This window comes from Plutella xylostella, chromosome 20, assembly GCF_932276165.1.
Source record: "Plutella xylostella chromosome 20, ilPluXylo3.1, whole genome shotgun sequence".
In the NCBI taxonomy this organism is placed as follows: Eukaryota; Metazoa; Arthropoda; class Insecta; order Lepidoptera; family Plutellidae; genus Plutella; species Plutella xylostella.
This window is the reverse complement of record NC_064000.1, coordinates 3927123-4071301: the sequence shown is the minus strand read 5'-3', so window position 1 is coordinate 4071301 and position 144179 is coordinate 3927123. Positions and strand designations below refer to the sequence as shown.

General features: G+C 38.8%; 3 protein-coding genes and 3 long non-coding RNA genes across 9 annotated transcripts; 3 read left to right on the top strand and 3 right to left on the bottom strand.

The window, feature by feature from the left end:
- Positions 1-21765: 21765 nt before the first annotated feature.
- Positions 21766-22738, bottom strand: LOC125490104. The gene is made up of 2 exons (XR_007267445.1): positions 22603-22738; positions 21766-21913 (listed from the first exon to the last, which is right to left on the bottom strand). It is a non-coding gene; the product is annotated as an uncharacterized LOC125490104 (long non-coding RNA).
- A 14094-nt stretch (positions 22739-36832) lies between these two features.
- LOC119691716 lies at positions 36833-38842 on the bottom strand. 2 transcript variants are annotated; one of them, XR_007267447.1, is made up of 5 exons: positions 38483-38842; positions 38239-38337; positions 38019-38058; positions 37698-37772; positions 36833-37174 (listed from the first exon to the last, which is right to left on the bottom strand). It is a non-coding gene; the product is annotated as an uncharacterized LOC119691716 (long non-coding RNA). The 2 variants fall into 2 exon arrangements; XR_007267448.1 differs by lacking the exon at positions 38483-38842 and having other exon boundaries at positions 38239-38477.
- An 8295-nt stretch (positions 38843-47137) lies between these two features.
- LOC125490105 lies at positions 47138-48721 on the top strand. The gene is made up of 2 exons (XR_007267446.1): positions 47138-47860; positions 48388-48721. It is a non-coding gene; the product is annotated as an uncharacterized LOC125490105 (long non-coding RNA).
- A 25096-nt stretch (positions 48722-73817) lies between these two features.
- On the top strand, positions 73818-77718 carry LOC119691725. 2 transcript variants are annotated; one of them, XM_048628267.1, is made up of 3 exons: positions 73818-74156; positions 74424-75348; positions 77158-77718. In XM_048628267.1, exons 1-2 carry the CDS (start codon positions 74015-74017, stop codon positions 75341-75343), a joined length of 1062 nt encoding a protein of 353 aa, XP_048484224.1. In that variant the 5' UTR covers positions 73818-74014; the 3' UTR covers positions 75344-75348; positions 77158-77718. The 2 variants fall into 2 exon arrangements, with proteins under 2 accessions (XP_048484224.1, XP_048484223.1); XM_048628266.1 differs by lacking the exon at positions 77158-77718 and having other exon boundaries at positions 74424-75463.
- Positions 77719-102529: 24811 nt separating this feature from the next.
- LOC119690508 lies at positions 102530-109861 on the top strand. Its single transcript, XM_048628264.1, has 2 exons — positions 102530-109610; positions 109726-109861. The coding sequence occupies exon 1, from the start codon at positions 106378-106380 to the stop codon at positions 109093-109095; it is 2718 nt and encodes a 905-aa protein (XP_048484221.1). The 5' UTR covers positions 102530-106377; the 3' UTR covers positions 109096-109610; positions 109726-109861.
- A 10622-nt stretch (positions 109862-120483) lies between these two features.
- LOC105396748 lies at positions 120484-124712 on the bottom strand. Of its 2 annotated transcripts, XM_048628270.1 has the most exons (4): positions 124340-124712; positions 124154-124228; positions 123548-123766; positions 120484-122891 (listed from the first exon to the last, which is right to left on the bottom strand). In XM_048628270.1, the coding sequence occupies exons 1-4, from the start codon at positions 124530-124532 to the stop codon at positions 122794-122796; spliced, it is 585 nt and encodes a 194-aa protein (XP_048484227.1). In that variant the 5' UTR covers positions 124533-124712; the 3' UTR covers positions 120484-122793. The 2 variants fall into 2 exon arrangements, with proteins under 2 accessions (XP_048484227.1, XP_048484226.1); XM_048628269.1 differs by having other exon boundaries at positions 124154-124706.
- Positions 124713-144179: the final 19467 nt, after the last annotated feature.

Sequence of the window (144179 nt, the reverse complement as noted above, 5' to 3'; positions counted from 1 at the left end):
TTTGAGGGTCTGTCCGTGTTAATCAATTGTGATCGGCTGATTTACCTGTAATAATGTCTGAAGAAAGTGTTTTTAGATCTCCAATTTCCCTTAATAAGTACATCTTCAATGTCTAGTCCACAGATGGTGAAGTTGTCGCTTGCAACAGCTGAACGGATGGAGCCAGGCGAAGCCTCAATGCCGATTTCTTTGAAATAGTTTTTAATCCAGCCAGCAATGACGCATCTGCTGGCTTCCTGTACTCTACCTCTGTTTGTGATAAATAGACTGGTCAGGGAATGTCTAGTGGATCGCCGTGATGCAGACACTTCTGATAGTTTTTTGATCCAGTATATGCAATTGAGATTTTTGATGTGATTAGCCTTAAGAGCCCATCCTGACTGGCTATATTTTGAGCAGTCTGTTTTTGAGCCGAACTTTGGTTGAAGAATGATCGAGTTTTCACTAAATATGCAGTAGTCAGGTGATGTGTCCAGTAGGGTCAGGTCGTGTATACGCCTACCTGAATGCAGTAACAACAGGAGCGCTGTATGTCTGGATACTTCGTATAGGCTGTCTTCTACTACTGTACTATGATTCAGCCAGTTAAGAAGTCTGTCCATGTTCCAGATGGGTTTCTTTACCTTAGGCTTCGAGACTGATATGGCCTTTAGTATATTTTTCACTAGCGGATGGCCAGAAATCAATTTTGATTTTACCGGGTTAGCAAACGTGCACACCACTGATTTGTGGACCAATATGGTTGAAGCGGCTAGATGTTCTTTATTAAGAAGAAAGCATAAAATATTATGGTATGTATAAAAAAAATATTATGTCCAACGAAAAATATAAAAAATCTAATAATAATTTCTATGTACAAATAATTTCTTACCCTATAACTTTAGTACAAATTCGTTTTTAACAAATAAATAAATGTTTATATTATTCTAACATTATTAAATAACCAAGTATGCGCCTATCTACTACTACTGCCATACAGACCTCTCTGCAGCAGGTTAAAGTTAAATAAAATATTTAAATAAAAAAAAAAAAACAAGTGTACAATGTTGGGCATAGGCCTAGCCTACATAAGAAGCCAGACGGTTTTTTTTTTGGTTTGAATATTATGATTTAGAAATATTATCTCATTCAGTTTATCTGAGGATAATCTATTTCGCCGTTCTGTCAGCACATAGCTTGCTTTTGAAAAAAGCCTCTCCGATGGCACTGATTTTGCAGGAATACACCATAACCCTTTTCGTGAAGGCTATTCATGCAATCGCGGAATCCGCGATCTAAAATGAAAATATCATTATCTTGAAAATAATTATTGAACTCGTCGTCATTTAATTCACACATAATTGTGGCATCGTTTGTAGTGGCAGGATATGGTCCGTAAGTTACATTGCAGCAACAAATAATAAACGGTTTTACCAAATCCCGGAATACCGGGATTCAAAAAGAAAGTTATGCATAAATATATGCAGGGAGTAACTTTCTTTTTGAAATAGATCATTTGACCTGTGACAGTGCTACCTGCCTAGACCTAAGGATTTTAGTGTAGGTGAAATAAGTAGTCGAGGCAGAGTCCAGTTAAAAAAATATGTTTATTAATTAATAAAGAACCGGGCCAAATAAGTTTGATTCCGTTAGATCTAACACCTGACCGCACTTCCCTCGAAATAACGTCGGGTATCTCCAGCCGTGTGTACGTGGGATTTGTGCTGGGATGACCTTCTTCACGGGGGCGATTAGCAGGTAGGTATTCTTCTTAGTCAGCCGACCGACGGTTAGGGATTTAGCCCGAACGTAGTTCCCTGCAAATCCATGCACGTATAAGTTACACGGCAAATTTATAATTTTATTGGATCACCACGACAATGTACCTAGGAAAGCGGTAGAAAATAAGTAGGTGGTGTCGTGGTGATCAAACCAGATACGGAGTTTACAATGGGATTCATGAATGATGAAACGAAGGTACCTATTAAAAATAAATTAAACAACTAACGGTCAAATTCTTAATAATGAAAAAAATACTAAATTACCCGACCATGCAATGGATTGATTATTATTGAATGATGATGATGAATTGATGAAATATGCAGTTTAATGATTTAAAATGTTATAATGAATTATAATAAAACTAACTTAAAAGCCACCTAAAAATACTGTTCACCACTTACCCAAATTTAGGGGTTGCTGCTGCACGGAATAACTAGGTATTGCTATGTACCTAATTATCACTGATTAGTTTATGGTAGCACTCAGGCAAATAAAAATAAATATACTATCCACTATCACGGGAATTTATAAAAAAATCAGAGCTCGACCAGTTGTTGCGTCGGTGGCGGTTGGAATGTCGTCGCGGAGTCGTGGAGTCTCCTACTAATATTTGACAATGCGAGGGTAGTTGGGCGCGAGCGATGCGCGGTTTATCTTTTTATTCGGTACCGTTAGCAGCGTTTCGTTACATGTGTTAAATTATTTTTTAGGTTCTATTTTTTTTAAAGAATGATATTAATTGATTGTTTTACATGTTGTAATATTGAATTGTAATTATGTTTGTAGACACTATTATAAATGAATAGTATAGGGAATAGTAATTTACTTGTAAATAATTATTATATTTTTATTAAATTCATTTCATAAATACCTACTATTATAAGGGAATCTTGACCAATTATCACATCGTAAGGCAAACAACTTCTATTCACAACATGAAACAATACGTTATTATAATGTTCTTTATCTATCTTCACACTTAAAGTGACTTTCCCTAGGGGTTTCACTTCCAATTGTCCGAGTCCCACCAAAGCACTCACATGTCCCTCGTCAAACTTAGGAGAACCTATCAGTTTGTAGTATTCGTCGGTTAACAAGTTAACTTCACTGCCCGTATCTATTAAAGCAGTCATTTTGCAGTCTGAAATTTCAATAGTCTTCATCGGCTTTCGTCTTTCCGTCTGTTTACATTTGCATTCGCATCTGTCATCTTGACGTTGACGTCCATACAGTTTGAACTGTCACTGGCTGTCATACCGTTTGCGCCTGAATCCGTTGTGTCGCTCGTAGCGCTAGTGTAGTTCTCACGTCGTTGGTCGCTCCGACTCGCTGCTGAATTTTCGTTGTTTGACTCCGTAGGCATGGTGAACATTGAACGCCTCGGCCCACGCTGAGGTTGCTGCAGACCAGGTCGTCCTCGTCCAAACGCGTCGTTGCTCCGCCAGTTGCCGCTTCCGCCTGGCTGTTGACACTGCGTAGCAATATGTCCAAAGTCGTTGCAGCGGAAACATTTAATACCTCTCTGTCTGTACGGGCAATCTGCTGACATGTGTTGACTCTCCACAGTTGTAGCACAGTCGCACGGCCGTCGTCCTGTTGCCTGGCGCGAGTGCAGCTGCTGCGGGGCCTGCGGGTGTAGTTGCAGTAGGTAGACGATTGAAGACCGGTGCCCGTCTTCCGCTCGACTTCTGCCTGATGGTCTCGTACACTTTCAACTTATCTTTCAGATCCCCATAGGTCGTCACGCCGTACAGCATCACCTTATGTAACTCGTCGTCTAGTATTCCGTCCACGATGTATTTTATAGCGACGTAGTCGGGCATCTTGCCTCGCTTGCCGAGCTCTTTCATTAACAGCATGTAGTCTAGGCACGTCTCATTTGCTTTCTTCGTCCGGCTGCTCATTAACTCATGAATCGTCTTGGAATCTACGGTGTCTGGGAACTCCTTGGTGACCGCCGTCTTCAGAGCCTCCCACGTCTTGAAGGGTTTCTCTGAACGCAGCCAGAGTGCCGCCGTACCGGTCAGTGACCTGCGCCCCACGATCAGCCGCTGCAGCTCCGTCCACCCGAAGATCTCGGCGTTGTCATCGACCTCCTGCGCCCACCGTGCTGCGGAATCGGTCTGGTCGCACCCACTGAACTTAGCTACCAGCTCCTCCGTGTACGTGAGCGGTCCTGATGTTCCGACTGCCTCCCCGTCATCTCCCGTCGTCGTCCGTGGCATTCATTTCATTTCATTTATTTAATACCATAAACAACATGTCGTATAAGATGTTAACATTGGTTTATGCATTTAAAGTACAATGTTATTTTACCCTTAGGGTGTAGTACAAATTTTTAAATATAATATCTAGGTACTATACACAATCAATAACTTAATACGAATTAGAATTTTAAAACTTCTTGTCGTCGTCGTTACGTCTTAAAATGGTATATGTTCAGACCTGAAGGCGTTGCGATGCGAAGAAAAATTTTCTTGTAAAATTTGCAACTGTCAGTCTTGTTCTCTTTATAAAAATCCGTCTTCATCCGCCGTAATCTCCGAGATTTTTTTAATTTTATTTATCCCGGACGAGCCCCCAATTTGTAGGAATTAAATCAGATGTTGTATTTATCACTTTTATTATATAAGGGTCAAAATAAAATAAAGAAATATGAAATCGTCTTTACGTCTTTATACGTCTTTCACACTCTGCTTTCACTCTATGCTCCTCTGTTATTCGTCGTCATGGATACTTCACCTTGCGTTCTGTTCCACTCCCACATATATTTGTAAATAATTGATTAATCAATGAAATCAATCAAATTAATCAATTTAAATTCATAATTTTAGTTAAACTTAAATAAAAAAAAATGACAATATTAAATAATTGTGTTCTAAAATTGTAAATATTTATTTAATTTATGTACGGTGGCCTGCGCCTAAAAGTATACAGGCGGAGTTTTTAAAGTAGCGATCTCAAGCTCACAGGCTGCTCAAGCACATCCACATAAACACCACTGCTACACACATCACACACAACACGTCCCCGGATTTATAACAGATGTAGCTGATCCCTTCATCATCAGGGATCGCTACTTTAAAAACTCCGCCTGTATACTTTTAGGCGCAGGCCACCGTACCACCACAAGTGCAACGTTACAGCTGTTTTGGGTGTATAGATATGTTGCATCTGCAATGACAATGGTGAGTTTTTGTGAAGCAGGTGCATCAGGCTCACCATAAATTCCATCAGCAATAATGGTTTTTTTTCTGCCACTTCTTCCTGGTTATTTGTACATACTCCCTTAATAAATGTCCGCGAGCAATGTGCATTAATGTTTCCAAAGTCCTCCTAGGGACTTGGAATAGACATGATAATCGTTCTCCGGAGTCCCCTGTCCTCAATTTGCACAACAGCACAGTTAGTGCGAAACTACCACGACCAATTTCTGAATCTCTTTCAGAAATGAAAAATTGAGAATTATTTCAGTTATAATCGCAATGCTAACACACAATCACAAAACTTTTTTTAAAAATCCTTTATTGTGCCGACACACTAGCGGACGCGGCTTACGGACGCAGCTGTCAGCCGCGACTTAAAATGTATCTAGGTAAGGAATGTACACTCAAGGACTTTGCATTATTTGTATATATAGCAGGACTGAGTACTGAAAAAATGTTAATTACAAAAACACATCGTAAGCTGTTGTAATAAGATTCAATTCGGCTATCAAGGTTTTAAGATGAAAAACGAGCCGAGCGAGATAGCTAGAATAGAGGCCGTTTATCCCTTTCCAACGCCTGCCATCCTTAAAAAACGTGATAGTTGGTAGAAAATATTTGATTTTATTTGAATTGAAAATGTGAGATTTTTATTTGAAATAAAAAACAATGATTTAATTATCATACGAACTCTAAGCTTAACTTATATGTCGTAGGATAATTTGATACTTCGAATCTTCGCGAAAATCCTAGGGGTTTCGGATAATTAGACATAGGCGAAAAATTATCAAATCTTACTGGACAAAGTCAGGATTTTTGCGAAAATACTCGTTGTTCTAGTAAGATTTGATGTGCTCAACACTGATTGGCTACAATTTTGCTGGCTGACTTCTAATTGGTTCCTAGTTTGCCGATGATTAACTTCAAGTATTGTATCATAGAGTTATGAAGGTTTAGAACAGGTGAGAAAGGAAAATCACTTAATTGATTTTTATAAACTTTTTATTGAAAATTTTAGTATGTATGTTGTTTTCTACAGACAATAGGAGATCTCAGTCGTAGTAAAAAAAAAATGATCCAATTTTAGGATGTAATCCATAAATTGGATGAAACTGGTTAGGTAAACAATTAGTTTAATAGTGCAACAATGGAATTGATCAGTCTTGTGAATTAAAGTCTTGAGATAAAATCACTCATTCATCAGCCTTCTGTTATGTATTTCTAACATGACATAATGCTTAATATATATATTTATTTTTATTTTGTTAATAGTAAGCAAAAATTCAAAAATAACTAGAAAAAAAAATTAAAGCGAATAATCACAGAACAAAAGATAATTAAATACGTCACTAATGTGAAACTTACGCTGAGTTGCATGGACCTGTAACATTGGAGTTGCAATGCAAGCACAGCTGCGTTTAGTAAATAGTAATATGAAATTATTAGTAAGACTTTACTTGTTACAACAATTCAAAGATTTATGACATTTGGAATTACAAAGCAAACCGTGCTTTTTACAAGCACACTTATTTGAGGAACATTGTTTGCTTGATTTCTTGCAATGACATTGCTTATACCCTTGTCCGCCGAATGGTGATAGTTGTGAGGAAATACCACGAATAGGTAATACTACCTCGGGAACGGGGCCGGTAAATTAAGCTCCTGGAGATATTTGAAGTGCGTTTCTTGGTAGCCAATCTTTAATTATAACAACGGAGGTACCAACTTGAAACAAACCATTCTTCTTATCAATTACTCGTCCTGTAATGTTATCTAAGGGTGCACGATCGTACTTCGGAACATGAACCAAAATTGTAGCACCTACATCTATTTCTTTAATTTTTTTGTTGGATGTAGTACACATAGTCGCAGCTGCTCTTTTTAAATTTTCATGCGAACTTGTTCTTTCTTTCTTAATAGAATCTTCTTGCCAGCATAAGTTACATTTAACATTAGAAGAACTACTACCTTCTCTAACTTCAGACACTCCACATGCGCCGTGAATCACTTGTTGGCATTTTGAACATTTGAGTGAATCGGATGTGGTAATTTGGCAAATCAACATTTAACTTCAGTAGAAACAATATTATTGGAATGTTTTGTTGTACATTTGTGACATTTATAGCGATATTGTTATCAAGACAGATCGTTTTTGTTGTACTTGCTGGGACAATTATTACATCTTCTAAAATTGTAATGTTATTTGCAGAATCGGCGGCTACTACAAATTTGTTCGCTTTATTACTCAGATCGATAATCATTTCTTCTTTTTTATATTGTGTCATAGATGAAAGAGGGGTAGATTGTGTTGAAGTTTGTGTTCGGATAGTCATTTTTTGATCAGTGGAAACATACTGATTTGTGGTTTCGTTAGAAAGCTGCTCATAGGAAAGGATTGCATTTTCAACTTTGGATTCATTTCTACCACCTGCATTTTGCTCGTCTTGAATATCTTCAGTGCGAGGAGGATTTTCATTAATTAAAACCTGTTGTAAGTCTTCTTCATTTTCTAATTTTGACAATGTATCTCTAGGCAAATAAGTTGAAGACAGGCCAATTACAGGATAGTGACCAAACAAGGCTTTGTATGGTGAACGTCCTATTGTGCGATGATGCGAAGAATTTTTCTGGAACTGAATGAAATAGCATCCCAGTGACCATTCAGTTGAGTTATTGTCGGACATCCAGGAACGCAACATGTTCTCAACATCCTGATTGCACCTTTCTACCGAACCTAAAAAAGAGAAAAATACTTTATTGCACATAAAAAAAATACAAAACAACAGATAACAACAAAAGACAGTACAACATAGGTGGCCTTATTGCTAAGGTAGCAATCTCTACCAGGCAACCTTTGGGTGAAAGAAAAATGCATAGCGGTAAGCGGGATAGTGCAAAACTTGTAAACAAACCTTGACTTTGAGGATGTCGGGGACGTCCATTCACTATCTTGCATGCAGGCCACAATGTGATTAGCTCTTTTATTATGCTGGCAGTAAATTCCTTGCCATTATCACGCTGTAAAATCATTGGCGCACCCACTTCTAAGAATATTTTTTAAAGAGCCATGGCTACTTCAGTTGCTTTTTTACTGGTTAAAGGTCTAAGAAAGCAGAACTTAGTGAGGTGTTCTTGATAGTTTAAAATCCATTTGTAATTGTGGCTAGGAGTTGACTGGAGATCAATTAAATCTACCTGCCCACGTTTGTTAAAGTCTTGAGAAATTATGGGGCGTACAACAATTCCTGTTTTTGGGCAACTTTTTTTATTCAGACAGATCTTACACAAGTTGAGGAACAATATCATAATCGGTACCGGTATCACATATTGTTGCTTTAGGTTATATATCAGTTTGTCGCGTCCTCCATGCCCAGTTGATATGTGCGCCTGCAGAAGAATATCATAGTACATATCTGTTGAAGGTACTTGTACAACAGGAGAGTTAAGATCCTTTCTTCTCAGTATCAGAAGTTTTTCTTCACCTACACTCATCACGTCGTATTTTTTTGCATTTCTATACTGTTGTTGTGTTTTTGGTTGCTTAAGTACACTCGCAGTGTTAAATTGTTCAATTGAATTTATTACACCATTTACGCGTTCTTTAGTCCATTCTGGTTTAGTTGTACCGTCAACTTTATTATCGTAAAACTTTCTTAGCTCTATGTAAAATTTGTCTTTATCGGAGATAACCTCCAAATTCTCCGATTTCGCAAAAATGCTGACTTTGTCCAGTAAGATTTGATAATTTTTCGCCTGTGTCTAATTATCCGCGTTTTCGCAAAACCCCTAGGATTTTCGCGAAGATTCGAAGTATCAAATTATCCTACGACATATACATAACATACTCTAAAGGTGCGTACGGATTACGCGTACCCGGTTTACGCGTAGTTGGCAAACACTGCCCACGCGTACAGCTCCTGTACGGACCGCCGCGAACCTGTACGCGAGGTCAATCGATCCAGAACGCTCCGCGAGCCCCAGTCACCTATTACCTATTGGAATTTTCAGTTCATATGAAATTGCCTTCCATGCATCTGGGCGTAAATCGTTATTTCGATAATCAGTTAGGGTGCTATCCCACAAGACCGGGTGAAATTCTTAAAGTTTAATCATTCTGATAATATTTTCATTATTGAAACAAATATAGCGTAGCCGGCCGCGTGCGTCCTCTTTGCCGCGCGACCAAAAACCGACTGGCGGTGGCTCGCGCGTATCCCAAGAGTGAACGCGTAGCTGCAGGTATGGACTAGGCGTAAACTACCAGGGTACGCGCAATCCGTACGCACCTTAAGACTCCCTCCGGCCGTTCTTTCAATTATTACGTTTTCTTCGACTCTAAGTGTCCCATCTGGCGTCCCTTGGACACTTAGATTCACGACTAGCCCAGACCTGGTTGGGTTTAAGATGTCCATAGTTATTAAAAAATAGTAAAAAATAAATGGAGTAACATTTATTTTTTAGGGAACTTATGTATGCTAAGATAACCTTTATTCCTGCTAAGTGCCTACCTAAAAATGTAGTAAGTAACCTGACAAGTAAAAACACTTCAACAAAATTTGGTTTCAAAAGCACGTCCACCGTGCTGCTATGCTACAGCAGCGTTTAATATGCTCAACAATTAATTTTAATATAAATGATTTCCCGCTACCAGCTCCACCCGTGATAAATAATAACAAAGGCTGCTGATTTTCATCTAACCTGATATCTTTATCAATGGAATGGCGTAAGAAACAAGCATCAGCTGTTTCGCCCTCTTCCATGAGTTCACTTTCATTGCGAAAAGAGATGTGACACACAACCAGATTGTAAAAAAACCCTTCTCGGTCACTATTCAGGGTATAGTACCGAGTGGGCAAAACTGCGGCCTGATTCCTGATTCTCATTCTGGTCTGGTTCAGTAGTTTTATGTATCGTGGGTGCTCGTTCTCCTGATTAGAGATGAAACCGATATCCGGCAACTATCCGTTATCCGGCCTATCCGGCGTAAAAATACTATCCGGCCGGATGCCGGATAGTAACCAACATCCGGCCAGATACGAGGGCTACACCGAAAAGATCGGGAATAGAATACTTAGGAATAAATTAGAGTGAAACCTTTTTGGTGTATCAAATGTAGTGTTTTTTCAAACATAATTCCATTTTCGAATTTAAAAAAAAGTAAAGTGAATTTGACAAGTCGGTGTAAAAAATGGAGCTTACGCGGGAACATTTCCGTGCAATAATTTTTCACAACTTTCGTCGAGGTTTATCTCAAGAACAATGTCTCGCCGAGCTTGTTTCTATTTATAAACTTGAAGCACCAAGTAAAACGACTATATATCGTTGGTATTCTGAGTTTCGCCGTGGACGTTCCTCTCTTACCACAGTCCCTTCTACTGGTCGGCCAAAAACAGCGGTAACACAAGATAACATCGATGCTGTACGCCAGTGAATAAAAGAAGATAGACATGTGACATACATTGGTATGACAGCCATTCAAACCATTTTACATGAAGAACTGGGTGTCAAGAAGTTAGTTTCGCGCTGGGTGCCCCACCGTTTGACCGAGGAACAAAAGTCGGCTCGTGTTAATTGGTGTCGATCAGCTCTGCAACGGTTCAATGAAGGCAGTTCAAATGCTGTCTACAATATCGTCTCTGGTGATGAATCGTGGATTTATTCATATGAGCCCGAAAGAAAACATCAATCGGCAGTTTGGGTCTTCGAAGGTGAGGACAAGCCAACAAAAGTTATTCGCTCACGCAGCGTGTCGAAAAAAATGGTCGCTTCGTTTGTATCGAAAACTGGCCATGTGGCTACGATTCCATTACAAGAACAAAGGACGGTTACTGCTGATTGGTACACAACAGTTTGTTTGCCGGAAGTCGTAAGAGAACTTCGTAAAACTAACCCGAATCGTCGTATAATCCTTCACCACGATAATGCAAGCTCTCATACCGCTCGCAAAACAAGAACGTTTTTAAATATGGAAAACGTGGAGTTGATGGACCATCCTCCGTATAGCCCTGATCTGAGCCCCAATGATTATTTTACATTCCCAAGAATTAAAGATATGCTACGTGGTCAACGGTTTAGCGGCCCAGAAGAGGCGGTCGAAGCTTACAAATCAGCTGTTTTGACAGTATCCACTTCAGACTGGAATTACTGTTTCAATGATTGGTTTAATCGAATGAAAAAGTGCATTGAATGTCACGGAGACTACTTTGAAAAACAATAAAAGTAAATAATATTATGATATCTTTGTACTTTTTTCTATTCCCGATCATTTCGGTATCGCCCTCGTACCGGATACAATAAAAGACGAAAATATTAGGACATTATTTAATTATTACACCGAAACAAAACATAAATTTACCACCAAAACAATGTATGCGTGAAAATTATTCAAATAAGATTTAGTTTTCAATATTCATAGTGCACTAGAGGCAGATTATGGTGAATGAACACCAACTTCTCTGCGTTAACAGGCAACAAACGGTTTCGCTTCTCCTCATAAATAAGTCCAGCTTCGGAAAAAAGTCTTTCGCTGTAAACACTGCTACATGGTGCTGAAAGATAAATTCTGACAAATTGGCTCAAGACTGGATACTGCCTCTTATTAGTTGACCACCACTTGTATAGATCTTGATTGCGATCAATGCGCACCGATTTTAAGTAAAAGACAATCTCATTTGCTATTGAATTCTTTTTTTCTTGATCTTGTAACTGACTGCCGCTATTCTCATATGCGACCTCGTCAAAGCAATCCCAGAAAGTGTCGTGAGCTTCACGAGACACAGCTGACCCTGCATTTTCTTCTTCTCTACTTCTTTTAACTGGTGTCGATGACGAGTCGCTACTGAGGGAAGACTCGTCACAAGACATTTTTATATATTCCAATAAAATCTTTTGGCGTGCTCTTTCAGCTTCAATCACCCCCAAGTAGTTTGTCTTAAATCGGGGATCTCAGAAAGTTGCGATCAAATAATTAGGATCTTGATTTAAAGAGCTGAAACGACTTTCTAATTCGGCTTTAAAGGTGGCTCTCATGTGTGGCAAATCAGGAGTTCTTTGCTCAGTTTCATTTTTATCTAAATATTTCTTTAAAGCAGCAACGTGTGGTATTACTTCCGATACGCAGGATAAACCAGAACTTGTTATTTTGGTTATTTCTTCGAAAGGCTTCAATAGTTTAACGCATTGTTCCATTAAACACCATTCTTGAGGCGTCAAACTGGCGAGTGTAACGTTATCCGCAACATATAATGACAAGGCTCGCATTGAGTTAAGAGATCAGGAGTCCTGATCTCTTAACTCAAAGTCACCGTCATCATCGGTCCACACTGTACTCGAAACAGTTTCGTAACGAACCGAAAATTCAGCGAAACTTACTTCTTCTAATTCGTTTGGTCGTTGCTGGTAGCGATCGAATATGTTGTTGTAAATCGATGTTTCATCTTCACCAAATCGTAATAGTCTGTAACGTTGTTACGGAGGAAGCTATTGACGACGACTGTTTTTCGAGAACACATCTTTAGAGGCAAGTGGCAGAAACGATAAGCCGCTTCTGGTGCACTAACTAATCTATTTAGGCGAAATAAAGTAAATGAGCGCGTTCACAAAAACAATCCGAACTTATTGCGTCCAAAAAGGGACGGTGGATGCATAGGGACGTCGAGGGGACGGTTCAGCGTCATATAGGATGAAAATCGTCCCTTTTAGGACGGTCTGGCAACGTTGGATGCAGGCCAAGGAGTGGTGCATGGTTCTATCACACCCTGTTCTAACATTTTTGTTTTTATTCCGATATAAATTATGTAAGTATGTATGTATTATACCTTACCTTTACTTTAAGTGTCTTCATTGCTCCTTTCATTAGCCTAGAAAAGACAAAACGAAAAGTTAAGTATGATATTGTTCTAAAAAATTACAGACAGACACTAACAAAACTACACAGTAAAAAATATTCAACACCAGTTTTCCTAACACATTATTGGGGTAACAATAAAGTTAAATTCTATTCTATTATTTAGCCAAACATTTAGGAATAACCTTCCTTTTTCCATATGAGGAGCCCCTCCTCAAGAAGCCTGCATTGCCTCTCATTCACTGCAGCCTGTCGGTTCATAGCTTCAGCTATCACTGTGAGGGCTGAAGCTGTGGCCCTCTCACAGCGCAGTTGCTCCTGCTGCAAGTCGAGTACATTCAGCCAATGCACTTCTGGGTGTTGAAATACCTGAAATTATAAAGGAAATAAGTATACATATTTAATAGCACTAACCTTTGAAACAAGAGTTAGCACTTGGATCACTTGACCATCTGTTTCTTTCATTAAAAGACTTATTGGCCTTAAAAAACACACACACACACGCCTTGTCCTAATGGACTCCCTTGTGGGGTAAGCAGATGTGCATTGCTGCTCCCACTTTTTGCCAGTGTTGTGGTTTATATAAATATTGTAAAGTAAATACTCACGCTGCCGTTTCTTTTTAATCCTTTTGACAGGTGTAGAGCTACCATGCTCTTCATTGTCAGTGGCATCTGAATTAAAAAAAAACATAGTTCTATGTTTAGCCAAAGACTGATGGAGTATAAACACTTTCATACATTTAATCAATATACACACTTACATGAAATATTAGGCTCAGGTTTTTCATATAAGCCACTATGACTAGTAGTAGCAGTATTGCCACCACTAGTCACAGTGGCTGTTGTGGCAGGTGGCGGTGGTGGTGGTGAACAGTTTTCGTCTCCAAAGGGAAGCACCTGTAATTTATTATATTATATATTTTTCTAAAAAATACTGGTATTATTACTTTATTTAACTGTTTCATTGTGTGTTGTGTATAAACAATTAGATACTTACCACACAACAACCTTCATTTAAATTGAGAGGGGGCAGCGGGTCAACCTGTACATTTTTTATGTTTTTCCCAAATTGGGGATCCATTATCCCCACTGCCCGCTCCTCTACCGCAGACAGAGGAGGGCCTAGTGCTCCCCCTCCTCCAGTCCCAGTGTGGGACATGTTGAGGGACCTCACCCGCGCCTATAATTTATTTTTGTAGTCGCTCCAGTACTACAAAATATACAAATCAAATAAATATGCATACATCTTGTTAACTGATAGCAAAACTAAATATATTTTTTAAAGACATTGTTTTCATACTTTAGACCACCCTTTCACGGTCTTAATTGAACCCCCGCCTATGCAGTTGAGAGTGATAGCGAGTTCCTCCCATAGTTTTCGGCTATTGTGCCGGGCTTCCGTCGATCTTAGGAACCCGGCAGCCAGTTCCCGGTGCTCCTCCATAAAAGCAAGCAGAGCCTCCAACTGCGAGTAGGAGACTCTGCTGCTGCTAGTATTCATCTCGTTCATGATTCTAAAACAATTCAATACAGATTTTTTTTCACTCGTTTCTACCGATACATTTACTATTTAGAATAGGTATAAATTCGTAGGGCACTACCTACCTTAATAGGTAAAAAATATTTTCTAGGTCACCGCCGTCGTTTGGCAAGGTTCCCAAGAGGCTGGCCGCATTGCCCCGCTGAATGGCGAGGCTTATCCTTTGTCCAAGGTATGTGCCAGCCCTTTGGTCGCCGGAGGCGTCAATGAGCCGTGTCGCAATTTCCTTGTACATACGTTTTGCATCCGGCCCCCTCGGACCCAGCGTCTCTATGCCGAAAGGCACAAACATGTAGCCTTGTCCTAGGGCTGCATACTTGCGCCTTTTAGCCGCCTCAGCCGTCGCTGCCGCCGCACCTGCCTTGGTGGCGGTCGCTGGTAGGTTTGACTGTGCCAAAGTGTCGACGCATGTGGCATCCCATACCAGCGGCCGCCCATTCTTCCAAGGAATGAGCGTCATTCCGTCCGGCCTCTTGCCGTCGTCGCGCGCTACTCCTGTGGGCTCCAGTACGGCCGGGACGCCAGCACTGGCAAGAGCTCGGCGGATGACGTCATTCAGGGCGGCGTGACGCGACAGCCGGCCAGCGCTGCGCTAGGCCGTGGTGGCCCAGCTCATCGACGCCACCGCCGCAACGACAGCGGTGTGGCTCATTTATTCTGGCGCCAAGTCTCAGGCTGATTGCCAACGAGAAAGTCGACCTGTCAAGGTGGGTCCCTAAGATGGTTGACGGGAGTGCATGCAGCCAATACCCTGACTCCGGCTCCGCAGCCGCCATGAGACGGGCTCGCTCTGCAGGGTTTTGTGCCGAGTCTAAAAGGTTTTTTTGGACCTGTGTACAGAGCACAGAGCGGCTCGTCCCAGAGCCCCTGCGAGCCAGGCACAATCGGGAGACTTTGGCTCCGGCCAGTAACATCTAGCCAAGCGTTCCTCGCCTCAGCCAAGCACGTGACCTCAACATCACCAAGTGATGGGTAAATAATTTTTCCATAGAGGTCAGAGGTGCTGTGAGCTGAGGACAGGAACGCCGGCAGTGCCACCGCGGGGATACACTTCTGATTCCCGTGCCTCCAAATTTTATAGGCAATGTTGCCTGCATTAAGGACTTGTCGTTAAGCGGGCAATTTAGAATTTCGACGAGTGTTTTCCTGACCAGGTCGTCTAAAGTATTTAGGAGGATTTTGTGTTTCCTAAGTGTGGTACATCTCAGGACATAGTTAAATTTTGGGACAAAAAGACAATATTTTATTATGCAATAAGCCATGTGTGGGCTTAGTTCCTTAAGATTTTTGGACGATTCCTCGAATTTTGTTATTTTTTCGGTGGTAAACGATTCTACGGAATCGTCCAATACCGGGGCACCCAGGAGGCGAAGCGAATTTTTGTTTATTAATTTTATGTTCGGAGCTAAACTATTAAATTTGTTGATTATTTGCTCTTTTTCGCCAGGAGGTATTCGTTCACTAACAAAAAGTTCACATTTGGAGAAATTTAGATTTAATCCAATCGAGTCAAATTTGTTTATAATATTTTGTAAATCTGAAAGGACTGTGTTCGCTTCACCCCCCAGTGTCCCGTCGTCTAAGTACCACACATTAAATTTGGAGGCAAGGGAAGAGATATGTGGGTGTATCGCGAGGCTGAAAATGGCCGGACCCAGAGGGTCGCCCTGCTGACAACCGACGGCTGATTGTAGGAGATGGTTTTTATATATTAATTTCGTCGGTTTGCTATAGCATTGCCACATGTAGTGGAAGATGTCGGGGATGTGGTCTTTAATTTCTGTCAGCAGGGCGCCCCGGTCGACCGAATTAAAGGCATAGGCTACATCCACCTTCAGCAGCACCTCCCCGCCGCCGTGCTGCAGGACGTGCACTGCGGCCTCACAGCCTCCTTTTGTTCCGAAACCTAGCTGTGTTGGTTGGAATTTTGAAGAAAGGCTATTTAAAATATGTTTGCAGCAAATTTTGGACACCATGCGGCCCCCATCCTTTTTATGTAGTGCGCATAAGTTGGCGCCATATAAAAGGTCGACTATGTCTTCGCATACTTTGCCCGAGAGCATTAGGTTCGCAAGCCGCGTCACAGCATCCAGCAGCGTCCGGCCGGCGACTCCTGTAGCTCCGCAAATCATGTCTTTCAAATGTTGCGGTGTTAGACCGTCGATGCCACCGGCCGACCCGTTCCTGAAGGATGCGATCGCGGCCTGCACCTCTTCCGGTGTTGTCTCGGGCGTGCGGGCAGAAGGATCGGGGGCATCCGGCAGAGTTAAGGTTGCTGCTGGAGGCGGGTGCTTCGACTCCAGCGCTGAAAGGGTCTCCGGGGTGTCGGGGGCGACTGCATAACTGAAAAAAAGGAGTCAGGCGGCTCCCTTTATGTCCCCGTCATTTAATTTAGAAGCAACTTTTTGCGTAATATTGTTAGTTTTATGTTTCATCAAAAGAATTTTCCTTGTTTCTAGGTTTTGGTCCGGATGGCTACAGTTTTTTATTTATTTTCTGGGTTAGGGAGCCCCCTGTAGCATTATCCTTTCCCCTGGCCACGTGCAGTGTCCGGTATGAGAAAGTCAAAAGATTTTTCCAACTACTTATATAATTTTTATTGGTGACGTCGTTTATACAGGAGGTCAGAGAGGTCGCTACAGTGGTCCTCGCCCCGCGAGGTATGCGCTTGACCGTGGGGCGGGACTGCTTGTAGTTACTTAGCTCCCGCCAGAGCTCTGCCGCGGGGGTCTGTTGGCCGTCGCCGCGGGCGGTGGGGTGTTACCGGCAGCCTGTGGTGCGGCACCTGATGTTTTGTGGGCTCTGGCTTTGTGGATATTTAGACCTCTCTGTCCCCTGTACCGGCGAGACCCGCTGGCGCATTCAGGACACTGCACGAGGTCCTGAGATGCAGTCGATGAAGGCTGGCTAGCAGCCTGAGACATGCGCCAAACTGAATGGCGTAAGTGTATACTTATAAATACTTATTCTAAAACTATTGTAAAATGTATAACTAAATAACGATGAATCAATCACGCACAAGAACGGATATATAAAGCACGAAATAAATAAATGGAAAAAGTTCAAATTTTCGTCCGCATAAAGCACTCTTAGCACTGCACAAAGTTCAAGGCCCGGAGTAGGCAGATGACACAGGATTAGAGCTGGGGCTCGCCGCTGCGGCGGGATGCCGGCGCCGCGCGTCCGCCGCACCTTCCTCTGAGGCTCATGTCACGGCCGTGCCGCGGGTGGAGTCTGCTGCGGCCGGCACGGAGAGGCACAGCCCGTTTTGGGTAAACTTGCGGCCATGGGATATACCCTAAACTCACTGGCCTTCTTTTGTATTTGCGGCCATAGGATGTACCCCACAATAATTGGCTTTTTTAGTTGTTATATAAAGTAATAATGGAGAATAATTAAGTAATAATAAAATAAAATAATAATATACAGAAATTGGATACATCGTAAATTACAATACCTTCTTGACTACAACCGGTAACATTTATATTTTTTTGATACCTACATGTCTCAGGGCGGATTCGACCAACGTCGAGTAACTTTTTACTCGAGAGTAAACTACCAGTTACTCGCGAGTAAGCAGATTTTGCATTCTACCAAACCTGAAACCAAGATAAGTAGCTTATCCCAAGAATAAAATGTTATACCGCCAAAATTTACCGTGTAACGAGCTTATCCGAGAGTAATTTTGTAATGGCGGCAGCACATCAGCAAGGACTTTGTATATACAGGGTGTCCCAAAAGTCAACGTCATCCCTTAAAGGGCTGATAGGTCTGCTCATGAGAGGCCAGAATATCACAATATGACCTTAGTAAAAAGTTGTTAAAGCTCGGAGTACATGGATCTCTGTTGCGATGGATCGAATCTTATATTCGGAATCGTAGTCAGGCGGTAGTACTAAAGGGTTTTAAGTCAAATTTTCTTGATATCTCCTCAGGAATTCCTCAGGGATCCCACTTGGGACCGTTACTTTTTACACTTTATATCAATGACATCGGAGGAGTCCTTAAGCACGCTGAACATTTACTGTATGCAGATGACACGAAGATCTTCAGGATCATCACTGACGTGCAAGCATGTTTGCTATTACAGCAAGATTTATGTGCTCTGACTGAATACTGTAAGGTGAACCAACTCTTTCTTAACGCTAGCAAGTGCTCCGTCATAACTTATACTCGTAAAATTAAGCCACTAGTTTTTCCTTACACACTACATTATAGCGAGCTACCTAGAGTTAATACTATTCGTGACTTAGGGATACTGATGGATAGCAATTTGACATATAATTCACATATAGACAGTATAGTTAATAGAGCATTTAGAAATTTAGGTTTCATAAATAGAGTTTCAAAGCCTTTTCAAAGTATAAATACTATTAAAATATTATATTACTCATTCATAAGATCTATTTTAGAATTTGCTTCAGTTGTATGGTCCCCCTGTTATCACATACACATCAAACGTATAGAGCAGGTTCAAGAGAAGTTCCTTAAAAGCCTATCATTCAAATTTCATTACCCCTGTACATCTTATGATTCAAGACTAAAACATTTTAATCTCACCCCTCTAAGCCTGCGACGGAAGTTAATGGACCTCACGTTCTTATATAAAATCTTAAACGGTAAAATTATTTGTCCATCCTTATTATGTAGAATCCCTTTTACTGTGAGATCCCATGGCCTCTTGCGTTCTTTACGTCCTCTTCGTAATAGAAATAAGTTATTTATACCTCCTAATTACAATAAAAATTATACTCGTAATAGCTATATGTATCGCACACTACACTTATATAACTCTGAATTATCAGCCTCCAACATTGACCCATTTAATGACACTATAGATGTATTTAAAAGTAAGATTTTGAAACACCTCAATCACTAATATAACTATAGTAAGTATTAGTAACTTTCCTTGTTTTTGTATATTCCATTCTATTCTATTCTTACTAGACATCATATTGTATAAGTAACCTACCTACAATCTTAACCACGCTATTTCAAATTTGTAATTATTTCACTTAGCAATTAAATTTTCTTATAAGTCCACTAGTTGATAGTTCTCTGGATATTTGTAAACTAAAATATAGCTTAATTTTAAATTGTCGGCTCTCCGAGTCTATAATAGTATGTAAGTATTTAAACCTGTATTTTCATAACTTATGACTGTATGAAGCCAAAATAAAAATAAATAAAATAAATAAAAACTCGATAATTTTCGAGATATTGACACTTATAAATTTGCTGAAAATCGACACCTTGGATCAGTTTTTTTGCGTGCCGCCGGTACAAAAATCCATATTGTTAGAATTTGTTTGGTGTTGCATCACCCTGTATAGCCCTGCTATTGATCGCAGTCAAAAAAAATATCGAGTAATGCTGTATGTTTTAAAAAAAACACGGTTTTCAAAGTCATAAAAGGTAATCGTATTTTTTTATAAACAACTTCGACTCTACATACTGTAAAAAAAATATACGACGCAAACCTGGCACCTTATTTGAAAAGATTGCTCATTTAATACAGTTTCCAAAATGGTATAAAACGTTGCTATTTTTCAATTAACAAAAAAGTTATTGCTATTTTAGTACAAAACGACCTCGATGTAAAATTGTTTGAATGAAATTTATTTGACTGAATTTATTAAGGGTAAGTCATGTTGGAATGAGTAAAAGTAAAATAGGTGGTGTGGCCGGGAGTGGGAAAAGAGACAACGCTGTCACAGTTAAAAAAAAACACGCATTTTGAGTATCTTTCTCGAAAAAAGTGGACTATAGCAACTCCACATTCCCCATAAATGTAGCGCATGGTAACGTACATTCCTGAGTAGTGCTAATGTGTGATATTGTACAAGTTAAACGCTTACACATGTACATTATACACCCACAGTATCCAAAAAAGGGACAGATCAGTCTGTCATTAACATTACCTCTAATTACTTGTTATTTATTTTAAAGTTATTGTTAAACAAAATCAAACTCTCAAAATTATGATTATGACCATTAATGAGTATAATTTTTTGCTGATTATGTACTTAATATAATAATGTGGTGTTATAATTTTCAGAAATAAAAATAAAGTCAATAAATGTTTTTTTTTTTTAAATAAGGTGTAAAACACGCAAAATATGTTTTATAACAGTTTGGTAAGGTTTTTCTTAGCTATTTTTGCGTCATTTATGTCGCCACGGCTGACCCCACCACCTATTTTACTTTTACTCATTCCAACATGACTTACCCTAAATAAATTCAGTCAGATAAATTTCCTTCAAACAATTTTACATCGAGGTCGTTTTGTACTAAAATAGGAATAACTTTTTTGTTAATTGAAAATATAGCAACGTTTCATACCATTTTAGAAACTGCATTAAATGAGCAATCTTTTCAAATAAGGTGCCAGGTTTGCGTGGTATATTTTTTTTACAGTATGTAGAGTCAAGTTGTTTATAAAAAAATACGATTACCTTTTATGACTTTGAAAACCGTGTTTTTTTTAAACATACAGCATTACTCGATATTTTTTTTGACTGCGATTAATAGCAGGGCTATACAGGGTGATGCAACACCAAACAAATCCTAACAATATGGATTTTTGTACCGGCGGCACGCAAAAAACTGATCCAAGGTGTCGATTTTCAGCAAATTTATAAAAGTGTCAATATCTCGAAAATTATCGAGTTTTTACTAAGGTCATATTGTGATATTCTGGCCTCTCATGAGCTGACCTATCAGCCCTTTAAGGGATGACGTTGACTTTTGGGACACCCTGTATAACAGGACTGAGTACTCGGAACCCAAAAGTGAGCCGAGCAGGAGGGGTAGTAAAGAGGCCGTTTGTCCCTTTCTAATAAGGTGACCACGAAATTTGTGTTACGTGGGACTTTGGGGACTTGTATATAAAGTAATATAATTATTACAGTGATCAAAAATTGGGACCCAAAAAAAAATATTTTTGCTTTATAGGTAGACAATTTATGGATAATTCTACTAAATAATCGCTACCGTAGGTCTACAAACACTTCTTAGTCACTCTTCGGAGTTGCATATATCGGAGATATATATCTTCGGGATGCTGTCTATGACAAATGAAATTAATTTGTGATTATCAAGGACGGTGATAGTTTATATCCCATTCCACGGAAAAGACATCTGACAGAACCCTTATTACATTCGAATAAGGCTAATTTTTGTTTGTATTTATATATTGACTTTGACTTATCAAATGTCTTTCCCCGTGGAATGGGATATAGTAGATTATGACAAATTCAAATAAAAGACACTGTATTTATTGAAATTATTTTTATTATTACTAAACATGGCTAAACAATATTGTTTTATACAATTCTGCCGGAGGCCAATCTTACTGCCTAAATTCTTTAAGGAATTAGATTTTCCATTATGGAATAGGTATGTTAAAATTTAAATATGAATTAGCTAATGCCTTCACAACTGGAACTCATGTGTGGTTCTTCATTACATTGAACTGGATGATGATGATCTATTGTGACACCGGAACAACATCTGGATGGCTGGCCATATTTTTTTCTTATCTTCATTCTTGGGAAATCTGACAAAGAAATAAAATATATAATAAAAATATAGTCATGGCACATTGAAAGACAGACGGGCAGACAGTGGAAGCTAGGTAATAGGGTTCCGTTGGCACCCTTTGGGTATGGAACCCTAATAACATGGTTGCATCCGGAGCAATAGTTTAGGAGATATGCGTGGACAATCGAATAAAATTTTGTTATTTTGTGTGGTAGCTCGTAGCCCCAATAAATAAATAAATAAATATGTGGGGACATCTCACACACGGCCATCCGACCCCAAGCTAGGCAGAACCTGTGTTATGGGTGTCGGACAGCTGATATATCTACACAAATACATAGATAGATAGATACTAAATATAAATATCAACACCCAAGACCCGAGTACAAATATCTGTCTTTAAACAAATATCTGCCCCAGCCGGGAATCGAACCCGGGACCTTCGGCTCAGTAGTCAGGGTCACTAACCACTACGCCATTCGGTCGTCTAAATCCAATAGATTGTCATACCGCATGGTTACCCTATTTATTATAAGGGCCTGTTCCACAATGTCTGGTTAGTGGCTACCTGTCGGATAAAATACATGCTGTCACTCTCTGTCATTATTTTTTAGACAGTGACAGTATGTATTTTATCCGACAGGTAGCCACTAACCAGACATTGTGGAACAGGCCCTAAATCTAATATTATCTTTCTCGCCTTACCTGTGAAATAATATGCCGCAACCACCACACGATTCACTTTTACAAACTTGTACACAGCACTTTTTCTCAATTTCTTCAATGAAACTTACTAATTTGCAAAAATAACTAGGTATGACAAGACAACAACAAATAAATTCAAAACCTCAGTTCAAAACAAACCGCCATGACAGATGAAAGGGTTGGCATGAGGTACTAAAAAGAATACAACCAAGTGTTTGAAATAATGACAGGTTTAACATAATTATTATGAGGTACGATACAAAATAATATCGTATTAAATAATAACTTTAATCTTATTAGTAAGTTTAAAGTTATTATTTAATTAAAAGTTATGCTCAGAGTTTGTATGATAATTAAATCATTGTTTCAAATAAAAATCTAACATTTTCAATTCAAATCAAATCAAATATTTTCTACCAACTATCACGTTTTTTTTTGGAATGGCAAGCGTTAGTAAGGGACAAACGACCTCTAATCTAGCTATCTCGCTCGGCTCGTTTTGGCTTTTGAAACGTTGATTGCCAAATTGAATCTTATTACAACAACTTACGATGTGTTTTAGTAATTAAAATTTTGGCAGTACTCAGTCCTGTTATAATACAAAGTCCTTGCACATCAGCTGATTAGAAAACCGTCATAATGACATATAAACACATCTGTCAAATCATAAACAAAAGTACGTTAAAAGGCAAATTCTCAGAATAACAACAGCGAATAAAATATTAAAACATAAACAATTTCCTACTATTATAATCCATTCAAACTAAGTTGGCATGTCATTTCTATTGCATGCTTTGAAAACGCAGCTATTTTTATTTTAGTTGCAGTATAGTTTCGTTCCTCGTTCATTCAATTAACCATGGTATAACTTGGTAGAATGCAAATGTACTTATCCCAGATATTTACTCGCGTATAAATTTTATTCCGGTATAGTTATTCTCGTGTAACGAGATGTTTGGACGAATCCACCCTCAGTCGTTTTTCTCTAAGTTAAACTTCCTTTCTTCTTATTTTCCAAAAAAAACTAGGTACGACTCGAAACCAACTCGAAACACACTAAGAAAATCAAAGTTTTTATGAATTAAACATGGCGGCTGTCAAAAGTGCCACATCGTTATGAATTTCTTCAACGTTGAATTAAAAAGCCGTTTCTTGATACATTGCTATCGACACTAATTCCAACAAACTATATTGTAGGAATAAAATTATTTAAAAAAAATAGTGGTAGTATTTATTATTTTAGCATGGCAATTAAAAAATTATAGTTTCATTCATTTCACTCAAGCCATCCAAATACGAACTAGCGATATGAAAACGAGATCAAAGTATGTGTGTTATGAATCGCGTTTTTGAACATTGCGGATTTCATCTCGTAACTCGTTCGTATCGTTTTAGAAATATTTCGGTTGAGATATGAATCGCGCCCCAGATTGTAGGTGTTGGCAGAGAGTATTGGGGTACTGTGTACCTCGGAAGAACTTTTCCAAGTAGAGTATTTTGAAATTGCTGAACCGATTGTTGGATTTGATAAGAATATGCATTCTTGGCTCGTATATCTGTAAGCCTGCATTGAGTCAATATACTCTGTATCTTTTCTTTAGCAATGACTGCCTGTTCCTCTGTCAATTTTTTCAATCGTGCCGAGACGCTTTTTCCAAAAAAATCAAGATCTGTTTCTTTGTTGCATGTGTTGTCGTTAATTTCTCTTAAGTCATTTATCAAGTTAGATATTAAACTAATTACAACAATAAAAGAAAATAAAACTAACGAGGCTTAGATATAAAAAACATAAATAAACATAAAAAAACATAAAAGAAAATAAAACTAACGAGGCTTTATACACCCGAAATAAATGACTATTTATTTATTATTATTAGATATTAAGTGAATAAACCGCCCCGAGACATAACTGATGAAAATGTGCCCATGATGCTAGCAGCATTGCCTCGCTGCACAGCCAGGGATATTCTTTGCATCAGGTATAAAGTATAAAGGCTAATGTGCACATTGAGGCCCCGCGGGACCACGTATAACCTTGAAGAGCCGGGACAATGCGGGCACACAGCCCTAGAAACATTCATGGAGTGTAGTTACACAGTTGTTAATAATAGATTGAAATTAGATTAAGCTAACCAGTAGGTAGTTACTTACAAAAAATGTAAATATATCATTGAAAATAGGCTAAAAACTTTTAGGAATATAAACTATCAGACACTGTGTAAAGTTCAACTAGGTAAACGATGATTAGGAGGGTGGCTTAGCACAGGGTTAGAGCAGGGCTGGACCACGCTGCTGCAGCGCGATCCCGGCGCCGCACCTCCCTGTGGGTTTCATTGCAGGGCCGCGCCGCGGGTGCAGTCACCTGCGACGGGCTAACATTTCCGGGTGAGGGTTGGTCCCTTTTTGCCGTGTATTTCGTTGTTACACAAATAACCGTTTATTATTTAGCGATAATTGCTTACTGTCGGGGAACCTATGCCCAAATTTCTACAGAAACAGCATTGTTTAAAAAATTAGAAATTTTTCGCTTTGTTTACATTGTTGACACATTGTTTATTTTAAAGTTAGATATTTGTGATAACTTGCTCCGCTTAGATTTTGTGGGTGGGGTAAATCGTGGTGTCTCTTCTGCAGACTCATTTTCTAACCCATTTTCAGAGCGTGGAACCAACGACGGTCTTGGTTCATTGCTATTCGATGATCCTGGTTCATTGCTATTTGGGGTATCCATGTTATCCTGTAATTAAACAAAATAAATTAATGTAATTGTAATGTTATAGTATTTTTGTAGCTAAAATGGTATTAAATGGGCCGCTTTAATTACTATCCTTTTTTTACAGGTGCCAAATGCAAAAGAGTGGAAAAAAATAGAAAGAGGGTTTAAAACACGATGGAATTTCCCCTTATGTTATGGTTCTATAGACGGAAAACATGTGACAATTAAAGCTCCTCCTAAAAGTGGAAGTTTATACTTCAATTATAAAAAATCAAGCAGCGTCGTATTATTAGCTATTGCCGATCACGACTACTGTTTTTCGTACATAGATGTGGGCGCGTGTGGTAGCGCGTCTGATGGAGGAGTTTTTAAGAATTGTTCGATTTACCAAGACTTGGAAAATAACTTATTACCTGACAACGGAGTCATTGTGGGAGATGCGACCGTCGTGCCCTTCATAATTGGCTACGAAAGAAATCAAAGTCTTACATCACCGCTACTTGTGTCGATAGGGAAGATGAACAGGGTAATTTTCTGCCCGGTTCATGGAGGAGCCAAATACAAGCCCTACAGAGGCAATCAAGGTAGCAACCATTCAGCAGAAATAGCAAGAGAGAAAAGATAAGTTTTGAAAAATATGTTTAATACCGAAGGAAGAGTTCCTTGGCAATTAAATAGCATACATTAACAATCGACTTCGAAAATCAACATTGAAACTGACATAGAAACATAAATATACATCTTTATGTACAATGTATTTCATGTAATTGTTTTATTGATTTCAATAAAGGGTATTAATTGATATATATACATATACAGGATGTTGCAAAAAGAGTATACCAAGCCGAAAGGGGGTGACTCAGGGGGTCATTATGAACAACTTTTGTTGTACGAGTTATGAAAATTCATGAAAATTTAAAAATATTTTCTATAGAAACTTTGTTGTCACGTGACTTTTTACTATGAAGAACGAATATTTTTTTTCGCGAATTTCCAAAACTCGTGGAACAAAAGTTGTTTAGAATGACCCTCTGAGTCACCCCCTTTCGGCTTAGTATACCCTTTTTGCAACACCCTGTATACCTATTGGGTTATTTTAAAATAAGTTCTTTTTGAACAAAAAATTGATCTTTTGGGAAAGTTGCTTATTATCATGAGTGTACCTCAAATCAAATAAAAATACAAGATACAACGCGGTGAACAAGATAGTGAAGCACCCCAAATTACACCAAACTCTGTCCATACACGGTCTCACGCACACATTTACAACCAAATTACACCAAATTTCTCAGTCGGCGCTAGACTGTCAACGAAGCGTATGCTAAAACAATAATATTATAAAATAATGAAAATGACGAATTGTGTGGTGTAAGTGTGCAACAACTACTCTTAAAAAAACAAAAAGCCAGATGGAATTACATTTCATACATAAATAAACGTAGAACTAGATAAAATTACATATTTTTTAATAAATCAAATTATAACAGCTAGAACACAAAACCTCATCGAGTGTTGCACTATGATGCGCCATAATTATTCCCGTTTATTGGGTAAATATTTCGAGTGACGCAAAATGTACGTATTTTTTACCATACGGCAACACTTACTAATTGCACACATGTATACAAAACCGGCTTCACTTTCTAGTTGACAGCGAATTGTCTTCACAGACTACTTAGAAGAACTAAGTTCAGACCGCCATGTCGCATACAGTGCCACAAACTTATCTGTTCCGGTGACAGCTCACATAAATGTGCAATATTTCTTAATTCTATAAGATTTTAAGTTTGCTCGTATTGTTAATTCGCTCTTGCGATGATAATAAACAAATCTTATCTTTTACAATATACAATTCATTAGTAAGTAATGAGATATGGATACATTTAGTTCGCTCTCACCGGAACAGATAAGTTTGTGGCACTATACTTTGTCTTTGCATCATTGCAAGAATTGAACATGACATTTTTTTTTTTAAGGTGCTCGGTTTTTTTTTTTTGGCTGAGGAATCAAAATTTTCAGCCTTAATATATAACCGAGCACCCTACGGTTTGAAATCGGGCATTTTCCTTATGGCCAATATTTCCAATCGCCAGACATTAATTTGTTCCTAGGAATAAATCCGGCGATTGAAAATACGGCCCATTCAAAAATAAATACATTACGGGAGATATAATTAAAACAAAATGATTATTTAAATAGTTTTTTATTTTTTAATTTTTTCTTATATTTAAGAAGAGCCTTCTTTTGCATTGGATGCAAGTTACATTTCTCAGCCCTTAGTATGTCAGTCCCTTTTAATATTTTATTGATTACATTGCACCAGTTAAATATGCATAGTTTTATTGAAATTTTCAACAATTGGTCGAGAACTATTTCTCTGTGTGATTGGCAATTAAGAAATACAAATGAATACTTGGAACATATTTCTTGTTTTATTGTTTCACTTAAATTAGTTTTATGTCCGTGCATTTCCAAGTATTCATTTGTACACGTTATTATATTGCCAAAACTTGACACAACATTTTCGGATGGGTATACCATTTTTTTTTGAGTTTTTGTTTTATATTCTTTTTGTTTTATAAACTCATGTGTGCTGCTATCTACTTCTGACAGCAAATTATTTTTGCACTCTTTGCATTTATGTTTTGAAAGTATTTTCCTGGTTACCCATCCTGCCGTATATGCTCGAGAATGTATATTTATTCTTTCACGTCTCGCCTGCTGTTGAAGATTTTCCTCATATTCAATGCTTGTGGATTCAGTATCGGTTATTGCTGTACCAGTCGCCGATACGGAATCAAGTGATGGTGCAGTATTCTCAAAAAGCGATTGTATATTTAATATGCCCTGACTGGCGTCTTCTTCACAATTGTAATTTTCAGAGTGAAAATTTATAAATCTGGTGTATTTACAAATGCATATGCAGTTGGGTCATTACTCCGATAATTATAGGCCCGCACTTGGCCAAAGAAGTTTTCAATAATATCAGAGTTGAAATATCGGGGCCTCATAATTTTTTTTTTTTTAATTAAGTAGCTTCCACACCCTTTTAAAACTTTTTAGAGTAATGACCCAATTTTTTAGAGAAGTGACACTTTTTTGTTTTCCATCTTTGCAAATAAATTTAATACCTTCCAAGGTTTTAATTGCCTCATCCCAAAACTGATGAGATGATTTTGCTGTAACAGCCTTGCGCAGAAATTTTCCCTTCGATTTTTTTTCGTTTGTGCTCGCTCCGTTGACACTGTCAAACAAGTCGTCAATAAACGATACTGCCGCTGCTGTATTTTTCATGGTCTTGCTGACGGGTTTTCCATCCGGATAAAGAGCTAAAATAAAAAAAAAAAACACTCTTTAATAGCATGTATATACCTCTACTTTACGAGGGTAATATTGTTAAAACTATTTATATAGGTAAGTACTTACGAAAAGCGGAAGTGCTGCCGACACAGACTTGCTCAATACGCGCGCACAATTCTTGACCTATAAAAAAGACATGATGTTATGAAAAAAATAAACTATTTATTTACGAAATTAATATAATTAATAATTCGAATCAAATATAATTTTCTATCTTGGGCTACCTCTGGCCAGTCGCAGGTCGCCAAAAATGCCCAGATCATCCCGCAAATAAAAGAGGTGGTCTTTGACAACAGTGGGATTGGAATAGATAAAGCACAGGGGTATAATCGTGACAGTTCTGACATTGCGAAAAAGAGACGCTTAGCTACATTAAGCGTAAGAAAGAAACGTTAAGCTGTTAATGTTTTTTGTCCTTTTTGCTGTGGCGCCTGTTTACGTCAGTTCTCTGTGCCAAACAATGAAACAAATGAAAAATCTGTGCCAAACAAAGGCTGACAGTTACAACAAAATTTTCTAAATGCTATTTATTTTTGATTTTATAGTGATTTGTGGGTGTTTATTAAGTTTATTAGACTATTATCATCACTTAACGAGTGTGTGACATGGGTGGGTGGATTTTGTTCGGTTGTATTGTATAGAGCATATTGAACGAAAACACGATGGAATGATGGATGAGATATATTTTCACATGTAAGTAGATACTATCAAGTTTAACAAGCTTACATTCATCATAGTACTATCTATTGGCTCGATTTTAATATAAAACGATACTAATTTTAATACTGTAAGGTCTTTTAGTATCAGTTTTAAGTAAAAATTACGAGGTACCATATCATAACAAATCACATGGTGTTGCAAGTTATTGAAAATTTATTTTACCCACAAATATTATAGTATGCAAAGAAAATACTAGAAATTGTAACGGACTCGGGTTGGGTTTACAAATGGGGCGCACGAATTCGGTTTTTGTGAAGATTGTATTTTGTAGAAGTCATTCTCCTCTTTCAAATGAGGTGCCTCTCATTGTGAGGAAACGTTCGTTTCGTTTTTTTCTTCTATGTGTGATTTCTTCTGTATAATATAAAGTTTATTGTATTGATACGAAATTACGAAATGCGTGTTTCCTTTTAAAAAAACCCCATCACATATTTGGCCCACGATTATAATGCTCATGCTCATCCATTTATCTCTGCTTCATAGGTTTCCGACAGAAAAAAATATATCAAGAAAATGGATAGACATTACCGGTCGCACAAATTGGGAACCAAAGAAACATACAAAAATTGTGTTCGGCACATTTTGAAGAGGATTGTTTCGATTGGACGAAGACAATGAATCATACAATCCACTCAGTTTGTGTATATTAAATAATTATATTGAAATCAAATAAGTATGAGTAAAGTTTTTTTTCTTATATATTATAACAAAAACAAAACTTGAGTATATCGTCGGTTGACAGGAAAAACTCACTAAGGCAGATTTTTCAATATTCAGATAAATGTTATCTGGGTAATACAAACATTGAGAAACATTGAGACGCAACAGCATCAAAATTATTTCCCAGCAAAACTTTTATCTGGCTATTGAAAAATTAGCCTTTAGTGTCTTTTTCCTATCAACCGACGATATACTCAAGTTTTGTTTTTGTTATTATGATAAGTTAAATTTCCCCATATTTAGGTTTAATTTTTTTGTCGGCAACATCTATGGTTTGAGTGAGAAAGAGAATAGTGCACACGGCGATTGCCAGTCTAGAGGTGGTAGGTCTATGAGATAAAGTTACCTTCATTTTTTTTTCTGGTATAACATGTTGATCTGTCAATTTGTGAAGAATTCTTGACTCTCCATGCTTGCAGTCAGCGTTGTAAACATCTGTGACGCCCGCGCACCATAGAAACAAGAAGACAGCGCGACGTCACGGAAAATTCCACGGCCGCGAACAAGTAAACAACATCCGCCGCCGCCGCTGCCGCCACTCGATGACGTCATGGAAGATTCCACTGCCACTGAAGTAAACAAGATTCGCCGCCGCCGCGTGCCGCCACTCCCCACTACAGAAGCCGCATATAAAAGGGCGCACGCGCGGACAGAAAGGCAATACTCGTGGGGTCGTCTTAGTGCTCACACCTAGCTCTGGTTGCGGTTCGGTCGACCGCGTCGCTTCCGGAGGTCTAGTGCGCTAAGACATAGACCGGCTCAGTAAGTCTGCCTTCCTCAAGCTTGCGTTGTGGTCTTCCCCCGCACACGTTTGCAAGAGCCTGGTGGAACTACGGAGTTCTCGAAAGACCTGGCACTTCTACTAAGTCTGGTTGCGGTTCGATCGATCGCGTCGCTCCCAGAACCCAAAGGAACTGCCGGATTCTGTACCACGTTTATTCCACCCCTGCTTCCTCAACCTCTCTGTAAAGGGGCCTTCAGCCGCAAGCATAATTGTCATATCCAAAAGCATTTAAAAGCATAACGAGTCGCATCAGAATTGTCAATAAAATTAGATTATCGGTTCTTGGTCGTATTCATAGTCTGGGCCGTATGTTGTAATTATAACGTGTCGTTGGTTAAGCATTATGTATAAATAAAAGTCAAAGATTTTATCCTCGTTGTATTCGTAAAACCAAATCAGTTGTTTCAATTCAAACTCCACTCAGATAGGTAACCCAAATGATCAGTCATTAGGTTAATTTATGTTAGCGTAGCACCCCCTGAGCTAGCCGCCCCTAAGGCGCTACGTTACATTTGGCGCCCAACGAAATAACCCTGAAAGGGTAGGCCCACTTGTTTCGTAATACTAAGATTTACGTTACATTTGTTGCCCAAATTAGTAATCCAAACGGGAAGACCATTTTGTTCGGAATTCAGGCCAAGAGTACAAGTAGGTACTTCGGTAGTCTTTCGTTTTCATCGGTCGGTCAAACCACAAGGGAGGTTCGGTTTTTGTCGTATTATGAGTAACTTAGTAGGATACGTCAAAATCGACTCAGTTTAGTAAGTGATTCGGTAGGTTTCAGTAGTCAAACACCAGTCACTAAGAAAGGTACGGTCAGTACAAAAGAGTAAAATAAACCCGGGATTCAAGAAATAACAACGGAGTAAGAAGGAACGAAATAGGAAAAGAAATAAGTAAATGACATCGTGGATATATAAATTAAAAAAGGAGGATTTAATCAACGAGTTAGAAAAACAGGATATACAGTTACAGTTTAAAGATTTATCAGTAGAGGATTTAAGAAAAACATTAATTAAAAAACTAAGGGAACAAGCAGATAGGGGGGAAGAAATTTGGGAGGATAGCAGGTCAGAAGAGGAAATGTCAAAAGAAAAGAACAGCACAACGACTGCCAGGAGCCCGACAGACGGCTCAGCAGTCAAGATAACAGCAGAAATACAAGCGAACAAGGAAATCATGCAGGCGGCCTTGGGATGGAATATCACATTTGATAACCACAACGACCCAGTAGATTTCATAGAAACATTAGATGAATTCATAGTAGGCACAGAAGTGAATAAGGATAAATTATTACACCTGTTACCGAGGATATTTAAAGGACAGGCATTAGCATGGTATAGGAACAATAAAAGTCTCTGGAATACTTGGGACGACTTTATACAAGGATTTCAACTCCAGTATTACCCGAATAACCAGGAAAATAGTTTATTAGAACGAATAATCGCGCGAAAGCAAAGATACTTAGAAGATTTTAATACTTATTTAACCGATATACAAACACTAATGAGGCGATACGGGAAACTGACAGAAGAAGGAAAACTCGAAAGAATTTACGAAATCTTAAACACAAATTACAAATACTACGTCAAACGGAAGGATTTCAGTAACCTTAGCGAACTCATCTCGATAACTAAAGACTTCGAAAAACTGAACGCGGAACGATATAAACCAAGGTCAACAGCAAACGCCGCAACAAAACCAACATTGCCAAGCAACCGTAGACCACTTGACGACGATAGAATACATAGGTCAAACAACGGTCGTAAAATAAATCCAAACTACAACAGCGAAACACACTGCTGGAAGTGTGGAATGCCGGACCACTTAGCTAGAGGATGTAGGAGTCGGAGGGCAATATTTTGTTGTAAATGCGGAATCATGGGAAGAACCAGTTTTAATTGTTGCCTGAAGACAGAATCGAGAACAATAGAAAATGAATCGTACACAATCAGGGACGTAACGCGCGATAATCGAATATTTATTGAGATACAACTTAACGGGAAGAAATATGAAGCATTATTAGACACGGGAGCAACAAATTCATATATAAACCACGAAATTTACAAGGAATTATTAGACGCAGGAGCAATGCAGTTTGACACAATAAAGAAAGTTATCCTAGCCGACGGAAGCATAATAGAAATAAATAAAGCGCTAACATTAGACATAGAAATAGACGGCATTTCAATAAAACACCAAGTCAACATGTTACCTAACACGAAAAGGATTATAATCGGGATGGATATCTTAAAAAGACTAGGGATGGACATAAAGTGGAACAAGATAGAGGAAAATAAAGATATTAAACCTGAATTAGCCGAAACAAATGAAATGAAAAGCACAGTAATACCATCAGAAGATAGTTTAGATCAAGCTCAAAAAAAGGAATTAGAACAAGTCCTAGATGAAGAGTTCAAGAAATGCGAAAACAGCCCAATCGGTAACAAATGGGTAGAACATAAAATAAAGCTTAAACATAAGGAACCCGTCAAGCAAAGATACTTCCCACGGAACCCAAAGATTCAAGAAATCATTAATGAACACGTAGATAAGATGTTAAAAGACGGCATTATAGAAAAATCAAGTAGTCCTTACAGCTCACCTGTAGTCCTAGCAAAAAAAGAAAACGGAGAATATCGTTTCTGCATAGATTTTCGAAAAATCAACGAAATATCAGAAAAAGACGCGTACCCCATACCGCAGATAGATGACACATTAGAAAAACTGGGAAAAGCCAAGTACTACTCAAAGCTAGATTTAAAAAACGGGTACTGGAACGTGAACTTGAGCGAAGAAAGTAAACCGGCAACGGCTTTTACAGTTCCTGGCAGAGGATTGTACCATTTCAAAGTCATGCCAGTCGGCTATTTTGTTTTGTGTCCCGCTGCGGTATTGTATCTCGAAATCATATTTAGGATATTCTCCGATTTCCTTTTTTGCTAGGACTACCGGTGAGCTGTAAGGACTACTTGATTTTTCTATAATGCCGTCTTTTAACATCTTATGTACGTGTTCATTAATGATTTTTTGAATCTTTGGGTTCCGTGGGAAGTATCTTTGCTTGACGGGTTCCTTATGTTTAAGCTTTATTTTATGTTCCACCCATTTGTTACCGATTGGGCTGTTTTCGCATTTCTTGAACTCTTCATCTAGGACTTGTTCTAATTCCTTTTTTTGAGCTTGATCTAAACTATCTTCTGATGGTATTACTGTGCTTTTCATTTCATTTGTTTCGGCTAATTCAGGTTTAATATCTTTATTTTCCTCTATCTTGTTCCACTTTATGTCCATCCCTAGTCTTTTTAAGATATCCATCCCGATTATTATCCTTTTCGTGTTAGGTAACATGTTGACTTGGTGTTTTATTGAAATGCTGTCTATTTCTATGTCTAATGTTAGCGCTTTATTTATTTCTATTATGCTTCCGTCGGCTAGGATAACTTTCTTTATTGTGTCAAACTGCATTGCTCCTGCGTCTAATAATTCCTTGTAAATTTCGTGGTTTATATATGAATTTGTTGCCCCCGTGTCTAATAATGCTTCATATTTCTTCCCGTTAAGTTGTATCTCAATAAATATTCGATTATCGCGCGTTACGTCCCTGATTGTGTACGATTCATTTTCTATTGTTCTTGATTCTGTCTTCAGGCAACAATTAAAACTGGTTCTTCCCATGATTCCGCATTTACAACAAAATATTGCCCTCCGACTCCTACATCCTCTAGCTAAGTGGTCCGGCATTCCACACTTCCAGCAGTGTGTTTCGCTGTTGTAGTTTGGATTTATTTTACGACCGTTGTTTGACCTATGTATTCTATCGTCGTCAGGTGGTCTACGGTTGCTTGACAATGTTGGTTTTGTTGCGGCGTTTGGTGTTGACCTTGATTTATACCGTTCCGCGTTCAGTTTTTCGAAGTCTTTTGTTATCGAGATGAGTTCGTTAAGTTTACTGAAATCCTTCCGTTTGACGTAGTATTTGTAATTTGTGTTTAAGTTTTCGTAAATTCTTTCGAGTTTTCCTTCTTCTGACAGTTTCCCGTATCGCCTCATTAGTGTTTGTATATCGGTTAAATAAGTATTGAAATCTTCTAAGTATCTTTGATTTCGCGCGATTATTCGTTCTAATAAACTATTTTCCTGGTTATTCGGGTAATAATGGAGTTGAAATCCTTGTATAAAGTCGTCCCAAGTATTCCAGAGACTTTTATTGTTCCTATACCATGCTAATGCCTGTCCTTTAAATATCCTCGGTAACAGGTGTAATAATTTCTCCTTATTCACTTCTGTGCCTTCTATGAATTCATCTAATGTTTCTATGAAATCTACTGGGTCGTTGTGGTTATCAAATGTGATATTCCATCCCAAGACCGCCTGCATGATTTCCTTGTTCGCTTGTATTTCTGCTGTTATCTTGACTGCTGAGCCGTCTGTCGGGCTCCTGGCAGTCGTTGTGCTGTTCTTTTCTTTTGACATTTCCTCTTCTGACCTGCTTTCCTCCCAAATTTCTTCCCCCCTATCTGCTTGTTCCCTTAGTTTTTTAATTAATGTTTTTCTTAAATCCTCTACTGATAAATCTTTAAACTGTAACTGTATATCCTGTTTTTCTAACTCGTTGATTAAATCCTCCTTTTTTTAATTTATATATCCACGATGTCATTTACTTATTTCTTTTCCTATTTCGTTCCTTCTTACTCCGTTGTTATTTCTTGAATCCCGGGTTTATTTTACTTTTTTGTACTGACCGTACCTTTCTTTGTGACTGGTGTTTGACTACTGAAACCTACCGAATCACTTACTAAACTGAGTCGATTTTGACGTATCCTACTAAGTTACTCATAATACGACAAAAACCGAACCTCCCTTGTGGTTTGACCGACCGATGAAAACGAAAGACTACCGAAGTACCTACTTGTACTCTTGGCCTGAATTCCGAACAAAATGGTCTTCCCGTTTGGATTACTAATTTTGGGCAACAAATGTAACGTAAATCTTAGTATTACGAAACAAGTGGGCCTACCCTTTCAGGGTTATTTCGTTGGGCGCCAAATGTAACGTAAATCTTAGTATTACGAAACAAGTGGGCCTACCCTTTCAGGGTTATTTCGTTGGGTTATACAATGTCATTCCATGTCACCCTTTTCCCCTCAAACAGCATGTCTTTCGTTAGTAAATTGTTACGCATGCCTTTTAACAGATGAGGTGGATCGAAAAAGACACTCAGCGAAGCGCCATTTAAATGAATAGTTTCATCTGAAAAACAAAATTATGATTTATAATATGACAAATTCAAGGGAATATGCACCAGCAGAAGTGACTATGCAGACTAGTCCATGTGTCTTAAAGTTGTGAATGAAATTATAATAACTAATGAGTAACTGGTATCTGTAGCTAATATTTAAATTTTACTCACCAACTATCTCTCCAGCACATAATTGGTCTCGTTTAGTGTCATCTAATAGACTGTTTATAGCAGACTGAAAGCTTGATCCTTGAACAGAAATGAGCGCAATTGGTGTAAGCCCTGTGTCTGTCACTGCTGCTATAACATTTTTAATTATGCCTTTTAATTGAAGACTTGATGTGGCACCCTCACAAAAGAAAAAGGCGATTGGTTGCTGCCATTTAAATACAGCACCCCGAAGCATAAAGACATAAATGAGGGCATGATCTGCAAACTGGTTGATTTTGCCATTCAAATCAACAAAGCTTTGTGGGCTGCATAAGTTAATGCAGTTTCAATTGCCATCTCATCATATACAACTGTACATATTTTTTTTCTAATATCCCATTTTGAGACCTGAAAGCATAAAAATATGATAATTTAATGATTATCTTAATAAAGTACATATAAGTATTAATTAAATAAAAAAATCAAAGTTATAATATGTTACCTGTTGTTTAATATGTTCAAAAATTTGTGGATTAATCTTAAATTTAATTGGCTTATCATTTTCCTTAATGATGACTTGGAAGGCAAAATAAATATTTTTTGTAGAAACCTGTATGATTTAGGGCCTTCTTATTTTTTGTGCAGAGTCGAACTTGCATCCATAAAACTGATTTAGTTAAGGGATTCATGTGTTTTGTTAACTCTTCTAAAAATGTTTCTTTACTGAAGGCCAATGCCCTTTTGGCTCTGTAGTTATAACCATTTTGGCGTTTCGCCTTTTTATATTCATTATAAAATAATTTGCATCTCGGAGTTAATGAATTCACATTTCTTAATAATCTCTTCTTAACCAGTTTTCTTGGTGTTTTACAAGATGAACCTGAAAATACATACCAATATTTACAAAACATGTCATGTAAGTAGTGTAGTAAGTGTAGTAAGTATTTAATCAAAATAATCCAAAATAAAAAATAGGAAGTAGACATATGAGACTATACACATTTTTGACCCCCCCTATTCTGACCACAATGTAGGGGGATAACTCAAGAGAGGAACATTTGTCAACTTTTGCAGAAACATTTAGTGCCTCTGACCTTAAGCATAATAGCACACAAAAAATCTAACTCTGTACCTGAGCCCGAGTTTGCTAACAAGCAAGTATTTGAATTTATTTATTTCTTCGAACATGAATATTAAAGGCAATAAAGAAACCATACAACAAAATTAATTTAAGAAGGCACTATATTACTAAACATGGGGTGTAACATTAAGATCGGTCAGTATAGGAAAGTCTGAAACTATGAGACATAGTTACGAAAAAATCACTGATGGTACAAATAATATTCAAATTCATGGTGAAAATTCTAGTTACACCCTATGCTAAAAAAAGTCTTTGTAAATACCTTGTGTATCTTGGATTGCAGAGCTGGAAGATGGAACAGCACCCTCCTGCTCCATTGAGGTGATAGTACAACTATCTGAAAAAAAAACATAATTATGACATTTTGACAACAGTGTAGTCCGGGCATGCTAGAACCGGGCCTGGTTCAAAATTCTGTGGCAACTGGTGGCCGCCCGTGACTTCGTCTGCGTGGAAACCCTATAAATTGTAACCTATTGTTTTATTGTTTTTATTGTTTATTGTTCATTTATTTATAATATTTCTTAATAATATGTTATTCTAACATGTATAAGCTTTATTTTAAAAAAAGTCCTCAAAATACCTTGGATTGCAGGATGGTATTGAGGTGATGGTACAAGCACCTGAAAAATAAATGTTACATGTAGTGAAGAAAGCCATAATTCTTAGCCCTTATTTACCAACCAAAACAATTATTCTAATCTATTATATTATTCATAAGTTGATTGTGGTGATTGACCCACAGCAGAGCAAGAGGATAGTTTTTAAGCCAGGATTTTTTAATACAAAATACTACTACATACCCTTAACTTCAAGGCATGTCATTTTATTTGGTGGTTGTGCATATGAATGGTCAATGTGGCGCTTCTTGGAATAACCATGATCTGTTGTCTTCTTGGCATCTGAAAATTAGAAAACATTAATACAAATCAAAGTTAAATAAAAATTACTTGTTAATTATGACATTAAACGAAAATGCATGTTGAAGGACGATTGATTTTGAAATACGCATCGTCAATAATTCATCATGAATTCAGCAACACCTACCCGTTTCTGTAAGGACCGGTGACGGATGTCCTGAGGAAATCTCCAAGTCAGTAAAATGGCCAATTTAACGTCCTGTCGTTTATTATTGCAAACGGGCACACAACACTTTCGAAACATTGCCGAAAATTTACACAATATTGCACAAATTGTGGATTTAAAGAGGCGGAAATTAATCGACGCAAGCACTTCTCAACAACAATAAGCAATGGCGGCCTGGCGTGCTGTCACTGTCATGCAAATTCTCAATGGCGCCCGAATATTGGAGGGGGTGAAGTACGAGGAGGGGAACGAAATGTCATATTCGATTCTTGCAGTGTCATTTTTTAAGGACCGTTTTTTTATTGCTTGACATAACCTGGCGTGATTGTCTTGTATTTTTATTTGGTCTGAGGAGTGTACACACATAATTTTCATCCCAGGCACCTTTGTTTTTTAACGAATCTTTGAGTGTCTACTGTTTTTTACATTCTTGTAAAGGTGTCAGCTGCTTGGCTGTTTGTAGGTTATTTTGTTGGTTACCTTTTTCCAGTAGCAAAAGTTCTTCGCACTTATCACTATGTTGTGATTTAAGGTGAAGTTTTAGCGACGTAGTCCCACCTCCTTTCCTTGAAAAGCTTTTACCACACCGTTTACATTTTGCGGAATCGGTCATTTCATTAAAAAACGACCAAACTGCACTCGACTTAGGACGCATTTTATACAAATTCAATCGATTCCGTAACACAACCTACACTTTGTCAAAGAAGAAAAAAACAAACAATGCGCGCAGCTTGTGTGTCGGCAGTGTCGGCACTGGCAGCGGCCGGCCGATCAAAACTACTTGTCATAACGTGTCTCAATTAGGCTCCGCCCCTATCCGATACTATCCGAAACTTTCATTTCGGATTCGGTTACGGTTACGGATGATTTTTTATATCGGATATCCGATAGTTTCGGTTACGGTTACGGAGCTCCCTAACACCCCTAGTAGTCCAGTCAATAAATGACTCAAAATGAGGTATAGAGTGCGTGAGCAGGTAACTAAGCGATTCCTTCAGAAACTTGTTCAGGGGGCTTAGGTTTTTAACATACCAAAAGTCCTGACTCCTAGGTGATGAGCGGGGGAAAGGAGGGGGGATAAAGGTATAAATTTTTGGTTTTTAGCTTATATCTCGAAAACGGTGCATCGGAGAGAAATATTTTCAACTAATTAAATGGAGCTCTTAAAATTATCTAAAACTTTTGTATCACATATTTTTTTCTAATTCCTAAGCGTTTTCGAGCTATACCCTCGGAAAAAGTTGAAATTTACAAGAAAAATTCATTCATGTCAAAAAATTCATAAACATTGCATAATATTGTCTAAACCTATTCATAAACGAATAAAATGAAGAGGAAAGAAGTTGTAGATTTTTTAATTCCCTTTTAGAATATATATGCATATGCTGGTTAATGTCCAACCCACCTAAAGTAACAGCAGCTTAAATGTAATTTTCGTTTAAAATAATAAATAATAATGTGATTTTACTTACTATGGTTTTTCTCCTTATAGAAACCGGCTTCACAAACGAATCACATTCATCAAACCATTTTGCTTTTGGCTTATAAACGCTCGCCCCAGCCCCAGATCTCGTAGATTTCTCAATTTTTTCGAGTTCCAAGTAGTACGTATTTCGAATACTTTTGATTTTTGATCTAACTTCATCAATAGTCAGTTCTTCTATATTCATTCCTACACAAAGTTGTTCTAGTGCCGAAGCGCGCATTTCTTTATTTTTGTATGCCTCACAACGCTTATCCCACAAGCATTCGTGCTCTCTATAAAGAAAGAAAGAAAGAAAGAAAATGGTTTTTATTGCCAAACACAATAAGTACTTAATCCTAATGATTTTACACATAGAAACCATAAATTTTTAAACAATAATAATATTTTAGTTATATAGAACAACATCAAAAATTACTTACTTACTACTTATACATAGGTGTACAACTGTACACACTAGTTTGTTCCGGCAATTGGAAATACGCTCAGCAAATGCTGCCGGATTCACAAATATATAAAGTTGTACAAATTTTAAAGTATCCTCTTCGTTGAATTTTCTCGGCATTTTGTCGCAGAAATTCCAAACAAACAAAGAAACATACACACCGTACGGACGTTCGCCAGTGACTGTGTCAGTGTGTCTAGACGTGTCCGCAACGCTGGCGCGGGGGTCGAGGGGTATGCGGGCGGAAGTCACTGGGTAGAAAAATAGACGGGCGCTCTATTCTCGCCAGCGTTGGCAGCCAGCGCTGGCTTGGCTTGAAAAACTGTTTACACGAGGCAAATACCAAGCCAGCGCTTTATTGGCAGCCAGTGTTGGCTTCGTGTAAACTATGCTTTAGACTACGAGTAGAAAGTGATCAGAGACAGTGAAGTTTCCGGGGATACCCTAAACAGAAGTTTATACCTACGTGATTTTTTAACTAAGCATTCGGTGGTGTTTTTTAAAAGTTTGGTAAAGAAACACTAGAATGCCACGTCTTAGTTTAAAAAAATCATTTGTGTGGGATTATTTCGACTTAGCACCTGACAAAAAAACAGTGTGTTGTAAATTATGTAAAAAAAACTTTTATTAATCAAAATCAAAACAACACATAGCTGTCGACAACACTCGTGATCTTACGGACGGACGAGCAAATAAGTGACATCGATGAAGCTGTGCTAGATATGATTGTCTTGAACTACTAACCGTTATTAATTGTCGAAGATGTTGGCTTTAAAATATTAGTTAACAAACTTAATAAAAAACATACTCTTCCATCAAGGAGAACTTTATCAGAAAAATTGTTGCCAAAATAAAAATATGCGGATCAAACAAGAACTGCAAAATTCCCTTCACCAGATAGACATCAGCGTCACCTGCGACTATTGGAAAGGACTAGGAACAGAACCTGTTTGAGCATGACTTGGCACTTCGTCCTCGATTTTTCACTGCTTGGCGACCGTCGAAGTTAAAATATCCCACACAGGTACTAACACTGCTGCAGCGATAACTGAAGTATGTAACAAGTTTGAAATTTTGAGTAAGGTGGTGACTGTCGTCACCGATAGCGCCGCCAATGTGAAAAAGGAAATCAATGATGACTTGCAAAAGCATCACCATCCATGTGTTGCCCACACGGTCAACCTCACAGTAAACGATACCATTGCTAGTGTAGAAGGGCTAAAAGAATTTTTGCTTAAGTGTAGAACAATAGTCACTTACTTTAAGCAAAGTTCGGTAGCTTCTTACAAGCTGAAAGAGAAGCAAGGCGAGTTAAATCTCACAGAGCTTGTCTTAAAACAAGATATTGTGACAAGGTGGAATTCCACTTATTTATTATGTTAGAGCGATTACTGACTCTGAGGCAGCCCATCTGTTTGGCACTGATGGACTAGACAGAGCTTCAGAAAACCTCAGTGGGGATGATTGGACGGTGATCAAAGATGTATTGCCGATACTGCAGCCCTTTTTACAGTTAAAAGAGGAGCTATCAGGTGACAAATACAATACTATGTCGACCATCGTTCCACTCATAAGAGGCTTAATACCCCATTTACATTCAGCCCCTGCCGCTGCCCCTCGCGCTGTCGGCAATAATTCCCTAAATATTGCTGCAGCAGGATCGAGAGGAGTGTGCGTGTTTACATACTGCCCTACAACTCACTTCGCTTTCAAGTGTCGGCAATGGCAGACGTCGAAATAATTACATCGGCCGCGGTCTCATTTTATATAGGGAGAAAAATTTTATAGGCAGAAAAAAGAAACGACCACTAAGGAGCGACGCAACATTATCTGATGCATTAAAATCGGTTCAGTCGTTGCAATTACCTAAACGATCACTATCCGTAGTAGAAAAAAAAGACACATGCGTTACTCGAATGTACCCATAGTACGTAAGAAATTAGCTCTTGATAAAAAAATTTAAAACCCCGAAATTTATTAGACAATCAACTTAAGTTCAAGTGAACCTCCTCCAGGCGCTCGGCGAGAGTACTGAGCGTCGGAGCTGAATGTAAACACGCACTGCCGCTCGCGCTGCCGATCCTTTGACATCCGCACAAAAAACCGCCATTTAGGGGAGCGCCGGGCAGCGCGAGTGGCAATGGCAGCGGCATGAGAAGTATCGCGTTTACACACTGCCCTGCCCACTTCCCTGCTCACTTCGGCTGAATGTAAACGAGGTATAAGACTAGCCTTAAGGGGAGCTTCTTCTATATCATTTAGAGGGCAATCCTTACAGATTTCTTTAGAGATGGTCTTTAAAAACTACAACTGTATAAACGACAAAGAATTATCAAACGTTGTGTTTATTAAAATAAACTAAACGACTTCAAAGTTAATTTAAAAAAATATTTGTAACTGATCTTTATAATCACTTGTGAAGAATCGTTTTAGTCTATGACACATTCATTTTGAAAATGTTTGAAACTAAACTCTATTTACCAGCTATTAAGATACATTTTTGTCTATGACACAAAAAACAAAGAAATTATTTCAAAATTATTTTTGAAAATGAACTGTATTTGTATTGTCATTTGTGAAGACTCGTTTTTGTACCATCATCATCATCACGACCCATTACGTCCCCACTGCTGGGGCACGGGTCTCCTTCCAATGAAGGAAGGGTTTAGGCCTAGTCCACCACGCTGGCCAAGTGCGGGTTGGTGGACCCCAACACAAGAAAGCTTGTGCTGAGAGAGTTGTCGGGTAAGTGGGCAACCCGACTGTCAGATGTTTTCAAGCCGCCCGAAGGCCTCTGACTAGGCTTAACGACTGCTACCGAAGCAGCAACCGGGACCCACGGCTTAACGTGCCGTCCGAAGCACGGAAGCGTCCAGAAAAGCACCACTTGAAATTCGGTCGTAAACAACGGAACATAATATGGAACACCTGTATCAACAAATATGAGCTGTATTTTGTCCTACAGAAGAATCATAATTGCCTGCGATAAAAAACAACAGGAAGTTTGCACCTGTTTTTGTTTTTTTTTTTTTTTTTTTTGGTTATTTTTTTTCCTTTTCACGGAAAAGGCTAAGGGTATTATCCCATACCGCCTGGTCTTATTTAATTTTGTCTTCTATGTGATTTTGTTCGAGGCCAAAGGCCTTGTCTTTCGTTGTAATCTTCAAATCTTCTTGTAAATATAAGGTCGAAACCAAGTCTTTAGTATTATATTGTCGAGGCTTATAGCCTTGTCTATCGTTATGTATCGTTATATCAGGGTACTGTGTATTTTCTGGTATTTGTTATTTTTTCAAATAACTCCAATCGTATTTTTGATATACTCATAAATGGGGTAGAATGTATCCGTATTCTTGAGAAGATCCTGAATAGAGCGCGGGACATCCAGGGCTTCTTTGTATAAATCCAGTAAATTGTCAATAAGAATAATCCTTTGTAGATTAAATGCAGAGCAATCAAAAAATATATGATCCAGGGATTGAATTATATCGTTATTACAGTATGTGCAATTTGGGGAAGGTATCATTTTTAATCTAAAAAGGTGTTCATTGAATCTGCCATGTCCAAGTCTTAAACGACAAATAGTTGAATAAAAGTTTCTGTTTATAAATTTTCCTTTGATGAACCAGGGTTGAGTAATGTCGGAGTTGATAGAGCTATACCATTTTCCTTTACTTTGGATTGTTTCATGCCAATGAGTCATCCATTGGTCTTTTATAATATTCTTGATTAAAACTTTGCAGTCTGAACCTGGCAACTTAATATTTTTAATAGGTATTTGTTGGATATTGGGATTTTTTACTATGGAGCTGGCAAGTTTATCAGCGAGGTCATTACCCGAAACGTCAATGTGTGAAGGTGTCCAAATAAAGCGGATTTCTCTGTCTTGATTGAGCCAAAGCCTGCTATAAATCTGCCTGATGTTGTATATGATGTAATTTGTGCCACTACTATAAGAAGGATTTGATAAAGCCATTAATACACTCATGCTGTCCGAAATGATCAACCATTTCTTGAAATTAAGGTTAGTTGCTTCTATGTATTCTAAGGCTGCATAAATGCCCTGAGCTTCTGCTGTATATATGCTTGCATTAGAAGGTAATCTTAAGCCATGACCCAATTTATAAGCAGGAACATAATATGCCATAGAGACATTATCGTTACATTTAGAGCCATCTGTATAAATTTGCTTAAAGTCTCTGTATTCATCCAATCTATTGTAAACAGCATATTTGTCAGTCAGTGTCCTATCTATTTCAATATTAAGGCTACAAAATTTGCTTCCATATGTTCCCCCATAGCAGGGCAAAGTGGTACTATTGTGAATATTATATTCACTCTTAAATGTTAAAATTTGATGGATGTTATGACATAGGAAATGATAAGAATTATACTTCAATAGTTTGGAAAGAAGAAGATTGTCAGTTTCAGACAACAATCTTAGAATAAAATTGTGTTTTAAATTACTAAATCTGATATTTAATGGACACAAGTTACACTCAATTTGCATTGAGTTAATAGGAGTTGATTTAAAGGCACCCAAAATTAATCTTAAATTAATATTTTGAATCTTTTCAAGTTTATTTACTAATTTTGAATCTATGCAGTAACAGAAAAAACTATAGTCAAAGTGACTTCGAACTAGGGCTTTATATAAAGTTAAAAGAATCTTGGAATCGGCACCCCACTGAGTGCCAACCAAAGATCTCAAAATATTTGTAGAACGTAGAGCTCGCTCTGCTATGCAATCGACATATTTGTACCAAGACAGGTTATGAGTAAATATTACTCCCAGAAATTTTGCATATGGATGAATTGGTATCAAATTATTATTATACTGTATCTTAACTGTTGAAACTTTTTTCTTTGAGAATACAACTATTTTACTTTTAGTAGGACTAACTTCTAGATTTAAATATTGAAAGTAACTATGAAGTTTTTTTAAAGCTAAATTTAGTTTTTTACTTGTGTCTGAGATGTTATCACCACTGCAATAAATAGCTAAATCATCAGCAAACTGTAAATTGTTTACTTCTGATCCTAACATTTCATTTAGCCTATGGATATAAAGTATATACAAAAGAGGACTCAAAATACCACCTTGACAAACGCCTTTAGTAGATAATCTGGGTCCAAAAATTGAATTAGAGCTAATTTTTACATAAACTTCCCTTCCACTAATGAATTCATGAATCCACCTTACGCATTTTTCAGGTATTCCCAAAGAAGAAAGAGTTGTACATAAAACTGAATGATTAATGTTATTAAATGCGCCTACAATATCAAAAAAGATACATATAAGGTGTTTATTACTGTTAATGGCAGTGTTAATATCATGGAAGAGATGACCTATACTTTCTCTTGCTGATCGACCACGACGAAACCCAAATTGATTTCTAGGAAGGATATGATTACTTTCAATATAAAACTCAAGACGCTGTTTTATTAGTTGCTCAAAGAGTTTGCCTGAACAGGATGTTAAAGCTATTGGACGGTAAGAATCTGCATCATTTGGGTCTTTTTCTGCTTTAAGAACTGGAACCAAGCAATCTTGCTTCCATTCTTTAGGAATTATTGATTTATCCCAAAGTAAATTTAAAATGTGTAAAAATTTGTGTAGACTATCTGTATTAATATTCTGTAACATTTTGTATGAAATGCAATCTAAGCCAAAGGTGGTGTCTCTACGTGATTTAATTGCTGCTTTTAATTCATCTATAGTAAAAGGATTATTAATGTAACTATTGGTGGGGTTAATTGAGGTATTATTTAAATGTAGTGGTTGTGAAACAAAATCAGGTGTATATTTTCTTAAGAAGTTATTAATCCAAGATGATTCACTATTGTTATGGAGTTTGGTATTTTTACTGTAAGATTTATTAAATTTACGCATAGATTGCCAGATCTTTGAAATAGGAGTTGATCTATTTAAGTCTGAACAGTATTTATTCCAACTATCTGTTCTCTCTAGCTTAATAATTAGTTTTTTCTCAGCCTGAAACTTTTTAAAATTAATATAATTTGATTCACTAGGATCCTGTTTGAATGCAATAAATGCTTCTTTACTTTTTTGCACAGCCATAGCGCACTTTTCATTCCACCATGGAAGAGGAGAATATCGATATTTAGGATGGTTTCCTGCTGGCTTACTATTATTATTTACATTATGGGATTTAGTTCTAACCATAGATAGATCTACCACTTTATTTAAAATGGTACAGAAGTCATAGTACGACTGTAAAGGATCGGAACAATTAACATTAAATTCTTAAATTAAATCATTGGCTAGCTTTGAGTAATTTGCCCAATTTATTAGACGTAAGTTTGGTCTTTTTAGTTCTGTTATGTTATCTTGATAAGTAAAGTTGTTTAAAGATGAATCACTAACTGTATTATATAGAATATCTGTTATTGTGGGTAGATGATAACTTTCCAGGGGATCATCATGGACTGTCCAGTTACAATTAAGAGCTATAGAAGGACTAACTATTGTCAAATCTAAACCGTTTGATCTCCAAATGTTTGTTCCTACTGTGGTTGGTGAAGTGTCATTTAATAAAACTAAATTGCAATCATTTATAGAGTCCAGGACATCTCTTCCACGAGCACTGACAGATTGACAGCCCCAAATGGTGTGATGAGCATTAAAATCGCCTGATACAAAACATGGTTTAGGTAAGGAATCAATTAAATTTACTAACTTATTTTTTTTTAAAGATGGCGTGCAATTTGTTGGTATATACATACTAACTAAGGTGAGAGAGGTATTATTATATATTATTTTAATTGTTATATTTTGGAGTGAGTCATCATAATATGTATTTAATCTATTATATTTTATACTACTGCGAATGACTATGGCAACACCATTATGTTTATTACCACAATCATTGCGTTCTATGGAGTATCCTTTAATATTTAAGCGTTGTGTAGGCTTAAGCCATGTTTCGCAAACTAAAGCTATATCAATATTATTATCATACAAAAAAATTACAAAAATATGTCGATTACATAGCAAACTTTGAGCATTCCACTGTACAATTTTTAATTTGTTTGTGAATTGGAACTATTTTTTTTTGTGTCACTGGGGTTGCAAATATCATTCAATACTTCTAACACATTTTTAGAAGATATTGGGGTATCTTGGGTCTTATTTAATGTTATCATTTTTATGATGCTTTGCACTAAAAGGTTTAGTGCCTTGTCATTACTTTTCAATAAAGACAGAAGATCAAGAGGCTTCTTTGGACCAAGTGGGGGGAAACTTTCATGGTTGAATATGTCAGCAAATGATGGTGGCTTAACTTTCTGTCTGTTTTCTTGGATTTTTTTCTGTTTAATTGGACACTGGGCTGAGATACTGACATGATTGCCATCGCAGTGGAAGCATTTTGCCTTTTCAATAGGGGTTGTGCATACTTTAAAAGAGTGCTCTTCTTTACAGATGGAGCAGCGTTCAGAGTTCTTACAAAACTTTGCTAAATGGCCATACCTGAGACACCGGAAACATTGCTTGACTGGAGGAACATACGCTGTAATATCATGCCGCCAACCGTCCAAGTCGACGTAGTCTGGAAGTACTGACGTCGCGAAGGTGATGGCTACAGTTTGCAGGGGCTGTAGAATAAAATTGTTGTCAATCTTTGTCCTCTTTGTAAATCTCCTTACAGATATGATCTTCTTGTAACTAGACAGCATGGTGAAGATTTTTTTGTTTGTCAGATTGGTAGGCACATTTTTAATAATACCAGTAATTTCTGTGCTTTGTGCTGGTATGTTAGCCTTAAATTGATAATCCTTTAGGAATGTGGAGTTGTTCAAAAAGGCATTTGCAAGGCTGGCCTTTTCAAAATATATTGCAATTTTAAATTTATTCATTGATCTCAGGTATTTTACACCTTTGTTGAATCTTTTAATGCAACTCGATATGGACATAAGGTCTCTTGTTCCAATGGGCATCTCCGCATTGGAGGACTCTACGAAAACAACAAACTCTGCAGCTCCGGAATCCTCTGGGTAACGCCTCTTGTAATCTGTTACTAAATAAGGTTTTGAAATATCTAAAACTTCAACCTCAGATTCGGACGACGTCGTTTCTACGTCGGACTTATCACCCTCATCATTCTTCTTCCTTTTTTTTCTTGTTCTCACCTTCCCCATTGCTATTTTTTAATTTATTATGTATGCAACAAACTTTTTATTGGTTTTTATTAGTAATTTACGTATTTGCAGTAGTTTTAATGAATATTATTAATAAATTTTTCGAAAATCCCGCCTGGTCTTTTCAATGGTTCCCGCTTCCCGCGCTTTTTTTTTGTTTTTTTTTTAACTGTTATTTTGATTTTTGACATGAGTGAACGTATCGATAAATAAATCAACGAAGTTTTTTAGAGCTACATGAACATTGCCGTCATTGTTTGTTGTCATTGACAAAATATTAGGTATTGTATTAGGTAGGCTTAGATAAAATATCTTTATTGATCTTTGTAAAATAAGAAGTTTTTAGTTTAAATATATAAACTTTTCAATTAGACTTATAAGTGTAAATATAGTTAAATATAGTTAGTTATAGTTAGTTAAGTGTAAATAAACAATATTTTGAAATGCCACGTCAAGCTGCATTGTTTGGGACTATTTTGAAGTAACAAATAAAGATATAAAACAAGCAACTTGCAATTTTTGCCAAAGAAGGCTGTCTTACAAAAGTACGACTAATGCCTTAAGTCAGTCCCTACCTATGACACGAGGAGAATCATTATTTACTACAAAGACATTCAAGTTTTTTGAAACATCATTATGTTTTACAGTAACATTTGATATCACCCCTAAAGGATGAGTTAAAGTTTGGTCAAAGTTACTAAACACTACATTACAATTTTCCAATTGAAATGAATGCAAGTATGTGTGTTTGTCTTTTAGCGATATAACAGTCACTTCTGACCCTGTGTCTAACTGAAATGGTACATCATGATTGTTCATGTTTATTGACATTTTTTTTTTCATTTTTTAAATTACCACCTCGTCGCTTATATACATGGAAATCGCCAGCTGACTCACCAACCAATATAGTTCGAAACCAGATAGATTTCATACTTGTTCACAAAAGATACCGCAATAGCTTCAAATCAGTAAAAACGTACCCGGGAGCTGATATCGGTTCCGACCACAATCCCCTTGTAGGAGTTTTTAATATAAAACTTAAAAAGCTAACAGCGCCTTCAAATATGCATGGAAAAATCGATGTTTCCAAACTCAGGGACAAAGACACAAGAAATAAACTTCATTGCGCTCTTCACAATAAATTCCATGAGTTAAAAGAGACAGACAAATTTCAACCACTTATTTCATCCCCTGAACAAGTATGGAAAACTGTAAAAGAAGTAATCATAGATACAGCAAAAGAATCACTGGTCCCGACTGCAGCTGAGAAGTCAAAAGAATGGATTACTGATGAAATCCTGAATCTCATGACACAAAGACGACTTGTTAAACATACAAACCCCTTGAAATACAAGGAGATTCACAAGGAAATAGGACGGAAATGTATAGAGGCCAAAGATCAATGGATAAATAACAAATGCACAGAAATAGAGACACTGCAAGCCAAACACGATACCTTCAACATGTACAAGAAGATCAATGACCTAATGGGTCTAAAGAGGAAGCCAAACGGAAATACTCTCCTAGACAAAGACAACAATTACGCCATGAAAATTGAGGATCGTTTGAGAATATGGAAGGATTACATTGAAGATCTATTTCACGACCAGAGATCTAACCACATCAACGCTAGTACAGAGCTTGTTGGACCACGCATAACAAAAGATGAAGTTTTTTATGCAATTAAGTCTGCGAAAAGCGGAAAATCGGTAGGTCCTGATGAAATACCAGCTGAGATTCTTAAACTACTAGAATATGAACATCTTGATGTAATTGTGAATTTCTTCAATAGTATCTATGACACAGGCATTATTCCTTCAGATTGGCTCCACTCTATATTCATAACCCTACCAAAAATCAGCACTGCAAAACGTTGTAACGAATACCGTACCATTTCATTAATGAGCCATGTCCTAAAAATTTTCTTAAAGATTATTCACAAAAGAATCTATAGAAAGTGTGAAGATAATATATCAGAGACACAATTTGGGTTTAGAAATGGCTATGGCACGAGAGATGCACTATTTGCCTACCAAGTGCTCATGCAACGGTGTTGGGATATGAACCAAAGCATTTACTTATGTTTTATCGACTATGAAAAAGCGTTCGATCGCGTGAAACACGACAAACTTATCCAGATCTTAGAAAAAGTAGGTCTCGATTCAAAAGACGTCTCAATAATTAAGAACCTCTACTGGCAGCAGACAGCGAACGTCCGCGTAGAACAGAAACTCACAGCTGATGTAGAGATATTACGAGGAGTGCGACAAGGATGTATATTATCGCCGTTGCTATTTAACTTGTACGCTGAAGAAATTTTCTCAGAGGCGCTTGAAAATGCAACAGAAGGTATTGTTGTAAATGGGAGACCCCTCAACAACATACGATACGCCGATGATACTGTTCTCCTTGCCAGCTGCCCTGAAGACCTGCTAAAGCTGATAAATTGTGTGGCATCAATCAGTGCTCGTAACGGTCTCAATATTAATATAAAAAAGACCAAGTACATGGTTGTCGGTCGTTCACAAATATCTGCCAATCTCTATGTCAACAACCAACCGTTGGAGAGAGTTAGTTCATATAAATACCTAGGGTGTATTGTGAACGAACAGGAGGACCACAGTGTTGAAGTCAGATGTCGCATCGAGCAAGCCAGGGCTGCGTTTGTGAAAATGAGACAAATCCTTTGCAACCGAAATCTCAAACTCTCCACTAGGTGCCGCTTGGTACGGTGCTACATTTTTTCCATACTTCTGTACGGAGTAGAAGCTTGGACACTGACCAAGACCTTATGTAAACGGTTAGAAGCCTTCGAAATGTGGATATACAGAAGAATGCTGAAAATATCATTGACAGATAGAGTAAAAATGAAACGGTACTGCAAAGGATGCACAAAAGGCTAGAACTCTTAAACACAATTCAGAAAAGGAAGCTGCAATACTTAGGCTATATAATGCGCAATGATAAATATGCCCTCCTGCAACTCATACTGCAAGGGAAAATACAGGGCAAAAGAAGACCTGGCCGTAGAAGAACCCACTGGCTACAGAACCTCGCCGAATGGTTCAATATGTCCACCATAGAGCTATTCCGAGCTGCGACTTCCCGGGCCCAAGTGGCCATAATGATAGCCGACCTACGATAGTAGATGGCACCTGAAGAAGAAAAAGAAGATTGACATATAGTGAGGTGGTATCCTACTTACACTTCTGAATGAATAAGTTTCATATTCATTATAAGGATTTGGTTCCAACTCCACATCATTTCTCTGATCTTCAACAGTTTCGGTTTCAACTACAATAGTTTGTCTCTGCCTTCTTGGGCACATTCTGAATATATGGCCTTGTTGTCCGCATTCGGAGCAGTACTTCTTCCTTAAAGTACATTCATGTTTTAAATGGTTTGATTTCCCGCAGCAAAAGCATTCGTTACCATTCTGCTTATTGTTATTATAAATTGAAGGTTTATTTGTAGGTTTCTTATTTTTCCAAGCTTTCCTGTTATCCTGATTGTAAAAGATGTCCGTGACTGGCTGTGTTTCCACACTTCCACATTGTATTAATGCAGCTTCTACCTGTGACACTTGAATACAGGTTTCTAATTTCATATTTTCCATTTTTTTTTAATTTTCAGGGGAGAGGGGGCCATTCTTGAATGAATTTCATTAAATCAAATCAACTGTAACTTTTAATTCATTGTGTATTACATAATGTTTTTTTGCACTGATACACGTGTTGGTTATCCCATTATGTAATTACTATAGGAGAAAAGTGATAGCATCACACATCGATATTTTATTACAGTTTTTTCTTGGTCAGGAAAAAGTTCAAATGTGCCCCGGCAATTCTTCTAAAACTGTGTTTACCGATTTTCCTGCAACAAATTATTTAATTGGTCAGAAAAGCAGTGACTTGCAAATTATTATGTCTGGGGAATTTATACCGACTCTTACATATTCTTACACATATTTTTACAATAGGTACTCTAACACGGAGAGACCGACACACATAGACACCTACAGCTGTAAAACTTATCGATACCCTTTTTGAGTCGGGGGTTAGTAAAAAAGTATCTAGACCTGATGTTTTAACAACATTAGCATCCAGACCCTGATGTCATGTAACGTTTGACACTAGTATTTTCTAACCTCTATAAGAATAACAAATACACATTGAAAGGCATTGTATCACATCAAAATAGTAGAGTTTTTTACAGGAAATATAAGCAATGTATGTTAATGGTTAGAAATTAAGTACCTACTCACCAGTATAAAACGCTGCTCTTTCATAAACATCGTATATATTGACTAATACTTCTCCAGCCTCATTCTCCGTCAAACATCGTAGGTAAACGCTGTAAATCATCTGTCTAGCTTCGCTGCGAATGGTTTTATTCATTTTCACCACGTGAACAAACTCAACAATCCACAAAAGTCCAAAATTAAGCAAAATTCGATTTGTTTATACAGGAACAGGGCGAGTTTGACATTCAAACCATAGAAACAGACCACAAATCACTAATTTTTTTTATTGCCAGGTTTAAAGCCTTTGTGCGCAAATTATAAGCTATGTTTTTAAAATGCTTCTATGTAAAAATTGTTTTTTGTGTGCAATAAAGTGTATATAAATAAATAAATAAAATATATATAATAATAATAATATAATAATAAGTATATACTAAGTCTATGCTCTGCACAAAGGCTTTCTTTGCATTCAACTCTAGTTTACAGAAGTCTTTACAACTGTAAATGTAATGACTACCATTGCAATACACACAGTTTGTGTTCTTTACTTCAGTTGCAAATGTTCTAACATTGGTTGTTCGCGGTGTCGGTGTATCTTTGTTGTTTAGTGCTTCTAGTGTTCGAAATCTGTACTCTAAGAACTGTGACAAATCTTTCCAAGTGGGTAACTGACTGTTGGACTCTATTCTCTGCTTGAACATCTTGTGTGACTCTGGATCGAGTTTCTGTATAACTATGTAAACAATCAGGTCATCCCAATGGTCTGTAGGCAGTTCTATGCTCTTAAGAGTCGATAAACATTCTGATGTGACATCTAACAGTTCCCTAATGTTCTTTGCAGATTCTGACACTACACGTTTCTGATTTAATAACTTCCCGATGTATGTGTTGACAACGCTACGTTTGTTATCATATCTCCTGTTCAAAATGTCCCATATTATCTGGTAGTTTGAGTCAGAAACTTGAATTTGTTTCACTAAAAGTTCCGCCTCTCCTCGCAAACTAGACTTTAGGTATTGGCATTTGTTTACTTTACTCAATGTGTTGTTGTCATGAACTAGTGATGTAAATAAATCTCAGAATGACAGCCAATCTTTATAATCTCCAGAAAACATTGACAGTTGAATAGGCTAGGGGAGCCTTGTGACATTTGAAATGGGATAATCAGATATAGCTGAACACAAAAGAGTAGAGATTAATGTTTTTGGAACTAAACAGATTTATTTATTTATTTATATACACTTATTACACACAAAAAACAATTTTTACACAGAAGCATTTTAAAAACATAGCTTATAATTTGCGCACAAAGGCTTTAAACCTGGCAATAAAAAAAAACTAGTGATTTGTGGTCTGTTTCTATGGTTTGAATGTCAAACTCGCCCTGTTCCTGTATAAACAAATCGAATTTTGCTTAATTTTGGAGTTTTGTGGATTGTTGAGTTTGTTCACGAGGTGAAAATGAATAAAACCATTTGCAGCGAAGCTAGACAGATGATTTACAGCGTTTACCTACGATGTTTGACGGAGAATGAGGGTGCTTTTCCACCAGAGATGTGCTATGCTACGATGCTATGGATGCGTTTGATATCCACCAATCATATTATTGGTGCACATAGCTTAGCACTGGTGGAAACGGATTCAACTAAGATATGTTTTTTTATATGGAATGATGCGTGCTATGGATGTGTGCTATGGATGCGTGCTATGGATATGTGCTATGGACCATCGCGAGTGGTGTAGCTATGTATGTGCAGAGCAGACCTACAGTATGCCCGCGTTTTTCACTAAAAGTAGACATGCCATCGTGGAAGCAAAAAGTTATTTTGTATCTCGCAATGTGCGAAGAAGAACTCATGGAGGAAGATGAATTGTTGTTCAGCTTTTTACTCCGACGAAGAAAACATAGATTCTGGTTACGAAATCATATTAAATATCACTCAATACACTCAGAATTCAAGATTAGCGGTTTGTTTAAAGTAAGTACAGTTTAATAATCAGTCATTAATAATACAGCTTTTTTATAATTTATTTAACACTAAGAATACTTTAGAAATATTAAAGAAAATAGAGATAAATCAACGTTTCAAATTTTAAAATTAGTTAAGATTTTGTCGGTGCTGATTCTGTTAAATTGTTCGTATTTTCTTGAATGCTTTGCGGTTCTGAAACTGGCAGTGTCTGTGGCGGTATCATGTTCGTATTTTCTTGAATGCTTTGCGGTTCAGAAAAAGGCAGTGTCTGTGGGCGGTATCATCTCAAACTGTTGGGAATTGCTAATATTTTGTTGTGAGCTTGATTCACCAGTGTTTGTGTAATAACCATAGGTATGCTGACTATAAAGATGCGAATCTTCGGCTTCTGCTACTGCGTTGAAACAACTTCTTTTTACTCGTGCTTGTAAGTAACCGGGAAATTTCTTAGTGGTTTTCGCCAGCGACAAGAAAAAGTGGTCTATTTCATCATAATCATCTTTTGCACTACTTAGTATTTCCTTTAATTCAATGCGTTGTTGTTGGTGTCGTTTTTGGTTTTCTCGATGAAGTTGCAGTAACTCTGTTAAGTCACTTCTTTTCTTCTTAGAAGGTGGTGGTATCGATTCCATCAAATTGGCAGTTTCTTCTTGTTCCGAGTTCAACAGAAGATCTTCAAATTGGTTTTGATCTAGGCTTTTATCGGATAGCACTGAACTTTGCGTAGAATCATCATTATTTCTCTCATCAGTTGTAGATGTTTCGTCGCCATCGTTTGATGTCCGATCTCTATTTGCCATATAAGGCAAAAGAAACTCAATGTGTTTTTCATACTTCCATTCTTTTTTTTTAGTTGCAGCTTGTCCACTTTTTTTGGATTTTATCCTCTTCAATACTTCGCGGTGGCTGTCTCGCAACTGTTTCCACCGATTCGGATTTCGCGGTTTTACCTAAAAGAATACGGGTGGTAATAAGTAAAAAAAAAAAAAAATCATATTTATCAAAATCATATCTCTTTTTTCAGGTATTTAGCAACGGGTCTCTCATTTACGAAATTGGCAGAAAATTTCAGAATTGGAATATCAACCGTGTCGAAAATTATTGATGAAGTTTGCACGGCCCTATGGAATGTACTGCAGCCACTTGTTATGCCAGAACCTTCTGAAAATGATTGGAGAAGAATTGCAAAAGAATTTGAAGATCTATGGCAATTCAAGAATTGTTTGGGGGCTCTTGACGGAAAACATGTTTACATCACGTGTCCTGCAAATACAGGATCCTCTTTTTTCAATTATAAACATCGATTTTCCATTGTCCTTATGTGTTTAGCTGACGCTAAGAGAAAAATTATAATGGTTGACGTAGTGTCAATGGGCAGATTTAGTGATGGAGGCATATTCAATGACAGGAGTTTTGGAAGACGTCTGCGAGAAAAGAGACTGAATATTCCTCAACCCGAACCATTATATGAAGGCGGAGAACCAGTACCTTTTGTTTTCATAGGTGATGAAGCTTTCCCTTTGATGGAAAATTTTATGCGACCATACCCACGTGATCAATTAGATCCACAAAAGCGCATATTTAATTACAGATTATCAAGGGCCCGTCGCATAGTCGAAGCAACATTTGGTGTACTAGCGCGGAAATGGTACGTGTATCGCAAAGATTTCGAGTGCAAAGTGGAAACAGTAGATAAAGTCGTAAAAGCATCGTGTGTGTTGCATAATTATTTAATTCAAACAGAAATTGATTACCTTAGTGGTTCTACTATAAGTGATACATCAATATTTACTAATCTTAGTTACAACAATGACATATCAAATTTTGGAAGTTATCAAGTTAGAGATATATATTGCTCGTACTTCAATAACGAGGGAAGGGTGTCATGGCAAGACACTCGAATTTCATCTCGACTCGCTCAAAGAAATTAATATACCTCCTGAATGACAAATATTCAAATATTGCGTTTAAATAGTTGTTAACAACCTACCTACTACCGAAATACCTACCTACATATGTATTTAAATAAAAGTGTGTATACTTACTGTCTTTAAAATTAGTTTCTTTCACAATTATCTCCCACGCTGCATCCCTTGTTTCATTACATTTGTACGTGTCTAACTTAGTATCCCAAAGGGGTATTTTTTGACCGCGTCTATTAGCTTTTCATCCATTTTATTTAATTCAGTTGCCGCCTTCTTCCTTAAACTTTACGAAATGAACTAAACGAGTCGCCGGCACAGCGTGGCAGGACGCGTGTGCGCCTCTCCCCTCACCGCGCCGCCGCCCCCGTCGTTTCCCTACTATAGATATGTCGCAGGCATCTGGTTGAATCTCCTTTTTGATTGAACCACTAGCCCGTTCATTGGATGGCGCTATTCAGTTGTATGACTAGGCCGAACGTTGATTCTACAAGCGTCACAAAACGTCCAACTAGTTAGCTGACTTAAAATCAGTCAGGTGGTGAATGAAACAAACATGGCGTCTAACAGCTAACAGCTGACACAAAAAGCACTTATATTGTTGGTTTTTTGCAAATAAATAACCTTTGAGTGCGTTATTTGTGTTAAAATAGTGTGACAACATGGATTTACCTATTATTAAGCCGCGGGCGGATAGTTTCAAAGAAAAAATTGTGGTGAAACTGGATAGGACTGAACAACAATATGAAGGTATTACGTTTATTGTTATTGTTTAGTTAATTTGTGAGATAAGAGCTTTGTAACATAGTCTTTTTGTTGACTCTTGTCTGGTCATGTTCACCCTAACCAGAAATTACAAAAGTTGCTATACTATATCCCATTCAACGACTTCGCTGAATGACGTTCAGTCAAGACGTCGAACGTTACAATCAACGACTTGACGAGTTGTCCTTTAGTCATACAACTGAATAGCGCCATCCAATGAACGGGCTAGCGGTTCAATCAAAAAGGAGATTAAACCAGATGCCTGCGACAGATACATAGCATAGCTCGAGATGCGCATCTTTCTCGCACAGCTACTTTGCGGCGGCGCATCTTCGTAGCGCATCTTCCTCGCACAGCTACCTAGCGTAGTATTGGTGGAAACGGTCACATATTTTTGTAGCGTAGATATCACATCTTCGCAGCATAGCTGCATAGCACATCTCTGGTGGAAAAACACCCTGAGGCTGGAGAAGTATTAGTCAATATATACGATGTTTATGAAAGAGCAGCGTTTTATACTGGTGAGTAGGTACTTAATTTCTAACCATAAACATACATTGCTTATATTTCTTGTAAAAAACTCTACTATTTTGATGTAATAGAATGCCTTTCAATGTGTATTTGTTATTCTTATAGAGGTTAGAAAATACTAGTGTCAAACGTTACATGACATCAGGGTCTGGATGCTAATGTTGTTAAAACATCAGGTCTAGATACTTTTTTACTAACCCCCGACTCAAAAAGGGTATCGATAAGTTTTACAGCTGTAGGTGTCTATGTGTGTCGGTCTCTCCGTGTTAGAGTACCTATTGTAAAAATATGTGTAAGAATATGTAAGAGTCGGTATAAATTCCCCAGACATAATAATTTGCAAGTCACTGCTTTTCTGACCAATTAAATAATTGGTTGCAGGAAAATCGGTAAACACAGTTTTAGAAGAATTGCCGGGGCACATTTGAACTTTTTCCTGACCAAGAAAAAACTGTAATAAAATATCGATGTGTGATGCTATCACTTTTCTCCTATAGTAATTACATAATGGGATAACCAACACGTGTTTCAGTGCAAAAAAACATTATGAAATACACAATGAAATAAAAGTTACAGTTGATTTGATTTAATGAAATTCATTCAAGACTGCCCCTCTCTCCCCTACTAATTTCTTCTCTTAACATAAACCTCCCCAAAAAGTGGCATTTTATAATTAGTAAATATTTGAAACATTTCTCGTTTTGATTTTTTCTGCTAAAGTATCGTGATACTTTTGTCCGTTTTCTATACTATAATAGTATGGCCACTTTCTTAGATTGCCACGCCCTCAATGATTCTCTACTCTTTTATGTTCAGCTATACTTGTTGTTCCTCTCCACTTTGTGTTTGATTTTGTTTGCTTTCAGTGATGTGATTGAGTCGATCTTTCATCATTGTTTTCAAGTCGAGATAGTTTTCGAAACAATTATCATGCACATCTTCAAGGAAATACCGAGAGCTAGCTTTAAAATCAGAAGTACTTGAAATGATGATGTTATGTTGTTGACTGAATAACTCCCAATATTTTTCTAAGCACTCTAACCTAGCCTCAATGTATCCCTTTGTTAATCTATCTTTTTCCGCTTTTTTGAAGTTAGACAAAAGTTTGCTAATTTGTGTGTATGTGTTATGTTGTGTATCCTCAATCTGTTCCATGGTGTATTTCACTCTACTCACGGTTACCAGGTTCAAATCCAAATAAGTTTTTCAGGTACTTAATGCAATCCAATGTGTCACTGCACTGCACTGTTATCACTATTAACTTTTTACACATAAACACAATTCACTATTATTTATTATTTAATTTTCACATAAAACACTATTCACTTCACAATCACTGCAATCCAGGGGTGCTATGAGAAGCCTTGCGTACACGATCCATGCACAGCTACTCATTAAGGAAGGGACTAATCACTCGCGAAACGACCAAAATACTAATAATCCGACACGTATGGACCAAAATGGTAAGAATTAAAACGAGGTTGGCCACGGAAAACTAAACTTTAATACAGATCCACAATAATCTTATAAAAAAAACCAAAAAACTCTTAATACCGCGATGTAGAACACGATACCCGTTTTCTAAAACTACGTATTGTTTTATAGTGCCTGTCATTCCCGACGACTTGGTCATAAACAACAGGCACTATACCTTCAGTCAGACGGCAGTCTGACATCAGGGATCCATGGAGCAGTGGATCTAGCCGCTGCAGCGTATAGCCACAGTACTCACTAGGAGAGTCGCCTCGGGGTGGTGAGACCCCTCCCTGATGTCCTGACAGGTGCCGGAGCTGTTGATGGCACGCTCACTTCCCGTACTCCATCCGGAGCACTCGTGTTTGGGATCCACACTAGGGACAATGGAGAAGCCATTTGCCAGATCTCCACTCTGGTACCGGAGCTGTAATGCGCGCTCACCTCCCGACATGCAGACCTACATGTCTACCCATGGAGCCTACTCAGCTGGGTCGGCCGGCGCATGCTATCCTCACGCACTACTTGATATCCAGTCAAGCACCGGAGATGTCAGTCCTAGGACCAACTATAAGGGAAACTCACGTGCCCCGTGACTCTTTCGCATCAACGGCCCTCGTCCTAAACCGCTACTTGAGCCACTAGCTGCGCACGGGGGAGACGCCCGGTGACAAGCATACCGGGCAGACGAACGTTGTCCCCCCCTGTAGCTAACCAACTGCCACTACGAATCCATACCCAAGTCCGGATCCACTAGCAAGCTAGTGGAGGGCTCGAGATCCGGACGCCCGTAGTACCCTGGTCCAAACAGCCGGACTCGTAATTCCGGCTGCGCAACCCCGCACACCTCGGGTCCTGGTGGCGGGTGACCGCGATGTAGAACAGTGGATAGTGTCATCTGTTGGCGGTTACAGGAACTAATACACTAAGATGCATTCAACGAATAAAAACTACAAACCAGACACAATGGCGGCCAAAGATTATTTACTATATGATGGCATACATGATGATTTACAAAACATAATTAATACGAGTATAAACAGAACATGATACTTAGCTAAGAATACCACCTCGATTGTTATTATGGCCAAACCAGGAATATAAAAACCCTGTATTAAAGGCGCCACTTCGCGTTGAGGACTGCAACACTAAGTATAGTCATACCAATGTGAATTGGCCGTGCTCAAATTTTTAATTGTAATTTTTTTATGATTTATTTTGAAAACAGTGCCAGTAGATCATTGAAAGGATATATCCTATGGGTCCTTTGGGACTTAAGTAACATTTGTAATATCAGTCTTACAGTGAAGGAAAACATCATGAGAAAACCGACATTTAGATTACAGTTGTGTAGGTATTTACCTTGTAGGTACTCATTAACGGCAATTTGAAAATAATGAAATTGTCCTAAAGGCATATTTACTGAGATAGTTTTAAGCATTTAAAAGACAAGAGTTAGTGGCTTAATATTTTCCATCCTCACAGGAATTCGACATAAACTACACCTTAGCTTTGTACAGGTTTGCATGCAGAACTATGTAATAAGAAAGTTAAACCCGTTGCCTGGATAAAATTTTTTTTTTTTTCAAAAATAAAATACAAAAAAAAAAAAAAACAAACAAACAAACAAAACACAACTTACTTAGCTAAATAAACCACCCCAGGACGCACCCGACCCAAAAGTCCCCATAACGCTAGCTGCGTTGCCGCGCTGCACGGCAAGGGAGATCCTCTGTGCCAGGTACGCCCCAGAGCGGTAGTCAAAACCGCGGCTCCTCAAGCGTCGCCCAATCTCCCTGACGAACTGCCTCCCCTGTTCCCCCCAAACCCCAGTGGTCTCAATGGCAAGAGGCACAAAAATATAGCCACCCGCAATCAACTGGCCGTATTTGACGCACTTCTGTCGTGCAGCCGCCTCGGCAGCCGCACCCACCGTGCCAGCAGTGTGCCCCACGTGGGACGGGGCAAATGTGCAGACGCATGTGGCGTCCCAGAGCAGGCACCGACCTTTCTCCCACGGTATCAAGGTGAGACCGTCCGGACGCCTCCCATCACTGCGACTCAACCCCGGCGGCTCAAGAACCGCCGGAATGTCAGCAGAAATGAGAGCCCTCCGAACGATATCATTTATTGCCTATAGATTCTGCCTGCACTTCGGACACAATGAAGCCCATGGCGCCCCTGCACGTCAACGTTTGCACCACAAACACAGCGATGCGGCTGACATACGTCACAGCCCAGACGAAGTGCCACCGCCACACGCAAGGAATTGTCATCTAACAAAGTCCCTAAGTGCGGCGATGGCAAAGCGTGAAGCCACAGCCCGGACTCAGGGCGGGATACAGCCAGCAGACGCGCACGCTCAGCCCCCGAGCTATGCCCTAGGAGGCCATCGAGGGACACTCGGCAGATCTCCTCATCCCAAGCGCGCTGTCGCTCGGGAAAGTCGGGATCATCACAGCCAGGACAACGAGCACGCCAGAGACTCAAGGCCTCTTCAGCGAACGGAATGCTAAAGTCATCACCATTGACTTGTAAGATACGAGTGACTAACTCCAACACCCCGCTCGCCGAGGCCAGAAAAGCCGGCAGCTCGATGTCCTGAAGGCGACGAATGCCCAAACCCCCATGCCTGATGGGTAGTGCCGCCTGAGACCACTGGAGGTCTGACATCCCCACATTGAGAACACTCTCAAGCAACTCTCTGAGCATGTTGTCATACCTCAAGGACTCCTCTCCGCACAGCCAGACCGGCGCAGTACGAAGAGTATATGTCAGCCTTGGGATGGACAAACAGCTGCGCAAAATGGTTAGAGCCACATGCGCAGAGAGCTGCTTGAGGTGGGGCTTAGTGTCTGTCAAATTCCTGAGTTTGGAAAGGATGACCCCAGGAACACCCTCAGCAAAGATGGGAGCACCCAGAAGAGTGAAGTCCGATTTGACTAACAGATTCACCCCCGGGACCGCGGCTTCCACTCGCATGCGGGTATCGCTAGGTAGCTGCCCCGAACATGGAAACAGCTCGCATTTCTGTGTGTTCAAGCACAGTCCCAAGTTACTGAGACCCTGTTTCAGGGTCTCAATGTCAGCCAAAACTACCTCTGGGCTGCCCCCCAAGGTACCATCATCCAGATACCACACGTTGAGAGGAGAGCGCAAGTGAGCCACAACATCTTGGGTAGCCAGGCTAAAGATCAAAGGGCCTAAAGGATCGCCCTGTTGAACACCCACCCTTGACTCCACCAGGCTATCACCATAGAATAAATTACTTGGTTTCGAATAGCACTGATGGAGAAAAGGGTACAGCGCTGGGGTATGATCTCTAACCCGCGCCAAAATTATGTCCCTCTCAACCGTGTTAAAGGCGTTCCTGAGGTCAACCTTGATGATCACGTCATCCGAACCATCGCGGGAAAACGCGAAAGACCGTGTCGCGTGTATAGCAGCCTCACAGCCCAAGGGTACGCCAAAACCCAACTGATGAGGCTGCAAACGCTGGGACATAACGTCTCTCACTGCGGCACACCCCAGCTTGGCGACTAAACGCCGGAGTACACTGCCCACCGCGATGGGTCGGATGCCGCCGTCCTTCTTTTTTAAAGCACACAGGGAAGCGCCATATAAAAACGGGCAAACTTCCCTGTTGACCAAACCTCTGAGCAGGAAATTTGACAGATTGCAAATAGATTGCAGCAGAGTGGCACCGTTGTCTCCAGCGCCTGACGACGTCAACTCCTTCAGCAGTTCGGGCCGAATACCGTCTAGCCCCGCCGCAGAGCCATTATTAAATGAGCCAATAGCACGCGCAACATCACCCACCTCCACAACCAGGTATTCATCAGACGAGGCAGGCTCAGGCGGGAAATTCAAAGGACGTCCAGGCGCCGGGTGCTTGAGGCGTAAAGCCTCTAATGTCTCCTCGTTGTTCTCCGCAATGGAGCAGTCAGACAAGAGGATTCTTACCGCACCGCTTAGATCCCCATCATGGACCTTGGTTTCCACAGCTCTGTAAAGTGCGCGGTGGCCAACCACTACATTCGACGGTGCCACATTTTGTGAAAGCGAGTCGCCCAAATCGCTAGCCAAAATATTGGCCTTTACTTTTGAGGTCAGGGATCGACTTTTATCGCCAGGGCATGGGACTCTCAAGCAGGTATAAGAGAAACTAAGCAGGGCGTACCAATCACCGGTATCATTCGACTGCACACATCTCTCAATTAATTGAGATAATTTACTCGCCGCCAAACTTCTCGCACCTTTCGGGACATGTTTCAACACGCGAACATTTCTGCGTAATTGAGAAAGATTGCCCAGCGCTGATTGTGGACTTTGTGGCGGGTCATCGCCGATCTCATTTTGCGCAGTCGCCTGAGGCCGGTGGGAGAGCACGTCCTTATGTACCCGGCTAATGTGAACATTTAAGCCCCGCGGGGCAACAAACTGCCTTGAGGAACCGGGGCAATGCGGGCATACGGCCCGAGAGTCAGGCATCTCATCAAGTCATCATCATCACATTATAAAACAACAATTTAGTAAAAGAGATACCTTTAAAAGAAAATTAAAAAAAAAAAATTATCAAATAATAACAACAAAAATGACACCAATACAAATGATAAAAATACAATAAAATTATTAAAATGTTGCAAAAAAAGAATATTATAATATAAGTACAATTCGATTAAAATTCTGAGTCATAAAACTGTCCACACAACAGGTACTATATGTCAAAAAATATTTTATAAAAATACCTAAGTAAATTGAATTAAAATAAAAATGTATATAATATTATTTCTAAAAACGTTAAAACAAAAATCAAATGCCTGGAATTAGTAGGTATTGAACATCAAACATAACTAACTAAAGTGACAAAAACAAAACTATCTAAATCAGTAGGTACCTAGTTAACAAAGGGCGCACAAAGTAAAAACGGTACATATAGCTCCCATAAAAATTTAGAAAAATATAATTTCATCTCAAATAAGTATCTATTATTAACTATTAAAAACAATTTCATTCAAACAAATAAGCATTGGACATAAACATAACCGATTTAAAATCTTTATAGGTAGGTACCTGGGTAAGTGTAATAAAAAAATAAAAAATAAAATAAAAATAGCAGTGACAAAAAATAAGCGAACAATTTAAAACATTTGAATTTGGTACCTATACCTAAGTCTATAAAAATGTGCTTGCAGATTCACAATCACAAAACATTTATCGTCTCGGCCGAACAAGTGATGACATCTGTGATTACCAATCAAAACTAATAAGGTGACTAGAGCAATAGCGATCGTCATTGAACGGAACGAGCGAGCAGCAGGTAGCAGGCATGCATAGGCAGGTGGCGGGCAAGCAGACTTTATAGTGAAGCCAGTATGCGTTAGATGGCGCTGGCGGAGAGCTCTTGAGAGTGATGTTGCGAGCGTATGCGCATGCGCCGGGATCTTATCCGCGCAGCTGATTGGTCTGCTTAGATTGTTTACTCACAGTCAAACAGATAACGGCTGCTATCAATTAAAACAATCAAGAATCCGACACCCTGATAATGCTTACGGATATAATTGTTTTCCGATTTACACTTCCACAATATTATCTGCGTTTTTGGCAAGGTAATACACTCGTATCACTTTATATTTCGCACTTTTGATATTTTTTAAAACACTGAGCTATTTGTGTTAAAACTCGTCTTCGTTGCACACTTTGGGATGTACCAACACTTGAGCCGCACAATCACAAGCAACTTCACAGATATTGTTCAAAATTACATTATGAAAATGTTAAAAACAATTTTTAAAATCAAAAGATATACAGAGGCGATGTTTACGTTGCGGTGGCGCCCTCTGTCCCATGGATAAAATATGCGTATAATTAGTCATTATATTTCGTAGCTTCATTCTTCAGATATAAATTAACAATGTAGTCCTTTCAACCTACAAGGCAACTTTCGCACTGTTACATCCCTACACTGTATGTAGAAATGCTGACATCGCTGATCAGCATCCCCGGGCCTGGAAGCCATATTGAGAAGGACCAGTCAGTCGGTAGTAATCATCAGCTCGGGTCGGTCGATTCCATTGCCAATTTCTATTTCCAATTTCCATTTCCAATTTCCAATTTGTGTGATTAATTACCGATTAAATAAATATTCTATTTTTAGATTCATAAAATCTTTTTTTTTTAAAAAGCAAATTCAAGGATCCCGTATAATATTTGGTGGCAGCGGTGGGATCCGAAAATCCCTGGTTCACCCGAAAACGCTTTCGAGGACTAAGACGTTTTGTGATTCTCAGTGAAGTGTTAAGTGAAGGAAATTATATTTCCAAGGTACTGTACCTATTATACATACTTACATATTATCTACAAGTGCTATTGTTCCTGACCGGGCACAGAGGACTGTGCCTAGCTATCCCTGTTCCTGTTTACCGCTAAATAAGCGGACATGCAGCCTTCAATATTCGTCGCGGTGGCGCTACTGTGAGTGACTTTACTGTGCAAAAACTATTTCCAGAAACTGAACTCAGAGTTAGGACACTATTTTATTTAAAGTAAGGGATAATTTTAAAATCTGTGCTAGACAAGTATAGAGACGACTTCTTATACTTATTATAATTTGAATTTTCTTTCTACTTTCTGTGTCTCTCTCTAAATTTCACTATGAGTAAAGGGGGAGAGGAAGTTCCCAGCGGGAGTAAAGGTGCACAGGTTCGTGAGAAAAAATTATCGGAAACGGACATGAATGTAGAACTGAATGTCCTATTAAAATTCATTAAGCCCTTCGACGGTAGTAGGGAGAAATTAAACTCATTTATCTTAAACTGCCAAAATGCACATAACTTGGCAACAAAGGCTCAAAAACCTATTCTGTTTAGATACATATTAAGTCAACTAGAAGGAAAAGCTGAGTCCATCTGCTCCATTAAGGAATTTGCTTCATTTGACCAATTCACGGAATTTCTAAAACAGCAGTTTGGCGAGAGGAAACATTATGCCCATCTTCTGTCAGAACTACAAGAATGTAAACAGACTCCATCAGAGTCAGTCAACCAATACGCACTAAAAATCGAGACATGTCTGGCCAAGCTGCTGACCGAAATCAACATTTCCATACCCACTAAACGTAAGACAGAGCTAACAGGCCGTGTTGCTGCCATGGAGGATTTAGCTCTGCACACATTTGTGATAGGTCTACACCCACGACTATCACAAATTGTGAGATGTCGTGACCCAGACTCACTCAACTCAGCTGTTAATTTCGCAGTCGCAGAAGAAAAAATACTACTAAGCCTAAACAAATCGCAGTCACGACCTCAATTCAACAACACTGTTGATAAGCCTAGGTTCACTCCTCGTCGTGATTTTCAGCAGAGATCTTACCAACCTAATTTCCCACAGAACCGTCCTGACTTTTCTAGGGATGTACCTACATGTCGTTACTGCAAGAACCCGGGGCACACTATTGAAAACTGTCGCAAACGACAGTACAATAATAGGAACCAATTCCATGGGTCGTCCTCCCAGGGTCGCCAAAATAACCAATCAGCTTCCCCCTCTGCAGGTCCATCACGTAGGGTTTTTACTATTTCAGATGACCAAGGGGTAGACGAGGTAGACATCCATGATTTAAACGAGTCAATATAACAGTAGTCAATACCGCGGAAACACCTACTGTAATAAATCCTAATTTGAATCTAACCATAGAACCCCTAGACGATGATCATTGTATGACTCAGTATGAAACACTTCCAATTCAAAGTGCCACTTCAAGAACACAGAAAGTTCTCAAACAACTCCGTATTTCTCACCTCAATCATGAAGAAAAGGAAGCTTTACATAACATATGCTCTAACTATTCTGACATTTTCCATTTACCTGATGAGCCACTCTCACATACTACAGCTTGTGAACACAGGATTAGGACAAACACTGACATTCCTATACATACAAAATCATACAGATTCCCTGAGTGCCATAAAAAGGAAGTTGAAACCCAGATGAACAAAATGCTAGAACAAAATATAATAACTCCATCAAATTCACCCTGGTCGTCACCCATCTGGGTTGTGCCAAAGAAGTTAGACGCTTCAGGACAACGGAAATGGCGAATCGTGATAGACTATAGGAAACTTAACGACATCACGATTGGCGAAACTTATCCCATTCCTCAAATAACAGAAATACTAGATCAGCTAGGCAAGAGTCAATACTTCACAACCCTGGATTTAGCTTCCGGTTTCCATCAGATCCTTGTTTCTCCTGAAGATTCTTCAAAAACAGCCTTTTCAGTACCGCAGGGACATTTCCAATTCACTAGAATGCCCTTCGGGCTCAAGAATGCCCCATCAACCTTCCAAAAATTGATGAATACATGTCTATCTGGCCTCCAAGGCTCTCGCTGCTTCGTTTATCTTGATGACATTGTGGTTTATTCACCAGATCTCCCATCTCATATCCAAAACCTGAAAGCCGTCTTTGAAAGACTCCGAAACTACAATTTGAAACTTCAACCTGATAAGTGTGAGTTTCTCTGCAAGGAAGTTGCTTACCTAGGTTACCTTATAAACAGCGATGGTGTGAAGCCCAATCCTGAAAAATTAAAGGCTGTGGCCGAATTTCCCACTCCGAAATGCGCGAAAGACATAAAAGCCTTTCTAGGTCTCGTCTCATACTATAGACGATTCATTCCAGACTTTTCCAAACTAGCAAAACCGTTGACACTACTCCTGAAAAAAGATACTCCATTTAACTGGAAAAATGAACAGCAACTTTCTTTTGAAAACCTGAAAAACAAACTCATTGAATCCCCAGTCCTAGCTTATCCTGATTTTTCAAAGCCGTTTGTACTTACCTGTGACGCATCTAACTTCGCTGTATCAGCCATCTTGTCTCAAGGTCCTATCGGAAAAGACCGTCCAATCGCTTACGCCTCACGTACCCTAAACAAAGCGGAATGTAACTACAGTGTAACCGAAAAAGAATGTCTGGCCATTGTCTTCGGCACTAAAGCCTTCCGTCCTTACCTCTATGGTCACCGCTTTACCATTGTTACCGACCACAAGCCACTTCAATGGCTATTTAACTGCAAAGACCCAGGATCACGACTAGTCCGATGGCGCCTCAAACTCGAAGAGTTTGATTACGATATTGTGCATAAAAAGGGCAAGATTAACACAAACGCTGATGCACTATCTAGATTCCCAGTAAACCCAATCGAAGGAGAACCTCTACAAAATCCAGATCCAATCTTTCCCGACCTTGATCATGATCTCCACAATCCATTAGATGACCCTCTACTAGAATTACCACCTCATATTCCATTTTCTTTTGATAACCAAGACCTACTTAATCCAATACCTGACCCCATCCCGGAAGTAATACCAACTCCTTCATCACATCCCGATCACCTTCCATCACCTTCAAATGACCTAACAGAACTAGGTCCATTAGATCTAAGCCCTCGCAGCGAAGATCTTAACCCAAATTTCGAAAACGTTGAAATCCCTTCACCATCACCAACAAGTCCAAATACACAGGGTAACACTAATGATAATGATAATTATTCAAAATTCCTAAAATCAATGGCAAGCAAAGAAAAATCGTTCAATACTGTTATACAAGAACACAATGAAAACCTTTTAAAATGCCCCTATAACGTCATCCTAATTCCAACATCAATAGATTTAGATGAGTCAAACCCCTACATTTCCGACATATTACTCAATTCAGAAAATAAAGAACAAATCCTCAACTCAGAAAAAGAACTATTCTCGTTCTTAAAAATCAGTTACGAGAACAAAACAGTATACCTTCTATTCACCAAGGTCCATCACTTTGATGAGTCACTATTTCCCAACATATACGAAACCATAAAAAGGGTCAAAACCGACCTCACACAGACTATAGAACCAACAGACATAGCAATATCCGACTTCAAGAATCCCTTTGACAAACATTCCCATACTAAAATATATAACATTCTTACATACATCTTTCACGAATCTGGAATAAATGTGCTTACAGTATTGTGCAAATTAATGTGAACACGAGTGAAAATTTGAAAAAAATACATTTATTAGTTCTAGAATAAAAAAAACCAGGGATATATTAATACAATTTAAGTTGTTTTAATACTAAATGTGTCTTCCTTGGCTTTTATAACTTCTTCAAAACGTTTTGGCATAGAATCGATATGATTTTAACAGTTTTCTGATATTTACTGGTCTAAAAAACTTGTATGGATTACAGCCTCAATCATTTTAGTTTTTCTTGTGCAATCCGTCTTACGAAGTCTAACTTTCACGATGGCCCACTTATTTTCAATGGGATTAAGTGCCGGTGAGTTCTCTGGCCATCCAAAGGCATGATATCTTGTTGTCCTTGAAATATTTCAGCATAATCTTGGACACGTGGAATGGAGCCGAATTTTGTTTTAAAAACTTATTGACCGTTAGCATCAACTTTTCTCAGTTTGGGGCTGTTTCTCTTATATAGGTACCGGATGACTTGTGCCCATCGAATGGATGATGGACTCGATAAAATACAGTGACTTGCTAGAACGGAGATTAGAAGTTGAACTAAGAAAATTTGATGATAACGGTCAATAAGTTTTTCAACAAAATTCGGCTCCATTCCACATGTCCAAGATTATCCTTAAACATTTCAAGTACAACAAGATATCATGCCTTTGGATGGCCAGAGAACTCACCGGCACTTAATCCCATTGAAAATAAATGGGCCATCGTGAAAGTTAGACTTCGTAAAACGGATTGCACAAGAAAAACTAAAATGATTGAGGCTGTAATTCATACAAGTTTTTTAGACCAGTAAATATCAGAAAACTGTTAAAACCTTGTCGATTCTATACCAAAACGTTTTGAAGAAGTTATAAAAGCCAAGGAAGACACATTTTGTATTAAAACAACTTAAATTGTATTAATATATCTCTGGTTTTTTTATTCTAGAACTAATAAATGTATTTTTTTCAAATTTTCACTTGTGTTCACATTAATTTGCACAATACTGTATCTATCTAAACAAAATTATATTTCCCTCATTGAGTGAACGGCCAAAAATCCTCCGAGAAAACCATGACATTCCCATTGCGGGACATTTAGGCTCAACTCGAATGTATCACCGTATCCAAGATCAGTATTACTGGAAGGGAATGAGAAGCGACATAGAAGACTATGTCAAAAAGTGTAAGTCGTGCCCCTATGGAAATTACAACAACATCCACTGCTCCTTTTCAACGCGTAGCCCTTGACATAGTTGGTCCCCTACCTGAGTCCGGCCCTGCGAAATTAAAATATATCCTTACTCTGCAAGATGATTTAAGCAAGTACTCTGTGGCCTATCCTATTCGCAGCACAACAGCTGAAGAGACCAGTGATTGTCTAATTCACTTTATTTCGCTTTTTGGAATTCCAAAATCCATTCTTACAGACCAAGGGACTAATTTTACGTCTGAATTGTTCAAAACGACCTGTAAATTCCTTAAAATAAAACAGTTATGGTCGTCTCCTTACCACCCGCAAACTCAAGGTGCTCTAGAGCGCAGTCACTCGACATTAAAAGAGTATCTGAAATCATTCATAAACGATAATCAAGATAATTGGCCTACGTATGTCTATACTGCCATGCTCACATATAACACAACAACACACTCAACAACCAAATTCACCCCTTACGAATTAGTATTCGGGCATAAAGCATTCATTCCAAGTTCCGTTTACGAGAGTGCCACTGGCACTACATATTCAGACTATATCAGAATGCTTCAACATAAACTCAAATACGCCCGCGAAAAAGCCTATGATAATATCCTAAAGTCTAAAGAATCGTCAAAATCCTATTACGACTCCCGTACTCGCACTCCACCTCAGTACAAAGCTGGTGATTATGTTTATATAAAAAATCACTTGAGAATGAGAAAGGCAATGTCGCCTATTTGGAAAGGACCATATAAAATAATTAAAGTTCATGGTAATCACACAGCCACGCTCCTTATAAACCGACGACATGTGACTCACCATTTTGACCAATTTAAACCGACGGCCATAACGCCGTAGCGATTAGTTAGTGTAGGTAATATATATAAGTAAAATAAGGTAAATAAGTGTAGTTCATAATTCTAATTAAGATAATAATAATTTAAGTAATATAATATTCTAATTCTATTCTATTTCAGCGGCGCAATTAAAGCGCATCCGGACTTTGTCCAGCCTCTCTCTTCAAGCCCCGGTATATACTTCGACAGAATAGGAAAACTTAATGTAATCAACGGTCAATTAGATTTAGTTAGTTATGTAGATATATTACATATAAACCCACATCTTAGTAATCTTAATCAGATTTTACTTACGACGAAACTCTTGTGTAAACAAGCCAATAACAATCAATGTGACAGTATTCAATCTCCTTTAACAGTCAGATATAATGATATCAAACGAGAATACAATTCTATTTCTCACTTAATCTCAAATCGCCAAAAACGCTCAGCGTGGTTCGGTGCAGTAGGCACAGCATTCAAGCATATTTTCGGCACCCTTGACGAGGACGACGCATTGAAATATAGTTCCGCCATAGACACTATTCAAAAGGATAATAAAAAACTCGCAGAGTTAATAAAACAAAATATTTTAGTCACTACTTCCACGTTAGAATCCTTTAAGAAAAGTATAAATCAATTAGATAACAATCAAAACCAGATTAGTATTGCCTTAAATCAACTTCTAAATCATACTAATAATATTACTAAAATATCGAATATTCTAATCCTAGAAAATAAAGTCAACTCCATACTTACTAATCTCGAGAGCTCACTTCTTACATTGTCATTCCAATTAGAAGATCTCACCAACGCTATCACGTTGTGTAGTCAAAACATTCTGCATCCGTTTATACTAAGTCCGGGCGAGCTGTACCGAGAACTCGTCAACAACGGTAGGCATCTACCTGCTGACACTCGAATTCCTCTCTCTCTTCGCTTAGAAAACATTCATGTTATTATGAGCTTATCTAAAGTTGTGTGTTACTATTATAATGATAAACTTGTGTTTGTACTGCAAATACCTTTAGTTATGAACGAAGAATTTAACTTGTATCATAATTTAGCCTTACCAATTCCACACAATGCACTCAAACCGAACTTGTTTAGTTTAATATTACCTTCACATTGATATACTGCTATTTCTAAGGATAAGGTAAGCTTTTGTAATTTAGATAGTTTAGATAAGTGTAGATCGGTAAACTCTGAGTTCTTTCTGTGCCAAATTCCCACGGTCCTGTCCACGAATGGACACCCTACATGTGAAAGTGAACTGCTAACTAAAACAATCAGTGCTCTCCCTGTACAGTGTCAAACAAAGACGATATTCGGCGAACTCGATATTTGGAAACCACTAGTGAACAATCAGTGGATCTATGTGCAATCCCAATCGAGTAAGATATCGGTTGACTGTGGTGTTTCGGAAATACGCGAGTTAAAAGTGTTCGGAACAGGTGTTTTACACACCCCGGAAATGTGCACAGTGTATACCAAAAGCACTAGACTTATATCTACAAATAATGTCTTAAATATAAGCATACCTATACCTACTTTTGATTTTAGTATTATAAATGATTCGTGTTGTAAGTTAGATACTAAATCTAATAGTTTAGAAAATAGCGCATCCCCTATTTCTTTACAGGGTATCGATTTGGACGAATTTACCCTTAATAATATTAACGGAAAATTTATTTCAGATTTAAACAAAATTATTGAAGAGAAACCTTTATTCACTAAATACGGGACGCACTATTTAACACTGACTTTCCTAATTTCCCTAATTGTCTTAGGTTATGTAATTTTTAAATTGTCAAAACTTGTTCATAGATTTAAGTCCAATTTTCATGTTTCCTTTTCAAAACCGACTCCAGCTGATGACGTCGTCAGTACAACACAGAGCGTGACTCCTATACCAGAACCTCGATATCGAGAGGTAGTATAATGACCTGAACATTCGGTCATCAGCCCCGAAGTTCAGTCTTCGGCGGGGGGTTGTTACATCCCTACACTGTATGTAGAAATGCTGACATCGCTGATCAGCATCCCCGGGCCTGGAAGCCATATTGAGAAGGACCAGTCAGTCGGTAGTAATCATCAGCTCGGGTCGGTCGATTCCATTGCCAATTTCTATTTCCAATTTCCATTTCCAATTTCCAATTTGTGTGATTAATTACCGATTAAATAAATATTCTATTTTTAGATTCATAAAATCTTTTTTTTTTAAAAAGCAAATTCAAGGATCCCGTATAATAGCACGTGTAAAGAGTACCTAAATCGATTCCAGAATCGATTGTGTGTACCCAGCCTAAATAAAAAAAAGTTATCCTACCCGTTCTTTTCTAGCCTATGCCTGTCCCTACAATTCTCTTCATTCTTTTTTCGTGCGAGGCAACGGTAACACGTTAACCTAAAATTTAATTTCTTTTAAAAAAAATTCACGAATACTTTTATTAAAATGCCAAAGCGCAGTAGTGAAGCGAAGATTCAGTATTATGAAGCAAAATTACAGAAGTTACAAGAAAAACAAAAAGCCACACCGCCGGCTGTGCGCCGACGATGTATAGTTTATTCAGATTCATCAACGGATGACAACTCAGGTAAGTCTAGAAGTTTACTTATTACGAACAGTGTGTGTTAAAGTGATATGTTTCATCCTGGGTGTCGGCCGCGAGCCACGACAGGATTTGTTTTACCCTGGGCGTTGGCCGCGAGCCACGACAGGATTTGTTAACCGAGGTGGTGGCCGAGAGCCACCATGAGTCAAGAACCTTAAGCTTGGGTGTAGGCCGAGAGTCACAACGAGCTAAAAAATAAAACTACCCACTTATATCAACAAATTTGATAATAAATTTACGTTGTTTCAGACAACGAGCCGCTGGCCGAAAACCTGTCACCACAACCGGAAGAGCAATCTCCCGTGGTACTCGTAACGATTGATGCTCCGCCTGAGCCAACCAATACTGATACCCTGACGCAAGTGGACGAGTCGGAAGAAATTGATGTCGAGTTTCTTTCGGCTTTAGGCGATACAACTCCGGAAACGCCTATGTACGGCGAAAAAATTCACGAGACATTGGCGCAAAGATGGTTGCCTATTCTCCGCCGCGGCTTGCCTAAGGAGGCAGCTGAATCATTACTAAAGGAATATAGGATTCCCGAAAATTGTAAACTGTTGAGAGCGCCAACACTCAACCCAGAAATAATTTCGGCCATAAACGGTGCTGCCAGGGGCAGAGATAAGAACATCGAGAATCTCCAGCAACAACTCGGCCTGGGCATAACTGCTATCAACCGAGCCATGAATACACTGGTTACTGGCAGCGGTGATGATAAGCAGGATAAAGTCCAAGCTGTTAAGGTTTTATCTGATGCATGCCGCATATTATCTGACCTTCACTATAAAGAATCAGAATCCAGATCAAATTTAATTTTACCAGGACTGGACAAATCTTTCCTTTCTGTCATTCAAGATGTAGAAAGGGACGAGTCGCTATTTGGAAGTAAACTCGGTGATAAGATCAGAGCATCTCAGATGATCGAGAAACAAGGACTCCAAATTAAAAAAGTCGTCACGATCCAGAAACCTCCTGCGCCGTCCACGTCCAAGTCGGCTAACGGATCCCGCTACCAGGGAAACTGGTCCACGCCTTCCCGCTTCCAGCCGTCGTCGTCGAACAGGGGGGGGAGGGGAGACCCAGCGACGCAGAGACCAACGTATCCGTCACGGGGAACGACACAAGCGAAGGGCAGCTACAACAAGCAGCGTGCTCCTCCACGCCACTAAACTTGGTACGTCACGCTGGCAGGTTACAATATTTTTTCGATTGCTGGCTATCAATCACGAATAATCCTGTCGTATTGAGCTGGATAAAAGATGGGTTTTTTATACCTTTTGAAACCAAAGTCTTCCAAAAAACTGTTCCTAAAAATGTTTTTACTCTATCGGAGAAAAAAGATAGTTTCTATAAGCAAGTTATTGGAGCTAGGAGCTATATCTGAATGTACGCCATGCGACGAACAGTTCATCTCCAAGATTTTTCTAGCCCCTAAGGCCAACGGTGAAAAGAGATTTATCCTAAATCTAAAGCCACTTAACAAGTTTATCCCTAAATTACATTTTAAAATGGAGGATTACAGAACGGCCGCTAGATTAATACCTAAAGATGGCTTCATGGCCACCATTGATTTAAAAGAGGCCTATTTAATTTTACCTATATCGTCCTCTGATAGAAAGTACCTACGGTTTCAATTTCAAAACGACGATAATGGAAATGATTCCTTATTTGAGTTTTCGGCATTACCTTACGGCCTCTCAGTAGCCCCAAGAACTTTTACGAAACTCATGAGAGAAGTCACCACTTATCTTCGATCACGTGGCTTCACCTCGGTTATTTACTTAGATGATATATTATGCATCGGATAAAATTATGAAGAATGTTTATCGAACGTCAGAGAAACCATTTCTTTGTTACACTGCCTGGGATTCGTGATTAATTTCAGAAAAAGCTCATTGAAACCCGAACAAAGTTGCTGTTTCTTAGGCTTTGTCTACGATTCAAGATATATGAAAATATCCCTCACTGATAAAAAAAGAGACAATATAGCCAAATTGGTTAAAAAATTCCAAACATTACGTTCGTGTTCAATCAGAGATTTCGCTCAATTAATAGGCACTTTGACCGCAGCTTGTCCAGCTGTGCGTTATGGATGGTTGTACACGAAATTACTGGAGAGACATAAATTTCTTGCGTTACAGAAATATCATTCTTTTGACGCGAAATTTAAACCATCTACAGATATTTTACCAGATTTAGAATGGTGGGCTCAGCACATCTATTCTTCTTGCAATACCATAGGCATCAAAATATTCGATCAAGAAATCTTTACAGATGCCTCTAGAACCGGCTGGGGTGCGTACAGTAATAATAATCGCGTTAATGGTGGCTGGACAGAGGGCGAACAGCAGTTCCATATTAATTATTTGGAGCTATTAGCAATATTCTTAAGCCTTAAAAGTTTGGCCCGAAATAGCTCAGACTGTGCAATATTGTTACGAGTTGACAATACGACTGCTAGTAGTTACATCAATCGCATGGGGGGTATTCAGTACCCCCATCTTAACAATTTAGCTAAAAAGATCTGGCAATGGTGCGAGGAGCGAACAATCTGGCTGTTTGCTTCTTACATAAACACAAATGACAATAAGGATGCAGATGAGGAGTCTCGTAAAACAATAAATCCAGATATTGAAATGTCACTATCTGAAGAAGCTTTTACTAAAATAGTTCACAGATTAGGACAACCTGAGATCGATTTATTCGCTTCCCGCACCAACGCTAAGTGCGATACTTACGTCTCATGGAAACCAGACCCCGATGCAATTTCAGTCGATGCATTCACACAAAATTGGAATCGGTGGTTCTTTTATGCTTTTCCACCATACTCATTAATCCTTAAATGCCTTCAAAAAATTATGTTTGACAAGTCAAGTGGCATTTTAGTATTCCCTTACTGGCCTTCTCAGCCCTGGTTTCCTCTTCTAAAAAGCATGCTTAGTTCAGAGATTATACTAAATGACGAAGTTCAACACATTTTCAGCCAACGGTGTCCACCGGCCAGGGAGCATACCCTGGCTGCAGCGAGGCTCTGCGGCTCGCGCTCATTAGAAGAGGAACTCCGGAGGCTGCCTTAAATCTGACTATTGCATCACTGGCCCAGAACACGTTGAAACAATATAATGTTTCTTTCAAAATTTGGTGGACATTTTGTCGAGATAATAATCTTAACAGTTACGAACCTTCTATATCCGATGTAATTTTATTCTTAACGGAACAATTCGATAAGGGTTCCGCGTATGGAACTCTGAATAGTCATCGTTCGGCACTCTCCCTCCTATTAGGAGGGAAAGTAAGTGCAGACGTCAGAATCAAACGACTCCTGAAAGGAGCGTTTAAACTAAGACCTTCTGTTCCAAAATATACCTCAACGTGGGACCCACAAGTTGTGCTAAATAATATATCAAATTGGCCCTCAAATAAAGATCTTTCATTAGAACAGTTAACCAAGAAGTTGGTTATTCTATTAGCATTATGTACAGCGCACAGAGTACAAACGCTGTCACTAATAAAAATAAATAACATTAAATCTGATGCAAATGGAATTAAGATTATTATCTTCAGAGATAATAAGGTCAGCCTTATAAAGACTTCAGCTCCTGGTCGTGACCAACCTGTACTAGTTTTACCATATTATAATGAGAATAAAAGTATTTGTCCAGCCACTGTCATAGAACAATACTTAACATCTACCAAGGAATTAAGACCCACAGACGTAAATAACCTTATACTTACCTGAAAACGGCCCCACAGGGCAGCCTCTGCTCAATCTATCAGTAGATGGATAAAGCAGGTGCTGGCCGACAGCGGGGTGGACACGACGGTGTTCGGTGCGCACAGCACGAGGCACGCCTCCACGTCGGCTGCGAGCTCCGCGGGCATTTCCTTAGACGTTATTCGTAGGACAGCTAGCTGGACAAAGACTTCAGAAACATTTGCTCGCTTTTACAAGCGCCCTATTTTGCTAAATCTATCCTAGGTAATAATTTAAATGACCAATAATTGTTGATTATTTTGATTGTTCATTATTTTGATTATGTATCATAAACCAAAAGTGCCTAATTACTTACCTAAGTTAACTTATGACAGTTGTACTTATTATAGTTATAAGAATAAACGTTAGTTTGATATAAATGTAATTTTTATTTTATTACAACAAAACTTCCGTTCTAAGGACAAAACTTACAAAACTCTAAACATCTACATTGTTAATTTATATCTGAAGAATGAAGCTACGAAATATAATATTGTGATCAATTGAACTTCTTGAAGTTCGATCAATATTATATGAGTAAGCTTCATTCGAAGATATAAATACCCACCCACCCATGTAACTAACCCATAAGTTTTGTCCGGCATCTCTAAAAATAATGAAGAGAATTGTAGGGACAGGCATAGGCTAGAAAAGAACGGGTAGGATAACTTTTTTTTATTTAGGCTGGGTACACACAATCGATTCTGGAATCGATTTAGGTACTCTTTACACGTGCGAAAGTTGCCTTGTAGGTTGAAAGGACTACATTGTTAATTTATATCTTCGAATGAAGCTTACTCATATAATATTGATCGAACTTCAAGAAGTTCAATTGATCACAATAAAATCAGAACCTAAATATTCAACCGATTCATATGATATCTTATCGTCAGATTGTTCCAATGGTTGAATTTCAGATGTCTCGGATTCGCTGTCGCTTGATGAGTTGCTTTCACTGCCACCAACATCAATAATCAATTTTTCAATTTCTGTTTTAATTATTGGTCCTCTGCTTCTGTAATTTTCTTCTATTTTGTAGCAGTTATTCCACGTTTCTGCAGTTATTTCCTTAAGGGTGAATTCGTCCAAACATCACGTTACACGAGAATAACTATACCGGAATTAAAATTATACGCGAGTAAATATCTAGGATAAGTACATTTGCATTCTACCAAGTTATACCATGATTAAATTGAATGAACGAGGAACGAAACTGTAATGCAACTAAAATAAAAATAGCTGCGTTTCAAAGCATGCAATAGAAATGACATGCCAACTTAGTTTGAATGGATTATAAAAGTATGAAATTGTTTATGTTTTAATATTTTATTCGCTGTTGTTATTCTGAGACTTTGCCTTTTAACGTACTTTTGTTTATGTTTTGACAGATGTGTTTATATGTCATTATGACGGTTTTCTAATCAGCTGATGTGCTGCCGCCATTACAAAATTACTCTCGGATAAGCTCGTTACACGGTCAATTTTGGCGGTATAACATTTTATTCTTGGGATAAGCTAGTTATCTTGGTTTCAGGTTTGGTAGAATGCAAAATCTGCTTACTCGCGAGTAACTGGTACTTTACTCGTGAGTAAAAAGTTACTCGACGTTGGCCGAATCCGCCCTAAATAAAATAAATCCAACTTTTCATGAGTTAAGGCAGGTGTTAAATTTGTATTTCGGTATAATTTAATAAATATGATTTCGTGATACTCACCTCTAAACAGTCTTGTACAAGTTTCAGGAACGTAATTTTATCAATACCAACATTTTTTGTGGCAACTTTCCCTTTTACTATGCCCCATATCATTTCGATAGGGTTTAAGTCGCAATGATATGGTGACTATCGTAGTATTCTGTGACCATGCTCCTCCAATAAACTATGGATTTCATATACTGGGTCTGGTTTATTCTGCTTTTCTAAAACCAACATCATGGCTTTGGTCGCATTAGCAGGGTAGGGAATATTATTTAGTGTAAGCCAGTCTCCAATTTCTTTTTTTCTATTTACTGTTGTGGGAGGTTTATTTATTTGACTGGAATGATCCATGAAAATACTACTAATACGTGGGTTCACTTAATTTGGGATTAGCTTTTCCAATATCCATTTCTTGAAATTCACCTTGTTCATTGCGTCGTGGAAATCCACTTCCTTTTCTTTGTCAGCGTAAATCAATAACGAATCTAGTTTTGCCACCACAGTGAAAAATTATGTACCTCTTATTTTATTTTATTTTATTTTATTTTTGTAGGAAAACTTAACTATATAACAAGAATACATTAATTAAGACTAAGTATAAAATACGTTTAACAAGTTTCCACCTATATGATAAAGAAATAAGCATAGGCAAAGGCAAAAATGGAGTGTACTCTAACTAATTATTACTTACTTGTAGAAAACTTGCAACAAAACTACAACTAACTATACCTAATTAATATTGAAATCTTAGAGATTGAGATTGGGAAACTTAACTACTTATACAATACAATAATACTTATTTATGCTTGAGAATCGAAATAATCCTGAACTAGCCTATTGCATACTGTTGACAGACTATTTGCGAAGATGTCTATTTCAGTATGCTTAGAGATAAGTTTATTGATAGCATGCGGTACGCGCCAGAAGAATGAATTTTGACAATAATTAGTAGAAACAAGGGGTATGTAAAAAAGGGAGGGATTGCGCATGAGCTTTGAGGGAGCAAGGATTTTTATATCATTAAGTAAATGGGGACTATCAATAATGTTATGCAAAATTTTAATAAAAAAGCAAATGTCTGCGATATTACGACGATTGTAGAGTGGTAAAAGATGGTGACGCTTGCAACGAGCATCATAACTAGGATCATTTATACCTGTCCTGTAGGTTAAGTATCTGAGAAACCTCCGCTGGATGCCTTCAATCCTTGTGACATATTCCTGGTATCTCGGATTCCATACCTGAGAAGCATATTCAAGAGTACTGCGCACGTAGGCGCAGTATAGTATTTTAATAGTTTTTATTTCTTTAAAGTTTTTGGACATTCTTATAAGAAATCCCATAGATTTATTAGCTTTGCTAATGATGTGGTCGATGTGGACATCGAAAAGAAGCTTCTCATCATGGATAACCCCCAGATCCCTGACTTGTCTAACTCGATCCAGTCTCATGCCTTTAAGCATATAATCACACAGTGATGGACATCGTTTGCGAGTAAATGAAATTAGGTAGCACTTTGAAACGTTAAGATCTAACTTATTAGCATAGCAGTAGGTGTCCAGTCTATGGAGGTCCGATTGAAGCCGAAGCTGGTCATGGGCATCATCGATCCTTAAGGCAATCTTCATGTCGTCAGCAAAAAGAAATAGCTGTGAATGATGGAAACATGACTCTACATCATTTATGAAGATGACAAAGAGGAGTGGACCGAGAAGGGACCCCTGAGGCACACCAGAGGGTATTTCCATCCAGGATGACGTAAAGCCGTTGATGACAACAGCTTGAGTACGACGACTGACATAAGACGAGAACCACCTAAACAAATCACCGTGAATTCCCAGTCTAAGTAGTTTTCGTAGAAGTAAGGAATGGTCTATTCGGTCAAAAGCCTTACTATAATCTGTATAGATGCAGTCAACCTGACCACCACCATCCATATTTTCTGTTAGGTACTGGTTGAACAGTAGAAGATTAGAGACTGTAGACCGACCCTTCAGGAAACCGTGTTGACATGGAGAAAATGATGATTGTAGAGAAGAATAGACCTGATCATAAACAATTTTTTCAAAAATCTTAGCCAATATACATAATTTAGAAATAGGTCTATAATGCTCTACTTTAGATTTATCGCCCTTTTTATGAATGGGAGTTACAAAAGCTGCTTTCCACAATTTAGGCACTACACCTTCGGATAATGATCGCCTAAAGAGCATGACAACTGGTTGCACGAGACTAGATGCGCAACGTGTGATAAATAAAGGTGGGATATCATCTGGTCCAGCTGATACAGATATATCAAGGGTCTTCAAAAGCTTCAGAACCTTTTCTTCAGACACCTCAATGAAATTTAAGCTTTGGAATGATTCAACAGATACATCACCACCTGCCACATCGTTGGAGTTGTTTAGAATTTGATTTAGAAAGGTGGAGTGGAAGTATTCGGAAAAAAGGCTGCAGATTTGCTCTGTAGAATTAGCTGTGTTACCCTCGTATGACATGGAAGCTGGAATAGAAGAATTTTTACTTTTCAGCTTTACGTATGACCAGAAAGCTTTAGGGTTTATAGATATTGACGCTTCTGCTTTAGCTACATAATTATTGTAACATTCTTTTTCTATTTCAATTGCTCGGGTTTTTAATAATAGGTACGTTTGTAAATCGGAAATGTTGTTATAAATACGATGTTTTTTAGCGAATTTTGATTTTTCTTTGAGGATTTTTATCAAACACTTGTTATACCAAGGAGGAAACTTTGAAGATGTGACTAATTTGGAAGGTACAAATTGACGGCGAAGATTATATAATGTTTGATAGAAGAAATCTACAGCGTCATCTATGGAACGGGAGTAGATCTCCGTTTTCCATCCAACATTATCCAATTCAGATAAAATTGAGTCATAGTCAGCAGCATCATAAAAATATTTTAGCCGAGGTTTGACTTCAGCCATCTGAGGTATAAAATGAGAAATAACAATTTTTAATGAAGGGTGGTGAGAATCCTCTTTTGTCAATGGGCTATCGCAAGGAAAAACCTCTACAGGAAAATCACAGAGTATCAAGTCGAGGATGCGGCTAGAGCTATTCGCAACATGATTATATTGAGTTAAAAAACAGGAGTCCAAAGTATCAATGAAATTACGCTGACTATCACCGGATATGTTAAAAGGCTGGAGTTCATTGGAATCGCAATTTTTTGACCAATAGATATTGCTTTGGTTGAAATCGCCGAGCACAATAAAGCTTTGATCCGAATTCTGAGTTGTGATGTCATACAAGTTATTAGTGAATGTAGAGAGTTGAGCATTTACCGAAGACCCTATGTTATTATTGATTATATATACAGTACATATGTTGAGTTTTTTCATCTCATGGTTTTTAGATCGAAGCGATAGCGTCAACCAGATGTCTTCGGCATTCGAGTGCCATTCAGGTCTAGGAGTGACGGCAATCTCACGTCGAACTGCTATCATTACTCCGCCTCCCAAGGTTTGGCCAGTCTTAGCATAATCTCTATCACGTCTGAAGACGAGATAGCGCTCGTCGAACAACTCGTTATCAGGTATGTTTTCGGGCAACCAACTCTCACAAATCGAAACCACGTCATATGAGTGCATGAGTACATTACGATAGAATGCATCAGTTTTTGTTCTTAGTCCTCTTGCGTTTTGGTAGTAGAAAGTGAGGCAGTTATCGTGAGGAAACATTTATGTTATGTAAGGAAAATAAGACAATAATATGAAATGCGTGGGATTGTATTAACATGGCAATATTAAATATGCAAGGTACTAGCAAACGAAGCCACACTGTCAATGACCCCTTAACTAAGCAATATATACTTAGCAGATATATAATAGCATAAGAATAATGCACTATGGTTGTGACACACGTCATAAAATATGGTAAGGCATAGACTGAATTAGCATACAGTGGATAAAGCACAATCAGCAGCGTTAAGCATATAAAAAAGGCTATTTCAAGCATTACAACGATTCTCAAACGTTTTACTAATAAGCAAAGTGTTATTATAACTATGACAAGTATTAAGGTAAGTTCACTATACATCATAATTATATGATTTTTGCTAAGTCGTTTTCGGATTTTATGTAAAATACTGGTGAGGTAGCATTTTTCCGAACATGAATCGAGCAGTTTTTTACCCAGACAAACTGAAAATTATTCTCCTTTGCCAGTAGTTTGACTTTGTTAAGTAGTAGCTTGTTGTTTTCGGTGAGGTGGTCGTTTATATAGACTTTATCCTGACAATTGCCAAATCCCAGGTCAGCAGCTGATATCCCACGCCGGCCCCGAGCAGTGGCTACAAAGTTTTCCTTCAGGTAGCGATGGGTCAGACAAGCTACTATAGACTTAGGGCCAGAGTTGCTGTGGGAACGAACGCGAGACACGAAGTTAATATCTTCCTTTTTCAGCTGGAAATCACATATTTCGGCCAATTTCAGAAGTAAATCGAAAAGATTTTCATTTTTTGTAAATGGTATTCCTTTTACCTCGATATTATTCAATCGGGACCACTGCTCCTTTTCATCAATTTCCTTTTGAATTTTGGCTAATTTATTTTTATATGACGCAAAATTCTCGATCGCTTTCTCGGTTTCCGACACCCGCTGCTCTATTTTTAAGGACTTATCTTGTAGGTCCTTCACAGAGCTGTGAGCAAACTCAACGGAGGTCATTAATTCAGCTATGTCCGTTTTGACTTGAGCCATATCTGAGACTAGCTTAGGTATAGGAGCAACCATGGCAGCAATCTTCTTTATTTCCTCCATTAATGACTCGTTCGTTATTGGAGCAGGGCTTGAAGTAGTCGGGGGCGGTATGCGGGGAGAGTTTCCAGTGGATTTGCAGGCGGTGCAGCGCCAAGATTTTTGCCGATCACCCAGCTTCCTGTATCCGGCCTCTGTTACACCCGAGCATGGAAAGTCCAGAAACAATCCGCAACAGCTGCATTTCGCACCGTCATTGCAAGTACTACTACAGCGCGCACAGGTGAACATTATTGACGTGTTCTACAAGTCCGGTCCAATCAGTGACTCAGTCTATGCGGGAGCGATAATAACAGTACTCGAATTTCGTCGCGCTGTACGGCCGTCAAAATGGCCCAGCGGCTAAGACGTCCGGATTTCAATCGAGAGATGCAGGTTCGAGTCCGAGGGCTGGCAAATTTTTCTGTTTGTTTTTTCTCTTTCTTCAAAATAGACAGTAGGCACTCACAGGAACCGGCGACAGAGCAGGATGCAGCAATACAGAATGCAATATGGCGCCGTCTTCAAATGAGAGTTCACACAAGATAGAACGGGAGGGACCGACGATTCCGAACTATCACTCCAGTTCAATTGGTTGAAAGATTAAAAAATATTTAAAATAGAAATAAAACAGCTAAAGCACACGTCCACTCGCCAGGCAGCCAAGGCAGGTAACTTGTCTTGCCTGTAGCCACAGCTTTAAATACACCTGGCTCATTTTCACTCTGCCAACTTTTTGTGTGATTGAGCGAAGTATGGATGTAACTTTCATCTAGATATACAACAGGCATACCACTCTCTCTTACAACTTTGATTTCTTGAAGGTCCCTCCATGCCAAATGTCAAATCGCTCTATTAGAGTAGTTCTTTGATTTTTGCATTTTTTATACAGGGTGTCCCAAAAGTCAACGTCATCCCTTAAAGGGCTGATAGTTCAGCTCATGAGAGGCCAGAATATCACAATATGACCTTAGTAAAAACTCGATAATTTTCGAGATATTGACACTTTTATAAATTTGCTGAAAATCGACACCTTGGATCAGTTTTTTGCGTGCCGCCGGTACAAAAATCCATATTGTTAGAATTTGTTTGGTGTTGCATCACCCTGTATAGCCCTGCTTTTGATCGTAGTCAAAAAAAATATCGAGTAATGCTGTATGTTTTAAAAAAAACACGGTTTTCAAAGTCATAAAAGGTAATCGTATTTTTTTATAAACAACTTTGACTCTACATATTGTAAAAAAAATATACCACGCAAACCTGGCACCTTATTTGAAAAGATTGCTCATTTAATGCAGTTTCCAAAATGGTATGAAACGTTGCTATTGTTTCAATTAACAAAAAAGTTATTGCTATTTTAGTACAAAACGACCTCGATGTAAAATTGTTTGAAGGAAATTTATCTGACTGAATTTATTAAGGGTAAGTCATGTTGGAATGAGTAAAAGTAAAATAGGTGGTGTGGCCAGGAGTGGGAAAAGAGACAACGTTGTCACACTTAATTAAAAAAAACGCATTTTGAGTATCTTTCTCGAAAAAAGTGGACAATAGCAACTCCACATTCCCCATAAATGTAGCGGATGGTAACGTACATTCCTGAGTAGTGCTAATGTGTGATATTGTACAAGTAAAACGCTTACACATGTACATTGTACACCCACAGTATCCAAAAAAGGGGCAGATAAGTTTGTCATTAACATTACCTCTGTTATTTATTTTAAAATTATATTAACAAAACCAAACTCTCAAAATTATGATTATTATGACCATTAATGAGTATTATTTTTTGCTGATTATGTACTTAATATAATAATGTGGTGATATAATTTTGAGAAATAAAAATAAAAGTCAATAAATGTTTTTTTTAAATAAGGTGTAAAAAACGCAAAATATGTTTTATAAGAGTTTGGTAAGTTTTTTCTTAGCAATTTTTGCGTCATCTATGTTGCCACGGCTGACCCCACCACCTATTTTACTTTTACTCATTCCAACATGACTTACCCTTAATAAATTCAGTCAAATAAATTTCCTTCAAACAATTTTACATCGAGGTCGTTTTGTACTAAAATAGCAATAACTTTTTTGTTAATTGAAACAATAGCAACGTTTCATACCATTTTGAAAACTGCATTAAATGAGCAATCTTTTCAAATAAGGTGCCAGGTTTGCGTGGTATATTTTTTTTACAATATGTAGAGTCAAAGTTGTTTATAAAAAAATACGATTACCTTTTATGACTTTGAAAACCGTGTTTTTTTTAAAACATACAGCATTACTCGATATTTTTTTTGACTGCGATCAATAGCAGGGCTATACAGGGTGATGCAACACCAAACAAATTCTAACTATATGGATTTTTGTACCGGCGGCACGCAAAAAACTGATCCAAGGTTCGATTTTCAGCAAATTTATAAAAGTGTCAATATCTCGAAAATTATCGAGTTTTTACTAAGGTCATATTGTGATATTCTGGCCTCTCATGAGCTGAACTATCAGCCCTTTAAGGGATGACGTTGACTTTTGGGACACCCTGTATGTGTAACCTAATTTATGCAAAAGTAACCGAAGAGACTCTCTGCCACCCATAAAATGTATGTCTTCTTTAAGCGCAGCTAGCAAACTAGGCACTTCTTTACGCACGGCATAAAATTCGTGTATTTTATGCCTTATAACACAAATATCAAAAATGTCCAGATTTATTTTCTTTTTTGATTTTAATTTGTTTTTCTTCGGCGTATGAAATACAGAGGACGTCTTTCCTTCTCTGCATATCGTTTTTGCGGAAGAGCGAGATATACCGTAAGCTCCACGGGCTTTGTTAATGCGGTTGCCGATATCCTCGTCAGTTCCACCATTTGGTGTGATTTTGCTTCCCAGGTAGGTGAAAGTGTCAACATCTTCAATTGGTTGGCCGTTGATTTTAAATGGAGTACGGTCCGCAGTCATTACTCGCATTGACTTTGTCTTTTCTCTGTTGACATGCATGCCCACTCGGTTACCCAAATGGACGAGGTCATTGAGTTTCCTACATACTTTACTGAAAAACTATTGTTTAAAATATTCTAGTGCAATAATCGATTATTCTCACTATTTTATCATCTTACCCCATCTCTACTCTATTATATTTTTTTAAATCACTCGGAAATGTCCATAGACCACCATAGAAGCATTTTCTAGCCAGAGTTACCAGTTGCAATAATGAATTTATGAATATGTTACATAAATAATTGAAATAATCACGAAAACCAATATAAACGCAGGGTATTTAATTTTTTTAAGTATTTTCAACTACTATTTAGGATAATTAAATTTATTTGGAGTACTTTAAGGTAAAAGAAGTTAATCGATATTTTCGATTGTAATATCCTTAAGTACATGGCCACACTCATTTTAAAGACGTCAAATGAGCCCTCTAAATTTAGTTGGCCGTTAAAATCGTTGCCTTCAGAATAGCAAAAAATTAGCGCTGTCAGTTAAATTTAGAGATTTTAGCTCATTTTAAAATTAGGAAGTGCGCCCTTCGGAATCGGTACCAATTTTAAACTATAAAGTGAGCTTATCTAACTTATTTAGTACACTTGCACTTAACAAAAATGGTTTGGTACACTTACGCACTGAACAAGAGGTAGTATTACAAGGTTTCTTCGTTTATTCTGATTCGGTTTTCACGAGAGCGATCTATTGTAGCGTAAGACTGCATCGGGGTTTGATCTCACTTGAAGTTTAACGTCTTCTTGGTTTCGTCTTCTTCCAGGGCACCGAGGTGATCTGCAGAAGCTTGGTCCTATTATAAGTTCCCCTTCGTCTCTGCAGCAGCGATATATTATGTATAACCAAATATGCAGACTACAATAATATACAGAACTGAGTCGTGTTGTTGAAGGCTCACTGGTTGGATTGAGATTCTTTCTAGGTCTGACTTTATATTTTTCATTTGGTTGGCTGCGTTGTCAAGGTTATCTACGAGTACTTTGATATTGTTGTACTTGGTGTGTTCAAGTACCACTTCAGCTACTCTGTCTATGAGTTAGTGATTGTTGATATCTGAAACAATGTCGATCTGAGATTCTTATCTCTGTTTCTGTTTCACCTTCACATTTCATTTTGGTGGTTTGGATAGTGGCTGTGCAGTAATTTTCTAAGGTAAGTATACCAGCTCCTTGAAATTTTGTTAAAGTAAAGTTGTGACCACAGTCCTCGATTATGTTAACTTTTTCTGAGTATATATTATCAACCAAGTGTTTTTACTGACTCTAAGATACTCTGAATTTATATGTATTCTCATATTCTTATTCTCATAATGTTGCAGTGTTGGTTGTATAATTCGTTTTCTTGGCGTAGGATGCTTGTTTCGCAGACTGGTTCAGCGTTGGCGTCATGCACTATTATTGATTGACAGATAAGCCGGTCCGTGTTGTACTTGTTGCAGCTTGACAGATCTTCAAATGTTGAGTAGAATCTCCTATCTCTGGTTAATCCTACATATTTGTTCTGGACTAATAGAGTATTTGATATCCTAAAAATGGTTCTTCATCAACTAATGGGATTTCTACGACAGATACAAAAGATAAATAAATAAATAAATCATGCATTGATTTTTTTGACTTTCATTAGATTAATATATATTATTGAAGCTAGGTATTTCTATAAATTTACCTGCTTTTGGGCTTTTATTCAATTTCTTGACAAGATTGCGATTGCTTAAAATATTTCCAGGTATCATACCAAAAAAAGCTGAGTCAATTGCACTTACTAATTCATCTCATTTACTATTAAATTATTAATTATATATTCATAGAGTTCGAACATTGCTTGGCGTTGGCTGATATCGTTGATATCTATGATGTTATTGCTGATACTATTTCTAAATCGTAAAAGATTTCTGTTTAGTATCATATCATAGGTTTTAGGTTGTTTTATTGTTAAATTGAATGATTCAATAGCTGTTTATGTGATATGAATTTGTTGTTTAAATAAATTTTGAACTAGGACCTCATTATTTTGTACTTGTTTGATTATATTTGATATCTTTTTCCTATCAGTATTGTCCATTGTTCCAAATAATGTTCGTAATACAGAACCAACCGGGTTAATAATTCCACGTTTAATTTTTAAATTTTTCTTTACCGTTGGTAAATTATTAATTTTGGATTGATTGCCTTTTATTACACTTGTAATTAAAGGTTCTAAATGTATAGTATCGTTAGCTAAATTACTATGAAATTTTAAATGATTCAATTCATAAATAATATCGTTTAACTTATTATATACTAAGATTACAGTATCATACGTTGATTTGTCTAATAGGATAGGATTCATGAATAATCCTGGGCTTCTTTCTATATTTACGATGCTTGCGCTGATGATGACGGCGGTGCATCTGAAATGAGAAGTCGGTAATAAGATTTTACGCTGTCTATGGATACAGTTAATGTTTTATTTCTTTCGGTTTGCATTGTGACAGTTCTTGCTGTAGTGCTTATAATTTTAAATGGGCCTGTCCATCTTATTCTGGAACCAACTTTTTTTTAAATTGTTGTATAATACATAGTCTGCAGGTTTATATGAGTGCCCTTTCCTTTTGCTATTTACTCCAGCTAGGCTTCTTCTACTTTTGATGTTGGTTTCAATGGCCATTTTATGCAACTCGTTTAGTTTACTTGATAAAGTTTTGTTATAGAAATTAGTTGTTCTATCGGTGTTTACTGTTCTGAGGATCTCTTGTTTCACCAAACATCAATTCTGAAGGTGTGAAACCTGTGGTGGAGTGTTTTGAGTTATTGTATGTCTTAACCGCTATGCTGAGTAACGACTCCCATGATATGTTGCTATCTGTTTTTAGGCATCTTATTGTGTATTTTAGGGTAGCGTGAACTCTTTCCACACTTGTTACGTTTGACTGTGGGAATCGTGTTAGTGCTTCTGTTTTATTTATTTCGAGGATCTCACACACCTTTTTCATGGCTTTGGATACAAACTCAGCACCAAAATCCAAGTGTACTCTTAACGGTATTCCAAAGTGTTGACAGTGCCTGAGCAACACAAGTTACCTCCGAGGTGCTTTTCATTTTAAGGATGTATGAAAAAAAAAAAAACGCACTCACGCCTTGTACTAATGTACTCCCTTGCGGGGTAGGCAGAGGTGCATTGCTGCACCCACTTTTCGCCAGAGTGTATGTTAGTCCCAATGTAATAGGGGGCGGGCCTATTGCCATTCAAGGATGTATGCTGTTAAATTTTTAGTTCATTTTCATGTTTTCAGTTTATCATTGTTAGGACGAATATTTTATTCACTGTTTCTCCTATTTCAACTATGTCTATATTGATCCTTTCTAGAGGTTTTGTCGCACTAGAAGTTATAACCTATGGTTGGGTCCAACTATGTCTGTCTATTTTATGCTGTTGACATATCGAGCATGTTTTAACGTATTCTCTGACATCTTTTGTAAGGTTTTTCCAAATATATTTAAGTTATGTTCTACGAATCGTCTCATCTATTCCTTTATGAGTAGTGAAACGTTTATGAAAGTGTTTAATACACCATTTAATTACCAGAAGCTCTGTTTCTATTGTCGAATATCTTGTTTCTGATGCGTTGAGAGTTGGTGTGCTTTGTGAGCATAGGCTATAAGCGCAAAAGATGCCAGCGAAAAAAAGACGATTCATAGACTATAAATGACATTATAAACATACTATAACGGCTTTCTAAACATCTCAAATTTACAATCAGGATGAGGCTTCTATACGCCCTTTTTACCAGCCGAGTCTACCCGAAGGTTAACGAATATTAACGAGATATTGACATTGACAGCATTACAGCCGATAATTTGAGTTTCACATTCACTCTTCGCCTTCTTTCGTAGTTCCCTGTGATAATGGTTTTCGTGTCGTCAATTTTGTGGTCAGTGTATCAGTGATGGATGTGATGAATAATCTCATTAACATACAGCTGATAACTCGTATTGATGCAAATAGAGTGCGACGTAGGAGAAAGGTGTACCGGCGAAGAAAAGACCCTTTTACCCTGGACGACATTGAGTTTAATAAAAATACTGTTCGGCGTATTACCCATTTAAAAAAAACTGGTGGAGATACGGCACAATACTACATCAATCGGAAGGGATATTACTCACTTAACGTTTAGGTGACTAAAATTCAGTATACTTTACTACTGTTTTAATAATTATTCGTGAAATGTACCTACCCATACTTTTTTCACTGAGCCTTCGTCTTGTGCTAATCAACTTTGGGGCAACCACTCTTTTAATATTGTCTCATGTAATGTAACTCATATTCAATAGTGATGTGACTTAATAAAAAAAAAACCATATTAATGTGTCTATCTACTTTCACGTTGTGTGATGCCAGGCTGCGGATCACGGATATTTGGCTAGATGGAGAGGGAGTACGCATGATGCCCGAATCTTCAATGAGTCCAGCATCAAAGATGGCTTTGACCATAATGCTATGATTGGCAGATTACTTGGAGATTCGGGCTATGCTTGTACCCCTTATCTCTTCACACCTGTGCCCAATCCACGAACACCATGAGAAGAAAGAAATAATGAGGCACAAATCGCAACAAGAAACAAAGGTGTTTCGGGGTGTGGAAGCAAAGATTCCGATGCCTCCTACATGGCCTACCTATTTAATTGCAAAATGGAAAAGTGGTCATCATGGCACTTGCAGTACTGCATTATATTGTCATAGATATGGCTGATCATGTTGGCAAGTGTTACTAAAATAATACCTTGTTTAGTTTTTTAAGGGGCTAACAGAAAATTTTTATTTCTTACAATCAAGATTATAACTACCTATAAAATTATTAATTAAATAAATATGTGGGGACATCTCACACACGGCCATCCGACCCCAAGCTAGGCAGAACCTGTGTTATGGGTGTCGGACAGCTGATATATCTACACAAATACATAGATAGATTTTTTTTTTTTTTATGTAGCCTGGTTAGTGTCCCACTGCTGGGCAAAGGCCTCCTTATAAATTGACCACCGGTCCCGATCCTGTGCCTCCTTCGGCCATTGAGGTAAAAACTTGTCGAGGTCGTCCCGCCATCTCCGTCTGGGTCTTCCACGACGCCGACGTCCATCATTGGGCACCCACTCGGTGACAATTCTTGCCCACCGGTCCGGGTGCATGCGACAGACGTGGCCTGTCCAGGCCCACTTCAGCTTCGCAGTCTGTGCGCCCACATCAGTTATACGAGTCGAGGAGCGTAGCGTGGTGTTCCGGATTCGGTCAATCCTTCGTACACCAAGTATAGTACGCTCCATCGCTCTTTGGCAAACCTTGAGTTTGGACTTCTGATGTTCGGTCAGAGACCAAGTCTGTGCACCGTAGGTTAGGACAGGCAGTATACACATGTCGATGAGTTGGCGTTTGAGTGTTAGAGGGAGAGTGCCCTTCATAAGATCTTTCATGGACCAGAAGCTCTTCCAGGCGTTGGTAATGCGTCTTTCGACTTCCTTGTCCTGCCTGTTTTCGAAGGATGCTATCTGGCCCAAGTAGATATACTCATCGACATATCCTATTTCCTGCCCGTCTACCTCGACCCTACTTTTGGCGCTATTGGTCATGACTTGTGTCTTAGACCTATTCATCTTCAGCCCCACCTCAAGGCTCGCCGTGCTAAGGTCTTGTAGCATTTGTGTCAATTCTGATGCGGACGGAGCGAACAAGACTATATCGTCGGCGAAGCGTAGATTTGTTAGCATTCTGCCACCAACGTCTATACCCTTCCGCTCCCACGAGACCGCTAGCTTTCTGAAGATTTCTTCCAGTGTGGCAGATAGATAGATACTAAATATAAATATCAACACCCAAGACCCGAGTACAAATATCTGTCTTTAAACAAATATCTGCCCCAGCCGGGAATCGAACCCGGGACCATCGGCTCAGTAGTCAGGTCACTAACCACTACGCCATTCGGTCGTAGGTTAACTAAAATCACAGAATAATCACATATAATTGTTGTATAAAGAATCAGACTTTTTACTTATAATCTTCTTCCTCTGTCGCCGTCTTCAAATCTAGAAAATAATTGTTCATTAAAATATGCCTTGTATTTTTCAGATATCATGGATAACATTGAGGCAGGCAGAAACCACCCAGTGGAGGGAAATGAAAATGATCGAAGTATAGCTGGAAATATTGCAAGACAAAATTTTATAACAAATCATTTAAGACAATGTATAAAACATAATTAATGTGGCAACACTCAACTTCCTCTTCCCTCCAATATCTTGTAACGCTAACGTGTGTGCTTTGTAAATAAATTCATAAACCAAGTTTAAATCTATTATTCAATCTAAGTAAAGTAGTTACAGTGACTTTAACATGGTGCCGAAACTTTCAGTCTATTAGTTCTTTCCAGTTCATGCTATTTCAAGTGAAAAAAGTGTTGAGAAAATTCAGATTTCATTTCATTTGGAAGACATTTTGTTTGCGTGGAGACAAAACAGGATCACGGACTCAGTGTTGCCGTGCTAATAAATGAGTGCGTTTTCTTTGCGCGCCGACCTTGCGATAACGCAACTTTACACTCTCGTCGCAGCGAAAACAGACTTAAAAAAGTGAATTCTGACAGTTTGCAGAAAACAAACTAATCTGTGAATCTGAAAAAACTTCCCGCGAATCCCGCGTGTTCCGTGTCATTTTTTTCCAAGATTACGGATTACAATTACAAATAAAATAACAAATATTACAAGTTATACAAAGCAAAATAATGTCTGAGATGGAGCGAAAACGCCTAATAGCCATCAGAGGACAGTGCAAGGCTTCATTTACACGTATTGAAACCTATATTTCCAAGGACCCGCCAACATTTACGATTGAGGACCTGGAGGTTCGTAAACGGATATTGGTGGAGAACTACAATACTTTCAAGGATACAGCATTAAACCTCATTCTGTTGGGCGAAACAGCCACTGAAGAAGAAGAGATTGAGGATAGATTCCTAGCGATTTCCGCGTCACTGGATCGCTATATAAAGAGTCAGCACCCTTCTGCTTCCGGAGATCACCCAACACAGTCATACAGTGCGAGGATGCCTTCATTGGACATACCAATATTCGATGGAAAAAACATATCCGGTTACAAGCCATTCATTGAAATGTTTACAGCAGTTGTCCATAATGATCATAGAATCTCTAACATTGAGAGGTTATGTTTCCTGAAGAAGTACTTGAGGGGAGAGCCATTACAATTAATCGACAGTTTGCCTATTGTCGGTAAGTCTTATGAATCTGCATTGGAATTACTGAAAAAGAGGTATGACAATCCAGCTTTACTAATTAACAACCATGTTGGATGCTTCCTTGACTTGCCCAGCATACAGCGACGCACTGCAACACAACTGAGGGACTTGGCAGCACAAATCAGACAGCATGTGACAGCATTACAAAACCTTGGTGAACCGGTGGATAAGTGCCATACTTTCATGCATTTTTTTACGGAAAATAGATACATTGACCGTGAGGCTGTTTCACTCAGAGAGGGACACAACCAAGGTTATAGAGGTTGAGGAGTTGTTAAATTACTTAGATAAACGTGCAGCCTCCTTGGAAGCAAGTCCGTCTGTGAGTGAGAAGTCTCATAAGTCTTCTGTCAACTTCGCTACTTCCACAACAGAGAAAGCATCCCATCAGTGCATTATATGTTGTAAAAATCATAAATTATTTGAATGCCCAACATTCAAGGGACTGTCACTTCAAAAAAGGCATGAATTTGTAATTAAAAACAAGCTGTGTAAAATATGCCTTAGATTCCATTCACAAAAATGTCGATACAAATTTAAATGTTCTGTTTGCCATTCCAGTTCACACAACAGTCTAATACACTTTGTTGAAGAGATGCCCACGTCTGCACCGAGAGGAAATGATGGTGAGCAACCACAACAGGTGAGCCTGCATGTTTCACAACCCATTGCTGACAGTGTCCTGTTACCTACTGCTAGTATGTTGTGAGAGCACTTTTAGACTGCGGAAGCACAACTTCATTCTGCACCACAGCTTTGTCAAAGCAGCTAGGGTTGCCTATGACAGATTCAGCTAAAAACATTTGTACATTAGGAGACAATTACAATAATACAACCAACAAGGTAATACATTTATCCATTGAGTCATTAGCAAATGATTACAAATTAGATATTACTTGCTCAGTAATAAATAAAATTACATCGAAGCTTCCACAAAGGCAAATTGACTTGAGTAGTTTCATAATTCCAAAACATGTTCAATTGGCAGATACAGAATTTCACATTCCAGGTGAAATATCAATGCTCCTCTCTAGCGATGTTTTCTTCAAAATTATGTTGGATGGAAAGATTGAAGGAGGGCCAGCAGACCCAATACTGTTGAACACTAAGCTTGGTTACATTGTCTCATCCACAGGATGTTCAAATGCCAGCTCCATCACTATGCATACATTCCAGAGTCCTGATCTTGATCATTGTGTCAGTAAATTTTGGGAGGCAGAAAAGGTACCGGATATCTATCTATGCTCATAATTAATCTGTCAGAGATTACTTACAAATGTGTTAACCATAACGCTAACTTGACAATAGAATTAACCGGCGGTTGGTGATGGGGCATTCCATAGTGACTGGTGGGACAGTTTACTCCAGAATTGCTATTGTTTACACCTGTAACTTTTTATTTTAATCAAATAATTTGACCAAATATATACTGTATAGTAGATAATGAATCAAGTAATGTAATGAATACCAAATTAATAACCAATGTAGATATATTGGTGATATATTAACGGTTTAAGGGTTGTGACTGGTGGGACAGCCAAAAATACGTCACCTCCGACCTCTGCTCTGTCAATCGAGATTTTAGCCCAAATACTTAACATAGCAAAATGTTTTAGAATGTGCTGTTAAATGATTAAATATATTAAGACGTGAACTATAAACTAAGAGCAAAATTTGTTTCTGCAATAAAATATAGACCATAGAAATTGTGACTGGTGGGACATGGATTTGTGACTGGTGGGACGAGTACGAAACTGGACGAAAAAATAACTCTTTTTTTGACATATTTATATTATGTTTATTAATTATTAACATATATTATCAAGAATCAACATTAATTATCACAAATTTAAAGAAAAAAATCAACTTTCACTTTCAGATGAATATACATCTGAATATTTCAGCTTCCCATCTTGGATCAGTATCACTTTCTTAACTTCTTCAACTGTTGCAGTCAAAGCATATTTAATACTTTTGTTTCCGTAGGATTTGAAGTGATGATGCTTCTGAATTAATGGTATAGGTTTGATGTTTTGCCATCTTTCATTCAGACTTTCTTGGACAGGTTCTATATCTCCGATTGCAACAAAGAATACTTGGAGTCCCGAAGCATTCTTTGCCAAATATTTGTAGCAGTCGAAACTAGTATCGAGAAATGTTTTTCTCGTCATAATCGCAGACCATAAAGTTCTTTTAGCGGTTGCTCCGACGCCATCTACAGCCCCCTTTCCATGACCTGATGCAAAAAAACTCCATTCAGTTTCCACGCCCCAATCTGCTTCAGAGTAGCAAAGAGTTGAAAGTGTGAATCTATTTTTGAACTGTGCTGCACATCCATCGGAGAAAATGTAGACCTTCTTCATATTAGGGTAGCAAGATTTCAGATCGTCGATAATCTTCTTTACAAAGACCCATACTGCATATTTATCATGGTTCAGCTCATTGCTCATTATGACGTAGGATCTTTTTTCCTTGCCATTATTAGCCCATGCGCATCCCGTAAATAGAGTTACCTGAGCATGGTTTCAGTGTGCAGACTGAATTTCATCTTGTTGCAGAATGGCAAAGTTTTCTGCAAAATCAACTTGAAGCACAATTTCCGAATCTGTACTATCAGAAACTTTTTGTTTAAAAAATTTTGACTGTTCATTTTTTGCAAATGTATGGTACTTGAATTTAGGAGTCTGTTTCATTATCTCTTTGATCAGATCTTGTAAAGTACCAGTAACGTTTACTACGTGGCATCTACCGTCAGTTTGCCATTGTTTCCAATCAGTCTTCACAGTTGTGTCAAATCCTCTCAATGGAAGAATGTCTGATACGTCCAAACAGGCCTCACACTCACTTGTCATGCACTTTTCTTTAGTTATATCGCAACATATAAGTTTCAGGAACTCAGCAGTTGAAATTGGCAGTGCTGGAAGTTGCTTCTTAAGAGCTTCTACTAAAAATGCATAATTTGCATGGTAGATGCATACACATACATTATGAGGCATCTCGCTCATTGGTCTAACGTGCAGCGGTCTTAGTTCAAAAAATTTACTCTTCCCCAATTTTATGTCGGGAAACTCAGTTTTAAACAAGGCATATGCTTCAACAATGGTCATCATCATGTGTCTTTTGGCAACATGAGCACGTTTGCCAGTTATTTTATCTTTAACTGACATTGTATCCTTCCTATTAGGAGATTGCCGACTTATGTCATCCTGTTCATAAAAATTAATGACCAACTCCTTTGTCTCATCTGTTATGGATGTAGCTTTTGTAATTGTTTTAGCATTCAGATGCAAAGACTCCACGGGTACAATTTCCTTTATAACGTGCATAAGTACAGCTGTCTTTTTGGTTGGACTTTCAGGTAGAGCCTTTTTCAATTTGCAGGCCGCTTTTTTCAATGTATGCATATTGTTTTGTAGGAGCCCAAGGGCGCCAAACTGCTCTTTCTTACTCCCTTTAGCTTCTTATTTTCTCTATATTTTCTCTTGCGTAACATCTCTTTTTCTCTGTATTCTATTTTAACAGTCTCATCATTTTGTCTTTTCTCTTTATTTTTTTCTCGTCGCTTTTCATCATATTTTTTTTGGTTTTCTTGGGCAACCTTCCATTTATTTTCATCACATTTCATTTTTTCCCTTGACTTCCTTTTTCTCTCAGCAGCATTCATCTTAAAAGCATAAAAAGCAATCAAACTCACAAAAAAGCATGGCAACGGGAAAGAAGATCGCTAAAATAGCCCAAAGTCAAATTTTAAAAAAGTGTCCCACCAGTCACTGTGACTGGTGGGACAAAAATGAAAACCACATGTCACCCACCGATTCTTACTCTGTGCTAAAAAACTATTCTAAAAAGAAGGACATTTAACCAATTGTTACTTTCCAAAAAACTCACTATCATTAAGACATTTTTTGAGGTTAGAATACAACTTTTATATGTTTTCTTGTGACTGGCGGGACACGCTACATGCTCATTGTTTTTAGGCCATTTAGGGTAACACTCTTACCTTTTATCGTCGTATTATTACGTGAATTCAAAATTAAAGATGTTTTTAACACGTCGACACACTTTTAGTTTTCAATATTTATTCACAATGGCGGGAAAAAGTGTTGCCAACACGATGCAAAAAATCGTACCACATGCTCAGAACAAATAGTCAACATGTAATGTAGTAAAAAATATACTTTCCCGCTTTTTTCGAAATATTTTTTACAGAACATGTAAATATAACTATTATACATTTAATTAACAATAAAATATTCTTGATTGGATTCATTTAAAAAAATATCAAATTTTCTCACTTTCTGTGGAATGCCCCTGATGTTGAAGTGGTCACTGGTTTTATATCCATAGTAAAACTTGTTACTTATTTTGATATCCCAAGGTAAACATTGTGAGGAAACCTACATAATATTTAGTCCCTTTAGATATGTGAACCCACCAACCCACAGTGGGTGGACCACCGTGGTGGGAAATAGTCCAAGCTTGGAAAGGCAGTTTAGACATTGGGGATATACAAAAAGGTCCCACTCGAGAGGGCTAGGTGCTGGTAGTTACAACCCCTCAGAGAATAGAATCGAATAGTAGTTAGGTACACTATTATTTTCATGAAGTGTTAATTGTTACTATAACTGGTTTGTTATCTATCTTCAACTTCCAGGGTCATCAAAGGCAGACCATTTTACCTCGGCATTGAAGTCATCCATACTCACCCGCCTCAGCACACCTGTAAGTACAGGTTCGAACTGCGAGCAAGATGATAATGAAATATTGTTCGACTTTCACGATATTGTCTTTTTAAAAAAAGATAAAAAGGCAACTGGTGTTGAACAACGGAAAAAAACTGTCGTCGAGTCAACTGTGAACACTGATTTTCCTGAATTACATCTTCCAGAAGATTTTGATTGTGAAATAGAGGAAATGGAGAAAATATTTAAGAATTTTGACAAACAACCCACTGTTTATGTCAGCGGGTATTTAGCCAAAGTCCTGCTAAAAGACGTAAAGTGTCAAGAATGCATTAATGCAATGAAGGTGGATAACCCGAAACCAAACTCTTTAAAAGAATGGTGGGCAGAAAAGATATCACTCACATACCCCAGTATTCAACTTTGCGATGCAGTTGATACTGCTACCAAACAATTCGATCTGCAAGTGAAGTCTCAGATATACGAAAAAAACATATGCCAGTATGCAATTACAATCAGACTCACTAGCAGACAAAATAAAAAAAAGGGCAACAACATGGTGCCTCTAAGTCATTGGTACTCAACCTTTTTTATATAAGGGCCACAAACACGTTTAAGTCATGGTGTCGCGGGCCGCAAGCAATTTTTTTAACTATTATAAAGCCATGTAAACTATCGAATAATAATATGTATAAAAAACACATGCATATACTACTCTGTATAAAAAGTATCGGGATTAGATCAATAAAACAAATAATGATTGTTATTCATCCAAATTTATTTTATCACCTTCAAAGTATGCTCCTTCAGAAACGATACACATACAGTGCAACTAAAAAGTCCTGACAATAAAGAGTGCAATTTTGCTAAGACTTTTTTTCATTTTCAGTTATTTATTTACATTTACATACATTATAAAAATAAAATACCGATTGACAATTGCTTTTTAACGGATTTGTCCTTAAATAAATAATTAATGGATCGATTAAATACGGTCTTAAACAATTAGGTATAATCCTCTTCCGTTTTCAGGACTTTATAGTTGTACTGTACGCCATCACAACATTTTTAAACGCTGTTTCCAGAGTTGTGTTTAGTACTCGCGGCGAATTTTCCTTTTTGCCTACTATCGATTGTTAGTTAAATTCATGTTGACTGTTTTCTTTGACTATCGTGGTATTGTGCACTCGGAATTCTTGACAGAAAGTTAAACGGTAGGAAAATAATATTATTTTTGCGTGTTATGTAGAATTTAATACAGCGAATACGACGAAGATAAGTGTAAAAAAATTAAAGAAATTATTTTGCATCACGATATCGCGGCTTTCGCACAAGGATCGTCATTGTGAATGAATTTTTGAGCAAACACTCAACAAATACCATCGAGCATCCACCATATTAACCAGATATGACTGCAGCTCACGGCTCTAGCTTCTTTTTTTCCTTAACTCAAATTACCACTTCGAGGCACTGTTTTCAATCGATATAAGTAAAAATAAAAAATCGCCGCGAGTACTAAACAAAACTCTGAAAACAGTGTTTAAAAAATGTTGTGATGATTGGATAATTTGTTGGCGTTATGTGTATCGTTTCTGAAGGAGCCAACTTTTAAATGATAAAATAAATTTGGATGAATAACAAAAAAAAATTGTTTCATGGATATAATCCCGATACTTTTTACACAGAATTTATATTCTCAATTATCACTCATGGCACGCGGGCCACTGATAAAGGCCCGGCGGGCCACATGCGGCCCGCGGGCCGCAGTTTGAGTATAGCTGCTCTAAGTAATATATTTTTCTGTATAATAAATGTAAATAAATGGTTTTAAAGCAATCGTTGTCATTTATTATAAATATAGCTTTTATATTCATAAAATTAAAAACTCATGTCTCAGTCAAAAATATATTTTAGGCGGTTTTTTTTTCAATTATCGATATCGATAAATTTGGGACCGTGTACAATGGAACATAAAAGAGTAGAGAATAATTGAGGGCGTTGCAATCTAAGAAAGTGGCCACACTATTATAGTATAGAAAACGGACAAAAGTATCACGATACTTTAGCAGAAAAAATCAAAACGAGAAATGTTTCAAATATTTACTAATTATAAAATGCGACTTTTTGGGGAGGTTTATGTTAAGAGAAGAAATTAGTAGGGGAGAGGGGGGCAGTCTTGAATGAATTTCATTAAATCAAATCAACTGTAACTTTTATTTCATTGTGTATTTCATAATGTTTTTTTGCACTGAAACATGTGTTGGTTATCCCATTATGTAATTACTATAGGAGAAAAGTGATAGTATCACACATCGATATTTTATTACAGTTTTTTCTTGCTCAGGAAAAAGTTCAAATGTGCCCCGGCAATTCTTCTAAAACTGTGTTTACCGATTTTCCTGCAACAAATTATTTAATTGGTCAGAAAAGCAGTGACTTGCAAATTATTATGTCTGGACAATTTATACCGACTCTTACACTGAGTTGCAGAAAGGATCTTTAAGTTAATGTCGGCATTAAATGTATTGTTGCCTTGCTTTGACAGTATACGGACAGAAAGAGACAGACATAGATTTAATGTCCACATTAGCTTAAAGTCCCTTGCTGCAACTCGGCATTACATATTCTTACACATATTTTTACAATAGGTACTCTACACGGAGAGACCGACACACATAGACACCTACAGCTGTAAAACTTATCGATACCCTTTTTGAGTCGGGGGTTAGTAAAAAAGTATCTAGACCTGATGTTTTGACAACATTAGCATCCAGACCCTGATGTCATGTAACGTTTGACACTAGTATTTTCTAACCTCTATAAGAATAACAAATACACATTGAAAGGCATTCTATTACATCAAAATAGTACTTTTTTTACAAGAAATATAAGCAATGTATGTTAATGGTTAGAAATTAAGTACCTACTCACCAGTATAAAACGCTGCTCTTTCATAAACATCGTATATATTGACTAATACTTCTCCAGCCTCATTCTCCGCCAAACATCGTAGGTAAACGCTGTAAATCATCTGTCTAGCTTCGCTGCGAATGGTTTTATTCATTTTCACTTCGTGAACAAACTCAACAATCCACAAAACTCCAAAATTAAGCAAAATTCGATTTGTTTATACAGGAACAGGGCGAGTTTGACATTCAAACCATAGAAACAGACCACAAATCACAAGTTTTTTTTTATTGCCAGGTTTAAATCTGTTTAGTTCCAAAAACATTAATCTCTACTCTTTTGTGTTCAGCTGTAAGCAGCACTATTATTTGTTTTCATGTTGGCAGCAGTGTTTCCTGACAGAAGCTGTCACTGTCACAATTTCTGTCATGGTGGTACTGATTGCCAGCGCATGTTCATTCGTTCGTTCGTAGTTCATGCCAGTGTATGGCAGTCCCGTCTCTTAACGTAGTTTATTTGCTCAGTGATGTTATGTTACTTCAAACAAGTTATTGGATGCCGTCTGAAATGGATAAAAAGATCCAAGATGCATCTGCAGTAGCTGTGATAACTGACGGATGGACAAATATAAATGGAAAAGGTATGTAATTTATTACTATTCGTTGTTCAGGGAAGCGATAGAATCTTTGCAAACAAAAAATATGTTATTCAAAAGTTACACTTTTAGTGAATCTGAATACATGAAAAGTATGTATAAAGTAAAAATTATTATTATAAAAATAAAAAAGTATAAAAAAACAAATATTCCGTATTATGTTTTTTATACTACGTAGACGTATGGGTTTCCATTCCATCTTACGTATACCGGTCTAAGAGAAGAAAATACTTCCGTCGGTCCATGTGCCAAACAGCCTGTATATTTTACTAATGTTGTTGTTCATTCTTTCCAGTTTAATAAAACTACATTATTTCTACTCCTGAACCTTATTTTACCTTATTTTACAAAGCCGTTTACCCAGAACTTCAAAGAGAAACAGCCGATTATTTAGGAAGTGAAATGAGTAAAGTTATTGAAGAAATTGGACCAAGCAAAGTTGTCGCTGTTGTAACAGATAACGCTCAAAATATGAAGGCAGCGTGGAGGAGAGTATCTACAAAATATCCTCACATCTCATGCTATGGGTGTGTTACGCATGCTTTAAACTTAATATACGCTGATATTTTTAAAATTCCAACTGTAACATATATTAATAGTTCGGTGACAAATGTAATTAAATATATAAAAAATAAGCATATAGTCTTGGCCTACTTTGAAAACACGCAAAACAACTTATACGGTCAAATGAAACAAACACTGAAGTTGCCGAGCAAAACGAGATGGAATGGCATGGTAATTTCACTTGAAAGCTATCTTTCAAATAAAGAATTGTTGAAAGCTCTGGCAATTAATGATAATGTTACGATTGAAAGGTCTATAATAACCACCTTACTGGACGATGAAATGTGGTTAAAAGTGGAAGAACTTTTAAAAGTACTTAGGCCCATAGCAAAATCCGTAACAGTATCCGAATCAGATAATGCCAGAGTTTCAGATGTACCTAATACGTTTTTAAGGCTTTCTGCTCAAACAAATGATAGTTTGAATTCATGTACAATTTTATCTGATGAAGAAAAGAACACCATCGTAGAAGCTGTAGCAAAAAGGCGTGATTTCTGCATACAGCCTATACATCTAGATGCAAACCTATTAGATCCAAGATACCGAGGTTCCGGACTCTCAGGTGATGACATGGCAACGGCATCCAATTTTATTGACCATGCAAATTTTCTCGACAAAGATGTTGGAGTGTTTATAGCTTGTAGGCGACGCACTACATAACAAATAACTATTGTTCTAAACTATTTGTACCTATAATTTTTATCTACTTACTTGCATTGAAAATGCCCTATTTAGGTACCTACGTGTACCTATGTAATTGTTTTGATTTAATATCTTAAATAAATACGAGCGCACTCGAGATCGTATTTTGTTCCAAATTTAAATTAGCCGCGCTTTTGCAAAGCGGCCATCTTGAGAACCCCGCGAGCGGGAAGTACTTCCGCCCTGTTCAAGTTGATGTCGCGCGCGCTCCGTTTGCACTCTCTCAAAAAAATATCGTCTTTTATTGCTTTCCCCGTCCATCACCTACAAAAAAGTGCTGATCCTTCGAACCAAATCACTGAACCGGGACAATGTTTACAACTCCACCGAACGATGGACTCGTTAAGCAAAAAGATCGCGAGAAGTTGAGTGCTCGTTTAAAAATGGCATCTAGCCATGTGCTCGCGGAACATTCAAACGTCGCGAAACAGCAAAGTGCCGTGCAACCGTCGTGTTCTAAAGTGCCTACCGAATATAAATCAGTGGTAAAAACTGAAGCATCTCGTGCCCCACGCTCGGTTTCATTATCTTCCTCTTCATCGTCACTCGTGCGGCGCAAGCACCTCGAGCTGGCAGCGGCAGAGGCCAAAGCGAAGATCCAGATGGAGCTGATCGACAAAAAACTGGCATACGACTTGGCTATCGACATGGAAGGCGAACAACATGACAACGTATCGCGTCACTCAAGGAAGAGTATAATACTACAACACAATGAACAAGTCATTGTGAACGAATGGATGGAGCGAAGTAATGTCCAGCCGTCACCATTTCCCGCCATGGCGGCGACGGCTACAGATGCGGCGGCCACGGAGGCAGCGCGGGCACCCCAGGATCCCCAGGTCCGCGCTCCTGCCCCGGGCACTCCGGCCGACAGCATCATACAACTCGCACACACGCTCAAGGACATGATGGTCACGTCCTCCACCCACCAGGAGGAGCGTCTACTCACGCGCCTATCTACCCCGCGTGAACTACCTACATTCAGTGGAGATTGCATGCAGTGGTTACACTTCAAAAGTGCTTACGATGAATCTACTCGCGTGTGCCACTTTAGTGACCCTGAAAACCTATGGAGACTTCGTCGGGCCCTCAAGGTAAGGCCATGGTGGCAGTGACGGACCTGCTGATCCGAAACACCGCGCCGGCGCTCGTCATGGACGCCCTGGAGTTGAGGTTTGGCCACTCAGATTTAGTCGTACAACATCTTACTGCACAAATGAGAAAATTATCTCCACTTACCACTAATTACCAGAATGATATAATCACCTTTTCGATGAAAGTGAACAATTGTGTCGCAGCCTTGCTCTCGCTAAACCATCATGATCACTTGCGAAGCCCAGAGCTGGCGGCTGCGATAATTTCTAAGCTGCCAAGCATATTAGTCAGTAGATGGACAGACTACGCATACAGGAAGCTGGCATCCAATACACCTAAAATACAACTGATCGCTGCCTTTTTGAAAAGAGAGGCTGAAATGGTATCCGTCGTCGGGGTCACTAACCTGCGAGACGCCCGAGGAGAGAGAAAACACGAGCCCGCACCGCAGCCTCGGCGCAACGATGAAAGTCACCGCCCTTCTAATACCTACAATAACTATAATCGTAGTGTGTTAGCAACGGCTGCAAATAACATGTGTCCATTTTGTAAAAAATCATCAGAACACTCATTAACTGATTGCCGATCATTTAAGAGGGCCATGAGAAAAGACCGATGGCGATTTGTCAAGACTAAAGGCCTATGCTAATGTTGCTTAGAACGACACGAGCGGAACGCATGTACTGCGCCCGTATGTGACATTGACGGCTGTGGTCTGGCGCATCATTACCTACTTCACTACAAAAAACCTAACGTACCACCACTGCAAACATCAGAAGAGGAGCCTTCACCAGAGGATGGAGCGGATTCCCGCAGCGAGACCGTAGCGCACGCGCTGGCCCGCGCCGCGCCCCCCGCGCTGGCTGGCAGCGCGCCCCCCGTGCCCGCCGGCAGCGCCCCCCTCGCGCTGCCGGACGCCGCGGCCGCCGCGCCCGCCGCCGACGCCGAGACCCCCCTCGCGGCGCGGCCGGCCGCGGCTCGCCGTTCGTCCGCGCCCCCGTGCGCCCCAGTGCCGCGTAGTGAAGTGTTATTAAAAGTGGTAAAAGTCAATCTCAGTGGTCCTAATGGTGTCGTTACCACTCACGCGTTATTAGACGATGGTGCTTCAATTTCTATGATAGATAAAAGTCTAGTACAGGAGTTAGGTATTTCCACTTCGCAATCTATTCCTATAAAATTTATTGATGCCTTCGGTATTGAGGTTTTTCAATCAGATGCTCCTAAAGTATCTACAAAGATTTGTGGCTTTAATGAGAAAAATATGTATGATGTAACATTACGACAGGTCGATAAATTAAAATTACCAAAACAAAATCTGTCAGCTGTAAATGACTTACAATGTAAACACTTATTGCATTTAAAAGATGTAGTATGTAGAAGTTGTGTAGTGCCTCGCCTATTGATAGGAGAAGATAATTATTATCTGTTAGCCCCATTAGAGATTCTGCATGGCAACAGATCCGAGCCTTATGCTACGAGGTGTCGCTTAGGATGGTCAGTTCATGGCTGCTGCGGTCTCACTCACTCTCCCGTGAACGGACACACTTTTCATCTCGCTCACTCACACGAACAGGTACCTACATCCATCAATGAATTAAATGATTTAGTTAAGCAATCGTTTGAACTAGATTCCATTGGAGTTTCAACCTTACGACGCGAGAATACGGCCCACCTACGAGCTGTACGGATTCTGGATGAGACAGCGCGTCACGTAGGTAATCAATGGGAGGTTGGTCTGCCCTTCGTCAAGGACGAGTTTACCATGCCGGAAACATATGACTACGCACGTACCAGGTTACAAGGTATAGTAAAAAAGTTTCAGAATGACGGTGACTATGCGGAGAGATACCGAAAGGAAATGCAGAAACTCTTCGATAACGGCTACGCGCGGGAACTAGATGTCAATGAACCCCCGGCGAGTCACATTTGGTACCTGTCACACTTTGGAGTTCAAAACCCAAATAAACCTGGTAATAAACTAAGGTTAGTATTTGATTGCGCGGGAAAAGTGAAAGGGTTGTGCCTTAATGACTATTTACTTACTGGCCCAGACTTGTATAATTCACTTTTAGGAATTATGTTAAGATTTCGTGAGCATAAAATAGTCATCATAGCCGACATAAAAGATTTTTTCGTTCAAATTAGGATTCGGCCTGAAGACCAACATGTTTTTCGCTTTCTATGGCAGGAAAACACAAACCTACCTATTAAAACTTGTGTAATGCAAAGTCTATTGTTTGGCGCAACCTGTTCACCTTTCATTGCGCAATACATTAAAAATAAAAATGCGCTTAAATATCAAGATTTGCATCCCGAAGCTGTCGACGTAATCATTAATAGTCATTACATGGATGACTGTTTACATTCGTGTGCCGACGAGAGCCAGGCCATTGAACTCGTGCGAGACATAACAGCTATTCACAAATCAGGTGGGTTCGAGATAACGCGGTGGTCGAGTAACAACAAACAGGTGTTGCAGTCTATCCCCGCTGCAGCGCTGGCGCCGACTGCTATGGAGTTCAAACATGGAGCTACGAATACAACTGAGCGCACTCTCGGATTGATGTGGCATCCGAATGACGATACATTTGGATTCAAGGTTGATTACGATCGTATTTCGCCACGCATTTTAGATGGTTCTGTGCCACCTACAAAAGCACAAATGCTGAGTATCATAATGTCAGTATACGATTTACACGGTTTTCTGTCACCTTTTATTATAAAAGGTAGAATAATATTTCAAAATGTACATCGAAGCGGTGTTAGTTGGGATTGCCACATCCAAACCGAGGAGCATCGTAAGTTTTTAGATTGGCTGAGCGATTTAAGGCTTGCGGGGACTTCGCGTTCCAAGGTTTGTTTTGAATGCGTCGAGTGTTACTCGGACGCGCAATGGATGACGCATTCATTAGATAATATTGAGTGCCCTATTGTTGATACACAAATGCATGTTTTTTGTGACGCGTCTTCAAAAGCTTACTCGGCCGTGATTTACTGGCGGTTTACACGGTCAGATGGACGTGTAATGGTGAGTTTTGAAGCTAGTAAGAGTAGGGTGAGTCCTTTGCGTCCCGTTTCTATTCCTAGGCTGGAACTACAGGGTGCACTGTTGGGGGCGCGGCTCGCGACGACTGTGCAACGCGAGCACAAACACATTCAGCCTACAAAGAGGTATTTTTGGACGGACTCCAGCACTGTGTTACAGTGGCTGCGTAGCGACCCACGGGATTATAAACCTTATGTGGCTCATCGCTTAGGCGAAATTGACGAGTTGTCAAAGTCATGCGAGTGGCGTTACGTACCTACTGGCCTTAACGTGGCGGACATAGCCACGCGCGATAATGCCCCTCCGCTAGTTTACTCTAGTGACTGGTTTCAAGGTCCCTCATTTCTTCGCCGTGCTGAGGATCACTGGCCCAAGGACCTGAAGCGTACTCAACCACTGGAAGAAGCCCAGTGCGAGGTGAGGACTGTACATGTGGTGGTCGCACACAGTTCAGAATTATCTTTGATACCTAACGAAGATAATATCTCGAACTGGATCGCCCTCGTGCGTGCCACGGCCAGGGTATTGCTATTCATTAGAAGACTGAAGCGTAAACAATGCTCATTGGACACTCTTCTAATGAAGGAGGCAGAAGACCTTACTCACTTACTCCGCTGGCTCAGCGACCCGAAGTGGATCTTGGCCTCCGACATTAAAGTGCGCCAATCTTCTCTATTCTGTGCCAATTCTGACCAGTCGGACACTTTCAGCTCTTTCAGGTCTTTGGCGACTTCGTCCTTCCAGCGGTATCTCGGCCGCCCCACCGGGCGACGCCCAGAAGGTTGACCAAGATATGCTTTTCTTACGGCTCGATCCTCTCCCATCCTCTCCACATGTCCTAGCCAGCGGAGTCGGGAAGATTTTATTTCTCCGATGATGTTGGGCTCGGACACTATATTTTCAATCTCCCGATTGTACCTCTGCCTCCATTCCCCATCTTCTCCTATTGTCGGCCCCAGAATCTTCCGCAATATCTTCCGTTCCGCCACTAGAAGCTTATTTTCCTCCTTTAAAGTTAGCGTCCAAGTTTCACACCCATACATTAAAATCGGCCTGATGACAGTTTTGTAGATCCGGATTTTAGTGCTTCTGCTTAACAACTTGGACACTAACACCTTGTGAAGGGCTGCGGTACATCTTAGGGCATTAACTACACGGATGTCGATTTCATCCTCCCTCCGGTTTGTGTCTGTAATTGTGCACCCGAGATATTTGAACTTGTCGACACCCCTGTAAGTTATACCATTCACGTGAAGGTCTTTTCGCTTTGTTGAGCGGTCTTTATATCGTTTCATGTGAAGGTATTACCAACCCGCACTAGGCCAGCGTGGTGGACTAGGCCTAAACCCTTCCTTCATTGGAAGGAGACCCGTGCCCCAGCAGTGGGGACGTAATGGGTCGTGTCGTGATGTGAAGGTATTCGGTTTTCTCGTGGCTGATTCTGAGACCCACACCTTTCCCCTCTTCCTCCAGTTTCTCCGTCATTTTGACCACTTCTCGTTCACTTTGCCCAAGGATCGCAAGGTCATCGGCATACCCTACAATTTTGTGCTTTCCGTTCAACTCTACTCCCCCATCAATCAGTAGCACTTTTCGGATGATGTGTTCGAGAGCTAGATTGAACAGAACAGGCGAAAGGGCGTCACCCTGCTTGAGTCCGGTCACGACTTCAAACTCGTCCGTTAGCCCCCCTCCAGCTCTAACCCGCATTCTACTTGTTCCCGTAGCTATCTTAATCATTCTTACTAGCTTCTTCGGTACTTGGTAAGATGTTAGTATGTGGTAGAGGGTCTCTCGGTCGATACTATCATAGGCTTTGGCGAAGTCAACAAAGAGACAGTGGACACTTTGGGCGTATTCCCATCGTTTTTCCATAATTTGTTTCAGGAGAAACATTTGGTCCACTGTGCTGCGGTTTCTGCGGAAGCCACATTGATAGTCGCCGAGTATTTGCTCTGCATATGGTTCTAGGCGGGCGAGGATAATATACGAGAGCACTTTATATGCCGTTGGAAGCAACGAAATCCCTCTGTAATTTCCGCATTTCTTCCTACATCCTTTCTTGTGTATCGGACAAATAATGTCAACATTCCACTCCATAGGTTGTTGCTCTTCCACCCAGATCCTACGAATTAATTCGTACAATCGAGATTGCATTGCTCCCCCACCATACTTCCAAAGCTCTCCAGCAATATTATCGATACCAGGGGACTTATGATTTTTAAGTCTCATGATGGCTCTCCTAACCTCTTCGAAGTCTGGTGGTTCCTTATGAGGGTCGTGGTCTACTCGACAGTCTTCTGTGTTTACTGGGTTTTCATTGGTAACCGGTGGGCAATTGAGAAGTTGCTGAAAATACTGGCGCCACATGGTTTTCTGCTTTTCGGGATCCGAGACAAGGTTTCCTTCTTCGTCTTCGAGGAGTTGCGTGGCAGGTTGATATGCCTTTTTAGCAGTTCTTACCTCTTGGTAGAACTTTCTTGATTCGTTCGATCTTATTAACGTTTCCATGTGTTTTAGTATTCCTGCCAGATGATCCCTCTTTGCTCTTCTCACTAACCTCCTGAAGTCTCTCCTCGCTTCTCTGTGTTTTTCTTCCCATCTGTTGTCTTGTTCAGCCAGTACTTTGTATTTCCGCTTTCTTTCAATTGCTGTTTCGCAGTTATCATTCCACCACTTTTTTCTCTTCTGTCGTTTCTTTTTTCCCAGTACTCTAATTCCTACGTCTTTGACTATTTGTTTTGTTTGTTCCCAATCCATGTGTATATCAACTGTTTTGTCTAACTCTCTAAATCTATTGTTTAGTTCTAGGTTAAATGCCCGACATGTTGTGTTATCTTGAAGACTATCTGTATTTATCATAGGTTCTCTAATGGGTTGTTTGAAATTAGTGGAATTAATTTTGGCCTTTACCTTAACGCCTACCAGATAATGATCACTATCGCAGTCGGCCCCACGATACGACCGTACATCCTGAACCATGCTCTTGTGTCTCTCGTCTATCAGCACATGGTCAATTTGATTCACTGTTCTGCCATCATGTGATTTCCAAGTTCCTAGGTGAATGGCTTTGTGCGGGAACATTGTGCTTTTGATGACCATAGATTTTTTAATATGTCATGTAATCTATGGTCATCTAGGCAGAAGACCTACTGATAAAAAAATGTCAACTCGACAGTTTTTCCACCGAATTGTCATGCCTGCAACAAAATAAACCGCTGCCATCTAACAGCCGGTTACGGCAGCTGACACCTTATGTTGATGAGGTAGGTATTTAACTAACAGTGACTTGAACAGCATATCCGACTGGAGCAAACGACATGGACTTAGAGTGAATCCTAATAAAACTCAAGTCATCATATTAGGCAGTTCTAGACTCTTGTGCAATGTAGACCTTGCTCATCTCCCTTCAGTGCTTTTTGATAATGTCCAGATACAATTTGCGAGTACGGTCAAAAACCTGGGAATCTTCATCGACAAACACTTGTCTTGGGGACCACAAATTGAATCAGTCAGCCGAAAAGTGTTTGGCTCAGCTGCTTCGCTTAGGAGATTGCGTAATTTCCTTCCTACATCCACTAAGATTGCGCTTTCTCAATCTCTATTATTACCGATTCTTGACTACGCCGACGCCAGCTATCTCGATCTCACCGAGGAGCAACTTAATAAGCTTGAGCGACTTCAAAACTTTTGTATACGGTTTATATTTGGTTTACGAAAATATGACCATATTTCCGAATATCGTATAAAACTCAAGTGGCTTCCTATTCGCCTTCGACGGAATACTCATATCTTAACGCTTCTCTACAACATACTGTTTAACCCGGCATCCCCTCAATATTTAAAAGAGCGTTTTCAGTTTCGGCACTGCTCACACGATCGCACACTTCGGTCTGCTCAGAACTTGCGACTGCTAGTTCCGCCGCACAAAACTGACTTCTACGGTGACTCCTTTACGACGAAATCAGTTGTTCTCTGGAATGCTCTTCCTGAAGAAATTAGACGTGCACCATCTGTGGCCTCTTTCAAAGAAAGGGTCAAATTGCACTACCTACAGTCACTGACTAACTAGTTGAATATAATATTATGTAATGTGTATTATTTATGTAAGTATATTATAGGTATATATATATAATATTATATAATATTATAATAATAAATATATAATATATATAATATTATTAGTTATTAGATATTTATTTGTTGTTTTATTTATTTATTTAGTGTATGTACTGTTTAAGTAGTATATATTTTATGTATATATATATTTGCACCACAACTACCTCACAATCATATAGACTTACTCTCTTCCATCCAAAGGTTGTCTGGTAGAGATTGCTATAAGCAATAAGGCCGCCTTTTTGTACTGTTTTATTTTTAATTTTGTTTTTTGTAATTTTTTTTTTTCTTGGTGCAAATAAAGTGTTTTGTATTGTATTGTATTGTATTTTGCGTCTAGGCGGCCGCATAGATAAAGTAGTAGGAGTGGAGCACAGCACCCGGAGACCTGCTGTCATGGACGGTAAGCATAGAATCTCACGCTTGTTAGTGGAACATTACCACAAGCAAGCACTCCACGGTGCAAACGAACTTGTTGTAAATAATTTACGGCAACTATGTATATTGGATTTTGAATCTCAGACCAACTGTTCGCACTGTTGCGTCACGCTGTTTATTTTGTCGCTTCAGACGGGCCGCGCCTCAGCCGCAACGTATGGCTGACCTGCCTGCAGCTAGGCTGCAGCACAACAGAGCGCCCTTCAGCTACTGTGGTGTCGACTTTTTTGGTCCACTTGAAGTCACTGTTGGTCGTAGAAGACAGAAACGTTACTGTATGCTATTTACCTGTCTTACAGTACGCGCCATCCACATTGAGATTACCGAGGACTTGACCGCTGATTCAGCTATTATGGCCCTCCGCCGTATGGGGGCACGTCGAAAAATGCCTTTGGTAATTATATCAGACAATGGTACCAATCTGAGAGGTGCCGATGCGGAACTGAAACGCAGCATCGCCGAGCTGGACACGGAGGCAGTGCGGGAAGCCGGTGCAGTACGCGGGGTCGAGTGGCGGTTCATCCCGCCGGGCGCTCCAGAGATGGGAGGCAGCTGGGAGCGAATGATACGTACCGTAAAGTCTTCGTTGAAGGTAATCCTGAAAGAACGCGCCCCCCACCCTGACACATTGGCCACCCTGCTAGCTGAAGTGGAGGCGCTGGTTAACAGCCGCCCCATAACACATGTCTCGGATGATCCTAATTATCCTGAAGCCCTTACGCCTAATCATTTTTTGATTGGAGCGTCCTCGACAAGTCCTCAGTTCGGTAAGTACACTAATGATGACCTCTGCTTACGAAAAAAATGGCGTGTGGCGCAAAGACTAGCGGATATGTTTTGGACCCGCTGGCTCAAAGAGTATTTACCAACCCTACTGCCGCGTCAGAAGTGGACCCAGGAGTCAAGGTCACTAGAGGTAGGTGACTATGTTATCATAGTAGAAGCTAACTTAGACCGGAGCTGCTGGCGCCACGGGGTAGTGAGTGCGACCCACGCGGGCCGCGACGGGCGCGTGCGCGTGGTGGACGTGCGCACCCGCACGGGCGTACTGCGCAGACCTGTTACGCGCGTCGCTCTTCTTTCATCTAACACGGGTTGTTAGTACTGACGTACTAAGGAGGCAGATATTGTAGGCGACGCACTACATAACAAATAACTATTGTTCTAAACTATTTGTACCTATAATTTTTATCTACTTACTTGCATTGAAAATGCCCTATTTAGGTACCTACGTGTACCTATGTAATTGTTTTGATTTAATATCTTAAATAAATACGAGCGCACTCGAGATCGTATTTTGTTCCAAATTTAAATTAGCCGCGCTTTTGCAAAGCGGCCATCTTGAGAACCCCGCGAGCGGGAAGTACTTCCGCCCTGTTCAAGTTGATGTCGCGCGCGCTCCGTTTGCACTCTCTCAAAAAAATATCGTCTTTTATTGCTTTCCCCGTCCATCACCTACATAGCTAATGTTAGAATTCAAAACAAAAACTGGATTTTTCAGCAAATGCAAATCGGCATGGACAGCTGTAGACTTGATTGATCCATGTGTTTGGTGGCAAACATTTGCATTCAATCAAAGTTTGTTTGCCATAGCCAGCAGAGTTTTAACCATTCCACCTAGCATAGCTGCCAGTGAGAGTGAGAGAGAGAGAGAGAGACTGGAGTGTATTTTCTAACACCCATACTAAAACAAGAAATAGGCTAACTAAAGACCGTGTCAATAAGCTGGTCACAGTTAGAGCTAATTTACGCTTAAATGATAGCGTTGTGCGGACTTGGGTCCGCGTGTGTTTGGAGGCTGGATCTTTGCGGGAATTGCTATTTACTGAATTAAACCACAATTCTGTATTGATACACGTTCGCACGTTTATTGAGAAGAAGACCGGAAGCCTCACCGTTTACAGTACTACCAATATTAGTACTTAAAATTAGTTAGTCTATGGACTTTTGTGTTGCTACATTTAATAATTGCAACATGCTGCCACCACACCAGAACGAATTAATACCTACTTGTTAACAAAAGTCTATGTAAAGTAATAAATCATACTGTATATGAAAATCTATGTAATATTAATAAACCATACTGTTTATACAAACCTAGTTTTACTTTCGATAGTGGACTGTATTTTTGATATATACGTTAGTTATAAACATTTAATTAATATTTTCAGATGGTAGGTAGCAGTTTTATACTTATAATTAAATCTCGAAGTAACATTCTTAGCCCTACGAAATAATGTTCTTGGGATGGTACATAACCCTAAGAATTACAAAGTTAATTAGTACTTTATAAAAAGTTAAATACATACACAGTAAAGTTGGAGTTACTGATAAATTCTTAGTCCTACGAAATATTTTCTTGGAATGGTACATAACCCTAAGAATAACCAATTTACATTGTTACATAACACTGTGTTAAATACAACAGTCGTGTTTTTAATGAATTCTTAGCACTACGAACTAAACTAAAACTATATTAAACTAAATATTTTGGTTCGCGTGCCCAAATAAGCTGCTAGTGTCAGCCGTAAAACAGTATTTATACATCTCTAACTAGAGTGTGTAGTGCCAGCGACAAGCAACAACAAATACATGAGTATTTACTTATTTTACATTAGTTATTATCTTCAATAGGCAGAATACAGATTTTGTGTATAGATCGATGATGGGTCTTATGGTTAGGCGTTCTAACCTCAACTGCTCTTACTTTACCGTCATGCCCTGGAAATAACTTAACAACTCTAGCCATGGGCCAACACATATTAGGTATATTGTCTTCTTTTAAAATCACAAGACTGCCTAATTTTACGTTATATCAGATCATCAGAATTCTGGGATTTTGAACTTGGGTGAAAAGTTTGTCCAAGCGTCTGCTCTAACCAATATATGACGGAACTGATCTTTCTTCGGTAGGCCTGGGTCAAGATCTTTACAATATTCCATAATGTCGGCTTCATTGAACCCCGGAGTTTTGGTGGATATAATTATCTGCTTGTTCTTTCTATACCTCCCCGGGCAGTTTATTCCGCTCTTGAACTTTTTATTTATTTATTTATTTATTTATTTATTTAAAGGAAAACTTACAGCTAAAGATATCAGTAAAAATAGCAAAGTATGAGACAGACAGCCAATTACAAGTTTCCACATGTAAGAAACAAAATATTGCCATTATGCCTAATAAGTTCTACTTGTTTCAGTGAATAGTAATAAATAAAAGTAAAAAACATTAAAATAGCCTTAAATAATAACTTTACGTAACTATAAGTGAGATTACAAATAAATGAAGTGAATGTGCCTATTACACAAAATATCTATATAAATATCTACCTACTTAACAAATTTTGAGCTGAATTTGTCGGTCAGACAGAAGTGTGCCATTTTAGGGTTACTAACAAATAAGTCAAGACCTGGGTATTCTCTGGTCAGGGAGTTAAATGATCGTGAGGCTCTTAAAAGAAATGAGTTCTGTCGGTAGTTTGTGTGAACTACTGGTACATGCAAAATAGTCTTTTGTCTCATTTGACGATCGGGGGCTAATATGTTAATTTTACCTAATAAATCCGGACAGTCAATTTTATTTTGAGCGATCTTTAAAATAAATGCGATGTCTGCTGCGTCACGCCGTATATAGAGGGGCAATAAATGGAGTTTGTTACACATAAATTCGTATTGACCTTTAGGGATTCTGAATTTATAACCTAAGTATTTAATAAATTTTCTTTGAATTGATTCGATCTGTGATATATAAACATTATATAGTGGATTCCAAACCTGACTCGCGTATTCTAAATTACTCCTGACAAGGGAGCAGTATAGAATTTTTATGGACTTCATCATTTTGAAATTTTTACAGGAGCGAATAAGAAAGCCCAATGCTTTGTAGGATTTTTTTACTATAGTTTGAACATGTGTATCAAACATAAGCTTGGAATCCATTGTTACTCCTAGGTCTCTTATTTCGGAACAATTGGAAATTGATTGGTGGTTCAGCTTGTAACTATTTAAATATATATTTCTTTTCCGACTAAATGTAATAGAAAAGCATTTAGACACGTTGATGTCTAATTTGTTATGGCGACAGTATTGTTCCACTCTATCAAGGTCATCCTGAAGCAAAGAGCAATCTAGAGAGTCATTAACTACTCTAAATACTTTCATATCGTCCGCAAAGAGGAGAAAGTCGGAGTAACGGAAGCAAGTATCTATGTCATTTATGAAAATAACGAACAATAAAGGTCCCAACAATGATCCTTGAGGAACTCCTGACGGAATATCTGTCCATAAAGATTTATAGCCATTTAGTACTACTGCCTGAGTTCTGTTACAAATGTATGAAGAAAACCAACGATACAGATCACCTCGAATGCCAGCCATAAGTAACTTTTTTAGTAGCATTTTGTGATCGATGCGGTCAAACGCCTTACTGTAATCAGTATAGATTGCATCAACGTTATTGTTACTTTCCATTTCCTTGCTAATAAACTCATTTAACAGTACCAGGTTAGAAACGGTGGAGCGATGCCTTAAAAAACCATGTTGCTGGTGATTAAAAGTAAGTTTAAGTGAAGCGTAGACTTCGTTATAGACTATTCGTTCAAATACTTTTGCTACTAAACATAATTTTGAAATAGGTCGATAGTTGTCTACCTGATTTTTAGGACCCTTTTTATGAATAGGACTGATAAAAGCCGATTTCCAGATCAAAGGAACTACGCCTTCAGCTAAGGATCTTCTAAATAGAGTGGCTATGGGGACTGATAGCGACTTTGAGCATTTGATGAGGAATATCGCTGGTAGATCATCTGGTCCTGCTGATTTATTGGGATCAATTGAACTCAATAGCTTGTGGACAACGTCTTCGGTTATTACTATAGAGCTTACGTCCGCAATATTAGGAGTCGCATCATCCACAGTACCACCATCCGCATTTTGATCAGGCTCCGGTTGAAGAAATGTCGAATGAAAGTAGGAGGAAAATAAATTGCTTATTTCATCTCCAGAAGAAGATGAGTTTCCTAGATAGTTCATAGTGGATGGGAACGAGGACCCTTTACGTTTGTTCTTTATAAAAGACCAGAAAGCCTTCGGGTTGGTGTGAAGTGAATTTTCGATGCGACTCATGTAACTATCGTAGCACTGTTTTTCAAGACGTTTAACTCTTTCTCTAAGTAACTCGAAAGTTGCCTTGTCACAGAGATTCCCATATTTTTTATATTTCTTGTGAAATTTGAATTTTTCTTTAATTGCTTTAGAAAGAGCTCTACTATACCATGGCGGATATTGGCCAGTATAACCAGTACGTTGAGCAATATGATTATCGCGAATTTTATAAATAACATCGTAGAACTTAATTACAGCCTCTTCAACGGATCCACAACTTAGGATTGATAGCCAATCTATATTACAGATTTCATCATTAATAACAGTATAGTCCGCGCGATTGTAGCTATATACTAAGCGAGTTAGTGGACGAAGTGGTTTGAGGTCGATAATTGTAAAAGTGATAGAGAGCGCTTTATGGTGCGGGTCTTCAGGTACAAAAGGGTCAGAGCATGCATCAACAAGCACTTGCTCATTTTCGTTGCAGATGGCCAAATCCAGAATACGGTTAAATTCATTTTTGATATTGTTAAATTGCTGAAGACCACAAAATTGAAGGGTTTCTAAAAAGTTATTTATGTATTCACAAGAGTTTGGTGCTGCTTCGAGATGGTCGTTAATTGTAGTCCAAACAATGTCGCTCATATTAAAGTCACCTAAAATTAAGAATTTATGGGACGCGTTCGACGTAGTAGCTAGTTCTAAACTATCACAAAAAGCCGATAATTGGTCCACAAACGATAAACCTAGGTTTTCGGCACATAGATATAGCGTACAAATACTAAGGATATAATGAGATTTGGATGTCGGACACCGTAGAGTCACCGTGATCCAAAGATCCTCGGCAGATGAACGCCAATTGGGTTGTTCATGTGCGATAAGTTGCTTCTTAATCGCGATTAAAACCCCTCCCCCGCGCTCTTGTTTTGTGCGGGCGTAATCGTGAACTCTTGGACCCAGTACCTTGACATTGACGACCCACCCGCATCCGGGCTGGTTGAGGTCCCTGTAGACTTGGGTGGAGGCGGGGACTTCCGCGTGACCTTCGGGGATGGTATGCAGGCTTCGTCGGAGCAGCCCGGGAGAGTGGATACAAACCTAATTAAAACTCCGCAGGCGCAGGGCCTCGCGGCATCATAAGCCTCCTGTACTGCATCGAGAGCCTTTTGGTCGATGGGCACTTCAACTAGCATGGTGCACTGAGTGTAGAACTTCCTCCCCGAGGATCCGGATGAGTCGGATCGTTTATCTGCTAACACGTCGGCCTCAAATGCGCTGCCTTCATCCGCTCCGACAACTCCACCTTGTAAAGGGAGCCATTGGTCGTTTGAGGGCCCAGGAGTCGCTTCTTCGGAATGTTCAGACATCTCCTCACCGGCTCCCTCCTCAGCCAGAGACAAGGCGCTATAGGCTTCCGTCATTTTGTCAGCACTCATTCCGCTCATCTTGCTCTTGATGCTGTCTAGCCGCCTGGAGAAGTTATCCGAGCGATCCATGTTAAGTTGCTCTTGTCGCCATTTCGGTCTGTTCTGTAAAATGTTTAAATAATATTTATGCCATGTATTCCAGAATTTTTGTTTTAAACTTGTACATAACTGCCAAAACTTAAGTCTATTTTGCGGTATATCACTTACATTCTTTTCTGGGTACATAGTCAAAGCACTACCAGTGATAAAATGACCAGGGGTTAAGTAACAAAAATCATCAGGTTCTGTCGACAATGGTAACAATGGACGACTGTTTAAAATACATTCTATCTCTGTAAGAACCGTATTCATCTGTTCATAAGTAAGTACGTTTTTCTGTAATACCCTTTTTAAATGATGCTTTGTACTCTTCACTGAACCTTCCCAAAGGCCACCGAACGTCGCTGAGTAACTTGGTATGAAGTGGAAATCTATGCCTCTTTGTGAAGCAAATTCATATACTTGTGCTCGGTGCCTTTTTGAAGACTGCAGTGAGTAAAGTTCAACTAATTGAAAATTTGCACATTTAAATGTACTTGCATTATCGCAGTGGACTTCGGTGGGCAAGCCTCGTCTCGAAATCAGTCGTCTAAAACATGCTAGGAAGGTCTCAGTTGTCAAATCGGAAGCCAGTTCTAAATGAATTGCCTTTGTTGCGAAACATACGCAAACTAAAATATATCCTTTACCTATTACGGATCGTCTGATACGTGATAATTTTATTTCTAGCGGTCCACAGAAGTCCACGCCGATAATTTCGAATGGGCGGCTAGTTTTATTAACTCTCCCAGCGGGAAGACTGCCCATTAACTGTTTAGCTACAGTTGCCTTATGTCTGAAACAAGTTACACATTTATGAACTACTTTCTTAACTTCCAACAAACCATTTACAATCAAAAACTTTTGATTCAAATTAGCAAGAACTAGCCTGCTTCCTGCATGCATCAAGCGTTGATGCTCACTCCTGATAAGCAAAGTGGTGATCAGCGAACCTTTAGGTAATATGACTGGGTGTTTATGAGAATAAGCAATTTTTGCATGGTGTAACCTACCCGAAAGACGCAATAGTCCCATCTCATCGAGAAATGGATGGAGGTTAGTCAGATTGCCTGTTAGTTTTTTACCCATACTTAAACATTCTATTTCAGCTGAAAAATATTGACTTTGTTCATATTTGATTATTTGCAGAAGCGAGTTGTGCAGTTCGGAGCTTGTTAAGTAGCTAGTGTTCAATTTATTGTTTATTTTGTTAGTGTTATTCAAAAACCTTAATATGTATGCATACAGCCTAACAATTTTGTTAATATCAGAGCATTCGTATAAGCGTTTAAAAACGTACTCTAGCGGGTTTGGCTTTATACACACGGGAGCGCTAGCAAGCACAGCGCAGCTCCTTACCTCTGGTACCTCTTAAGGTATTTTCGGCTCATTACAAGAAAGGTCCCACTTACTGTTTTGTAGAAATTCTGGGCCTCTCCACCACAGATTATTGCCGTTCAGCTCTCCTGGTTGGACTCCCCTACTGATCAGGTCTGCCGGGTTCTCATGGGTATTAACATACAGCCAGCGCCATCTAGATGTGTTTTGGTGAATCACATTTACTCGATTCGCCACATATGCTTGCAGTTTTGTAATCTCCGTTTTAAGCCATGCAAGTACAACCTGCGAGTCGCTGAATAAATATACATTCTTAATCTCAATCTTAAGTTGCAACGTCGCGTAGGTTTTGACTACTAATTTAGAAAGCAAAAGTGCAGCATTGAGCTCGAGTCTTGGAACAGTCATATTTTTCTTTTGCTCGGGATTTATTCTGGACTTTGAACTGAGTAAATGTGTTGTTACCTTTGTCCCTGAAGCATCTATGAGTCGCAGATACAAACAGCATCCGTAGCCCGTCGTACTCGAGGCGTCAGCAAAACCAATCAGCTGTGCTGTGTGAGAGTCTGAAAAGTCTATGTTTCTAGCTAAAGTTATCGGTTGCATTTTAGCTAATCGCTCAGTATACTGAAGCCATTCTTTTTGGACATCCTGAGGAGGTGAATCATTCCAACTACAGCTTGATGACCACAGTTTTTGCATAATAGCCTTTGCTGTGACTACAATTGGGCCTACATAACCCATAGGGTCATAAATTCTACCTATGTAGCTGAGTATGGTTCTCTTTGTAATTTTTTCTGGATTAAAAGGTTCCGGAGACGAGATTATAAACTTGTCGTCATTTATATTAAGTTGTAGACCTAAAGCTTTCATGTTATAATCGTCTTTTTGAAGGTTTAAGCTTTCAAATTGTCTCTCAGTAGAGGGAACACCTGCTAATATCCTTTCATCATTTGTACACCATTTGTGTGTGTGAAAACTACCTAGCTTTAATAAATTGCACAATTGGTCTTTTGCTGAGAGAATTGTATTTAAATCGTTATGCGAATATATAATATCATCCACATAAGTGTTTTCTTTGATGATGGATGAAGCTAGGGGGTAATCATTTCTGTACCTAGTTGCCAGCTCATCTAAACAACGTGTTGCAAGATAACTCGATGACTTCAAACCATAAGTTACTGAATCGAGTCTTATAACTTTTAGTGTCTCTGTGGGGCTTTCCCTCCAGAGAATATTCTGAAGTGATGTGTATGCGGGATCGACATTAATATTCCGAAACATGCGCCTTATATCCGTTGTGAATGTGAATTTCCCTAATCGAAATAGGATAATGATATCGTACAGATCTCTTTGGACTGTAGGTCCATTAAGTTGTAAATCATTTAAAGAAATTTTCTTGTTTGTTAGCATTGATGCATCAAAAACAGTACGCACTGGCGTAGTTTTGCTGTTCTCGTTGATGACTGCTCTGTGAGGAAGGAAATATACCGCATCCTTGTTTAAATCGTACATCTCAATGTCTATATAATGACCGTGATTGAGCTGTAAATATTCGTTTATGAATTCTTTGTATTGGTTGAACAAAGTTGGGTTTGCATGTAGTTTTTTCTCTAAGTTCAAAAACCGTTTGTGTGCAAAGTGAAAAGAGTCGCCAAGTGCGTCGTTTACCTCGGAAAGTGGTAACTTCAGAGGCAAAGCAACTTGGAATTTGTTATCTTCTAACTTAACAGTACTCTGAAATACCTCTTCGCAAAGTTCCTGTTCTGAAGATTTCTCGCTAAAAATTTCAGGCACTTTTTCTGTGTTCCAAAATTGAGCAATCGTATCATTGAGAGGGGCTAATGTACATTTTAAGACTACCTTGTGTGACGCTGCCTGTGCTAAATGACATGGTATGTTACCTCCTACTATGTGTCCGAACTCAGTGTTAATAATACTCAAGTATCGTCGCGGTGCTGGCGCCGTGCTGTCGCTGGTTGACTCAGACTGTGGCCCCGACGCGGTGCTCGGCGGCTGGGCTGGGCTCGGAGGCTGCTCGGGAAGCTCGATCTTTATCGGCTCCGTCTGGAGCAACAGCGTCTGAAACACGACATCAGAACTGATGAGCATATTGATCTCACCTGGTTCATAAAACTTTTCATCGGCCAAAACAACATTTTTGGGTATCTGAATGCCTGTAAGGTTAATTTTGTTTTGAGGTAGATTGCATGTAACACTTTCTACTATCTGGCAGGTAATTGTGGTCTTGTATGGCGATCTCAATGACTGAATTTCGATTGGAATGCATGCTTTGATGGTGCTCTGTTTATTTGTGATCCCAATAATATTTAAATCACTTGACTTGGGCTTTCCCCCAAGTAATTTGACTAGCTTTGAGGAAACAAATGATACCTGGGAACAGCTGTCCAGGAGTGCTCGTACATGATACTCTGTACCATCTCTGCCTATGATCTTTACTCTCGCTGTAGGGAGAAGAACATTATTTTCTGCATATCCTGACAAAGTCACTGGTGCTGGTTGATGTGCACTCGCAGGCTCTGGGAACTTGTCACAGTGCAAGATAGTGTTGTGTTTATCCTTGCACAGAGAACACCTGAAGTGAAACCTACACTTGCCTTTGTGTGATCCTAAACAAATCATGCACAGCTTGTTTCTATGTATGAACTCTACCCTATCAGGCGCAGTCAATGTTTGAAACTTTTTACAGGTATGTAATTTATGGTCAGTTAACTTACAGTGAGAGCATTGTGTTCCTGTCACGATGTGTGTTGCAGCCATGGGTCTGGACTTAGTTGTGGATGCCCAGTTGTCCATGCTTGTATGCTGAGCATTTTGACTGGGCTCAGCGCTTTCCAATGCAAGGGCTCTCCGCTCCAGATACTTGAGAAATTCTTCCATGGCAGGATCTGCATCTTGATTTCTTTCGAGCTGGTAAGCTCGAGCTGTGTAGCCATCTAATTTACGAGACAAAACACATAATAATATTGCATCCCAATACTTTACATTAGATTCCTGATTTTTTAATGCCGCTAACTCCTGCCTTACAGTGGCTATAAATTCCCTGAGGTTGCATGCAGTAGATTTGGTTAACGGCTTTAGATCTAAAAGACGACCTATGTGCTCATTTATGATCCTCTGTTTGTTGTTGTATCGGTTGTTCAGTAGTTCCAATGCAACATTGTAGCTATCCCCAGTTATAGGTAGGTTTTTAATCAAGTTTAAAGGTTCCTCCTAAAGGAAGGAACGCAAATAATAAAGCTTCTGTACTGTGTCTAAGGACTTATCATTATCAATCATAGATGTAAACAATGTTATGAAAGGTGTGTAGTCACCAAACTTACCATTGAAGCTACCAATGTTTATAGCCGGTAATTTCGTTCTTTGGCTGCATTGGGCTGTTGTGTTGTAAGCTGTTGGCTCTTGTAGGTTTCCAGAATTTAATGTCGTTAATGTCTGATTGAAACATGTCAAGGTTTGATAGTATGTTTCCTCCACTAGCACTATATTTTCATCGTCATTTGGATTTAAATACAACAAATCCTGATTGAGCTCTTCGTATTCACTAAAGGCCTCGGTTAACCGTTGCTTTTTGACGAGCAATTCGTCTTTGGAGCATGATGACAAGTTTTGCTTTGAAAATGTAGCCAATCTTGTTAGCGTGGCTTTAATGTAACCTCTTTTAATGTTTTTCTGTTTGACAATATCACTTGTTTCAGACATATCGATAACTGTAACTTGCACTTAAACAAAATATCTTATACTATTTTCAAATAACCAGGGTAAAACTACTACAACAAACAACTATTTGAACACGCGAACCAAAATTATGTCTTTCAATAAAAAGACAAACACAATAAAATGGCTGCTGAATGAATGAAAGGAATCTTTGAAAAAACATACAGTATTGTCTCTGGATATTTGCTGGTATGTGCCACAATCTTATCTGTTCCGGTCATTGACAAAGGAATAAAGAGAGGACATGGCATATCCACGAAAAAATGCGCCTAAAATTGCGACCGGTCGCCATGTTGATTGACATCCAAACAGTACTTCAGCTGTCAAACAATTTGTTTGTTTACATTTTTCAAGAAAAAAGCCGCCATTTTTATTGACACCAAAGTTTAGGTAGGCGCATTTTTTTCGTGGATATGCCATGTCCTCTCTTTATTCCTTTGTCAATGGTTCCGGTGGTCAAAATGTGTACTAACGAGACGTCATTGTCAAACGTCATTTCATACTCTGTGCGTTATTTAAGTTGTCAAACGTTATTTAATTTGTTTTGTGATTTTCTGGGTGAAAGAATGCCAAAAGCGCTGAAAAGTGATGCAAGAAAATTAATACTAGATATATTGGCTTTTATGCAGGAAGAATAACGTATTCAGGCGCCTTTAATTCCGTTTGAAAAATTGGAAGAACGGGTTGCAGCGGCTACAGGTTAGTGTTGCCAAATATGACGAATAATTTTACCCATATACTCACATGTAATTTTATTAATATTTTCCCGAGAGACCTGGCGTCGTACCCCAGCAGTAGAGACGGGATGGGTCGTGATGAAAGTATATAATCTTTATTTTTCTTTGATTACAGGTGTGAGTGAAGCTCTGTACCTTAGGCAGTATACCAAGAAGAATTTCTCGCACCTGCAGCGATTTTAGACGAAATAATGATGATTAATGACATCTTCTTCTTCTCCTACGAGTATCAAGGGTTGGCTGGAAGTAATTGATTTTTAGCAATTAGCCTTTGTACATTGTGTGAATTTCTTTTAATTTTATGCTCTTGTTTCTTGTTACTTTAAAAAATGTAAAATAAGGTGTTCATAAATAAATAAATTATAATTAAGGTTAATAGTTTTTTTTAAGTCTATCTATCTCGTTATTCCCACGACCCACAGATATTACCTATATCATTGTAAAATCTAGATTTAATGTCTTATATCAGAACATAATCAGAACTAACTAATTTTGTTTCTGTTCGCCGTGGAAAATTTTTTTATACAACAAATGTCGTTTGATATATTATAGCTATAGCTCTCTCATTTACTATCGACCCTATATTTTTATTTATCTATACTTATGAATGTACCTAATTATAAAAATAGGTAATAGCAGAAATGCATTGTCGTTTAAACCACGGCAAAATTTAATCGATGGCATCACTGGATTCGATCACAGCGAATCCGTCACCGGAACAGATAAGATTGTGTCACTATACGGTTGGCACACCTGACTGAGTTCCGCAGCGAATGACACGATGTGTAGCTCGCGCGCCGCTCGCTGTCTCTGTCGCACCTTCTTTAACCTTGCGTACCGCTGTCTCTTTCTGCACCGTTGCAGAAATGAACGTAGCTCTGGCGCCTCACTGCGCCTTGCCGCCGAAATTAATGGCGGGAAATATGATGTTCGCTGACGATGAGGGCGTCCTTGTAGAATACTTGCTTGGCCCGCCTTGTTTTTGATGATTGCTTGAACCCGTCGTTTGCTCCGCTTACGATTGACGAGAGACTCCGAGGTGTTTTGCGTCGTCCCACGTACGAAGCAAATGGTTCAAGATGGCTGGCCTTGGCTTGTACCCAGCTTCTCCTCTGTAGATCGCAGAATGATCGTGTGGCTTTCTTCGCAACTCCACGCAAATATCAGTTGTTGCTCGTATAGGACCATGTGCGGACTTGGGTCCGCGTGTGTTTGGAGGCTTCCGGTCTTCTTCTCAATAAACGTGCGAACGTGTATCAATACAGAATTGTGGTTTAATTCAGTAAATAGCAATTCCCGCAACGATCCAGCCTCCAAACACACGCGGACCCAAGTCCGCACAAGCGTAATATATGAAAAGTCATCATCAGATGCATCAGAAACTGAAGAATAATATAGAATAACTGCTCCGGAACCATTTGAGTTCGCAGCGTTTGAAAACTTTTGGAGCTCCGATGAAAATTAATTTTTATTTCACTTTAATTTCTTTCAGTTCTCACAACTATTTTTTGTTTTTTTTTTGTCGAATGATTTGTAAAGTTGTGACGTGTGTTGTCTTTTCTTGCGATTGTAAAGTGAACAACATCTTAAACATAATTATATTATTATTTACATCATTATTATATATTGATACGGCCACTATAAAGATGTAGATAATAGGGTATTACATGCATTTTTGAAATATATCTTAAATAAATTCTTTAGTCTTAATATATCTCTAAAAAATTAAAAATATTTTTTTTCTCACGTTAAATACGAATATAAATTAATTGTTTTAACATAATTTCAAATTTCGCGAAAACGCGGCACACAACGGACGCCATGATTGTTTTTTGGTCATGACGTCATTACGTTAGTAAACAAACTACAGCTGTCAGTAATACACATTTTGATATGTATTGAAAATTTTAATAATGAGTAATTATGCTCCGTATCGTTGGTGTGTTGTTTCTGAATTTGAGAGTGTAACTAGTGTGTACACTAGTGTAAAAACACCAGACAAATTATGGATTCAAGTACCAGTGGACAATTATTTATTTTTCTTGTCTTACATTCTTTGACAAACTCATTCATCAACCCGCTGTCTGGTGCAAATACTTTTGGTTTCCGTTTTGCCATTTCTCTTGCACTTAATATTTTAAATGATGTTCCAACTTTGGCAAGATTGGACTTCTTCCAATAACATTCTACAGACGTGCAGGAAGGGCCTTCACTTCGGCGGTGCAACCACATCAAAAATGCAACTGCATGTTTACAACCACCTGCTGATGCAGGACAATCATGACATTTAACACTTATCACTACTTCTTCCTGTTCATCCACTACTAGGGTTTCTGCTCGAGAATTCTCGAGCTCGAGAAGATTCGAGAAATTCGGCTTGGTTCGAGACGAGAAAAAAATCTGAAGACTCGAGAATTTCTCGAGCCTTGAGATAAAAATTAAGAATATTAGAATCGAATTTTCCTGCGCCGCTTAACAACACACATGCATACCATGCGTGCGTATTATGATTTATTATGTTTCATCTCCATTTAAGCTAGTGCTGTACTGATAATACCAATGAATGATTAAAAGATAACGTATCAATAGTTACGTACTGTTTCTTAGTTCAGGTGGACCAAAATAAGTCATCCGATGTTTTTTGGCTCTCATTTTTTTTTATGAAAAACTTTGATTCTTATTTTTGATTAAATGTTTATTTGAACCATTACAATTTTATTGGTAAAGTCAAGAAGATGAAATCGGCTAAATGAGCGCCGTCACAATTGATTGCCATACGGGCTTGTTTTATGGCATTTCTCATCACTTCAGCTAAAACTTCGGGCGAGAGATTCTCGCACTCGTGTCGAATGTTGTCACGGGATTTAAAAAAACCGCAGAAAAACTGTCTGAAACGGTTAAATCGGGCGATGTTGCAGGGAAACATTACAGATAAAACAAAAAAAAAGGCGACCCGAAAACTGAATAAACACAATTATTCCGCGTTCTTGGGGAGTATATCACTCCACGGCTTCTGAACTTGTATTCTGCATTTGTCTAGTCCACCAATATGAAAACTGATTTGAAATTGGCGGCCATTGGCACAAATGAGAGCAAACTATCAATGGGGTGATTACTTTTGGCCCACCTTGTACTATTATATGCGGGGACCTATTAATGGCATCAATAAATTATTAAGTTCTGTTGTATTGTTTTTAGTAAATGCTGTTGGTTCTCCATGAAAATGTTAAAATAAAATAAAATAAAAATAGTGCCTAATTAGTAGCTAGCTAGACAGCTAATTATGAGTATTAGTAAAGTATTTTCTTTGTGATTAAGTTGACAAAGTGAAAACAAGGCTTTTTTCTAAAGATTCAGTGTTTTTTCTAAAGGTTTTCTTAGAAAGGCTCGAGACTCGAGAAGACTCGAGAATTTGGGCTCGAGAATTCTCGAAGCTCGAGAACGAAAACAGGTCGAGAAATCAGAAACCCTATCCACTACGAGTGTAGCTGCATACGGCTTACTTCGTACTTTGTGTTCAGTGCAAACTGTACATTTTACAGTGCAAACATTTTGTTCCCTCTTCAGCTGTACGTAACCTATAGCAGGCCTGTGTCACTCCGCGCGTGGGCGGCGCAGGCGCCAGCCTGGCGCCTGCCCCATCGAGGGGGCAAATCTAGTCGGCTGCCGCAAGCGGAAGACGATACACGCGCGCGCGAATTATGAATAGAAAAAAAGCAGCAAAAAAATACTGTGCCGTATTCAATTGCTTAAATACGGATCGTGATCCAAATTTAAATTTTTTTACATTACCAAAAGATGCTGACAGGTAAAACTAATCTAAGTATTTTATTGATTTCTTCTACGTTCCTTATTTGAAATGAAATTAATCCGAACTACAAACCCTTTTTTTCTCCATGTTGAACAAAGTCTATTCCAATATTTTTTTCGTTAAATTATTAAATTTACAGACACAACTACCTTCAAAATGTATTAATGAATCGATTATAAAATGTGCGCTGAGTGGGATTAGTGCTTAACGAAACTAACACGTTCTGTATCATAATATAAATTATATCCATAATATAAATTATAACGAAAAAAAACATGTTTTCACAAAATTAAATGTTTTAGGTACCTACTTAGATTCATACATATTTTATGTACTTCAAAATATCTTAACTATGAAATTGTCATTGTTTTTACTGGTTATTTCCAATAGAAAAAAAGTTTGGAATAGCTTTGTATTCTAAATTCAAATTAATTTTGTTTTAAAAACATGACATTCTTTTTACAAACTCCAAGTCTTTTGCTTATTGATTATTAGTATTATGGTACTAGTTATTATTCTGTGGTATTATTACATATTACGCAAGGAAAGATTTGGGTTACACTTAAAAAAAAAACGATTTACGCATAAATACTATTGCATGGTCATTTCCAATAGAAAAAAAGTTTTGGAATAGCTTTGTATTCTATATTCAAATTAATTTTGTTTTAAAAACATGACATTCTTTTTACAAACTCAAGTCTTTTGCTTATTGATTACTATATTTATTACGCAAGGAAAGATTTGGGTGACACTTATTTTTTTTTATTTACGCATGATTACCTACTATTGCAAGGTTATTTTTAAAATATTTCTGGACTACGCACTTTGGTAAAATGGAACGTACTAGAGATGCGACACATGAAAGTCGACGTTCTGAAATCGATAAAAATTAATACAATATTTTATTATTTCACATGATTGTACTAATTAGAATAAAATATCATATCATCAATCCACACAGTGCCATCTAGCCCTAAAATAAGCAAAGCTTGTATGGGTGGTGCTAGACATCTGATATAATTACGTAGATACTTGTTGTATTTTAGGAAACCCACAATGCAAGGATTTCGTCCATTCAAAATGTTCTGTTTGTTTATTTCAGGCGACGGACCTGGTTATTGGCAATAGGTAGAGAGGATTTACTATCTAAAGATAATATGAAACACTCAAGTTATCATGTGTGTTCGTTGCATTTTGAAAAATCAGCAATTACAATTGTCCCAAAGCTCAATGAAGATGCAAACCCAACTTTATCGTTACCAAATCTATCTCAAGAAGGAACATCTCAAACAAATATCGATAAAACTTACGACGATTTTGCACAACCTTCATCAAAAGTGAACATAATACCTGATGTTGTTACTAAAAAAGGTACAATTAAGTCAGCTGTAACTCAAACTACACTATCTCAGATGTCGCACAAGGAAACACAAACATCAGATTTGCTGAGTGCAAAAACTCCACGGAAACGTAAACTTATAGAAGACCTAAGGGTGACCAAAGCCAAAAATCGACGACTTGATTTAGAAATTAAAAAAATTGAAAAAGAACTGGAAAAGAAAAATTCACCAGTAATTGGCAACGATGATCCTGAAGACGAAATTGGTAAAAGATTTATGAAATTGATTGAGTGGCAAAATAAACTAAAAAATAAATGTTCGGTGCATTTGCAACCTAACAGTGTGCGCCCGCCGCACCGCCGCCGCTTGGCGACACTTTACCTAAAGACATCAGTTCACGTTCGGACAGCAATTACGCCGCGTGTGCTCACCAGCATATCAATAATTATCATTGTTCACCATCAGTCCATTCTAGTTATAACATATTGAAGTGAAATAAACTATTATTTATTAATCAAGCATCTTATCATTTGAACTCTAGTACTTTAACGTACATTTTTGGTCCTTCGAAACCTCTCGAGGATCACGCGCGTCGGTATCGGTAAATCGGAACTTTGACTCGCGTGTGACTTGTGTGAACCAGTGAAGTGGTGGTGAACCTAGCAGTTTGGATTTCAGTGAGGATACTCCTCGCTTATCAACTACAGATAGCAAGGCTTTGCGTGTGACGCAAGCTTGCACTCAGCATCAGCAGCAGCAGTAATCAAGTAAGATCTACCCTTACTATACCTTATCAACCATGAGCATGGATACAGCAATGGATTCTCTCTACGAGAGTCAAAAGAACATCTTTGAAGCCATGACCAAGCTTCTTTCTAATATGAAAAAAGACCCTGCCGATAGACGGACTGTCGACAACTGTAGGCGGAAAATGGAAATGTTAGACTTATTATGGTCGGAGTATGACGCCAATAACAAAAAACTCCTTCCATATGAGTCTATGGAGCATCAATACTTTCAAAAAGGTGAGTTCGAATCAACAAAGAAGCTCTACCGTGACATCAAAGCATACATCGAGAACTTGGAAGGTGAGATCAAATCAAGCGCCGGCAGGACAGCAGCAGGTCAGCAACCAGCACAGCAGCAGCAGACTAAGCAACCTCCCGGAAAACCCCAACCTGGGACATCAGCACAGCAGCAGATATCAGTCACGCAGCAGCAGGCAGTGGAGCCCGCAGCACAACCAGCGGTACAGTATAAGTCGAGAGGCACTAACAGCAAACTCGACGACTTACTCCGTAAGCAGACAGTTAATTTCAAAGCATTTATCAGAACGGTTAATACTATAAACATCGAATCGGTTTCCGAGAAATGGGAGTTTCAGGACTTATTGAAGTCTCTGGACAGCCGATGGACGGTGATTGACTCTCTTCACTGGGACATCATCGACGCATTGGAAGGTGAGGAGGACGACGCATATGAAAGTATGTTTAGCAGACATGAGTCAACATATAATCGTATCAAAAAGGCGCTAAATTGTAAGATGTGGTCAGTTTCACACATTGAAAAGTCTACACCTACAATAGAACTACCAGTTTTCACGGGCAGTTATCAACAATGGGTGTCATTTCGAGATCTATTTTTAGAAACCATACATAAAAATCCATCGTTATCAAGTGCACAAAAGATGCAGTTCTTAAAAAGCAAAGTGAAAGGCGACGCCGAACGACTCATTCAGCATTTATCAATCAGCTCAGAAAATTACAGCATCTGTTGGAAAATTTTAGACCACCGTTTCGAAAACAAGAAGTTAATTTTTACTTCACATGTCAACACTCTTTTGAATTTACCTAACATGCAAATGCCAGCATGTAACCAAATTAAAAAGTTACATGACATCACCGTGGAAAGCCTCCATGCTATTAAGAATCAAGGCGTGGACATAAGTACTTGGGATCCTCTCCTTGTGCATCTCCTATCGCAAAAATTAGATAGCATTACATACGGTGAATACGTCGAATCATTAGGCAACTCGCGAGAACTACCAATTCTACAAGATTTCCTAGATTTCTTGGAACTCAAATTTATCACGATGGAATCAGCTCGTAGAAGGCAGGAATGCTCACCAAAAAACAGCAACACTCAACAACAGCCACTTCCTCATCAAGTACCTACTCAGAAATTTTCGGCAACTTCAAGCCCAAGAAAAGCATTCATTCCCAGGAACGGCAACAACGAAAACGTGGGCAAACCATTTTTCAAGTATTCCCACGCATCAACAAGCATCAAATGTCCTCTGTGTGAAGCCGAACACGGTTTGTTCATGTGCGACAAGTTTCTGAACATGCCTAACGATATCAAATTAAAGACACTGAACAATCATCAACTTTGCATAAATTGCTTGTATGACCATCGCGGTAAAAAGTGCATTTCGACAAAAACATGCCGGGCATGTAACAATAAGCATAACACGTTGCTACATGACGCCTTAGCAAAGCAGAAATCCCAGGAAATGCCGCCGCCAGTAACTAGAGTAGCAAATAACAGAAATAATAATTCCCATGTGTCACAGTCACAGGGTGATGCGTCGGAAATTTTACTAACTACAGCATTAATTAAGGTGACTTCAAGGGATGGAAATCAACACATTATGCGAGCCTTAATAGATCAGGGTTCCCAAATTTCCTTGATAAGTGAACGCGCAGCACAGCAACTAGGTATAAAACGTCAATCATGCAACGGAGTCATATTTGGAATATGAGAAAAGGAGAATAATTGCAAGGGGATGCTCGACATAACTTGCCAATCATTACACAGTGACTTTGTTTTTAATGCAAGGGTAATGATAATGAATAATTTAATTAAAAATCTTCCGCAAAAAACATTCAGCAAACCAGCATGGAGCCATATATCAGATATCAATTTAGCAGATCCCGAATTCTATGTCAGCCGCCCTGTTGACATTTTATTAGGTGCGGAAATTTATTCATTAATCATGATGGACGGAATCATTCGTGGCGATGAAACGCAACCCCTAGCCCAGTTGTCGCAACTAGGGTGGATTCTATGCGGCAGCGTGACTACTTCGTATCACTGCAACGTCGTTTTAAATCAAATTGAAGACATACAGCAATTCTGGCACATCGAAGATATCCATGATCAATCCGAGATGTCAGCCGAAGATCAAGAATGCGTGGAATTTTATAATTCTACTACGCGTCGTCTACCCAGTGGTCGCTATGAAGTAGGGTTACCACTAAAGCTCGCTGAAGTTGAAAAATTAGGATCAACTAAAGAAACCGCCATGGCGCAATTCAGAAACTTAGAGCGTAAATTAGCAAAACAAGATTCTCTAGCAGAGCAATATAAACAGTTTATGAAAGAATATCAAGAATTAAATCACATGAAAATATCAGAAGACAGAGAGAAGAAGGGATGCTATCTCCCACATCATGCTATTCAGAAAGAGAGTGAAACAACGAAGGTGCGAGTTGTATTCAACGCAAGTAGCAAAAGTACTTCCGGTCTAAGCCTCAATGACGTCATGCACAAGGGCCCCAATCTACAACAAGATCTCATGGGACTTATATTGAAATGGCGACAATATCGCTATGCGTATACCAGTGATATTGCTAAGATGTACAGGCAGATTATGATGAGAGAAGCAGATCAGGAATATCAGAAAATTGTTTGGCGCGAGTCACGTGATCAACCAATACAAATATATCAATTGGCGACCTTGACTTATGGAATGAAGCCAGCTTCTTATATAGCAATGATGACCTTGAAGAAACTAGCAGCTGATGAACGCCAAAATTACCCGGAAGCATCAAAAATTGTAGAAAACTCATTCTTTATGGACGACTTAGTCCATGGCGCGCACAGCATAGAGGAAGGGAGACGAATCATTTCAGATCTTAACAATCTTCTTCAATCAGGAGCATTCACACTGAGAAAGTGGGCATCTAACGAGCCCACACTTCTATCAGACATTCAGCAAGAACAACACAGCAACAACAACAATTATACATTCAGATCAGAAAGCACGGCGAAAACTCTAGGCCTCCAATGGAACTCCGAAAATGATACATTCACTTTTAAAACGGACATTCACAACCACTCATCATCAAAAATAACTAAAAGAGTTCTTCTATCGGAAATATCACGGTTATTTGACCCCCTCGGTTGGATAGCACCCGTAACAACCAAGCTAAAATTACCTTTTCAAAAGGTGTGGTTAGAGAATAATTTACAATGGAATGATCAAGTCCCCAAGGACACACAGGAAGAATGGCTGAGATTAAAAAAGGATTTAGCTACACTAAGCGAGTTCGTGATTCCGAGATGGCTAAACAGTCTACAGGATGACGTCATAGAATTGCATGGATTTTGTGACTCATCGACTAAGGCTTATGCTTGTGTTATCTATGCACGCATACAGAGGGAGGGTCAGGTTTCCGTAGTGCTCGTTGCCGCCAAAACCAGATTGGTACCAAACTCAAAATCAGTATCACTTCCGAGATTGGAGCTATGTGGAGCTGAATTATTATCAAGACTTATGTCAAAGGTTACAGAATGCCTACAAAATTATCATAAAAAACTATTTGGCTGGTGTGATTCTATGGCAGTACTTGGATGGCTGCAGGGAGAGCCCCAGCGATGGAAACCATTTGTGGCAAACAGAGTTGTAAATATTATCAAAGTCATGGGACCCGAATGTTGGAGATACATAAAGACGAAAGAAAATCCCGCTGACGCGGCTAGCAGAGGCTTGACGTCATCGCAACTAAAGGAGCATTCGCTATGGTTTAATGGGCCGGCGATGTTATCAACAACAGCTGATTTGAACAAGGAGCAACAACAAGCAAACTATTCCACCAATCAGGAAATAAAAATTACCAAGCAATCAAATGTTGTCCAAAAAGAGCCACCATCATTTAACATTTATGAGAGATTGTTTGAAAAATACAACTCATTCACAGAAATGTGCAGAAGCCTTGCATGGATTCTACGCTTAAAAATACCTAGAACAACCAAAAAAGTAAATTACCTAACATTACAGGAACTCAATCACGCAAAAATGCTCATAATTAAATACATACAGAGAAAAGAGTTTCAGGTTGATATCGAGAGATTGGAAAATGGGCTTTATCCACAAACAAATAGCAACCTATTGTGTCTCAACCCGTACGTGGGCGAGGACGGCGTGCTGCGAGTCGGAGGCCGACTACGTAACGCCAACATCGACGAGGAAACGAAACATCCCATCATAATCCCATACGATAGCAAATTAACAACGTTACTTATCAATCAAGCACATGAGTTGTGTTATCACGGTGGACCACAACTGACATTAGCAATTTTACGTAAACGTTATTGGATTATAAAGGGTAATCGGGCCACAAAGAAGAAATTGCGTCGCTGTATCACATGCAGAAAGCAGGAACCACTGAAGCAAAAACAATTAATGGGGGACTTACCAGAATACAGAGTCAACCCCGCACCAGCATTCTACCATACAGGCGTCGATATGACAGGATTTGTTGAGGTCAAGGCCAATAAAGGCCGAGGTATCAAGACGACTAAAGGCTACATTGCGCTCTTCAAGTGTCTTGTAACAAAAAGCATACACATCGAAATAGTATCAGATATGACCAGTGAGGCCTTCTTAGCAGCACTGCGTCGGGCAAATGCTCGCAGAGGCCCAATACAGAACTTATATAGCGACAACGGCACCAACTTTTGCGGCGCCAATAGGCTATTACAGCAGGAATATGACCAAATCCAAAGCACATTCGACGACACCTTACTAGGTAGCATAGCCGACATGAACATTCAATGGCATTGGAACTGTCCATCCTGGCCAAGTGCAGGTGGTATATGGGAAAGATCAATTCGCAGCTTGAAGCAACATCTGAAAAGAGTAGTTGGACATCAGAAATTGACATATGAAGAGTGGAGCACTTTGCTGGCACAAATCGAGGCGTGTCTTAATTCACGACCCTTATGCGCCCTATCAGATGACCCGAATAACCTGGATTTCTTAACACCGGCTCATTTTTCAACGGGAAGACCAGGCCAAAGCATTATAGAGACCGCACACGATGCTAGAACTAGATGGTATTTAATCTCTAAGCTCTTTCAAGACATATGGCAGCGATGGAGAGATGAATACCTAACTACATTGTCACCGAGAAGCAAATGGTTAACACCTAAATCGAACATCAAAGTCGGAGATCTGGTAACCATCCATGACGACAACATGATATCAGCAGGAAAGTGGCCCATGGGGCGTGTAACCGAAATACACCCGGGCAAAGACGGCCTAGTGCGTGTGGTAACACTTAAAACTAAAAATGGATTTATGAAACGACCTGTTTTAAAGTTATCAATCCTACCCCTACACAATCAAGAAAATAAACAAGAAGAATTGCTAAAAAATAACACAGACAGCGAAGCACAAGACGACCAGCATAGCAAGACAAAACAGCAAACAGCAACTCAGCATTCCAGCTTTATGGCAATAGCACTTGCCTTAATATGTTTCCTGAATATACTGTGTCCAGCATCAGCATCATACCATATAACAGATTTAGAAAGCAACAGAACATTGTATTTTGATTCATTAGGGAAAATGCAAATTCTGGGAGATGAGTGGCGACTCATTACTTACTATAACATGACACCATATTGGGAAGCAATCACGGCAGTAAATAAATATTCAAAATATATAGATCATACATGCAAACAAATACGAGAGCAAAGCTACTGTCATATGATATTATTACAAGTAGGTCACGATGCCAACGAACTCCAGCATTACAACGAGTTGTTGTTGAATCAGCACTTCTCACGGTCAAGGACTCGTCGAGGCATTATAAACATCGTAGGCAATGTTGCGAACTCCCTGTTCGGAGTATTGGATGACCGCTTCGCCGAACAATATAAACAAGATATAGAGCATATTCAAAGGAATGAGAATCATTTATCTTATCTACTTAAGAATCAAACTACCATAGTTGAAGCCGAATTTAACCTATTAAAGAGAACTGAAGAAACCATCGCCAAACAACATACCATAATAAATCAACACATCAATCAGCTTAGTGGAATCACCAATTCAATGCAAACAGAAATACAAGGAATGTCACGATTGCAAGATGTTACCCTGTCAGCATTAGCAGTCAGCAATATGATTCAGAACTTACGAAGAATCCAAGACACTCTTTTGAATACAGTTACTGATATTTATCACGGCCAAATAAATGTGCACTTGTTAACACCCAATCAGTTGAGAGAACAACTTCAGACCATATCAGCCCAATTAACAAATGATTTGAGACTGCCTATAGATAACATTCAAACAGATTTTTATAAGATGTACAAACTTCTTAATATTCGCGCCAGAATGTTAGAAGACTACTTCATTTTCGAAATCACCATACCATTAATTAACCGAGAAAACTACAACCTATACAAAATAATACCTCTACCTCATCAAATAGAACAGCATATGATAAGCGTTGTCCCAGAGTCAGAGTATATAGCAGTCAATTTGAGAAAGGACTCTTATATCCTAGTGTCCTATAACGAATTACTAGCATGTAAATATGAAGATGGCTCATACAGGTGTCATTTATCATCTACTCTCAATCATCTAAACTCTGATGAACAATTCTGTGAAACCGATTTAACCGATAAATGCAAAACAACCAAAACTGTCTGTCGAAATAAATGGACACAATTAAGCAACCCATCAAGCTACTTATACTTTGTCTGCAACACATACGCGATAAGAGTCATATGTGACAAGGAAGTAGCAGCTCGTCAACTCAGCAAGGTTGGGATCATTGCCCTCGACCATACTTGCATAGCAAAGGGAAGAGATATCACGATACACTCGCGTCAGCAGAACGCTCAGTCTGTAGTAAACATTGAGGCAGACGTATACATACCGAGCATATCAATAAACAATGTGTTGAATATTTCTACACCAATAGAGACAAACTTATATGAAAATATGGACCCTAAAATTAATGGATCCTTAAGCAGACTAGGAGAACAAATTAGAGAAATGAAAACTGTAGTGAACAGCTACGAGAATGAGAGTATATCGAGTCACGACATACACCAGTACTCCATAATGTACGTGCTGGTGTCAGCAGCGGTAGTGGCAGCAGCAGTGTTCCTGTGGAGACGCCGCCGGCGCGCAGGGGCCGCCGGCCGGAGCGCGCCGCGCCCCCCCGCCCGGGCCGCGGCTGCCGCGCGCTCCCGCCACGCTTCTTGTGAAATGGCAGATTTGTGTAGTGCGCGAAAAGTCTCTTTATCCGTAAAAAGTGATTCATGTGAAAATAGTGTTAGTGTGCATAAACCGAATCGTAATTTCGGTCGTAGTGTTAGTGAAAGAGTGAAGGGTAGGCAAAATAAAGCCACCTCCCCAATTATGAAAAATCATGTATTTAGTGTGCACGATTCTTTAGTTTAGTTATCATTTAAGAATATTGTTTTATCACCTTGTAAGCATTTCATTCATCTCATCATTCATTATTATCATGAAGTACTATCAAATATTGTAAAATGTCTTCCAGCATCATTTCCCGGTCGGGAGCATGTTCGGTGCATTTGCAACCTAACACCTTAGTGTGCGCCCGCCGCACCGCCGCCGCTTGGCGACACTTTACCTAAAGACATCAGTTCACGTTCGGACAGCAATTACGCCGCGTGTGCTCACCAGCATATCAATAATTATCATTGTTCACCATCAGTCCATTCTAGTTATAACATATTGAAGTGAAATAAACTATTATTTATTAATCAAGCATCTTATCATTTGAACTCTAGTACTTTAACGTACAATAAATTTAAGGGTAATAGATATGAAGCAGAATATAAAGTCTTTGCTTTAAACTTGCAATACTCAAGTCCACAGACTTACCGATGTTTACAAACTGTTTTAAAATTACCAAGCAAAAGCACGTTAAACAAACTAAAAATAAGTATACCACCGAAATTGGATGAACGAGTTCTAGAAAGTTTAGAATTAAAAGCAAAATCTTTCCCTGAAAAAGCCAAGAACTGTACGATTTGTATAGACGAAATGACTCTGAAACGAAACTTATACTACGATATTAAAACAGATGAAGTAATAGGTTTTCATAATATCAATGGTAAAGTGACTCCGGAAATTGCGAGCAATGCGTATGTGGTAATGCTTCAAGGAATTTACTTTAAATGGAAGCAACCATTGGCATACGCACTACTTGCTAGTGCACGTCATTACGAAGAATTAGATATATGGTTAGAAGAAGTTATTACAAAACTCTCCGGAATTGGAATAGACATAAAAGCTATAACCACTGACCAAGGCTCAAACTTCGACAAATTTGCCAAAGATATAAAAGGTGTGTCGGCCGAAAAACCGTTTTTTGTGTATAATGAGAAGAAAATCTACTATATTTTTGACGTGCCACACCTAATCAAATGTCTACGGAATAACTTGCTAACAAGTGACTTCTATTGTGACGGTAAGAGAATATCTTAGGATTTTATAAAACAACTTTACCACGACCAAAAAGACAAAAACTTAAAACTAATACCAAAAATAACTGAGTGTCACATTGAACCCAACAACTTTAAAAAAATGCGAGTGAAGTATGCTGTTCAAATTTTCAGCCATACTGTGTCTGCAGCACTCAGTACATACATCGATTTGGGCAAATTACCAGAAGAAGCCAGATCCACTGCCAACTTTATGGAGTCTATCAACAACCTGTTTGATGTTTTGAATTTTAGTAGGGTAAAAGTTAAAAATAAATTTAAAACTGCCTTCAAACTAACTGACGTCCAAGAAACTTTGGTTGATGCTCAAAATATGTTTGCAACGATTAAAGCCATAAATAAAAGGACTGGAAAAGATAACACAAAACATATGAAATCTTTCGTAAATTTTCAAATAAGTATACAAGCAATCAAAATGTTGTTCAGAGACCTAAAAGAAATCGGATTTAAGTATATATTTACGAGAAGACTAAATCAAGATGTCTTGGAGAACTTTTTTGGGTCGATTAGACAGCAAGGAGGCTATTGCACAGAACCAACGCCGATCCAGTTTCGAAGAGCCTTCTCAAAGCTGTTTTTTTGCAACATGTTAAAAAACTCGCCCGATGCTAATTGTGAACTTGATATATGTCAAATTCTTTTGAAAGCTGAAGACATGATGAAATTGAGAGTCAAGAGTGAAAAAAACAATGAGAAATTATGTAGGTCTGCAGTGTATTTGGAGGGTGAAACAGACTACAGAGAAGTAGATTTACCAGAAGAAAATGCTTTGACCTATGTCTCGGGATACCTGATGTTTAAATGTATAAATAAGCACAAGTGCGTGAATTTAAGCGAAGTTCTGAAAACTGTTCCTGAGTTGGGGGAAACAAATTTGTTTACCCGTTATAAAGCCTTCAACAAGAATTCTTCATTCTACGAAAGTTTGAAAATGCCCCCAAAAGAATTTATAGACTATATACAAAACTTAGAATCAAGTTTCACCCAGAACTTTGAAAAATGTATTCAAAAAAATCCAGGAAAACAACTAACTAATTTATTCGGAACTGTTGAAAACAATGTAATACTTATTCTAAGATTTAAATAGTTTTAGATATAAAGCCTTTTGTTCGTTGGCAACACTGCCCTGATAGATTTCATGGACGTTGTGTGTTTTATTGTGCCTGGTGTAAAATAAAAGTTCAGTACAAAAATACCTGCGTTTTACTCATTTCTACAGGTTATGGGCCCAGGCCGTAACATACCACAACTGTTTCGAGACTTGAGTAAAACCAGGGAAGGATACTTTTCGCTAAAAGTTTAAATATCGGCGTCACGGCCGGCGGCCATTTTCGACGCGTGCGCCGAGAAGGAAAATACTTGCTCAGCAGCAAAGAGTAAGGAAGGTTGGCGAGAAGGAAGGGAAAAAAGGTGCATACCATGGAGGGTAGTCAAGCTGGAATCAAGCTGGAAGGTTCAAAGAATTGGAATGTTTGGAAATTTCAAACGATGGTCGTGCTTCGAGGTCATGGCCTCCTCGATGTGGTTGAGGGGCGTGAAGTGAAGCCCGAAGCTGCCGGTACTGCAGCGGAAGCCTGGGCGTCCAAGGATGCCAAGGCTCAGACGTTCCTGGTGACAAGGATGACGGAGGAGGTGATGCTACATATTATCACCTGCAGCAGTTCTGCGGACATGTGGAAAAAGTTGGCCAGTGTCTACGAGCAGAAGACGGAGACAAGTGTACACATTGTACAACAAAGATTCTTTCAATACAAGTATGAGGAAGGTATAGAAATGGCTGTATTTCTATCAAAGGTACAGGAGATGAAGAATCAGCTCAAACAGATGAACGAAGACATTTCAGACAAGCTGGTAATCACTAAGGTTCTTATGTCTTTACCGGAGGACTTCAGCCACTTTATATCAGCCTGGGAGTCTGCGCCTGATGACAAACAAACTTATGACAATCTGGTGGCAAGATTGTTGGTCGAAGAGGAGCGAATAAAAGAAAAAAGAAGTGAAAGTAATCAAAGTTCAGCCTTTATGGCTAAAAGATTTGATAAAAAGAGTGTAAAGTGTTATAGATGTAATAAACTTGGACATTTTCAAAGCGAGTGCCACAGTAAAGTGGATAACCAAAACAGTGCAAGCTCAAGTGTTAATAATAGGCATCAGAACTTTAATAATTCAAATCGAAAGTGTTTTTACTGCAACAAAGTGGGACATTTTAAAAGTGAATGCCGATTTAATAAAAATAAAAACAATGGTAATGCGTTTGTAGTGCAAGAGACATTCAATGAACATTTTCAACAATCGCAGTGGTTAGTAGACTCGGGTGCAAGTGAGCACATGTGTTGTGATCGGGAGTTGTTTTCAAGTTATTCAACTCTGTCACAAAAATCAGTGATAGTCGGAAATGGGACTGCAATAAGTGCCCTGGGTCGTGGACAGGTGGCAGCACAAGTTTTCAACGGAAGTGAATGGATTGATACGACCATAGACAATGTGTTATTCGTTCCTGAACTAAAAACGAATTTGTTTTCTGTGAATCGTGCGGCTGACAGAGGATATGTCATGTTGACAGATGACAGCGGATGCAAGTTTTATAAACAAAAACAAGTGTGTGCGATTGCAAATCGCGTCGGAAATATGTACTACATGGACTTACGATACAAAAATAGTGCAGCAAATGTTACCCAAGTAAAATCCGAGTTATACGAGTGGCACGAAAGATTAGTGCATCAAAATATGCAGTATGTGAAAACTGTACTTGCTAAAAATAACATTCAAGTGCAGGATAGTGACGTTGATCAGTGTCAAGGATGTTTAGAAGGGAAGATACATAAATTACCCTTCAGTACGAGTGAGACAAAGACAAGCAGAACTTGTGAATTGATCCATGCTGACACTTGTGGACCAATGGAAGAAACCTCAGTTGGAGGTTCAAGATACTTCGTCATACTCAAAGATGACTACTCAAACTACAGGAGTGTATACTTTGTGAAAGGGAAGGACGAAGTGAAGAAGTGTATAGAGAATTTCATAAACCAATCTCAAAACATAACTGGAAATAAGGTTAAGACCTTTCGAAGTGATAATGGGCTTGAATTTGTAAACAAAGAACTAAAACAACTGTTCCAGTTGCATGGCATAGTGCATCAAACTACTGTGCCATATACACCTGAACAGAATGGAAAGGCAGAAAGAGAGAATAGAACACTCGTTGAAGCAGCTCGCACTATGCTGTATTCAAAGGATATGCCTAAGAAGTTATGGGCTGAAGCTATCAATACAGCAGCATATGTGTTGAATAGAACGGGAAAAAGTAATGAGCCAGGAAAGACTCCATTTGAAACATGGACAAAAGAAACTTTTGATATAAATACTCTGAAGATCTTTGGTACGCCTGTGTTCGTACACATACCAAAGGAGAAGAGGAGGAAGTGGGACTCTAAAGGAGAGAAAGGAGTTATGGTTGGCTATGGACAACATGTGAAAGGCTACAGAATCTACTTCCCAAATAAAAATGATGTTGAAACCAAACGAGATGTGGTGTTCATAGAACAAAAGGAAAGGACAGAAGTTCCAGAAGAGAGAGAGCCACTGGTGAGCCTTGATGTAGAGGCTGGCATGCCAGAACCAAGCTACGAGGGACACGTGAATGAAGAATGTGCCGTCATACAGCAGAATGTGCAAGACATAAATGTAGGGAGCGATGACAGGCTGTTGCCAGGAGAATCTTCTGATAGTGAATATGAACCATGTGCAACATCTGAGGAGTCTGCTGAAGAAGTAGCAGAGAGACCAGACCAAGAGGTACGGAGAGGTCAGCGTACTCGGAAGCCGAATCCACGCTATATGTGTAACAATGTGACGACAGAGACGGAGTACCCTTCTACGTACCAGGAGGCTATGAGGAGGAAAGATGCGAGTAAATGGGAGGAAGCAGTGAAGAGGGAGCTGGACACTTTGAAAGAGAATGAGACGTGGACAATCTGTGAAGGACATGATGGACATAACAGTGTTAGTTGTAAGTGGGTGTTCAAAGTAAAAAATTGTAACAACTTAACGCAATATAAAGCTAGGCTAGTTGCTAGGGGCTTTGAGCAGAATGATATGTTTAATTTAGGTGAGATCTATGCCCCAGTTGCCAAAATGTCAACATTTAGATTGTTTATAGCTGTAGCAACTAATATGAATTTACCTA

Excerpts from the sequence above, each read along its gene's own strand:
- LOC119691725 (XM_048628267.1), top strand. The coding sequence starts at position 74,015 with ATGCCAAAGCGCAGTAGTGAAGCGAAGATTCAGTATTATGAAGCAAAA. Across the intron at positions 74,157-74,423 it reads ATCAACGGATGACAACTCAG|ACAACGAGCCGCTGGCCGAA; the intron begins GTAAGTCTAGAA and ends ACGTTGTTTCAG.
- LOC119690508 (XM_048628264.1), top strand. The coding sequence starts at position 106,378 with ATGATAGATAAAAGTCTAGTACAGGAGTTAGGTATTTCCACTTCGCAA.
- LOC105396748 (XM_048628269.1), bottom strand. The coding sequence starts at position 124,532 with ATGTCTGAAACAAGTGATATTGTCAAACAGAAAAACATTAAAAGAGGT. Across the intron at positions 123,767-124,153 it reads AAACATTGGTAGCTTCAATG|ATGGCTACACAGCTCGAGCT; the intron begins GTAAGTTTGGTG and ends CTCGTAAATTAG. Across the intron at positions 122,892-123,547 it reads AGGAACACAATGCTCTCACT|ACGCTGTTGCTCCAGACGGA; the intron begins GTAAGTTAACTG and ends GTCGTGTTTCAG.